General features: G+C 39.1%; 2 protein-coding genes, 1 long non-coding RNA gene and 2 pseudogenes across 5 annotated transcripts; all 5 read right to left on the bottom strand.

The window, feature by feature from the left end:
- Positions 1-18,364: 18,364 nt before the first annotated feature.
- TERB2 (telomere repeat binding bouquet formation protein 2) lies at positions 18,365-49,804 on the bottom strand. Its single transcript, XM_058294102.2, has 7 exons — positions 49,738-49,804; positions 49,542-49,623; positions 48,761-48,900; positions 46,429-46,490; positions 43,511-43,596; positions 32,144-32,232; positions 18,365-18,881 (listed from the first exon to the last, which is right to left on the bottom strand). Exons 1-7 carry the CDS (start codon positions 49,799-49,801, stop codon positions 18,739-18,741), a joined length of 666 nt encoding a protein of 221 aa, XP_058150085.1. The 5' UTR covers positions 49,802-49,804; the 3' UTR covers positions 18,365-18,738.
- On the bottom strand, positions 26,360-27,974 carry LOC105746913 (ras-related C3 botulinum toxin substrate 1 pseudogene; annotated as a pseudogene).
- Positions 49,805-57,700: 7,896 nt separating the features above from the next.
- Positions 57,701-131,618, bottom strand: TRIM69 (tripartite motif containing 69). 3 transcript variants are annotated; one of them, XM_058294099.2, is made up of 7 exons: positions 129,775-131,618; positions 77,293-77,769; positions 76,388-76,483; positions 73,953-74,186; positions 73,316-73,338; positions 72,636-72,760; positions 57,701-58,298 (listed from the first exon to the last, which is right to left on the bottom strand). In XM_058294099.2, exons 1-7 carry the CDS (start codon positions 129,778-129,780, stop codon positions 57,757-57,759), a joined length of 1,503 nt encoding a protein of 500 aa, XP_058150082.1. In that variant the 5' UTR covers positions 129,781-131,618; the 3' UTR covers positions 57,701-57,756. The 3 variants fall into 3 exon arrangements, with proteins under 3 accessions (XP_058150082.1, XP_058150081.1, XP_058150083.1); XM_058294098.1 differs by lacking the exon at positions 129,775-131,618 and adding an exon at positions 81,011-81,092; XM_058294100.1 differs by lacking the exon at positions 129,775-131,618 and adding an exon at positions 81,011-81,092 and having other exon boundaries at positions 74,004-74,186.
- Positions 84,314-84,892, bottom strand: LOC139438193 (COMM domain-containing protein 10 pseudogene; annotated as a pseudogene).
- A 1,561-nt stretch (positions 131,619-133,179) lies between the features above and the next one.
- Positions 133,180-141,465, bottom strand: LOC139438702 (uncharacterized). Its single transcript, XR_011648423.1, has 3 exons — positions 136,897-141,465; positions 135,265-135,509; positions 133,180-133,702 (listed from the first exon to the last, which is right to left on the bottom strand). It is a non-coding gene; the product is annotated as an uncharacterized lncRNA (long non-coding RNA).
- Between the last annotated feature and the right edge of the window lie 2,714 nt (positions 141,466-144,179).

The raw sequence follows: 144,179 nt of genomic DNA, 5'->3' as shown, positions 1-144,179 counted from the left end.
TGTCCATTTGCTGCATCTTCTTTGTCCGCTTCTGTTGTTGTCAGCAGCAAGGGAATCTGTGTTTCTTTTTGTTGCGTCATGTTGTTGTGTCAGCTCTCCGTGTGTGCGGCACCATTCCTGGGCAGGCTGCACTTTCTTTCGCGCTGGGCGGCTCTCCTTACGGGGTGCACTCCTTGCGTGTGGGGCTCCCCTACGTGGGGGACACCCCTGCGTGGCAGGGCACTCCTTGCGCGCATCAGCACTGCGCATGGGCCAGCTCCACACGGGTCAAGGAGGCCTGGGGTTTGAACTGTGGACCTCCCATGTAGACGGATGCCCTAACCACTGGGCCAAGTCCGCCGCCCCCAAATGATTTTTGACAAGTCTGCGATGGGGCATAACCAAGTGCAAGAAGAAAAAGAAAGACAAGGACAAAGCGAAGCTCCCGGAGGCGATGGAGACGAGCAAGAAGAACGAGGAAGAGAAGCGGCATGGCCTGGACAAGGGCATCCTGGCCCAGGCAGTCTTCGAGAAGATGCAGGAGAAGCGGCAAATGAAAAGAATCCTGAAGAAAGCCTGGGCGGTACTCCTGGCCTTGGGACACCTTTGGGGGGAGGGGTGACAGGACTGGGCAGAGCCCTGGGACAGACAGACATGGGTGCAGTAAAATGAGGACCCAGAGGCTGGAGAACCAGAACTGAGAGCCTACCTTTACCTGACCAGGATCCAACTTCCATACGTGTCTGGAGAGAAGTTGCCATCACCACAGACAGTGAAAGAGGAACCAAACAAGAACAGAAAAGCTGAGAGTTGGGCTTGGGGCCGTCATGTGCAAACCACAGAATAAAGCAAAATCCACTTATTCAGAGAGAGAAAAAGAGAAGACACTGAGTAGGGAAGTAGATTTGGCTCAACTGATAGATCATCCACCTACTACATGGGAGGTCCAGGGTTCAAACCCAGGGCTTCCTGACCTGTGTGGTAAGCTGACCCACATGCGGTGCTGATGCGTGCAAGGAGTACCAGGCCATGCAGGGACATCCCCTGTGTAGGTGAGACTGATGTGCAAGGAGTGCGCCCTGCAAGGAGAGCTGCCCCATGTGAAAAAAAAAGCACAGCCTGCCTAGGAGTGGCGCTGCACACACAGAGAGCTGATGCAGCAAGATGATGCAACAAAAAGAGACACAGATTTCCAGCGCCGCTGACAAGAATGCAAGTGGACACAGAAGAACAAACAGTGAATAGACACAGAGAGCAGACAACGGGGGAGGGGGGAGGGTGGGAAGGGGAGAAAAATAAATAAAAAGTAAATCTTTTTTTAAAAAAAGGAGACACTGAATGAACACAAAGAAGAATTTGAAAATATGAATAAAGAATAAGAGAGAAGTGGGTATAGCTCAGTGGTTGAGCCCCTGCTTCACATGTATAAGGTCCCAGGTTCAATCACTAGTACCTCCTAAAAAAAAGTATCAGAGCTCATGGGAATGAAAGACACAATAGGTGAGATCAAAAACATATTAAAAGAATACAACAGCAGACTTGAAATGATAGAAGAAAGAATAAATGGTACAGGGACTGAAGAGCTGAAATTGAAGAGAGAAAAGAATGGAAAAAAATTGAGCAGATCCCCCCAGCATGGGACATGACACCATGGGACATGGTGCCGGGATGAGCCTCCCTGGCACCGAGGGATCACAACCAAGTACCAACTGATGATGCAACTAGAAAATGACCTTGAATTAAAGGTTCAACACAGACCAGCAGAATATCCCTGTCTACATATAATAACAGGAGTTAAAAATGCTGTTTGACCTAAATTAAGGGGGAAATGGAAAGGACAAATGAGTTTATATGGCTATGAGTCTCTAAAAAAGAGTCTGGAGGATGTCAGAAGGATTGCCCTTATGCACAACTGAGCAGAGTCTCAGAGACAGATAAAGTAGATACAACCCCAGGTATTGGTTCTTTTGAGGGCTAAAGAGACCCACAGGTTCTATGGTCATGGCAGATGGGGTTCGCTGCCATGTCAGTTGGCCCTTCTTTGGAGCTGGTGTTTCTGCGTGATGGAGCTGGACACAGATGGGATCTCTTTTCACAAGGCTTTCATGCTACTTTACTGGAATTGTAGTTGGTGCTGGGGTTTAAGATATATCTAGGGGATTTGAATCTCTGGACTGACAATATGATAGCCAGGCCCTGAGCCTCAACAGACTTCAACTCCTACACTCTGATTTATTGGACTTACCCCACTCAGCTAACATGGAGTTGAAGAATGTCAACCACCACACCATGGAGCTTAGAGTGCCTACAACTGAAAGCAGGAGAATTGCATCCAGTATCCATGTGGAATCTAAGCCTCCTCTTGACATAGATGTGCAATGGACACAACCAATCCAATGTCCACATAGAAGAGGTGGCATTGGTGCGGGAAAAGTGACCATGGTGGCTAATGGGTGTGGGGAATGGGAGAAAGAGATGAGATGTGGAGGTGTTTTCGAGACTTGGAGTTGTCCTGGGTGGTGCTTCAGGGACAATTATCGGACATTGTAGATTCTCCCAGGGCCCACTGGATGGAACGTGGGAGAGTATGGGCTATGATGTGGACCATTGACCATGAAGTGCAGCGATGCCCAGAGATATACTTACCAAATGCAATGGATATGTCATGATGATGGGAGAGAGTGTTGCTGGGGGGGGAGTGGTGGGGTGGGGGTGGTGGGGTTGAATGGGACCTCATATTTTTTTAATGTAATATTTTTACAAAATGAATTTAAAAAATTAAAAGATTTTTAAAAAAAATTGAGCAGAATCTCAGGGAGTTGAATGATAACACAAAATGCAACAACATAGGTGCCATGGAGTTCCAGAAGGAGAAGAGAAGGGAAAAGGGAAGAAAGTATTTGAAGAAACAGTAGCCCAAAATTTCCCAACTCTCACAAAAGAAATGAACTTACATGTCCAAGAAGTACAGCATACCCCAATCAGAATAAATATGAATAGACCCACTCCAAGACACATACTACTAAGAATGTCAAATGTCAAAGATAAAAAGAAAATTCTGAGAGCAGCAAGGGAGAAGCAAACCATCACATACAAGAGATGCCCAGTAAGACTTGGTGTACATTTCTCATCAGAAACTATGGAGGTGAGAAGACAGTAGAATGATACAATTAAGATAGTGAAAGAGAAAAACTGCCAGCCAAGAATTCCTTGTCTAGCAAAGTTGTCCTTCACATATGAAGGTGAGTTTAAAATATTCATTAACAAATAGAAACTAAGATAGTTCATTTTAAAAAATCTCCACTTTTGCAGGAAATATTAAAAGAAGCACTAGAACCTGAAAGAAAAAGACAGGAGACAGAGGCTTAGAGAAGAGTATAGAAGAAAGAATAGGAGAAAGGATAACCAAAAGAGTAAAAAGACAGATGAAAATAAGATATGATATATGAAAACCAAAGAATAAAATAGTGGAAGTAAACAATGCATTTACAGTAATATCATTGAATGTGAATGGATCAAACTCAATTAAATGATATAGGCTGACAATGGATAAAAAAACATAAGCCATCCATTTGCTGCCTACAAGAAACTCACTTTAGATCAAGAGATACAAACTGGCTGAAGGTGAAAGATTTGAAAAAAGATACTCCCTGCAAACAGAAATAAAGAAAAGAGCAGAGGTGCTATATTAATATCAGACATAACAGGCTTTAAATGGAAAAAAGTTATAAAAGATATATAAGGCCATTATACATTAAGAAAAGGGACAATCCACCAGGAAGAAATAACAAACATAAATACCCATGCCTAATCAGAGTGGCCTACAAGACATAAGGCAAACTCTGGCAAAACTGAAGGGAGAGGGAAGTGGATGTGGCTCAAGTGGTTGAGCCCCTGCCTCCCACATGAGAGGTCCCAGGTTCGGTTCCTGGTGCCTCTAGAAAAAAGCAAAAACGAACAACAATTAAAGCAAAAGATAAAGCCAACTCAAGGAACTTGATGTGGCTCAGTGGTCAAGCACTGGCTTCTCACATACAAGATTCTGGGTTCAAGACCCAGTCCCTGGTACCTAAAAAAACAAACAAACTGAAGAGAAATAGACATCACTATAATAATAATTGGAGATTTCAACACACCACTCACATCATTAAATAGAACTAGAAAGAAGATCAACAAGGAAACAGAGAACTTGAACAATATGATAAACGAGCTAGACCTAGCAGTCATATTCAAAATGTTGCACCCAAACTCAGCAGGTGTGGCAGTTTGATATTATTGATAGATTCCAAAAAGAAATACTGATGATGTTTGTAAACTGGTCTGTTCCTCTGGGCTAGTGATACCTTTAGATGGTATTGAATTCAGAGGTTTCATTTTTGCTTGATTAAATTATGACTAGGGCTTTGGTTGGGCCACATCAGTAGGATGTCAAGTCCCCACCCATCAAAAGGGTGGGGACTCACAGAGAAAACACAAGGCAGAGGGGAGAGTTGGAGTTTTTTGATCCTGCACCCTGGGAAGCAAACACACAGAGAAGCAGATATGTGATGAAAAAGAGAAGGCTCCATTAGACACAGCAGAGGCCCCTGGAAGAGAGACGAGCCATTTGCCTGATAGTCTACAGCTGGCCTCATGGTGAGAGCAAAGCAGCTCTCTCAGGAAGCCTGAAACCTTGGAAGCCTGAACCCTTGCAGACGTCAGCAGCCATCTTGCTCCAACATGTGGCAACAGACTTTGGTGAGGAAAGTAACTTATGCTGTATGTCCTGGTAACTGTAAGCTTCTACCCCAAATAAATACTCTTTAAAAAGGTCAACAGTTTTCTGGTATTTTGCATCGGCACCCCTTTGGCTGCCTAATACAGCAGGTTATACATTCTTCTCAAGTACCCACAGATCTTTCTCCAGGAAAGACCACATTCAGTCACAATGCAGCTCCGAATAAATATATAAAGATTGAAATGATACAAAGCACCTTCTCAGATCAAAACAGAATGAAACTGGGGAAGCAGATATGGCTCAAGCAGTTGGGCACCCGCCTACCATGTGGGAAGTCCTGGGTTCGGTTCTTATGCCTTTTTTTTTAAAGATTCATTTTATTTATTTCTCTCCCCTTCCCTCCCCCCGCCACTGTCTGCTCTCTTGTGTCCATTCACTGTGAGTTCTATGTCTGCTTGCATTTTCAGTGGCACCAGGAACCTGTATCTCTTTTTGTTGCATCATCTTGCTGCGTCAGACTCCATGTGTGAGGTGCCACTCCTGGGCAGGCTGGGCTTTTTTCACGTGGGGCAGCTCTCCTTGCAGGGCACACCCCTTGCACGTGGGGCTCTCCTATGCAGGGGACTGCCCTAAGTGGCATAGCACTCCTTGCACACAGCAGCACTGTGTGTGGGCCAGCTCACCAGATAGGCCAGGAGGCCCTGGGTTTGAAGCCTGGACCACCTATATGGTAGGCGGATGCTCTATCAGTTGAGCCACATCTGCTTCCCCTTAGTGCCTTCTGAAGAAGATGAGCAAGTCAGTGAACTGATGCAATGAACTGGCAAGCTGACGCAACAAGATGATGGAACAAGCTGATGCAATGAAGACACACAATAAAGAAACACAATAAGAGACACAACAAGCAATGAGCAGAGGTGACTCAAGCAATTAGGCGCCTCCCTCCCACATGTGATGGTCCTGGATTTGGTTCCCAGAGCCTCCTAAAAAGATGATGAACACACAACAAACAGGCACAGAGAGCAGACAGTGAGTGCGAACAATGGGGGACAGGGAGAATAAATAAATAAAATAAATCTTTTTAAAAAGTGGAATGAAACTTGAAATCAATAATAGACAGGAAAGGGGTAAATTTGCAAATGTGTGGAGGCTGCACAACACAATCCCAAATAATCAGTGGGTCGAAGAAATTGCAGGGAAGCAGATTTGGCTCAACTAGAGAGCGTCTGCCTACCACATGGGAGGTCCAGGGTTCAAACCCAGGGTTTCCTGACCCATGCAGTGAGCTGGCCCCCATGCAGTGCTGATGCCCGCAAGGAGTGCAGTGCCATGCAAGGGTGTTCCCTGCGTAGAGGAGCCCCACGCACAAGAAGTGCATCCCTCAAGGAAAGCTGCCCCACATGAAAAAAGCACAGCCTGTCCAGGAGTGGCGCCGCACACATGGAGAGCTAATGCAGAAAGATGACACAACAAAAAGAGACACAGATTCCCTGTGCTCCTGACAAGAATGCAAGCGGACAAAGAAGAACACAGAGTGAATGGACACAGAGAGCAGACAATGGGGGGGGGGAGAGATAAATAAATAAATCTTTTTTTTTAAAGAAGAAATTGCGAGTGTAATTAGTAAATATATTGCAATGAATGAAAATGAGAACACAAGAAAACATAAGGGATACAGCAAAGGAAATCTTGAGAGGGAAATTTATAGCCCTAAATGTCTATATTAAAAAAGAAGAGAGGAAGATGGCAATGGACTAACAGGCAGAGCTGAATGCTCTCACAAAAACAGAGAATGAGCAGGTCCAAGGGACCTGCTTTGGGGTCAGCAGGCCAGGACTGTTACACAACTCCCAGGAGGGTGAGGGACAGTGAGAGGAAGAAGCTGAAGTGACAAATGTGAGTTACCAAGCCCCCATGGTGGCCAGGAAGGGCCCCCCTACCCCACCCCCAAGATATTAAGCTGGGGTAAAACCCCTAGCCCATTGCAGCCTACTGAGAGGGGAATAGACATCTTCCTGTCAGCTGTTTCAAGGGAAAAGGGATGGGAGGTCAGGGTTCCTTTTTTCAGTGAATTCGGCTAGCAGAGCCCGCTTTGACTCTCCAAACTGGAGATTCAACACAGGAACACAGAAAGCCAAGACTAAAACACCTCTGTGGAAAGGTGCGCTGAGAAGCGCTATCTGTTGGCCAATCTGGAAATTGCAAAAACTCTTTTCTCCTTTCTCTGTATCCAACCCCTGGGAGAAAATCTGCACTCCACTAATGAGTCCCTGACCTGATTTTGAAAACTTAAGCTGGGCAATTTAAAAACTGAGAACAAGGTGAATCAAATATCAAATAAGAACTGTGGGGGAAAAAACAATAAGCAAGAGAGAAATTGGCCATCAGAGTAAATTCACCAACTAATTCAGATGCCTAGACATCAGCAAAAAACTACAAGCAATACTCACACAAAGGAAGAGATGGTCCAACCAAAAGAACAAACCAAATGTCCTGAAGAGATACAGGACTTAAGACAATCAGTGATAATCACACAACTCTCCAAAATCACTTCAAAGAATTTAAAGAAAATATGACTAAAGAAATAAAGGATATTAAGAAGACACTGGGAGAGCATAGAGAACAATTTGAAAGACTGCAAAGTAAAGCAACGAAACTTATGGGAATGAAAAACTGAGATTAAAAATACTTTTGAGGCACATAAGAGCAGATCTGAATTGCCCAAAGACAGAATTAGCAATTTCAAAGACAGAATCTGAACTGGAAAAGACAGGAGAACAGAAAGAGAAGAGAATGGGAAAAATGGAACAGAGTCTCAGGGAACTGAATGACATTGCAAAACACACAAACATCTGCATTATTGGTGTCCCAAGAGAACAGAATGGAAAGGGGGCAGAAAGAATATTTTGAGGAAATAAACTTTCCAATGCTTATGAAGGATATAAATATCAATATCCAAGAAGGACAACACACCCCAAAGAGAACAAATCCAAATAGACCTACCCCAAGACACCTACTATTCAGAATGACAAATATCAGAGACGAAGAGAGGATTCTGAAAACAGCAAGAGAAAAGCAAAGCATCACATACAATGGAAACTTGGTAAGATTAAGTGTTGACCTTTCATCAACAACCATGGAGGCGAGAAAAAAGTGGTATGATGTATTTAAGGTACTGAAAGAGAAAACCTTCCAACCAGGAATTCTGTATCTGGCAAAACTGCTTTTCAAAAATGAGGGTGAGGAAAGTGAATTTGTCTCAATGGATAGAGCATCCACCTACCACATGGGAGGTCCAAGGTTCAAGTCAAACCCAGGGCCTCTTGACCTGTGTGATGAGCCAGCCCACGCACAGTGCTGATGTGTGCAAGGAGTGCTGTGCCACACGGGGGTGCGCTTGTGTAGGGGAGCCCCATACGCAAGGAGTGTGCCCTGTAAGGAGAGCCGCCCAGCACAAAAGAAGCAGAGCCTGCCCAGGAGTGGTGCCACACACAGGAAGAGCTGATGCAGCAAGATGATGCAACAAAAAGAGACACAGATTCCCAGTGCCACTGATAAGAATGTAAGCGGACACAGAAGTACACACAGCAAATGGACACAGAAAGCAGACAACTGGAAAGGGGAGAGAAATAAATAAAAAATAAAAATAAAAAAATAAAATAAATGAGGGTGAGTTCAAAGACTTCACAGACAAACAAAAACTGATAGACTGTTACCAGGAGACAAGATTTATAAGAGATACTGAAGGGGGCACTGCAGCCTAAAGGGGAAAAACAAGGGTGAGAGATTTGAGAAGAGTTTAGAAATGAATATTATTAGGAAGGGTAAATTAAAGGATAAGAAGACAGACAACAGAACAATATGACAACAGAGAACTGAAGGACAAATGGGTGAAGTAAGTAATGCCTTTACAGTAATAACATTGAATGTTAATGGATTGAACCCCCCCAGTCAAAAGACATAGACTGACAGAATGGATAAAAAAAAATACAAACCATCTATATGTTGTCTACAAGATACCCACCTCAGATATAAGTACACAACCAGGTTAAAAGCAAAAAGTTAGAAAAAGGTATTCCAGGCAAATAGAACCAAAAAAGAGCTGGAGTAATGATAGTAATATCAGACAAAATAGATTTTAAATGCAAAACTGTTATAAGGGATGAAGAAGGTCATTATAGATTAATAAAAGAGGCAATTCACCAAGAAGAAATGACTATATTAAATGTTTATGCACCTAACCTGAATGCCCCAAGATACATGAGGCAAAACTGAAGAAAGAAAGAGATGTCTCTACAATAATAGTTGGAGACTTCAATACACCACTCTCAGTAATGGATAGAATGTCTGGATAAATAAAGAAACAGAGGCGGCAGACCTGGCCCAGTGGTTAGGGCATCCGTCTACCACATGGGAGGTCCGCGGTTCAAACCCTGGGCCTCCTTGACCCATGTGCAGCTGGCCCATGCGCAGTGTTGATGTGCACAAGGAGTGCCGTGCCACGCAGGGGTGTCCCCTGCATAGGGGATCCCGACACGCAAGGAGTGCACCCCATACGGAGAGCCGCCCAGCACAAAAGAAAGTGCAGCCTGCCCAGGAATGGCGCCGCACACGTGGAGAACTGACACAACAAGATGACGCAACAAAAAGAAACACAGATTCTGGTGCTGCTGACAACAGAAGTGGACAAAGAAGATGCAGTAAATAGACACAGACAACCAGGGGGGGAGGGGGGAATAAATAAATAAATCTTAAAAAAAGAAAAAAAAAGAAACAGAGAGCTTGAATAATATGATAAATGAACTAGACCTAACAGACATCTATAGAGCATTGTACCCCAAAACAGCAGTTTTGGATGCATCAGTCAATGGACACCTGGATAGTTGCCAAAAGACAACCCAGGTGTCCATCAACTGATGAATGTATAAACTAACTGTAGTGTATACACACAATGGAATATTATGCAGCAGTAAGAAGAAATGATGTCGTGATGTATATGACAATATGGAAGATATTATGTTGAGTGAAACAAGCCAGACACAAAAGGACAAGTACTATATGATTGTGCTATTATGAGGTAAATATATAAATATACTGTGTAAACTCACAGAGTTAATAATGAGAATATAGGTCACCATAAAATAGAAGGAGGGTAGAGAATGGAAAGCTGGGGATTAATCTCTACAGAATTGTTTAAAAGATTGTTTGCAAATCTTTGGAAATGAATAGAAACGGTTAAAGCATATCGGGGTATTTGTAACTAGCTGTGCTATTGTATGGGGTATGACAGTAGTTGGAAAAAGAAAGTCTAAGGTCACCCGGGGATGAGCCTCCCTGGCAACGAGGGACCACTATCAACTACCAACTGATGATGCAACTGGAAGATGACCTTATACGGAAGGTTCAATGCGGATCAGCAGAATATCCATGTCTACATAAAATACCATGACTTTAAAATGCTGTTTGACCTAAAGTAAGGGGGAAATGGAAAGGAGAAATGAGTTTATATGGCTACGAGTTTCTAAAAAAGAGTCTGGAGGCTGGCAGAGGGTTTGCCCTCATGCACAACTGAGCAGAGTCAGGGAGACGGATGGAGCAGATACAACCCCCAGATATTGGTTCCTTTGAGGGCTGAGGAGACCCACGGGAGTTATGGTCATGGCCGATGGGGTTAACTACCAGGGCGGATGGCCCCTCTTTGGAAATGGTGTTTATGTGTGATGAATCTGGACTCAGATGGGATCTCCCTTCATAAGACTTTCATGCCAATGTGCTGGAGGTGCAGTTAATGATGGGGTTTAAGATATATTTAGGGGATTTGAATCTCTGGACTGACAATGTGATAGCCAGATCCTGAGCCTCAACAGACTCCAGCACCTACAATCTGATTTATTGGACTTACCACACTCAGCTAAGATGGAGTTGAAGAAGGACAACCACCACACCATGGAGCCTAGAGTGATTACAACTGAAAATGGGAGGATTGCATCCAGCATCCAGGTGGAATCTGACCCTCCTCTTGACATAGAGGTGCAATGGACACAACCAATCCAATGTCCACATAGAAGAGGTGGCATTGGAATGGGAAAAGTGGACATAGTGGACGAAGGGTATGGGGAAGGGCAGGAAGAGATGAGAGGTGGAGGCGTCTTTGGGACGTGGAGCTGCCCTGGATGGTGCTTCAGGGGCAATCACCGGACATTGTGGGTCCTCACAGGGCCCACTGGATGGAATGGAGGAGAGTGTGGGCTATGATGTGAACCAGTGTATATGAGGTGCAGAGGTGCCCAAAGGTGTACTTGCCAGGTCCGGTGGATGTGTCGTGATGATGGGAACGAGTGTTGTTGGAGGGGGGGAGGGGGGGTGGGGGGATGGGGTTGAGTGGGACCTCACATATATATTTTTAATGTAGTATTATTACAAAGTCAATAAAAAATAAAAAAATTAAAAAAAAAAAGAAAGTCTAAGGTTATGTATATTACTGGAAGGAAAGGTAAAATTGTAACATGGAACTGTATAAGATAGTAAAAGATAGGGGTGATATTGCATATATAAGACTGTTTTTACAAAATATAAATACACATATACTAGAGAAAAGGAAAAAGAATATCAGCTATGTATGCCAGCCAAGGCAAAGAGAGATTGAGGGTGATGAGTTTTGTTTGTTTGTTCTTTGTTTATTATTATTACTGGAATAATGAAAGTGCTATGGGAGTGATTGGGTGATGAATGCACAAACATGCGTGATTACACCAAATACCACTGATTGTACTCTTTGGATGGATTTATGCTTTATTAATATGTATCAATTAAATTGAAAAAATGCTTAAGAATAGAACAATATAAATGTACAAAATAAATTAGAGGGATGTAAATGAAATAGCAACTATGTATTGCAAGGGAAGCTTAGAGAGATTGAGAGGTGAATATTAAGGGGTACACTTGTTTGTTTATTATTACTATTAATATTGGAATAATGAAAATACTCTAATGGTGATTGAATTGATGAATGTACAACTATGTGATTATACAAAATACCATTGATTGTATACATTGGATAGATTGTATGCTTTATTAATATGTGTCAATAAAACTGATTAAAATTTTAAAAACAAACAAAAAGAAGAAAGCGCTAAAATCAAAGATCTAGCTGAACAACTGGAGAAATTAGAAAAAAACAAAAAACAAAACAATAGCAAACCATTCCCCAAGCAAGCAGAAGGAGAGAAAAAAATAAAGATTAGAGCTGAAATAAATGAAATTGAAAACAAAAACAAATAGAGAAAATCAACAAAACAAAAAGCTGGTTCTTTGAGAAGATCTATAAAATTGACAAACCCCTAGCTAGACTAATAGAAATATCTTAAAGGTCTTGTGGTAAGAGGTGGTTTCTTGGACCTTACACCCAAAGCATGAGCAACAAAAGAAAAAATAGATAAATAGGACCTCCTCGAAATTAAACACGTGCACCTCACAGGACTTTGTCAAAAGGGTGAAAGGGTAGCCGACTCAAGGGGAGAAAATATTTGGAAATCCCATGTCTGATACGGATTTAATATCCATTATATATAAAGAGGTGCTACAACTCAACAATAAAAAGACAAATGACCAGATTAAAAAATGGGCAAAAGACTTGAATAGGCATTTGTCCAAAGAAGAAATACAAATGACAAAAAAAAAATACATGAAAAAATATTCAGCATCACTAGCATTTAAGGAAATGCAAATCAAAACTATTTCACACTTATCAGAATGGCCACTTTTAAAAAGACAGAGAACTAGAAGTGTTGGAGAAGATATGGAGAGAGAATACATTCACTGTTGGGGGAGTGCAAAATGGTACAGCCACTGTGGAGGATTGTTTGGCAGTTCCTAAATAAGTTGATTATAGATTTGCCACATGTCCCAGTAATACCACTACTGGGTATCTATCCAGAAGAACTGAGAGCAGTGACACAGACATCTGCACACCAGTGTTCATAGTGGTTTTTTCATGATTACCAAATTTGGAAACAACCCAGGTATTCATCAACCAATGAATGTATAAACAAACTATAGTGAATTCACATGACAGATTATTATGCCTCTCTAAGAAGAAACGAAGTTGTAAAGCATAGGAAAGCACATGGATGAACGTGGAGAACATTTATGTTGAGTGAGGTAAGCCAGACACAAAAGGACAAATATTGTATGATTGCACTATGAACAAAATATATTGTGTAATCTCATGGAGTTACTAACTTGAATATGGGTCACCAGAAAATAGAATGAGGTTAGAGAATGGAAAGCTGAGGGTTAAACTTTGCAGACCTGGTGAAAAGGATGTGTGTTAGTCTTTGAAAATGAATAGAAAATGTGAAAGTCCAGCATAATGTTTGTAACTAGCAGTTCTATTATGTGGGCATGAAAGTAGTTTAAAGGGAAAGTCTAACGTCATGTATAGTATTAAAAGGAAAGCTAGGGAGCAGATGTGGCTCAAGTGGTTAAGGACCTGCTTCACATATGGGAGGTCCTGGGTTCAACTCGGGGGAGGTGTTACAGCTCAGTGGTTGGGTGCTGGCTTCCTACATATGATGTCCTGGGTTCAGTCTCTGGCCCCCTATACCTCAAAAAAGAAAGCTAAAAAATGTAACATGGAATTGTGTAGCATAGTAAAATAGCATGTGAAATATGAATATGGGTAAAATTATTTCTATAAGACCACTTTTCTTTGAAGCTGAACTATTATATGCTTTATCTTGTTCTCCTTTTTTAGGAGTTACTGGGGATTGAACCCAGGGCCTTGTACATGGGAAGCAGGCACTCAACCACTGAGCTGCACTCGCTCCCCGGAACAATTGTATGTTAATATTACAAGATATTAATAACAGACCAAAAAAAAACCATGCTAAGTGAAAGCAACTTGACACAAAGTACTACATATTGTATGATTCCATTTGTATGAAATGTAAATATAAATCTATTTATAAAGATGGGATTAGATTAGTGGTTATGCAGGGCTAAGGAAAAACTGCTAAGGGGTGTGAATTTTTTCTTTTCGGAGTAATGAATTGTTCTAAATATGTTTGTGGTGATGAATGCACAACATTGTGATTATACCAAAAGTCATTGATCGTACACTTTGGATAGATCTTATGGTATGTGCATGTATCTCAATAAAACTGCTTAATATATAATTGTGCAAGAAGAGCCAGAAGTAGTAGCTATATACAGCAGAGGAAGCATAGAGAGATTGAGAGGTGAAGAATTTTCTTGTTTGTCTGTTTATTATTATTATCAAAATAATGAAAATGCTTTAATAATAATTGAAGTGATGAATGCACAACTATGTGATTATACAAAACACCACTGATTGTACACTTTGGATGAATTGTGTGCTTTATTAATATGTAGCAATAAATCTGTTTAAATAAAGTTTTTTTTTTAAAGATTTATTTATTTTATTTATTTATTTCTAACCACCACCCCCCCACACACCGGTTGTCTGTTCTCTGTGTCTATTTGCTGCATTGTCTTCTTTGTCCACTTCTGTTGTTGTCAGCGGCATGGGAAACTGTTTCTTTTTGTTGCTCATCTTGCTGCATCGGCTCTCCATGTGGGTGGCGCCATTCTTAGGCAGGCTGCACTTTCTTTTGCGCTGGGCAGCTCTCCTTACAGGATGCACTCCTTGCGCGTGGGGCTCCCCTACGCGGGGGACACCCCTCCGTGGCATGGCACTCCTTGCGCGCATCAGCACTGCGCATGGGCCAGCTCCACACGGGTCAAGGAGGCCCAGGGTTTGAACCGCGGACCTCCCATGTGGTAGACGGACGCCCTAACCACTGGGCCAAGTCCATTTCCCTAAATAAAGTTTTAAAAAGGACTTTTGTCAAGAAAGTGAAAAGACAACCTACTCAATGGGAGAAAATATTTGGGAACCACATATCCAATAAGGGTTTAACATCCATGATATATAAAGAAATCCTACAACTCAGCAATAAAAAGATAAATGACCCAGTTTAAAAATGGGCAAAAGACTTGAATAAATATTTCCCCAAAGATGAAATAAAAATGATTAAAAATCATGTGAAATGATGCTCAATATCATTAGCTATTCAGGAAATGCACTTTAAAATCATAAGGAGAAATCAGTTCACACCTACTAGAATGGCCACCATTAAAACAAACAAACAAACAATAAACCCAGAAAACTGTAAGTGTTGGAGAGGATATGGAGAAATAGGAATATTCATTTATTGCTGGTGGCAATGTAAAATAGTGTAGCCACTGTGGAAGACAGTTTGGCAGTTCCTCAGGAAACTAAGTATAGAATTACCGTATGATCTAGCAATCTCGCTACTAGGTATATACCCAAAAGTACTCTGAAAGCAGGGACTCAACAGTTATTTGCACACCGATGTACATAGTGGCATTATACACAATTGCCAAAAGCTGGAAGCAACCCAGGTGTCCATGAATGGATAAACAAAATATGTTATGTACATACAATGGAATATTATTCAGTTGTAAAAAGGATTGCAGTACTAATACACATGACAAAATGGATAAATCTTGAAGTCATCATGTTGAGAGAAATAAGCCAGACACAAAAGGACAAATATTGCATAATCTCACTCATTTGAAACAATTAGAATAAGCAAACTTATAGAGTCAGAATCTAGAATATAGGTTGCAGGGTTCAGGGTGGGGACAGGGAATCAAAGTTAAGGCTTAAAATGTACAGCCTTCCTATTTGGAATGATGGAAATGATTTGATAATGGATTGTGGTGATAGAAGTACAATATTGTGAATACAATTAACAGAATTGAAATATATATCTGAATATAATTACCAGAGGAAATGTTAGATTGCATATATATTGTAACAAATCCATGGAGGTACACTGCCAAGGGAACCTTAAGTTACTTTAATTAATAGTATAGTTATAAAAATGTGCTATCATCAACTGTAACAAATGTTCCATACCAATGAAAGGTGTGGGGTGGTATATAGGAATCCTGTATTTTTTACATGATTGTTCTGTAAACCCAACAACTTCTCCAACGAAAGAGAAAAAAAAAGTTTCCTTCTTGAAATCATTACATCTCAATACTATTTTAGGTTATTTAAAAGACAAGTTAATATGTTACCAGGGAATAGAGTAGGGGTAAGGAATAAAGAGCTAAGGCTTAAAATATAAAGTTTCTATTTGGGACAATGGGAAAGTTTTGGTAATGGATGGTGGTGATGGTAGCACAGCACTGAATTATATATTTGAATGTGATGAAAAGAGAAAATGTTAGGTTGTATATATAATACTAGAATAAATAGTTTTTAAAAAATTCATGTAAGTGTACAACACAAACAGTAAACCTAAGTTAAACCTTGGACTATAGAAAATAGTACAATTATAAAAATGTGTTTTCATCAGTTGTAACCAAGGTAGCACACCAATGCAAGCTGTTAATAATAGGATGGTAAATGGGAACACTGTATTTTACACATGATAGTTCTGTAAACCCACTCACTACCTCTCTAATTAAAAAAATAAATATATATGTATAGAAGAAGGTTTATGCAGATTGCCTTGACCAGTTGGCCCCAGACTTGCCCTTCCTGCTGACAGCCTGAGTAAACATGGTCTGCACTCCCTGGCCTCAAGTCAGACAGTTTCAGTTTAGCAGGGATCAAGTCCTTCACGCCTGTTAAGAATCCCAAGCATACAGCACTATCAGCCTTTTTATACCAGTCATACCTGATGAAGACAAGATTAAAAATAAATTGTTGGGAAGCGGACTTGGCCTGGTGGTTAGGGCGTCCGTCTACCACATGGGAGGTCCGCAGTTCAAACCCTGGGCCTCCTTGACCCTTGTGGAGCTGGCCCACGTGCAGTGCTAATGTGCGCAAGGAGTGCCGGGCCATGCAGGGGTGTCCCTGCATAGGGGAGCCCCACAAGCAAGGAGTGCACCCAGCATGAAGGAGAGTTCAGCATGCCCAGGAATGGCGCCACACACACAGAGAGCTGACACAACAAGATGATGCAGCAAAAAGAAACACAGATCCCTGTGCCACTGACAACAACAGAAGCAGACAAAGAAAAATATGCAGCAAATAGACACAGAGAACAGACAACTGGGCGGGGGGGGGGGGAGAAAAATAAATAAATAAATCTTAAAAAAAAATAAATTGTTAAGTGAAAAAGAAATGTGGAAAAAGAGAAAAGCAAGACACAGGACACAGTGAATGAGGTCTGCCATTTGAGTGAAAATAAAAACTATGCACATGGAGAAGCAGATGTGGCTCAGGCAATTGAGCTCCCATCTACCACATGGGAGCTCCAGGTTCAGTTCCCAGTGCCTCCTCAAGAAGGCAAACAAGACAGTGAGCTGATGTGATGGGCTGACACAACAAGATGATGCAACAAGGACAAATGGAGGAAAAACATAATGAGAGACACAACAAAGCAGGGAGCAGAGGTGGCTCCAGCAATTAGGCGCCTCCCTCCCATATGAGAGGTTCCAGGTTCAGTTGCTAGTGCCTCCTAAAAAAAAAGAAAAGAAAAGAAAACCAGCACAAAATAAACAGACACAGCAAATGCAAACAATGGGGGGGGGAGGGGAGAAATAAATGAAACATCTCTTTTTAAAATAAAAACAACAAACTATGTACATGCAGGTACATGTAAGCATAGACAAAAAAAGACAGGTTGAGTATATTGGCTTGTCTCTGTGTCCCCTTTGCAAATCTGCTGTCCTATTAAACATGACAGAGAGGCTGCAGTATATAAAGACAGTACGGGAGACTGGTAAAACACTCTACTGGAAAATAAAGAAGATTGTGTTCCAGTCCTGGTCAGCCACCAATTATTCACCCTTGGAAAGTCCCTTTCAAGGCCTTTATTTCCTCAGTAAAAATAATAAATGTGTAGGACTTGATGTTCTCTAAGGCCCTTTTCAGTGCTGTGTTTCTATGGCATCTTGAGAATTCATCTCAGATACATTTATTATTAGAAATAATCTACATATGAAGTCTGAATGTTTTGTTTCTCAAATTTAATAGAGAAAAAAATCATGTTATACTTTTCAAGTTGGAAACAGTAATTCAGAATTAAACTATAGCATTCTAAATTTTTTAAATCAAAATAAGGTAACTAGGATCACAAAATTTAGCATTCTCAGCATTGAATCTAGAAATAATATATAATTAGTAGAATGGGTTTTTTTTTAAAGATTTATTTATTTATTTAATTTCCCCCCCTCCCCTGGTTGTCTGTTCTTGGTGTCTATTTGCTGCGTCTTGTTTCTTTGTCCGCTTCTGTTGTCGTCAGCGGCACGAGAAGTGTGGGCGGCACCATTCCTGGGCAGGCTGCTCTTTCTTTTCACTGTGGGCGGCACCATTCCTGGGCAGGCTGCTCTTTCTTTTCACACTGGGCGGCGGCTTTCCTTACGGGCGCACTCCTTGCGCGTGGGGCTCCCCCACGCAGGGGACACCCTTGCGTGGCAAGGCACTCCTTGCGCGCATCAGCACTGCGCATGGCCAGCTCCACACGGGTCAAGGAGGCCCGGGGTTTGAACCGCGGACCTCCCATGTGGTAGACGGACGCCCTAACCACTGGGCCAAAGTCCGTTTCCCTAATTAGTAGAATGTTAAAGCCAAAGGAGCATTTGACAGAAGGAAAAAGAGTGAGACGAGAGAGAAAATTTTTTATGAAGCATATTTCAATGACAATTACTCCATAAAAACTTTGCACTCAGAATTTGTGAACATGTTACAAGTTATGGGGAATGTCCAACCCAAATTTCAAAACAGAGCCAAGTGGAGTATGTATAGCTCAGTGGTTGAATGCCTGCGTTCAAAACCTTGTACCTCCTGGGAAAAAAATAAAAACAAAAACCACAAGGCCAAAATTATTGTGAATTTCCTAAAGACATATTTTGAGGGAGAAAAAGAAACATTCTTCCCCTTTTCCCTATCCCCCAGTCCCAAAGGGAAGCATTTTAAATTATGCTCATCTTTGGTAATACTCTAGAAATTAAATTCCCAGATAAAAAGACAATTTAACTTAATATTTCCTCTTCAATTTGTTTTTTATAGTAGACATGTTAATTTCATTTTGAACATGGTATGCCAAATATCCTGAGCTTCCTGGAATGAAGTCATGTAGCTCCCCAAGGAATTTCTTCATGGCATCAATTGACATATAACCTACAAAATAAAATATACATGTTTGTAAGTCTATCATACTACCTGCTTTTCAGTGTCTTTGTTTTATTAGAATTCAGTTTCTAAAGAATGACTTTTTTAAAAAAGAAGGAAAAAGAAGAAATAATACCAGTGAAAAAAATTTTCTTTTTCTTCTATTAAGCATTACTAACGTATTTTAGACAGGGAAAAGAAGGAGATCACAGCCAAACTCCTCTATATTATGGATTATCCATAAAACCCAGTTCTTATCAGGGGAACACCACCATCCCAACCATCTTTTTAAACACAGATACATGATTTACACTTTGACCGTTAGAGTGTAATATCCAGGTTGGGGCTCCAACACAAAACAGCCTAAACCATAAAGACTGGGAAGTGTGCCCGGCTTAGCGTGTAATCATTTAGAGTTATCTATCCAACCAGCTACTAACAGCACAACTGCTAACACTGAGATAACATTCTTTAATTTAAAAAATGGGAAAATTGATATTACAGCTTAGTTCACAAAGAGTGTGAATAATTTTGATATTGTTAATAGTCTGAAGTAAATATGAGTATCAAAAGGAGTACCTAGACTGGCTAGAGCTTAAGGCAGGGGTTCTTAACCAACGGTCTAATGAGTTTGAATTGAAATTTTTAAAAAAATTATTCTTGTGGGGATGTGTTGGTGCAGGTGTGATATACTTATTTAATAATACATAGCATAGTCTGGACTTAGTAAGGGGTCCATGGTTTTCACCTGATTGGCAAAGGGGTCCATGGAACAAAAAAGGTTAACCCCTGGCTTAAGGACTTAATACCTTTAAGCAATATTAACTTGATAGCAATTGTTTATTATTTGATTATATTTTATGTGTAATGTATTTGTGGTTTATACTAAAATTGAAACCTAATTTAAAATAAATACTGTATGAAAGAAATTCTGATAGCGTTCAAAGATGATTGAATTTAGAACAACTCTACTATAAAGATCAATAGGACACCTACGCATATAGTTTGTTTCTAATAATAAATTCAGTTAATTAACTGTACATCTAGTAAAATTGATTACTACCTTTAAAGATATTTTAATCATGATCTTTTTCTTCAGAGGATTTCTTGAAGCACTACCACTATATTCCAGATGAGTTAATGATCTTTACCTGATGGCTAGGTTTATGTATAAAATTAACTAGTGTAGAAAAATATTAATGTTTAGGTTAAATGCACATATACACTGTGAGAAGTTTCTAAAGATGTGTGAGGATAGGAATAAAAAGTAACCACTACATTAATAAAAGTATTCCTGTAAGCAAAAGAAGGCTAGAACATTTATAGTGTCACAAATCGGTGATTGTAGTAGTTTTCAAACAGCCAAAACTTTAGGCTGAAATTGAACGAAATGCAGTTTAGACTTTTGTGATAAATATAGCATCTCCTATTTGACCAAGGATTGCTCTCATCCAGGGATATATTATAGGTTTCCAAACTTTTAATTATCAGTACGCTTTTAATTATTAGAACGCTTTGGTTTGAAAATCTTGGCTCCAAGATACTTGCAACTATTTAGAATTGTTTTCTTACTTTTATTAATCACACATGTAACTGCCAATCAGAACCTCTTATCATGAGTGATAATCAGTGATCTGATGTCAGAAGTGGAGGAGTGCTATAGGTTTCTAGTAGATAGAGGCCAAAAGATGCTGCTAAACATGCCACAATGCATAGGATTGAACCCCCAACAAAGAATTATATAAGCTAAAATATAAATATAAAATATAAATAGTTCCAAGATTGAGAAACTCTGTACTAGGGCAACTTGTATTTACTACAGCCAAAAAACTCAATTGTATTTCCATTTAACAGTCATTGAGCTTAACCCAACCTTTTTGAGACAATCAAATTATAGTCACAAAAATTTGATACCACAGCTCAAATAAGAACTCTTACACACTAAATATTTAATTAACACAAGCTGATTTTTCCCAACAAGAAGATATTCCTGGCTGTAAAAGCAGATGGTGTGGTGAAAAAGAGAAGTACTTGTCATTTCACATCACAATTAAAGAAAATTATTTATCTCTAAAAAATGAAGCTTGTTTCCAAGAAAGTGGTATCAAAATATTTAATGTAGAAATAAAAAGAAAGAAAATAATTATTCAGTTGAGCAAATGAAAAAAAATCAGAATATTTTACTTTAGGTTTACCAATAAAATCAACAACACATTAAAATTATACTTTAAAAATTCTGACTAGTAATTATTTTTACAATTTTTAGTTTGTCTTTATAGAATACTGTCAAGTCTTTTTGAATAGTCAATTTCTTTCCTCAGCAATAAAACATTGAACAGCATTATTACACTCTCAAATCTAAGTATGTTGTTTCTTTATTGCATGCCTGATTTTAACATTTATTATTATCTTTTCTTTCTTTTTTTTTTTTTTTTGCATTTGGTGAATATATTTTTGAGCACTGCTGCACCATATGGATAATGGTTTACATTATAGTTTACACTCTCCCCCAGTCCACCCAATGGGCCATGGGAGGACATACAATGTCCAGCAACTGTCCCTGCAGTACTACCCAGGACAACTCCAAGTCCTGAAAATGCCCCCACATCATATCTCTTCTTCCCTCTCCCTGCCCTCAGCAACTACTATGGCCACCTTCTCCACATCAATGCTACAGTTTCTTCCATTACTAATCACAATAGTTCCATAGTAGAGTATCAGTAGGTCATTCTAATCCATACTCTATTCCTCCATCCTGTGGATCTTGGGATGGTTAAGTTCATTCCACCTCTATATCGACAGGGGGCTTAGATTCCACCTGGATGATAGATGCAATTCTCCTGCTTGCAGCTGTAGGCACCCTTGGCTCCCTAGTGTGGTGGTAGACCTTCTTCACCTCCCTGTTAGCTGGCTGGGGTAAATCCAATAAACCAGAGGGTAGGAGTTGCAAGTCTGTTGAGGCTCAGGGCCTGGCTATCACATGGACAGTCCAGAGATTCAAGTCCCATGAGTATACACCAGACCCCAGCACCAACCACAGGTCCGGTAAAAGTAATAGGAGAGGCTTGTGAACAAAGATCATATCTCAGTCCAACTCCATCACACTCAGAAACGCAAATTCCAAGTATGGCACTGAACTCCATCCGCCATGATCATAGACTTGTGGGTCTCTGTAGCTTCAGAAGTACCAATACCTGGGCTTTTATCTACTCTGGCTGTCTCTGGGACCCTGCTGAGGCATGCGTAAGGGTGACCCCTCTGATGACTTCCTGACTCTTTTTTGGAGACTCAAAGCCATATAAACTCATTTGCCCTTTCCATTTCCCCCTTTTATTCAAGGTCAAAAAGCATTTTTATGACCTGATATTACATGTAGGCTGAGATATTCTGCTGGTCTGAGTTGACCCTTTTATTCAAGGTCATTTTCTAGTTACATCATCAACTGTTACTTGGTAGTAATCCCTCAATGCCAGGGAAGCTCATCCCCGGAAGTCATGTCCCATGCTGGGGGGAGGGTAATGCATTTACATGCTGAGTTTGGCTTAGAGAGTGGCCACATTTGAGCAACATGGAGGCTCTCAGGAGGTAACTCTTAGGCACCCTGCAGCTCTAGGCCTAGTTCTTATTTCAGGTGCACAGGCTCACAAGTGTAGTTATCAGTATCAAGGGCTCATTGTTGGACCATCCTTCCTTGTTGGTCTTTGCTGTTGCACTTGGGGGATTGTTGCTGTTCCATTGGGGAATATGATAGAGTTCCCCTGGCTAGGAACTCAGCACTCCCATAGTTGTCATTTTTAACTGTAACCACTATGAAAATATCCAAACATTTTTATGTACCCTGTATACATGCCCTGGAGAACTCCCTCCCAACCATGTGCCCCCCATCAATAACACCCCACACCAATATTCCTCCCCTGCCATAGTTGAACCTCTCTGTGGTCCAAAACTTCTTTGAAAATGAAGCCTAATATATATAGCCAGGTTCCATTAATAGTAAAATGCAATATAATGATGGGTTTAAAGGTTAGATACAGAATACATACTAATTTAGAAAATTAAAGTAAAAATAAATTGGGGTATCAAAAAATTAAAAAATTAAAAAGCTTTGTTTTTGATGTTTTGCCTTTTATCACTGCAATAAATGTTGCCCTGTATATACAATGGTAAGGCAATTTCTTCCATTTCTTCCTCAGTGTCTACATCCTTTCTTTTTCTTTTCTTTTTTTCTAATTATTAAGTTTGTCTTCACAAAAGTTTTAGATCACAGTAATTCGTATATACAATATATGGTACTCCCAAATGTCCAGCATCAAACAGTTTGTCCCTTTCCCAGCAATGATCTTTTTACATGTTCATATTATCTTTGTTGCAACTGATGTACAGATATTGAGACAATAGCTTTCAAACATGGTTACACTTGGGTTTACATTATGGTTTACATTTTAGACTATACAATTTTCTAAATTTTTAGTTATCTTATGTTTTACATTATGGTTTACATTTTAGCCTATAGACTTTTATATATTTTTGGTGTAATTTAACATGACCTATATCCATCATGGCATGATCCTGCCCCACAGTTACCCTGATTCCATGTATTCAACACCTCTTTCCCCCTCCCCTCAGGGCCAACCATGACAATCAATCTTCATTACTTGAGGGACCATATTCAGAGATACTTGCAAAAATTTTGAGGGCTTGACATACTTGACTGCCCTAACCCATTGGGAGCCGCCGATTCTCTCAAGAGATACAATTTCCTGTTTGAAAACATCAGTCCTACCCAGGATGTGGGTATACCTTCACTCTCATTGTATGGGTCTCTACCCAAAGATATAATCCACTATGACAAAATGAACACTCACACACTCCCTAGAAGCCTGCCCTGTGTCAGATTCTCCCCTTTAAGCATCTTAAACAGGTAACCTTCCTTATTATATTTTCAAAAAAGTTTTCTCAACCTTATACTTTCAACCACATACCTGACAATCTCCTATATTCAAATGTTCTCCCCATCCTCCCCCCATTTCTTGGGCCATCTTACCCATCATCCCATCCCTAGCCCCCCTCAAGCCTTCAAAGCCCCACCCAAAGGTATCCCTCCCTGTACAAATACTTACCTCCAGTTTATCATAGATTTCACCCAGGTAGGTGTCAGCTTGCAACCTTCCTCTACCCCCCAAATACCTTTAAGCCTGTCATCTAGTCTCTAGCTCTCTGAGACAGCTTGTTTTACTTATTTCATATCAGAGAGGTCATGTAGTATTTGTCCTTCAATGCCTGGGTTGCTTCACTCAACATAAGGTTCTCAAGATTCATCCATGTTATCACAAGTGTTTGTACTATATTCCTCCTTATAGCTGAGTAGTATTCCATTGTATGTATATACCACATTTTATTTATCCATTCATCTATTGATGGGCATTTGGGTTGATTCCAACTTTTGGCAATAGTGAACAGTGCTGCTATGAACATTGGTGTGCATATATCAGTTTGTGTCCTTGTTTTCAGTTCTACTGAGTATATACCCAGCAGTGGAATTGCTGAGTCATATGGCATATCTATAGCGAGTTTTTTGAGAAACCACCAAACTGTCCTCCAGAACAGCTGGATCCTTCTGCATTCCCACCAGCAGTGGATGAGTGTTCCCATTCCTCCACATCCTCTCCAGCACTTGTAGTCTTCTGGGTTTTTTTCACAGCTGCCAATCTTATGGGAGTAAGATGGTATCTCATTGGAGTTTTGATTTGCATTTCCCTAATAGCTAGTGAATTTGAGCATTTTTTCAAGTGCTTTTTAGCCATTTGTATTTCTTCTTTGGAGAAGTGTCTATTCAAATCTTTTTCCCATTTTTAAAATGGGTTGTTCATCTTTTTATTTTCGAGATACAGGAGTTCTTTTTATATGCAGGATATAATTCTCCTATCAGATATATGGTTACCAAATATTTTCTCCCACTGTGTAGGCTCCCTTTTTACTTTCTTGACAAACTCCTTTGAGGTGCAGAAGGCTTTAATTCTGAGGAAGTCCCATTTATCTATTTGTCCTTCTGGTGCTCGTGCTTTCAGTGTGAAGTTCATGAAGCCATTTCCTATTACAAGGTCCTGTAGATACTTCCCTACATTGCTTTCCAAAGTCTTTATGGTCTTGGCTCTTATATTTAGGTCTTTGATCCATCCTGAGTTTATTTTTGTATAAGGTGTGAGTTGGTAATCCTCTTTCATTCTTTTACATATGGATATCCAGTTCTCCAGGCACCACTTGTTGAAGAGGCCATTCTCTTCCAGTTGAGTAGGTTTGTTAGCCTTATCAAATATTATATGACTGTATATAAGAGGATCTATATCAGAACTCTCAGTTCGGGCCCATTGGTCAGTGCGTCTATCCTTGTACCAATACCATGCTGTTTTCACTGTAGCTTTGTAGTATGTTTTGAAGTCAGGGAGTGTGATTCCTCCAATTTCATTTTTCTTTTTTCAGTATGTCCTTGGCTATTTGGGGCCTCTTTCCTTTCCAAATAAATTTCATAGCTAGTTTTTCTAGTTCATTAAAGAATGCTGTATTGATTTTTATTGGGATTGCATTGAATGTGTAGATCAGGTTTGGTAGGAGAGAAATCTTAATAATATTTAGTCTTCCTATCCATGAACAGGGAATATTCTTCCATTTATTTAGGTCTTCTTTGATTTCTTTGAACAGTGTTGTATAGTTTTCTGTGTATAAGTTTTTTAAATCTTTAGTTAAATTTATTCCTAGGTATTTGGTTTTTTAATTTACTATTGTAAATGGCATTTGTTTCTTTTTTTTTTTTTATGATTCAAGGATTTATTAAGTCATACATGCAAAACATACTGCTAATTGCATTAGCAAAAGATCAATGTAAAAACACTTCACAATTCTGCAACTGTCAATTTAAAATTTTTTGTTCTAGTGGTTTAAGGGTCCAACATTGTATTCCTGCCAGTGTGGAAGATGTACAGAGTATTGTCAGCACTAGTGCTGAGCTTACAGAACCTCACAGACCCCAAGGAACATTCTTAAGAAAAGCGACAGGGGAAGCATGTGTCCGTGAAGGGGTTTAGGTAAAGGGTAGGGTCAGTATTAGTCAAGGTACAGTGTAGGTCAGCTGGCAAGACAGTGATGTTAAGAAGGGTCAGAGCTTAAGAATATCTAAAATATTTTATAAACTGTAAAGCTGCAACACATGATTTTTACACCTAGTTACAAAGGAAAGCACATATCAGCTTCGATAAAGTAATGTGAAAACAGGAATGCACTTTTACTAATCTGCAAAACAAAATTCTAATGGATTATCAGAAAGATTTTATAATACAAGGAGACATATTGCTCGTTAAGAAAGGGTTGTATAAGAAAAGCACTTACTAAATTCAAGTTAGCAAACCGTGGGAATTAAATGCCCAGTTTTGGGAGGGATTGCAGGTGCAAGAGAAAGGAAAAGCTTAAGAAAAACACTGATAATACCGAGCTTTCTTCATAATCTATTGCATTTGACAGAAATTAACCTTTTAAAAATTGTACCCGTGACACTTTTATTCAGTTTAATTATTGTGTACAATGTAGTGTAAATTAAATTAATCTCCACTTCATATTGTCAAAATACTGTCTTCATCCTTTGATCACATCAAGTGCTGCACACACCCCAGCCCAGTACACCCCCCAATCCACTAAGAGCAGAACACTTCATTAGAGGGAACACAGGAATCAGGTTTCTGTTCAAAATCTCAGCAAGAGCTAATTAACTTTAAAAAAAAGAAAAAAAGAAAAAAAGGAAATTCATTACAAAATCAATAAGATTGATCCAAAGAGTTGAGTTGTTATACTCGTTCCATTATATTATACAGTACAATGTTATGTAATGAACATGGACTGATAAATTATTGAATGCATTAAATGGCAACATTTCATTAAGGAGGCTGTGCTTTCAGGTTTTCCATACCTGAAAACTAGTTAGAAAGTGTCTACATTTCCTAGCATCAAAAGCTACAGTCTTCTTGAAGACAAAGGTCTTTAAAACAGTTTAGTGCTTAGTGTTCGGTAGCACAACAATGCAACTTAGTTCAAAGGGTATTTTGGCAACTCTTAATCTTAGCAAGAATAGGGGCTTTTGAAAAATAAGGCTTTAAGAAGGCTTGTCATTTAGGGCTAAATTTTAATAGAATGTGAAAGTTTGTACTCTTACACTTTAGACAAACAAAACCTGGAAATTACTGATTGGTTCAAAAGGGTTTTATGGAAAACCTAATCCGTAACAAAAACTTGGCATCGAGTGCGAAGGCTCGACTGTTTCTGAGCAAAGCGTACAAAGGTTCCAAGTGGGACAGAGTAAGGAACGAGGGGCTCTGACATTTACAGCAGCAGACATTTTCTTCTTCCTCTTCTTGACAGGGGGTGGGCAGAGAACTGCTCTGATAGCTTCATCGAACACTGTCTTGAGGCCCCGCTGTGTGAGCGCTGAGCATTCCAGTTATTTCACAGCACCAATCTCCTTCGCCATGGCTAACCCCTGGGGGTAGGTGATGGGGGTCAGCTTCTTCTCCTTCAGTTTCTCGATCGTGTCTTTGTCATCCCTAAGATCAAGTTTAGTTCCCACAAGGATGATGGGAGTGTTGGGACAATGGTGTCGCACCTCAGGATACCACTTTGCACGGACATTTTCAAATGAAGCAGGACTCACGAGGGAGAAACAAATTAAGAAGACATCTGTTTGCGGATAGGATAGGAGGCGTAATCGGTCATAGTCTTCTTGTCCAGCTGTATCCCATAAGCCTAGATTCACTGGTTTTCCATCTACCATAACATTGGCAGAATAGTTGTCAAAGACAGTGGGAATATATTCTCCGGGAAATGCATTGGTTGTATAACTGATCAGTAGGCAAGTTTTACCTACAGCCCCGTCTCCCACCACCACACACTTGATGGCCTGCATCTGGGCCGCTCGCTGGGCCGCGGCGGCGGCGACCGGGCGCTGAGGCGAGGCGCGGCGGGCGCGGGGCGCGGGGGGCTCTGGGCGCGAGGTGCCGGGGCCGCTGTCCACGCCGCCTACCCCTCAGCGCTCTAGCAGCCGAAGCCGAGCGGCGGCCACCACCCCGGCATTTGTTTCTTGACTTCCTCCTGAGAGTGCTCATTATTGGTGTATAGCAATGCTACTGATTTTTGTGCATTGATCTTTTTTTTTTCCTAAGGAGAAATTACAATTTTAATTTTTTTCTTTTTCTTTTATTTTCTTTAAATGTTACATTAAAAAAATATGAGGTCCCCATATATCCCCCTCCCTACCCACGCCACCCCTCCCACATCAGCAAACTCTTCCATCATTGTGGCACATCCACTGCACCCAGAGAATACATTCTCAAGAACCACTGCAGCACATAGACAGTGGTCCACATTGTAGTCCACACTCTCCCCCAGTCCACCCAGTGGGCCACGACAGTACACACGACGTCCAGCATCCGTCCCTGCAGCACCACCTAGGGCAACTCCAAATGCTGAAAATGCCCCCACACCATATCTCTTCTTCCCTCTCCAGACCATCAGCAGCCACCGTGGCCACCCTCTCCACATCACTACTACAATTTCTTCCCTTACTAATCACTATTTCCCCAGCAGAACACCAGTAAGTCCACTCTAATCCATACTCTATTCCTCCATCTTGTGGACCTGGGATGGCTATGTCCAGTCCCCCTCTACATCCAAGAGGGGGTTTAGATTCTCCACATGGATGATGGATGCAATTATCCTGCTTGCAACTGTAGGCACTCTTGGCTCCCTGGTGTGGTAGTTGACCCTCTTCACCTCCCTGTCAGCTGGCCAGGGTAAGTCCAAGAAACCAGAGGGTAGGAGCTGCAAGTCTGCTGAGGCCCAGGGCCTGGCCGTCACATGGACAGTTCAGAGATTCAGGTCTCCTGATATACACCAACCTAAACGCCAACCACAGGTACAGTAAAAGTAACAGAAGAGGCATATGTAGAAAGGTTATACCTGAGTCCAACTCCATCACACCCAGGAACATAAACTCCAAAGTAGGGCCAACTAACATGGCCCTGAACTCCAGAGCCATTTGCCTTGACCATAGAACATGTGGGTCACTGCAGCCCTCAGGAGAACCAGCATGTGGGTTTCCATCTACCTTGGCTATCTCTGGTACCCTGCTGAGGCATGCATTAGTATCATCCCCTGATGACCTCCTGGCTCTTTTTTGGAGACTCATAGCCATATAAACTCATTTGTTCTTTCCATGTCCCCCTTTTATCAAAGGTCAAAATGCAGTTTTTAATACCTGATATTACATGTAGGCTGAGATATTCTACTGGTCTGAGTTGACCTCTTTGTTCATGGTCTTTTTGTTGTTGCATCATCCATCAGCTGGTGCTTGGTAGTAATCCCTCAGTGCCAGGGAGGCTCATTCCCGGGAGTCATGCGCCTTGCTGGGGGGAAGGCAAGGCATCTACATGCTGAGTTTGGCTTAGCGTGTGGCCATATTTGAGCAACATGGAGGCTCTCAGGAGGTAACTCTTAGGCACCCTACAGCTATAGGCCTAGTTCATATTTCAGGCACACAGGCTCATAATCAGAGCCATCAGTATCAAGGGCTCATCGTTGGACCATCTGTCCTTATTGGTCTTTGCCATTGCACTTGGGGGATTGTTGTCGTTCCATTGGGGAATGTGATAGAGTTCCCTGGTCAGGAATTCAGCACTCTCTCATCTGTCATTTCCAATTGAAACCACTATGAAAATATCCAAACCTTTCTATGTATCCTGTATACATGCCCTGGAGAACTCCCGCCCAACCGTGTGCCCCCCACTAATGACATCCCACACAAGTGCTCCTCCCCCACCATAGTTGAACCTCTCTGTAGCCCAAAGCTTCTTCAAAAAGGAAACCCAAAATATTGCCAGGTTCCATTAATAGAAAAATGGAATATAGTGATGGGTTTAAAAGTTAGATAGAGAATACACAGAAATTTAGAAAAATTAAATAAAGGGAAAATAAATTGGGGTATCAAAGAAATGAAAAAATGAAAGCTTTGTTTTTGACATTTTGCCTTTCATCACTGATACAGGTATTGCCCTGTATGTACAGTGGCAAGGCAATTTCTTCCATTTCTTCCTCAGTGTCTACCTCCTTTTTTTTTTTTTCCCCTGATTATTAAGTTTCTCTTGACATAAGTTTTAGGTCACAGTAATTCACATATACAATATATGGTACTCCCACATATCCAAAATCAAACCCTTTGTCCCTCCCCCAACAGTGATCTTTTTACATGTTCATATGATATTTGCTGCAGCTAATGTACAGATATTGAAACGATAGCTTTCAAACATGGTTACACTTGGGTTTACATCATGGTTTATATTTTAGACTATACAATTTTCTAAATTTTTAGTTATCTTATGTTTTACATAATGGTTTACATTTTAGCCTATAGACTTTTATATATTTTTGGTGTAATTTAACATGACCTATATCCATCAGGCATGATCCTGTGGAACATTTCCATTGCCCCACAGTTACCCTGATTCCATGTATTCAACACCTCTTTCCCCCTCCCCTCAGGGCCCACCATGACAATCAATCTTCATTACTTGAAGGACCATATTCAGAGATACTTGCATAAGTGTTGAGAGCTTGACATACTTGATGCCCCAACCCACTGGGAGTCACCGATTCTCTCAAGAGATACAATTCCCTCTGTTTGAGAACATCAGTCCTCCCCAGGATGTGGGTATACCTTCACTCTCATTGTATGGGTCTCCACCCAATGATATAATCCACTATGATAATATGAGCACTCACACACTCCCCAGAAGCTTGCCCTTGTCAGATGCCCCACCCCCTTAAGCATCCCAAACAGGCAACCTTCCATATTACATTCTCTAAAGAGTTTTCTCTACACCACAATTTCAACCACATACCTAACAATCTCCCATGATCAAATGTTCCCCTCACTTTCTCCCCAATTTCTTGGGCAATCTGACCCACCCTCCCATCCCTAGCACCCCTAAAGTCCATGAAGCCCCACCCAAAGTTATCCCTATGCCCCCTGTTATCCCTTCCCTGTACGTATTTTCAAAATCTATACTTTAAAGATTGGTGGTTTAGAAACATATATATTTTCAACATTGTTACCAATGACCCCACTGGGTACTACCCAGATCAAAGTATCCAAGTATCCACTTCTCTCAGCACTTTTCAACTGGTTCCCTTGATTACAATTTGTAAATGTTCCCTTGATTACAATTTGTAAATGTCAGCCTCAGTTAGCTGCCCTCTCTTTGTGTAGGGCACTAAGGTAGGAATCACAAACATGTAGTCTGTGGATGCATGAATGGGCTACTGAACATCTGTGAGCCTCTTTAAATTATATGTAAAGTTTGTGTGTTGTCTGTGTGCATGTGTGGGGGTGTGTGAGCGTGTTCATACTAGGGATAGAGCCTGTGTTTCACAAATTCTCAAAGAAGACTAGGATTGGAGTTGTCCATGTAATTTATTTTCCAAATTGGGACACTTAAGAGTAAAAAAAGATGCCAAGGCAACAGGCATAAACTAGGACTCTCTCCAGCAAATAGGGATGCATGTTTACCCTTTTTATAGACCATTGTTTTTACATAGAAAATATGGAACCTATCCTTGGGCCGATTCTGCAGGTTAATTTAGTTAATATGTGAATGAGTCTCCTCTATTACAATGTATAATAGAGCAGGTGCTCCATGCTATGCATTTGAATTATAACAACAATTATATTCTACACCATATTCCTTTGTTTCTCCCTACTTGGATATGGTGGCTTGGAGTTAAGTACTCCAAAAAACATTTTCTTAATCTTAATCCGTTCCTGTGGGTATGAACCCATTATAAATAAGACCTTTCAATGAAATTATTTTTAATTAAGGTGTGGCCAACTTAATCAGGTTGGGTCTTAATCCTATTAATGGAGACCTTATAGAGAAAGCCACATAGAGAAAACCATAGAAGAAGCAAGAAGATAAAAGTCAAAGGGACCTGGAGGAAAAAGAAGACATTGCCATTTGCATTGCCACATGACAGAAAAGCCAAGGACCAAGGATCACTGGCACCCAGCCTCAGAACACCAGTCTTTGGGGAGAAAGCATTGCCTTGCTGAGGCCTCAATTTTGGACTTTTGTGGAAGAATAAATTCCCATTGTTTAAGCCAACCCATTGTCTGGTATTTGTTTTAGCAGCTAGGAAGCTCAAACACTGGGTTTACCCTAAATTTTATTTTAAATTACCTGTTACCATGTTGTTCACTGGATAATTCTGGAGAGGGAAATACATCTGCTTTTCTGTAACTGGAGTCCTTATAAAATGTTTTTCTGTGCTGTAATATGAAACATAGTAAAAGTTACATTTATATTTGTTTTTTATGGACTTGGTTTACAAATGAGAAATTATTCCAGGCAATATATAATTTAATTATGTTAGTATGTAATTCAACTATTTGATCTGACTTCATTCTTACTGAGTGAAAATGTTAGGTGTGAACTTCTTCTGTGCTTCTAAGTAATACAAGGGCTTATATAGATTTTTTAAAAAAGATTAATTTATTTACTTCTCTCCTCTTCTCTGCTCCCCCACCCCCACACACACGTTGTCTACTCGTGTCCATTCACTGTGGGTTCTTTTGTGTCCGCTTGCATTCTCGATGGCACCAGGAATCTATGTCTCTTTTGGTTGCTTCATCTTGTTGTGTCAGTTCTCCGTGCGTGTGGTGCCACTCCTGGGCGGGCTGCGCTTTTTTGCACGGGGCAGCTCTCCTTGTGGGACACACTCCTTGCACATGGGGCTTGCCTACATGGGGGGGCGCCCCTGTGTGGCATGGCACTCCTTGCATGCGGCAGCACTGTCCAAGGGCCAGCTCACCACATGGGCCAAGAGGCCCTGCGTTCAAACCCTGGACCTCTTATATGGTAGGTGGACACTCTTATCAATTGAGCCACATTCACTTCCCTATATTGATATTTTTTGTTTTCTTGGCCACTTCTCAAAATAAATATTTATTGAGCATATAGGGACCCAGGTCTTTTTCTCAATATCACTGAAATTACAATAATACCTTTTATCCATTTATTTATTTATATTAGAGAAGTTGTGAGTTTACAAAAATTCATGCATAAAACACAGAGTCCCCTATGCCACCCTATTATTAAAATTAGTGTGGTACATTTGTTACAATTGATGAAAACACATTTTTATAATTGCACTATTAACTATAGTCCCTGGTTTAGTTTAGGGTTCACTGAGTTCTAATATTTCATGGATTTTTAAAAATTTTTTCATTCTAGTACTATATTTACAATCTAAAATTTCCCCTTTTATCCACATTCAAATATGTAATTCAGTGCTATGTTCACCCTTCTGTGCTATCATCAATAATACCATTTAATTAAGTTATATATATATACACACACACACACATATATATACACATATGTAAAATTAAATATGCCAAAAGGGAAAAGAGTAGAATCTATTTTAAATGATCATAGCATTTTTTGTTATTCAGTGCTCAAACAATTGGGACTCTATTAACTGATACTTCCATACTTTACCATAACAAATAATAAATAAGGTCTAGAAAAACCATGAGATATGATAAGATTATGAAGAGACTTCTGAATTTTTAAAATTGAATTTGCTTGATGTCACTGATTAATATGTTATAATTTTTAAGAAGCTAAGCAGTTTTCAACTAGAATATCCTATTTTCTGACTATGCCAAATAACAATTTCACAACATTTAGACTACATGTAACAATAGATAATTAATAGTGTATTATAACATAATTGCATTCTCCAGGGTAAGAATATTTAAAATTACAAAGGTATCAACTCTTCTTAAATTTAAGTTTAATATAATTCTCGGTAAAATCCCAAAGAGAGGTTAGAGCTTAAGAAAAATAATTCTAAAATGCACCTGAACAATAAATTAGATCTTATAACAGACAAGACAAAATTGATAATAGATTGAAAAAAATATATCTAGGAATAATCTTAACAAAAGAAGTGCATGATCTACAGGAAGAAAATATGGAAATGTTCCTTGAGGGCCACAATACAAAACTTGAACAAGTGGGAAAAAATACCATTTTCTTGGATAAGAAGACTTGGTGTCACAGACTTCCCTCCCACGTTAATCTATAAACTTTTTAAATGACAATAAAAATAGTAACAGGATTTTTTTGGGAAACACAAACAAGCTGATTCTAGGAATTACCTTACAGATACACACATGCAAAATGCCATGATTACATGATTATTCGCTGCAGCATTGTTTTAATAGCAAATCAGAAATTACCTAAAAAGTCCATTAAAATAGGGGACTAGTTAAATTATGTTAAATACATTCCGTGGAATACAATATAGTACAAAAATAAAGAAGCTCTTTACATAGTGATATGGAATGCTCTACAAGATAAAATATTGAGTGGAAAAAAAAAAGCAAAATGCAGAACATTGTTTATATTATTATTTGTGGGGAAATAAAGGGAAAAGAAAAAAATATTTATACGAATTTTCTAGTACGTGCATAGACAAGAAATTGATAATATTGGTTGCCTCTGAGAGGGAAACTGGCTGGCTAGGGGTTGAGTAGAATATAGACTTTTCATAGTATGCCCTTTCATACATAGTGTTTTTTGTTTGTTTTTGTTTTTAAAGATTTATTTTTATTTATTTCTCTCCCCTTCCCCCCCCCCCCCAGGTGTCTGTTCTCTGTGTCTATTTGCTGCGTGTTGTTCTTTGTCCACTTCTGTTGTTGTCAGCTGCACAGGAATCTGTATTTCTTTTTGTTGCATCATCTTGCTGTGTAAGTCCGTGTGTGCGGCACCATTCCTGGGCAGGCTGCACTTTCTTTCCCGCTGGGAGGCTCTCCTTATGGGGCACACTCCTTGAGCGTGGGGCTCCCCTATGCGGGGACACCCCTATGTGGCACAGCACTCCTTGCGCGCATCAGCACTGCGCGTGGGCCAGCTCCACACGGGTCAGGGAGGCCCCGGGTTTGAACGGCGGACCTCCCATGTGGTAGACGGATGCCCTAACCACAGGGCCAAGTCTGCTTCCCGACATAGTGGTTTTTGAATAGTGAATGTATTGCCTATTAACAATAACCAAAATGGAAAAATTGAAAAATAGTAAGTAGGAATTAAGCTAAGGAAAAGATGAAAAAGAGTAATGAATGTGGAACTTGCCTTGTCAGGTATTAAAATATATAGTCACATAATTTAAAGGAATACTTGATATAAAAATAGGTCCACAGATTAATGAAAAAAAACAAATAGTCTAAAAGTGGATCTTCATAGACATAAAAACAACACATGACAAAGGCAAATCACCAATGAGTAGGAAATAGATTTATTATTTAAAAACTACTAGAAATTGCTTACTTGCAAAACCAACAAAATAGATTTAGCTCTTTACCTCTTACCAAAGTCAACAACAGTAGAATTAAATGCCCATTTGTAAAAACTGAAACCATCAAAAAGTCAGAAAAAAATTAGCTACTTATTTGATCTCTGAATGGGAAAGTATTTTTCTGAACATAAAAGCAATAGAAGATATTATAGAGGAAAAGTGATTAATTGAATAATATAAAAATTTAAAACTTGTATCTCCCAAAAGATATGGACCAGACAACAAACTGAGGGTATAATTTGACACAAATGTGGCAAAAGGATATAGTTATTATATAAAGATGTTAAATTGGTAAAAAAAAAAAAGCCATTAAAACCTCAAAAGAAAAATGGACAAAGGATGTAAGCAAAAAAGCCACAGAAAAAGAAATATGAAATGCTAACAAACAAATGAAAAAAAGGCTTAAACTTATTAATAATAAAAGAAAAATATGCCATTTCCATCTATTAAATTAGCAAAAGGTTTTAAAAGTAGTAATACTTAATATGCTAGTGAAGATGTAGTGAGACCAACAAAAGAAGTAGTTTAAATATGTACTTTTGTAGGAAGCAACTGGCAATATGCTTTATGGCCTTTAAAAACATTTATATCTCTTTGTACTATAAATGAAACATCTAAGAATTTACATTAAGAAAATTATCTAAAAAGGAGAGAAAGATTTATGAAAAAAGATGTTTATTAGGGTGTCACAAAGAACAACAAACTGTAAACAAAATGTAACAAAAAAGATAATTAAGTAAACAATAAGATAAAAAACCATGTACACTCATGACAAATCATAATATCAAGTAGGGCTTTTCAACATGGGGAGCTGCCCATAAAATACTAAGTGGAAAATCAAGAGACAGACTATATTTGCAGTATCACCCAACTCTATTAAATGTGAGTATTTGTGTAAAACTGGAGAAAAATGTACTGATATTGACAATGTTTATCTCTGAGTAGTGGGATTTCTGGTAATGTTAACTTTTAAAATTCTTTTCTGTATTTGCCATTTTGAAAAATTACATATATTACATTTATAATAAAGTAATTAAAACAAGAAAAATAAACAAAAATTCATGCAATTTTCAGAAGATTTGGGGAATATACTGGGAAGGGAAAATAGCATAGTGATTTAAGTGTGTGTACTATGGATCAGCTAGACTTGCATTCAAGTTCAGCTCCACTACATGAATAATAATGGGCAAATTATTTAGTTCTCTGAACCCATTTCCTCAATTGTAAAATGAGGATAATCTCTGTCACATAAGGTTGTGAGAATCAAATGAAGCATTGGATATGAACTACTTAGTTCACAAGTTCTGATATTTAGCAAGTGTTCAAAAACTAGTTCACTACTTAGTAAGGGCTCAATATCACTAGTATTATCACCAATAGTACACCAAAAAAATTAATTCTTGGGTAGGTCCATATAGTCTATCTATGTTTGCACTGCACCCTCTGGTGGTTCCACAAAGAAAAGGCTCTCGGTAGATAACTATCTAAGGTATCTAACTATTCATACCCTTTGTCCATTTTTGTTGTTGTTATTGGATTGCACATATTTTCCCAAATTTGTAAGATCATTTTGCATATTGGGGAACTTAGCTTTTGTCAAATGTTTCCCAGTTTATATTTTTCTTTTGACTTGTTTTATGGTGTGTATGAGTATGTGTATAAAAACTTTATTTTTTTTACTTTTTATTTTGAAATACTTTCCAACTTACAGGACAGTTACAAATATAACAGAAACGCCACACAGAAAACTCCAACATACTCCCACCCCCAAATACTCAGATCCACAAATTTTCATAATTTGCAACCTTTGCTTTATCTAGCTAGCTAGCTAGCTAGCTACCCATCTACCTTTGTATTTTCTGAACATTTGAGAGCAGGTTACACACATCACACTCCTTGAACTCACAATTCTTCCATGTACATTTCCTATTTATAAGGATAGTCTCTTATGTAATCACCCCAATTGCAGTTATCAAGTTCAAGAAATTTAGCATTGATATAAAACTAACATTTTATATTCCAATTTTTCTTATATCTCAATAATGTCCCTTCAAGTCTTTTCTCCTCATTCTTAGAACCCATGCAGTATCATGAATTTCATTTAATGTCAGCATCTCTTTAGTCATTCTTTCTTTTTTTTTTAGGTCGTGGAAACATATATTCAAAACAAATCTTTCCATTCCAGCCCTTCACAAGCATACCATTCAGCAGGATTAATCACCTTCACAATGGTGCAGTACCCTCACCATTGTCTACTACTAGAAATTTCCCTTCACCCCAAACAGAAACGTTACACTCATTTTGCATTACCTTCCCATTGCCCCTGCTCCCCACTCCAGGTAACCTGAACTCTACTCTCTTTTTTCCCCACTTTTATAAATAGATTTATATTTACATTTTATATAAAAGGAATCATTGTGTCTGGTTTCTTTCACTTAGCATAACAGCGTTTCCCCCCCAGATATTAACGTCTTGTAACATTAACATAATTTGTTCAGTTTCAAAGAAAAACAGTCTTAAATATACAATAGTACCCATATCTATACTTCACATGAGATTTTACTATGCTATATAGTACCATGTTACATTTTTTTAGCTTTCCTTCTAGTATTATACAAGACCTTAGGCTTTCCCTTTCAACCACTGTTATACCCATATAATACAGTTAATATAGTTAAAAACACTGTGCTGTGCTTTCACCTTTTCTATTCTTTTTTTTTTTTTTTTTAAGGAGGTACCAGGGATTAAACCTGGGACCTTGTACATGGGAAGTAGGTGCTCAACCACTGAGCTACACCCGCTCCTTCTATTCATTTTCCAAGATTAACCAACAACCTTTTTATATGGTATGTTTGTATGTGTGTATAAATACATATGCATGTACATATATTAATACATATACAGCCATGTACAAGTTTAAAAATTTTGGGTAGTCATATTTATTAATTTTTTCCTTCATGGCTTCTGTTTTTCAGGGCAACCATTTCTTAAAGAGTATATCTCTGATATCTTTTCTAGTCAAGTGAGTCAATGGGAGTTACTTTTTATTTTCTACTTACCAATCTTCACTTATAAGGTCACTTAGAATAACTATTCTTTCTTCTATTAATCTCTTAAGATTATATTTATGGTCTCACTTCTTCTTTACTCATTTTTCTATTCTCCCCTACCAGATTCTTATCACAAAAAGTCAAACAATTAAGTTTAAAGGAGTGCTATACATAGGCAGCACAAAGAACTAGACTGGATTCTCAAACTTAATCAAGTGGTAACTATAACTCACAGTACCATGAAGCAATTGCTTATTAAACTTATAATAACTAAATATATAATTTTGTGCTAAATAAGATACCAACATATACCAAATTATAACAAACCAAATGGTACATACCAAAGGTATGAGAGAAAAATTATGGGAGAAAATTTTTAAATTAAAAAAAAAATTACATAAATAAAACCCATTCATTTTTCTATTGAAAAAAGACAACTATTCGTTTATTTTTATTTCAGTAGCTAAATACCTTGGTCCACACTTTTGAATAACCAGTGTTCCCCATGAACATTTGAAAATCACTGAACTCGAAAATATGGAATTAGAACTAGATAATGAATAAAGAGAGGTCTCTCATAGATTGGCCCTAACACAATGGTTCATGTTGCTGGGTGGTTGTTGTTGTTTTTAATTTAAATGAAAGTAGCTCATTATAAACAATTTGGAAAAGAGGGGGAAATGATTTATAACTTTTAATCCTAATAAAATTACAGTGAATATTTTGTATATTTCCTTCCTATTTAAAATATATATATATTTTTTAAGATTTATTTCTCTCCCCTTCCCCCCCCCCCCAGTTGTCTGCTTGCTGTGTTCTTCTGTGACCGCTTCTATCCTTATCAGCGGCACCAGGAATCTGTGTTTCTTTTTGTTGCATCATCTTGTTGTCTCCGTGTGTGAGGTGCCATTCTTGGGCAGGCTGCATTTCTTTCGTGCTGGGCATCTCTCCTTACGGGGCAAACTCCTTGTATGTGGGGCTCCCCTACGTGGGGGGACACCCCTGCCCAGCACAGCACTCCTTGTGCACATCAGCACTGCACATGGGCCAGCTCCACACGGTCAAGGAGGCCCAGGGTTTGAACCGCGGACCTCCCACGTGGTAGGCGGACGCCCTATCTGTTGGGCCAAGTCCGCTTCCCAAAATATATATTTAAAGCACTGTAACTGTATTCATAATATATATAAAATTCTTGTTTCCTTTCTGTAAGGATAGTAAATAGCACACTAGTTAAATGCATGGGCCCTGGAATTTGACTGGTTCAAATCCTGCTTCTCTTTAGTAAATAAAAGTTTGTATGACTTTGGGCAAATTACTTAACCTTTCTAATTCTAGACCTCTTTTTTCTTTCTCCGTAAAATGTGGATGGTGATAATAAAAACGATATCAGTTGCAGAGGAAGACTGAAAAGTAAATCCCATGTAATGCATTTAGCATAATGCCTCACAATAGCAGTCAAACTCTTGGTTATTTTTGCTATTATTCCTTTTAACATAAGCAATTTTAATGATTGAACAATATTTTATCCAGATGTTGTACTATAATCTATTTCGCTATTTTCACTCATTCATTATTATAAATAATCATTATAAGGGATAGTAATTAGCATCTTTCTTTAGTTTTTCCATATTTTAAAGATATTTCTTTGAGATAGGTACCCAGAAATAAAATGAGTCAAAAATATAAATCTTTTTTAAAAAATGAAAAAACAAAGAGAAACAAAAGAACAAAATACATATGTATACATGTATTTTACAGTTCTTTTTGTGTGTATGTATTTGTTATGGTTCTTATTCTTTCCAAATAGTTGTACCATTTAAAAATTTGAGGATTCTATTTTTCTCTGATAACTTTATATTATCAACTTGCAATCTCAAATCAAATTTATAAAATCCCTGATTTTTAAAAATGTGAATGGCTAACACAAATTAATTTTTTGGCAACACAGATCAATTTGGGCCTTAAGGAAATTGATGATTCTTTTCTTCTTCCACGTAACTTCCTACCTTTGTAAATTAAAGAACAAACAGTATGAAAATAGAAGCAGCAGCAACATGAATTGGGATGTATTCTACATTAGACTCTTGTGCTTGTTAAGGACAGTCCTACTCAAGTTACAAGAGGATACAATCTCCATGTCTAAGAAAGAGGATACACATAGACTGGCCTAAGACACAATGTCTCTCTCTCTCCTCCCACACTCCTCCTCTGGCTTCATGACCTCTGCTTTTCTATATATATATTTCCCATTCTCTTCTATCAACCAGCTTCCTTTGTTTTTCAGCATTTGTTCCCTCCTAACTTCAGCTTGCATGTAGATTAAATTTACTCCCTCTCTGTTCCCATCACTAACTGAAAATTCTTTATGTTTTTCTTTGTGTAACTCTCAAGAGAGTAAGTTCAACTTGTCTGTTCAAGGCAGGCCACCCAAGCTAGTTTACTTCTGGCTCTTTTACTACCCAAGATCTGATGAACTACGACTAGAGTGGGACAGGAGACATATGATCCAAAACACTGCTTGCTGATTGAAGGATCTATGGATGAGATAGTGATTTAGAGAAGGGCTTATGGGTGGATTTCATACCAGTAATTTATTCTTTAAAATTATCACTTCAAACTCAACATAGTCAAAACATAATTCACTATATCACACACCCCCCAAACACATCTCTACCTGTGTTCTCTATCTCAGTTAGTAATGATACCATTATGTATCTGGACTCCTAAAGCAGAAAAAAAGTGTGTGGGAGAGTTATCTTAAACTTTTCTTTTTCTTTCTAACCCCCACTTCAATCACTCACTAAATGTTATCAGTTACATTTTCTACTCAGCTCTAGAATCCATTGTTTTCCCAAATCTTTTTTCTCAAGATTTTCAGGCTCCCATCAATTCTTTTTACTAAGCAATCTCAACGACCACTTCTGTCTCTTCTCCCTCCAAACATTCCCTCAAAATGGCCATAAGAGCTATCTTTATGAAACACAAAGTATGATTTAACACGCTTGGCCTCATTTCCTACCACATTGCATCATAACAAAATTGAACATTTTTTTTAAGATTTATTTATTTTGTTTTTATTTCTCTCCCCTCTCCCCGCCCCAGTTGTCTGTTCTCTGTGTCTATTTGCTGAGTGTTCTTCTTTATCTGATTCTGTTGTTGTCAGCAGCACAGGAATCTGTGTTTCTTTTTGTTGCATCATCTTGTTGTGTCAGCTCTCTGTGTGTGTGGTGCCATTCCTGGGCAGGCTGCACATTCTTTCACACTGGGTGGCTCTCCTTATGGGGTGAACTCCTTGTGCATGGGGTTCCCCTACGTGGGGGACATCCCTGCGTGGCACGGCACTCCTTCTGTGCATCAGCACTGTGTGTGGGCCAGCTCCACACGGGTCAAGGAGGCCCAGGGTTTGAACTGCGGACCTCCCATGTGGTAGACAGACACCCTATCCACTGGGCCAAGTCCGCTTACCAAAATTGAACTTCTTATGGTCCTAAAAATATTCTTTCATAACTCTACTTTTCCTTTGCCCAAGTTTTCTGCTTTGTCTGTAATAATTACCCCACTCCATATGTGTCTGCCTGGCAAATGTCTATGAATTTTTAGAACCCACTTAAGGCATTACATGTTTTGATACCTTCCCTAATTCCCCAGAAAATAACTACTTAATATCAGTAATCCATTTAGAAAAGTCAGATGTTCTACATGAAAATGTTAACAAGGGGCCTATTTCCTGTTATTCTAAATGGAAAAATTATGTGTTATACAATAAACTCAATCCCTCAGCCAATTTCCTAAAATGCAATGAAAGCACAGTAAAACATCTATATATAAGTAACAAACTGTCATGTTACAATGTAAAATACAATGTAAAATGTTTACAACCCTTCCTCCTGATCACAAATGAATATAGTTGTTAAATGGTGTGCACTAGTGCTGTGATGATTTTCTTAGCACCAGCAACATCCAAAATGCACATTCTCTTTGCTAATATCCAACATACTTTTCAAAATCTCTACATGGGATTCTGATGTTCTACCAACTATATATGGAAGATTATTCCACTTTTTCTACACATCATTTTGTTCAGTGTATTTTTTTTTCAAAGGAGGTACTGGGGATTGAACCCAGGACCTTGTATGTGGGAGGCTGACACTCAATCACTGAGCTACCTCTGCTCTCCCAAATAGCATATTGAGTTTTGAACATTGTCAAAAAATGTTACATTAAGAATTAAAATTGCTTTTTATCAAGTTTGGATACTAAAAACCAGGAATTCTGTCAGAACATTGAGTAGGGAGACATTCAGACTTTCCCTCTGTTTCTTCTGTATTTTACACAAATATTCTATTCTGCTACAATGCATGTTTTTGCAACACATATTTACTCACATACAATTGGTAAATGATGCCAGTATTCTATGATGGTGATGATTCATATTGATTTTTCCTAGCATAATACTGTGAACACCAAGTATTAGCAGCTAAACTAAAGTACATTAACATGCTTGAATGGAATAAGCTATTATGGAGGAATACAGTCTGTATGTGATGTCCAATCACCAACATTCTTCTTGCTTCAGTTTGGCCTTTTGCTCTGTCTTGGAATATTCATTGTTTCTCATCACTTTGTGTGCATTTTACCTTATATCACCATAACTCAGCAGCCTCAAACTTTTCTTATCGTCTTTTTACCTAGCTACCTCCCTCACTTTTGCTGTTGTATATTTTAAAATTTATCAGTAATTCGACAGGTCTTTGTAAAATTGTGTTAGCATTTTTACTGGAACTGTTATTGCTTAGTTTACAAAGGTACATAAAGACTGTACGGTCACCCTCTCTCAACCTTATTTTCCCCATGAGCCCTTTTATTTTTTAAAGTGCAATTCTGCAGAACAAAAGATTTTTCGGGAACTCATACTGTATTAAAATATCTTTATTTCTATTCTTTGGTTTACCACACTGCATTGTGTGCTTACTTGCCCATTTCCCCAATAGATTGTGAATTCCTTGAAAGGAACTCCCATGACTTAATCCTCTCAGCAATACCAGTGCTTGGCACAATGCCAGATACACTGTCAATGCTCAACAATTATCTAAATTGAACTGAACTGATTATCAATGAAATATAGGAATTCAATACCTTTTAGATAATTCTTTTTCATGCTCTGTTGCTAGTTCACTACTTTCCTTAAGAGTCTTTATTTCATTTGGTGCTGTCTCATCGTGCTGTGGATAGCAGAAGAAATCCGCACACCCATGATCCAACCAACAATGTTAAAAAAAAAAAAAAGCAAAAAGCAAATTGCAACATATGTCAAGAGTCATAAAAGTATTTATACACTTAAGTTCATTTGATCTACTTTGGTGGAAAAAACTTTAAAAATTTTATACACACATTTAACTGCTATATATTTTTAGAGGTACATAAAGAAAGATTAGAATTTTTAAAATATAATCTGTGGTTGTATTGGATAAATAAAACTTTGACTGATTTTATACTTTTTTTAACTTTAAAATTTTTCCTAATGTGGTCATATTACTTTTTTAGCCCTAAAATATAATAAGGAAGCAAAATAAAGGGCTAGTAGTTAAACTTTCTTAAATACCCTTGACTTATGGATTCCTAGGCTATGAATTAAAAATATGAAGTTGAACAAATTGTTCTCCCTCAAAATGAAAGTAGAGTTTTTAGCTATGAAGCTATGAAAGGGCTAAACATACGCTGTTTTCCCAAAAGATTTTGTGAAAGCAACTCAGATACTTGTACCATTATATTATACTATATTTACTTAACAAGCTATTAGGACATTAATATATTTAGATCAATAATCTACTTCAAACAATAATAAAACTCTCCAAATCATGTTCCAGATTTATCCTTGTTATTATCATTTGATGAAGTATCTTCTACAATATGATCTAAGGTTGCTTATTTTCAATATCAATATTCAATATCAATCAATATTCAAGGATCTAGAAAAAATCCTTTATCCTGTAATCATACTATTTCTACAGTCAGTAATCAATAAAAGCATATTCTATTAATTTTCTAGTAAAAATAACACTGGACTGGGCTGAGAAAATCTGGTTCCACTATGCTAATCTCTGGTAATATGAACTAAAGTTAATTTCTCTTTATCTCTGTTTCCTAATTTATAAAATGGAATGATTAAATTAATTATCTTGCTCTTTAAGGTAGTTTTTAGCTCTCAAAGTCCTGTTATACTCAATAATGATGTCAAATAATAACCATTGCATCACCACCTAGGTACCTGGAAATACTATGACAAGGCAAGGATTAGATATTTTGGTCCTTAGTACACTATATTATTAACTCCTGGCCAAAGATACTAACAGAACTATACTGTTAGTTTCAAATGACACTTTGGAAGAAAAAACAAATTAATGAGCACACAAAAGTTAATTGCTTGGCTATGGATATAGTAAAAAAATTTCTCCTTAACTTTTTATTTGGAAAAATTCCAAATTTACCAAAAAGTTAAAGATAATATAATGAATATTCTATACCCTCACCTAGATTTTACCAAGTGTTAACATTTCTGGCACTTTACATGCCCTCTCTTTTTATTTTTGCTGAACCATTTGAAAATAATTACAGGCATCATGACATTTCACTCAATACTTACCAAGTATTTTCTAAAAAATAAAGACATTTTGCTATCTTTTTAATACTATCACAGTCAATTAGCATTAATTCAATATCATCTAATATACAGTACTTATTTAAAATTTCCCAATTGTCCTCAAAATGTCTTTTATAGCTTTATTTACTTATTTTAAATCTCAGAATCCAATCAAGGCTCATACATCATATTTGGTTGTTATGTCCCTTAATCTAGAACAGTCCCCCTGTCTTTTTGTTTTTTATGACATAGACTGTTTTGGAGTGTCTAAGCCAGTTAAGATCATTATTTTGTATTATGTCCCATATTCTGGATTTGTCTGACTGTTTCTTCATAATTAGATTCAGATTAAACCTTTTGGGCAAGAATACTACATAGGTAAATACTTACTCCATCACACCAGGCTGAATAGAATGAGAAGTTTTTTCAGCATTGATGATGACAAATTTGATTATTTGTTTAAGGTGGTATCAGTCAGATCTCTCCACTGTAAAGGTACATTGTTTACCTGTATAGCTACTAAGTAATCCATGAGGAGATAATAATTTGAATTCATGGTTTAAGGCATCCATCAATGACCCTTGCCTAACCAATTATCATATTTGGGTTGAAAATATTCTATCACCCTTTCTACATGTATTAGCTGCTAATCTTCTGTAAAGGAAAGTTTTCCTTATCCCAATTTTTCCTTCCTTGCTTTCTTGCTTGCTTGCTTCTTTCTGCCCATTCTTTTTTTATTTCTGCTCTTGGAGTTATCACTATAGAATCATGGATTCTGTATTATTTAATGTATTAAAAGTAATTTAATGTATTTAATGTATATTTTTTGATAGTTCAAATTATCCCAAATGTGGCTATTACATAAAGATTGCCTTTCTTTGTTCGTTTGTTTAGGAGGTACTGGGGATTGAACCAGGGACCTAAAACATGTGAAGCAGGTGCTCAACTACTGAGCTACACCTCTCCTCTTTTTTTTTTTTTTCATGAAGATTTTTTTAGTAAGCCAAAAGCCTAGGCAAATTTGAGGCTGGCAAACACTATGAAACTTAATTTTCAGTACTGTACACATGTATTGAGGAATATTATTTAAAACTTGATAAATTGCACAGCACAGGAGTCTGTGCTGAAAGTGAAGAACTGGTAAATATCTTGTACCTATACTCTCCTAATATTACTGAAAGCAGCAAATTTTCAAATTTTTTATGTGAATATTTTTATTAGAAAATAACTTAATTTTACTAATGTTACTACTGTAAGAAAATGTGAAAACAGATAATGTTTAATAAAAGCATGCCTTAAAATTCCTTAATCTGACTCAACGATCCTAACATTTTACAACTCAACATTTTTAAGATTACTCTTTCAAAATATTTGAAAATGCAGAGTCTAATCAAGTACATTAATTTACTCTTACCTTTTCTGTCTGAAAATATTGGTCTTGTTCCCAAATAAAACTGCCAATTTTTCTTCGTATTTCTGTGGAACGAAAAACAAATCCAATACTATATTTTTAAGTAAGTAAATTTATAGAATGTTCTGAATTTTGATGTCTGAAATTTCTAGGCCACTCTTTTTCCTACTCGCATCAAAATCATCTAAGATATTTGTTTAAAATGCAAATTTCTAAGGAAGTGGATGTAAGTGGTCAAGCACCTGCTTCCCATGCACAAGGTCCTGGGTTCAATCTCCAGTACCTCCTAAAAAAAAAAAGCAGATTCCTATTGAATTCGATCACTGAGGAGGAGCTCAAGAATTTGCATTTCTAACAAAGTCCCCAAAATATTCTAATGTACTATGAGAATCATAGTTGTAGACTTTTCCTGCTGGGACATGTATATTCATCAGATGTCAGTGTCTTTAAGCTGAGCATGAATAGAGAAGACTATTAAAATACAGTTAAAATAAAAAGTATAAAACTCCTGAATTTGTAGAGCACAGTTCCTCAATAATAAAATAATTTGCTTCTCTAAAAGCAACATATCTAATATGTGGTAGTAGTACAGGAATCCTATAATACTCAGCATGTCAAAGGACTATGACTTCATCCTAACTCAATGATCTCAAAAGTTTTCACAGTAGCCTGCTGGAGGAAAAAAGGTAACATTACTCCAGATCTCTGTTGTCCAATATGGTGGCCCCTAGCTACATATGGACACTGAACACTTGAAATGTGGCTAGTCTAAATTAAGTTGTGCTATAATTTTAATGAACATTAGATTTCAATAACCGTGTGAAAAAAAGAATGTAAAATATCTCAATAATTTCATATTGGTTATTTGTGGAAGAGATATAATTGGGTTAAATAAAACATATTGTTAAAATGAATCTCAACTATTTCTTCTCACTATTTTTTAAAAAAAAATTTTTAAGAGGTACTGGGGATTGAACCCTAGACCTCATACATGCGAAGCAGGCACTCAACCACCAAGCTACACCTACTCCCTTTCATTTTTAATGAAGCCCTTTTCCATGCAACTACTAGAAAATCACATATGTGGCTCACATTTGTGGCTTAACTTTTTACTAGACACTATTGTTCCAGAGGGATAAAAATATATATACTTTTCATTTTTAAAAGGAGCATGTTTTCATTTAAATCAGATTTTTTTAAAAACTTAAATATTTTAACATAGGATGCTAAACACAAAGACAAAATGAATAGGTATGATAATTTCAAATCAGATCATATAGTGATTCTAAATACATGCTTTTGAAGGCCAGGGTTGTGTTGCATCCATTCCTTGGTATGAACAGTTTTTGAATAAATCAATTTTCCCACTCAGTTATTAATTTATTTGCATAACCATTTAGAAAAGTTTCATAAGTCGGTCTCATTAGGACATCAGCTATAGAATGAGTCCAGTCTTTGGGGTATCTAATGGCTCTTCTATTAGAAATGGCTTTAAAGTTGTGTTTTTGTTTTGCTTTTTAAATACTCTGCTCATGAGAATTTGAACTCAGCTTTAGTCTGTCTTTCTAAAGATGGACATGCACCTCTTGTGTAGACAAGATATACATCAAGAATTAGATAATTATGCAAGACCTACTAAAAATGGGATATTTTAAGTTAGGCCTTCAAGGATAGGTAGGATTTGGACAAAGACCAGGATAAGAATGGGTGTATCAAATAGAGGAAACTAAAAGAACAAATCTCAGAAGCAGTTTCCTTACTGATTCACCCTTCCAATTTCACCAGGTTGCTGAAATAATTAATGTGAAAGTACTTTCAAAACTATAAAGAACAATACAAATATATGAGTTGATTATCACAACAAATCTTTAAATATCAGGAGAAAAGAATTTTTAAAAAATAATGAAAAACTATCAAAGAACACATTTATTGAGTGCCCACCCATGTCAGACACCTTAATATGTTATTTCATTTAATCCTCAAAACAACTCAGAAGAGATTAAATAACTTGCTAAAGGTCACAAAACTAGTAAGTAGTTGGTTTCCACTGTGAGGGAATGATCTGCATCTGTCTTATTCACCAGTGAATCTCCAGCCTCTGGGTTGAAACCTGGCAGGCCACAGGAGTTGAATCAATATCTGAATGAACAATAAACAAACAAAAGCCAGGCTAGAAACCCACACCAATTTAATCCAAAATTTAAACTTTTTCCATTTATATTAAATGATACAACATTTTAAAAATCTGAAATAGAAAACAAAAATCAATAAAGTTGGGGGATACATAGTTGGATTTGGCTATCTAACAGGGTTCGGGTGAATGATCTTTGCTAACCTTTTTGCAGACAGTCAGGAGGAAGAATGAAATGACCTAAAGCCACAGAGTTTTTTATTTCAGCATTAGCTACTGCAGAGAGATAGTAGGCGTGAAAAACTGTAGCGTTATCTTCTATATAATCAAGGCTCTGAAATACTCTAGGAGAAAAAAGGAAATCTTTTAGTTTATGAAACAATGTATTCAACCCTTCAATTCACTTTAAAAACAGAATAAAGAATCAAGTAGGAGAGGGTAACAGTGCACTTTTATGCTGATCCTTTTTCTGGCAGGGATGTAAAATACATGGCATGAGGTATTTACTGTTCTTTTGGTCTAAATCTAGATAAATCTCAGCTTTAGAGACTTGAGTGATGATTATATGAATTTAAAAACTTGACCTAAAATAGTACTGCTTACTGGACATCAAAAGTAGACTGAGATGCAGCAGCTTACGAGTCTTATCCATAACCATTGCTATAAAAAAGGATGGATAAATCTGGGGTGGGGAGGAAGCAATGCCCCATACTGAGTATGGGGTCCTTCAAGGCCCCCTCTGGAGTTGAGGGAGAGACAGCTGGAACCACATCCTGCTATTCAGGACCCGAGGACCAGGAGGCCGCGCCATTGCAGCAGACGAGGAGGAAAACTGTTATTACCCTTCCACCCCCATCTGAGAGCTAAAACTTGCTTGTTCCCGGTCTCTTCCTAGCAACTGTATTTATTCATGGTCTGCAATTTCCATTCCCAACTCTTGGCTCATCATGACACCAGGGGAAACTGCCAGGTGGTTTTCAGGTACCTTAGCGTGTCTGGGTGCAAAGCATCACAGCTAAAAAGGAAGTCGGCAGCCCTTGAGTCACTGACGGTCCCCCCTTCGGCCACTGTGGAGGCAAGAGCACAAGTTCAGCCTAGCGGGCCCTCTGGGGCCAAAGGATCAGGGGGAGTAAGGATGCTCCTCTCACCACCTCGTCCACTCCCTATGCCTAGCTTCCTACCCCACAGCTGCCTCAGATCCGGGTTGACGCTGCCGCAGAACCAACCCCGCTGCCCTTGGAACATGGCGCCGTCTCGCACCGGGAAGGTGGGAGTTGCAGAGGGGAAAGGCCAGCGCCGAGATCGCTGATTGGTTGCCAGTCCGGAGTCGAGCTTGCTGATTGGTTCTTAACAGCAGCCGGCGGGAAAGTGCTGCTGTGCGGGGGCTGGGGACCTGATCACTGTCAGACTGAGGTGGCCAACTCGTGGGCCTGGCGAGGACTCCCAGTTTTCCTCTAATGCCACAGAGGAGGTAGGTTACTGCTTGTGAATTTTAAATTCTACCTTTAACATCTGTGCTGTGTTGTACAAGGATGAGCACGTTTCTGCAGCATCAAATTGTTTTGAAGCAAACCTATGTATTTTATCATTTCATCTATATGTTTTAATTAGGGCCCCTAAAGGACAAGAACTTTTTAGAAAACATAACCACCATACCATTTCACACTTAAAAAATAACAATAGTTCCTCAGTATAGTTAAATATCAGCAGTGTTTGAATTTCAAATTTTCTCAAAATTATCACAAATAGTTTTCTTGTACAATTTTTTCCCCTCTTAACAATTTTGGTAAGTTCTATTTTCTGGTACTGGGTTGATTTAATTTAAAATTTAAAATTATTATGTCAATAATTTTAAATCAAGTTGTCCATAAAATAGTTTATTGGGTTTTTTGCTTTTGTTTTTGTTTTTTTAATGTCAATATCTGTAGAGATGGTGCCTTTTTTATTTCTGGTGTTTTGACTCTGGTTTACTTGTACCTTATGTCTTTTTATTTCTTAGTCTCACAGGAGATTTAAAATTTTATTAATCTTTTCAAGGAGCAGTCTTCTGGCTTTACTGATACTCATATATTTCTTTCTATATCATTAATTCTGCTCTTTATAATTTCCTTTTACTTTTCTTGGTTTTCTCATTTCTTGAAGTACATGACTTTCAGAATTTTTCCCCTAATAAGTACATATAGGGCTATAAATTTCTCTTTAATCTGTGTGCCACAAGTTTTTGAGATGTCATTTCATTTTCAATTCAAAATATTTTCAGATTTCCAATATGAGTTTTTTGACCTGTGGATTATTTGATATATTTTTAAATTTCCAAATACATGTGGGTTTCTAGTTGTATTTGGTATTTATTTCTGGTTTAAATGCATCAAAATCAAAGAATATAGTCTGTGTGATTATAATCCTTTGAAATTTGTTGAAATTTTCCTGTGACCCAAGTATATGGTCATTGTTCTGTGTATATTTTAAAAAGAATGTTCTGCAGCTGTTAGTATGTTCTGGGGTGTGGGTGCAGTGTTCTATACATGTTCATTGGGTCGTTTGTCAATTGTATTATCTGATTATTTTATCAATTATTGAGAGAGGTGTGTTAAAATCTACTTTATTTGTGGATTTATCAATTTCTTCTTATAGGTCTATTAATTTTTTTTATAAACTCTGAAATTATGTTGTGAGTTGGATGGAAATGGATAGCTTTTATTGCTTTCTAATTGATTGAGCTGTTAAGCAATTCAACATGAAATGCACTTAAATATTAAAACATATAGAAAAAAATACAGAAGAAAATCTTTCTGTCCTGAGAGTAGGGAAGGATGTTTTAAACAAGTTACAAGTATTCATTGTGAAAGAAAAGATAAATAAATTTGCATAAAATGACAAACTTCAGTTCATCAAAGAAATTATAGAGTAAAAATACAAGTCACAAAGTGGGGGAAGAGACCTGCAATGCACAAAAAACAACAAAAGGTTGTTTGTTTATAATATATAAAAACTTATATATTATATACAGAATATATAAGTAATCCTATGAACCAATAAGAAAGAGACAAACAACCCAATAGAAAAATGGACAGACACCTGAATAGGCATTTCATAGAAGAGAAAATTCAAATGACCGATAAACTTAAGATAAGATGTTCAACAATAGTATAATCAGGGAAATGAAAACTAAAATCACAAGATACCACTACATACCCACCTTGTTGGTAAAAAATTGAATTGTCAAAGACACTTTATAATGGAAGTAACTTTCACTGCTAGTGGGAGGGTAAATTGACACTATCATTTTTATTAACAATTCAGCCTTATTTAGTAAGGTTGAATATGTGTATTCTGATTGAGCAGTTTTTAGGTATACACCTAGAGAAACCCTTGCTCCCATGTACCAGTGGTCATATATAGTAATGTTTATGGCAACATTGTTCCTAATACCTATTTTTAAAAGTAACTCCTGAGGAACCTAGAGTCTGCAACTGCAAGCAGGAGAATCCCATCCATCAGCCATGTGGGCTATAAGCCCCCTCTCAATTCAGTGGTAGAGTGGGCATCCCCATCCAATGGTCCTCAGAATGGAGAAATAAAATATGGATCAGAGTGGACTTATTGGTATTCTACTATAGAACTATTGTGACTAAAGTGGCCACAGTAGGTGCTGAGGGCAGGGAGAGGGAAGAAGAGATGAGATGTGGGGCATTTTCGGGACTTGGAGTTGTCCTGAATGATATTGCAGGGACAGATGCAGGACATTATATATCCTGTTATAACCCACTGAGTGGACTGGGAGAGAGTGTAAACTACAATGTAAACTATAATCCATGCTTTGTAGCAGTACTCCAAAATGTATTCATCAAATGCATTGAATGTACCACACTAATGAAAGAAGTTGATGATGTGAGAGGAGTGCGGGACATGGGGACTGGGGTATATGGGAACCTCTTATATTTTTTAATGTAACTTTTTGTGTGATCTATATATCTTTTTAAAAAAAGATAATTTAAAAATTGTAAAAATAAATAAAAGTAACTGGAGGAAAGCAAATGTGGCTCAAGTGACTGAGCACCTCTCTCCCACATGGGAGGTCCCAGGTTCAGTTCCCATGCCTCCTAAAGAAAACAAGCAGACAGTGAGCTCAAACAATGCAGGGGGGAGGAAAATTTTTTTTAAATCTTCTTTTAAAAAGTAACTGAAAACAACCATATATATATATATAAACAGTAGATTGGAAACTTAAATGTATTTTCATACAATGAACTACAAGAAAAAAATTTAGGGAAACGGACTTGGCCCAGTGGTTAGGGCATCCGTCTACCACATGGGAGGTCCGTGGTTCAAACCCCGGGCCTCCTTGACCTGTGTGGAGCTGGCCCATGCACAGTGCTGATGCGCACAAGGAGTGCCGTGCCACGCAGGGGTGTCCCCCGCGTAGGGGAGCCACACACACAAGGAGTGCGCCCTGTACGGAGAGCCGCCCAGCGCGAAAGAAAAGTGCAGCCTGCCCAGGAATGGCGCCGCCCACACTTCCCGTACCGCTGATGACCACAGAGGCGGACAAAGAAACAAGACACAGCAAATAGACACAGAGAACAGACAACGGGGGGAGGGGGGTTAAATAAATAAATCTTTAAAGAAAAAAGAAAAGAAAAAAGAAAAAAATTTAAGCACTTTTATTGAGATATATTCATATACTATAAATCCATCCAAAGTGTACATTCAATGAGTTTTGGTATATATAATCGGAATTGTGCATTATTACCACAATTATTAGAGCATTTTCACTACTTCAAAAAGGAAAAAACCCCACCCCTTAGTAGCTACCTTCCAATTCCTTTATCCATCCCCTGCTATACATATCTGCTAATCTAATTCCATTTCTATAAATGTATTATAGTAACAATTTATATAAATAGAGGAAAACATTATGCAGTATTTTGTGTCTTGTTTCTGATATTTTCTCTTTTTTTACAGATTGATGAAAAATATTAATAAATTATTATTCACTACAGTGCTTAGTTTGCTTTAGGTCAGGGTTCTTAACAAAGGGTCCGTGAGCTTGAATAGAAATTCAAAAAAGCATTATTCTTGTGGGGACATGTTGGTGTGGGTGTGATATATTCATTTAATAATACACAGTATAGTGTGGACTTAATGAGGGGTCCGTGGTTTTCACCTGACTGGCAAAGGGGTCTGTGGAACAAAAAAGGTTAAGAACCCCTGTGTTAGGTGCATTTTAGGTCAAATACCACTCTATTATTAATATCTTGTAATATTAATGTATACTTGTTCTGATTCATTGAAGAACTGTCTTATATTTGTACTATTAAACACACTCCTCATCTACAACAGCATTCATTATGCTATACAGTCCCATGTTTCATCCTTTGGCTTTTCTTCTAGTGACATATACAACCCTAAACTTTCCTTTTTAACCACAATCATACCTCCAAAATGGCACTGCTAATTACCTTCACTGTCTATGCTATCATCACCTCTATCCAATTCCAAGCATTTACAATCAACCTTATTACTAAGTCTACACAGCTTAAGCCACTGCTCCCCATTCTATATCCTCATTCTATCTTCTGGTAACCACTCTCTAGCTATTAATTTCATGATTTTGCTCATTATATTTAGGTCGTATTACTGAGATCATACATTTATCTTTTTGTGTCTGACTTGTTGGCTCAACATAATATGCTCAAGAGATATTATCTGCCATGTTGTCATGTACATCACTTCATTTCTTTGTACAGCTGAATAATTTTCTGTCATATTGCATATACCACATTTTGTTTATCCATTCATCTGTTTATGGACACCTGGGTTGTTTCCATCTTTTGGCTATTGTGAATAATGCCTCTGTGAACATCAGTTGTGTAAAATGTCTGTTCATGTCCCTACTTTCAGTTCTTCTGAATATATACCTAGGAGTGGGATTGCTGAATCAGATGGCAGCTCTATATTTAACTTCCTGAGCAACTGACAAACAGTTTTCCACAGTGGCTGCACCATTCCACACTCCCAACAGTGCATAAGCATTCCCATTTCTCCATATCCTCTCCAACACTTGTAGTTTTCTGGGTTTTTTTAATGGCCATTTTAATAGGTGTGGAATGACATCTTGATGTAGTTTTGATTTGCATTTCTCTAATAGCTAGTGATATAGACCATCATTTCATGCGCTTTTTTGCCATTTGTATTTCCTCTTTGAAAAAACATATATTCATGGGAAACTGATGAGACTCAAGCTATTGTGCTCTCATCTACCTTATAGGAGGTCCAGGATTCGATTCCTGAGGCCTCCTGGTAAAAGGCAAGCTCACTCACATGGCAAGCTGGCCTAAGCAGAGTGCTGACCCACACAGGAGTGCTGGCCCACGCAGATAGATGACGCAACAAAAAGAAACACAGAGGAGAGACAATAAAAGATGCAGTAGACCAGGGAGCTGAGGAGCACCTCTCTTCCACTCCGGAAAGTCCCAGGATCAGTTCCAGGTGTCACCTAAAGAGAAGACAAGCAGACACAGAAGAACACACAGAGAGCAGACAGCAAATGCAAAATACCATGGGGAGGGGGAATAAGGTGGAGAAATAAATAAATCTTTTTTTGAAAAGATCAAGGAGCAAAGGAAATGGATGCTATGAACAGCTGGGTGCCTAAACACATAACAAAATAAAAATGTGAATACTGTATTAAAAAACAACAACACATCTTTTCATGTCTTCTGACCATTTTTAATTGGGTTGTTTGTCATTTTATCATTGAGTGTAGAATCTCTTTACATATCATGGATATTAAACCCTTTTGATACATGGTTTCCAAATATTTTCTCCCATTCAATAGGCTGCCTTTTTTTTTAATTATCTTTTTTTTTTTAAGGTACATAGATCACAAAAAAATGTTAGCTTAAAAAATATAGAGCAGTAGTGTGCCTAAGAGTTACCTCCTGAGAGCCTCCGTGTTGCTCAAATGTGGCCAGTCTTGAAGCCAAAGTTAGCATGTAAATTTGTTGCCTTCCCCCCAGCGTGGGACATGACTCAAGGGGATAAGCCTCCCTGGCACCAAGGGATCACTACCAAGTACCAGCTGATGACATAACTAGAAAATGACCTTTGAATAAAAGGTTCAACTCAGACCAGCAGAATATCTCTGTCTACATATATTAACAGGAGTTAAAAATGCTTTTTGACCTAAATCAAGGGGGAAATGGAAAGGACAAATGAGTTATATGGCTATGAGTCTCTAAAAAAGAGCCGGGAGGTTATCAGAGGGATTGCCCTTATGCACACCTGAGCAGAGTCCCAGAGACAGATAAAGTAGATACAACCCCAGGTATTGGTTCTTCTGAGGGCTACAGAGACCCACAGGTTTTATGGTCATGGCAGATGGAGTTCAGTGCCATGTCAGTTGGCCCTTCTTTGGAACTGGTGTTTCTGTGTGATGGAGCTGGACTCAGATGTGATCTCTTTTCACAAGCCTTTCCTGTTACTTTACCAGAATTGTAGTTGGTGCTGGGGTTTAAGATATACCCAGGGGATCTGAATCTCTGGACTGACCATATGATAGCCAGGCCCTGAGTCTCAACAGACTTCAGCTCCTACATTCTGGTTTATTGGACTTACCCCACTCAGCTAACATGGAGTTGAAGAATGTCAACCACCACACCATGGAGCCAAAAGTGCCTACAACTGAAAGCAGGAGGATTGCATCCAGCATTCATGTGGAATCTAAGCCCCCTCTTGACATAGATGTGGAATGGACACAACCAATCCAAGGTCCACAGGATGGAGGAATAGAATATGGATTAGAGTGGACTTACTGATATTCTATTCATGAACTATAGTGATTAGTAATTGAAGAAAATGTGGCATTGGTGTGGAGAAAGTGGCCATGGTGGCTGCTGGGTGTGGGGAATAGGAGGAAGAGAGGAGATGTGGAGGCATTTTCAGGACTTGGAGTTGGCCTGGGTGGTGCTGCAGGGACAATTAACAGACATTGTAGGTCCTCCCATGGCCCACTGGATGGAACGTGGGAGAGTATGGGCTATGATGTGGACCATTGACCATGAGGTGCAGCGATGCTCAGAGATGTATTCACCAAATGCAATGAATGTGTCATGATGATGGAGGAGAATGTTGCTATGGGGGCAGTAGTGGGGTGAGGGGGTGGGGGTTCTATGGGGACCTCATATTTTTTTAATGTAATATTTTAAAAAAACTTATTAAAATAAATAAATAAATAAAAATATATAGGGAAGCGGACTTGGCCCAGTGGTTAGGGCATCCATCTACCACATGGGAGGTCCATGGTTCAAACCCTGGACCTCCTTGACCTGTGTGGAGCTGGCCCACACGCAGTGCTGATGTGCACAAGGAGTGCCATGCCAGGCTGGGGTGTCCCCTGCCTAGGGGAGCCCCATGCACAAGGAGTGCGCACTGTAAGGAGAGCCGCCCAGCGCGAAAGAAAGTTCAGCCTGCCCAGGAATGGTGCCGCACACACGGAGAGCTGACACAAGATGACGCAACAAAAGAGAAACACAGATTCCCGTGCAGCTGACAACAACAGAAGCAGACAAAAAGAAGAACACGTAGCAAATGGACACAGAGAACAGACAACTGGGGCGGGGGAGGAAGGGAAGAGAAATAAATAAAAAATAAATAAAAAATTAAAAAAAAAAGCACCTTGAGAAAATTTCAAGACAAGATTATAAACTAGCTCAGACAATTTCCTACTTTTTCTATGAATCCCTAGAGCTGTTTTTAAAAATTACAGTAAAAAGTTCCAGAAAAGAAATGAGATGCAAAATTTATATAAAGAGATTAAATAGATTGGAAAAGTAAACTTCCGAAAATTCATCTACTAAGAGTCATAATGCTGGAGATTAAGGAGAGCATGACAGAATTTCAGGGCAAGGTTGAAAATGGTTCCAAGCATCACAAACTTACGTTGCAGTATACTCCAGAAACAATAGCATGATGATCACTCATGACACTGGCTCCTGTGTCATTGAAGACTCCAGAATTTTAGAATGACATCTTTAAAGCATCTAGTGAAATCTATTTAGTATTCTGAGAACAGAATGCGATTTGTTAATCCCTTTTCAATTATTCTAGAGTTCCCTATAAATTGCAAAGAGAAACCAGTGAGACTATTTCAATACCTTCTTTAATAATGCTCTGAATTAATACAATAGTATGACTAATTACTGGGGATGCAAGATGTTCAGTGGTTCTTTATTCTCTCCACCATCATTCAGGCAGGGACAGAAATAGGGATAAAGTTTCTCAATGAAAATGCTACTGAAGGTGTAAATGTGGGTCATGGTTTTAGCATTGTAGAAGGACACCTGCCCTCCTTCATAATCCAGGTATATGCCCACCTTGTTGAGGTTGTTAGTCAGTTTCAGACTGCAAGAAGGCAAATCCAGGGCCTTTAGATCAGTTTGGTTTCTTAGTCTTAAAAGCCAGAATCCTTGCTCAGGAGTTAGAGGACAGCTGCCTTTCCTAATGATAGATTCTCTGACGACTCCAACTGTCCATTTTGTCTTCTTTGCTACTTCTACTTCCCAGTACCACTTTCCAGATGTGAAGCCTTTTGATCCCAGCACAGCCACACTTGAGTCAAATCGCTCTGGATCATCAGGGATTGCCTGCTTAATGTCATCATGCCATACGCTGGTCCGGTTTTTGGAAAGCACCAGATTTGGGTGGGCTGTTTTAGGATCCAGAGTTAATGGAGATAGGCCTAGGAAGAAAATAAGACAAAGCAGGGCATGGGAGAAAATTGTTGAATGCAAATTCCCATATACACCATTCTTTATTCTCCCACCCACACCCCATATACTTACACAGTCAAATGGGCAGTTACTTACATACTTTTTACTGTTTGAAGTATCCATATTGCCATGTTCTAGGTATTTTGATAATTGTGGTAAAAAATAAGATGTTATTCTGAAGCAACTTATGCTTTAATAAGGGAAACAATATAAATAGTATAAATCTGTATTAATAAACATAGGAAAATACAACTGCCAAAGGGGTTAAGATGAGGTAACATTGTCTTAGGAAGTCCTTCTGAGGAAAATAAGGATTTCTGTTGTAATATCACGTAAATGAGATGTATTGGGATGCTTTGGGCCAGCAGAGGCAAAGGGGAATGGTTTAAAAACAGTAGCTTATGTGGTAGAAAAGGTAAGGTGTTGGTTGTTGGGGACAGGTGAGACTGAGCTAATTGGTAGAGAGTTTAGAGAACAATGGTCAGAGTTTAAATTTGGTTTAAAAGATACGGAGACTTTTGAGATCTGGAGTGGTTTAGACCAGTGTTACTCAGAGTATGGTCCACAAATTGTGTGGCACCAGTTTGAAAGAAGATTAAGTACAGAAAATGAGAATAATCTTTCATATACTTTTATAGCAATCTGACTGAGTTATTTTATGTCAGTTGAACCTAATAATAAAAATTTGGACTTGCACTTTGTACCCAAGTTGTTTTGATTTAACTCTCTCAAGTAATTACTTTGTATTGGATTCTACAAATGGCCAAAACGGAACTCATCCACCTCCTCCAAAATCTGTGACTCCTGTATTTCAAACTTGACATGTCCTTTCTTTATCCCTTACCACCCAATTACTATCCTATACATTTCAGCTTCTGGAATTATAAACTCTGGAATTTATTCTTTATCTTCCATTCTTATTGACCTTCCTTTTATTTATACCCTAATACTTTTTTACCTCATTGGCTACTGCACACACTTGAAGTTTGTCTTCTAGCCTCTCCCTGGGAGCAGAACTATGTATTTTATTTCTTTATCCTCAAAGTCCATTTTAGTGTTTAGCACACTGTAGGCCCTCTGTAAGAGTGTGTTGAATGAATGAGTGAACTTTGGTGATATTATACCAATGCACACAAAACTAAAGGAAATATATTTAAATATTTTAAACTAAATGATTCCTTAACCTAACAAACTACAATCCACAGGCCAAACCTGGCCTCCTGACGTTTCTGTAAATAAAGTTTGGTTAGAAAACACTCACACCCATTCATTTCCATATAGTCTATGGCTGTTTGTGCCTTATAATGGCAAAGTTAAGCAGTTATGGCAAAGGCCATGAAGCCCACAAAGTCTAAATAAAGTACTTACTTTCTGACCTTTTACAGAAAAAGCATCAACTTTTTCCCTAAAGCAAAAACCTCCTATATAAACTTGGCAGAAAAGGAGAAAATATGACCCTGCAGAATAAGCAAAGGCCTAGGAATAAGAAGTGTGAAGTATATTTTACCAAGGTCTGACCATTGTTACCATAGAAGTATTTTTCTCCATTTTGTGTAGGTGGAAAATATATGAATGAGTAATATATTATTAATAAAATAGTGATATTTTAAATTAATCTCGTTTGATTTCTTAGATGCAAATTATACCAAAAATAAAGAAAAATCAATTTGTGCTTTAAATGATTGTTAGAAGTGAAGTTTAATTTTCCAGGGCAAAAAGTACAGGAAGAAAAACACTTTGTGAATCCAAGGCAGCTAGAAATTACAGGGAAGAGTACTCAGAGATGGGAGTTGCATAGAGAAAGACTTTTGCAGATATGGAAAGGAGTATCCTTAAAGCTGTGACTGAGTATTGCTCTGCCCATTCATGCAGTGAAATTTACTAAGGTCAGTGAACCTCTGGAAAGCTGTAGACTAAACAATTTCCAGAGGTCACAAAGGCTGGAAATAGTTGGCAATCCTACCTGCAAGAGTGTAGAAATATCACAGTACATGGAACATCAGGTAGAGGACCCAGAAGGGTATTGCCTTAGAAAATGGGTTAAATTATTGCTAGATAAAGGCTACTCTTGAACTATCTTATAAAGCATAAAAGCAAGCCTGAAAAAAAAAAAAAGATGCCAAATAACTTAACTGCAGGCCAGCATGAAGTCCATTATTACTTAAAAGACCCCAAATAAAACCAGCAAACAACAATGTAAAACTAATCATGTTTGAACCAGTAAACTATTACCAGCCATGCAGAGAAGCAAGTATATATGACTTTCAATCAAGAGAAAAGTCAGTCTATAGAAACAGGCCCAGAAGTGATATCATGATGAAATTAGCAGACAGGGACATTAAAAGAACTATTATTGAGATTCTAGCAATGGAAGAAATTATATCATTGATGTGGAGACAGTGGCCATGGAAAGTGCTGAAGTCAGGGAGAGGGAAAAAGAGGTATAATATGGGGGCATTTTCAGGGCTTGGAATTGACCTGAATGATATTGCAATGACAGATACAGGCCATTTTTATGTCTTGCAATAACCTACAAAATTGAGTGGGAGAGAGTGTAAACTACAATGTAAACTATAATCCATGCTTAGCAGCAGTGCTCCAAAATGTGTTCATCAATTGCTTACCACACTAATGGAAGAAGTTATTAGTGTGGGGGAAAGTGGGAGATATGGGGAGTGGGGCATATGGGAATCACTTATATTTTTTTATGTAATCTAAGTATCTTTTAAAAACGAATAAAATATTGGGAAACGGACTTTGGCCCAGTGGTTGGGCGTCCGTCTACCACATGGGAGGCCCTCGGTTCAAGCCCCGGGCCTCCTTGACCCGTGTGGAGCTGGCCCGTGCGCAGCGCTGATGCGCGCAAGGAGTGCCGCGCCATGCAGGGTGTCCCCCGCGTAGGGGAGCCCCACGCGCAAGGAGTGCACCCATAAGGAGAGCCGCCCAGCGCGAAGGAGGGAGCAGCCTGCCGAGGAATGGTGCCGCCCACACTTCCAGTGCCACTGACGACAACAGAAGCGGACAAAGAAACAAGAAACAAGACGCAGCAAAAAGACACAGAAAACAGACAACCGGGGGAGGGGAGGGGAATTAAATAAATAAAAATAAATAAATCTTTAAAAAAAAAAAAAAACGAATAAAATATATTTTAAAAAACAACTATTATAAATATCTACTATTGCTTGAGAATGTAGACGAGAGAAACTGAAGATATTGCTTGAGAATGATGACGAGAGAAACTGAAGATATAAAAAGGCTCAAATGAAGTCTAGAGATTAAATATATAGTACCAGAAATGAAAACTATATTTAACAGGATTAACAGAAGATTAGACAGAAGAAGAGAAAAGATGATACAATTTTTATAGTAAGAGAAACTATTCCAAATGAAGTACAGAAAGAAAAAGACTTAAAAAAAAAAAAAACCCAAACCCTGAGCTTCAATAGCGTATTGAATATTAGATAATATTAAGTTATCTAACAAATATAAAATTAGAATTTCTGAAGGAGCAGAAAAAAATAGATGAAATATTTGAAGACATAATAGCTGACATTTTCCAAAATTTGATGAAAACTATAAATCCATAGGCCCAAAGAACTCAATGAACTGCAAACAGAATAGACAGAAAGAAAACCATACTAAGACCTAACATAATCAGATTGATGGAAACAAGTAATAAAAAGTAAATATTAAAAGTAGCCAAAGATTGCCAAAAATTGGAAGCAACAGTGATACAAAGTGAGTGCATAAACAAACTGTGTTACATGATACAATGTAACATTACTCAACAATAAAAAGAAATGAGCTATTAAGCTACAAAAAAGACATGGAGTAACCTTAAATGCATATTGCTAAAGGGAAGAAGTCAGTCTAAAAAGGCCACATATTGTATGATTCCAACTATATGACATTTTGGAAAAGACAAAATTATATAAACAGTAAAAAGATCAGTGGTTGCCAAGTATTCAGGGAATGGAGGGAGGGATGAGTAGGAGGAGCACAGGCAATATTTAGGGCAATGAAACTATTTCTTATGGTATTGTAATGGTGGATACATGATATTATGCATTTGCCAAATCCCATAAAACTGTACAACACAAACAGTGAATGCTAATGAAACCTATGGAGTTTTGTTAGTAACAATATATTAATATTGGTACATCAATTTCAACAAATGTACCACACTAATGTAAGTTGTTAATAGGGGAGTTGGGGGCGGGGCAGGGAAGGAATATTTTCTATATAGGAACTTTATGTACTTTCTTCTCAATCTTCCTGTAGACCTAAAAATGTTCTAAAACATAAAGTCTATTACTTTTCTAAAAAGTAGCCAAAGAAAAAAGGAAAGGCACATACAGAAAAATAAATATAAGAATCACAATAAACATGTTATCAGAAACTGCAAAACAGAAAAAAATGGAGTGACTTCTTTAAAGTCCTGAAAAATAAAATCCAGCCACCTAGAGTTCTCTATTTGGGAAAATACCTTTCAAAAATGAAGGTGAAATAAAGACTTTTCTCAGACAAACAAAAGCTGAGAATTCATAGCCAAGCAGAAATGTTCACCAAGATAGACCATATTTCAGGCCACAAAACTAGTCTTAATAAATTGGGAAGGATTGAAATCATTCAAAGAATGTTCTCTGAACACAATGGAATTTAAAAAACAAAAACAAAAACTCAGACTGTCAGAGAAGATGATGGAGTAGGGGGCTCCAGGGTTTAGTCCTTCTCCTATTAAATAGGCAGAAACTGTCTGAAACAACTATTTTGAAATCCTGGAGGCAAGACCACTGTACAGCATCCAGGGAAGAGTGGGGAAGAGTGGGAGAAGAGACTAATAAAACTGTGGTAGAGAACAATAAATTGCTCTTGCTGCAAATTACTGTCTCCTATTCCCCACTGTCACAGCAGGCTGTTGTGGGTCCAGTCCCTGGCTAGCTCACTGGAGACAGAAAGGAATGTAAAAATCCTCTTCCCCAAGAACAGGGGTGGGCACAGTTGATCAGTGACTATGGCTTTTGATTAGGATCACTGGGGGCCTGACTCTGAGGGCAGCTATTATTTCAATCCACCCCAGACAAAGGAAGCAGCTGCCATTGTTTCAACCCTCCCCAGCTAGGGACTGGGGCAGTAGTGACTTAAAGATGCAGCACTTCCTCAGGGTTGTAGGGGACAGTTAGCTGAAGGGCTGCATTTACTGGGCAGGCAAGCAAAGCCCAGTTTTAGGGAGTCATTGGAACAGTTTTTGGCACCCTTCCTGAACCCTTCCCCAGGGACCTTTGATGCCAGTCTGAATCCCCTTCATAGGTCCCTGGCCCTGTTTTAGCTGGGAAATACTAACTTGGGAAATTCCTGTCTGGGGTGATCATCTTCCCAGAATTTGCCTCCAGACAAAAGTAGTGTGAGACAAGTAAAGGAGTGTTAAAAACTACAAAGTGGGAAGCAAACTTGGCCCAATGCATAGGGCATCCGCCTACCACATGGGAGGTCCGCGGTTCAAACCCCCAGCTTCCTTGACCCCTGTGGAGCTGGCCCACTTGCAAGGAGTGCCCTGTCACACAGGGGTGTCCCCTGCATAGGGGAGCCCCACGGGCAAGGAGTATGCCCCTTTAGGAGAGGCACCCAGCGCTAAAGAAAGTGCAGCTTGCCCAAGAGTGGTGCTGCACACACGGAGAGCTGACACAACAAAAAGAAACACAGATTCATGGTGCCACTGATAAGGATAAAAGCGGTCACAGAACACACAGGGAATGGACACAGAGCAGACAACTGGGGGTGGGGGGAAGGGGAGAGAAATTTAAAAAAAACAAAACCATAAAGGCTCTAAAAGTATACTATATCAGTCAGATAAACCTAGATGAAATGGATTGGTTTTTTTTTAGAAACACACAGACTACCTACATTGACTCAAAAAGAAGTAGAAGGGAAGTAGATATGGCTTAACTGACAGAGCATCTGCCTACTATATGGAAGGTCCAGGTTTTGATACCCAGGGCCTCTTGGCCTATGTGGTGAGCTGGCCCACACGCAGGCTGCCACACACAAGGAGTGCCATGCCACACTGGTGCCCCACATATAGGGGTGCCACACACACAAGGAGTGCACCCTGCAAGGAGAGCCACCCCATGCAAAAAAAGCACAGCCCACCCAGGAGTGGCGCTGCACACAGAGAACTGACGCAGCAAGATGATGCAACAAAAAGAAACACAGATTCCCGGTGCCACCTGACAAGAATGCAAGCAGACACAGAAGAACACACAGTGAATGGACACAGAGAGCAGACAGTGTGTGTGGGGGCGGGGGGAGGGGAGAGAAATAAATCTTAAAAAAAAAAAAAGCCTTTCCTAGAAACTCAGTGTCGTTCTCTCCTCGCTGGCGAAAGTTCCGTGCAGTCCAATAAGTACGGACAGCCCACCCTCCATGCCTCCACGATCACTCCTCTAGGAGAGGTAGAGTGGTGGGAAGCTGTCCAGGTGGACGAGGGACATGTTCTTTCCATGCGGAGGAATGTGTAATGCCCCAGAGGGCAGAGGTTCTGCTTCCGGTGTGGAAGGTCCAGTTCCCCTTTGTGTATTAAGGGACAGGAAAGCCAGCTCTTTTTAACCACAGTTTCCCCACCCTGTCTTTATATTTTGCAGCTTTTCTTTTTAACCTATTTGTTTTCCTTTTACCAAATATCTAGCCTTTCCAGAATCTCTTTTTTGTTCCTTTGATTGCTAGTATCTCTTTCATGTAATCTCACTCCGACACTTTCTTCCCACCCCTTCTCCATGGTAACTTCTGATCAAATTCATCCACCACGTCCTGCCACATGGCTTTAGCCGCCATCCAGTAATTGCTTTTTGTCCCACATAGACGAAACAGTTCTTTTCATTGTTTTTCCAGTAACTGTCCGTCATGTCCCAAGTCTTTGCACCTAACAGCAACCACTTCCATCTGACACCATGAGCCGCGTTAAGCCTCCTCAATTTGCTTTAAAAGCCGTGACAACTTTTCTGACCCGTCTTGTCAAAAACCTGTCATTGTCTATCTCCCACTTCCTCCAAATTGTAGAGAGTAACGTAGAAAAGACTAAAGGAAAAACGGTGAAAGGGTAAGTTCTTAGTATTAAATACTTACTGAAAGGCAAATTTTCTCCCTAGATCCTTCTCAGATATGCATACTTCCCATGCAGTCTCAGCTAATCCCTAAACCTAAATTGCCAAGTATGAACTCCCAAATCTGTCTTTCCAACCTAGACTTCTCTCCCGAGTTCCAAGCCAGTACTTTCAGCTACCTGTTGGACAACTCAACTTGGGTAATCAAAGGTCCCTTGTACTCAATTCCCTACCATTTCTTCAGTATTTCTGGTTTCTGTGAATGACTTCATCCATTTACCCAATTGCTTGAGTCAGAAATCTAGAAATAATTCTTAACTCCTCATCCTACCTTCTGCCTCATGTACAGTGGTATGTGAAGGCTGAAGATTCTATCACCTCAAAATCTTAAATCCACCCATGTGTCTCCATCGTCATTACCGCGATCCTAATTAACGTTCTCTCTGCCCTGAACTTTTAACTGTTCAGTTTTTGCCCCTTCTCAAATCCCTCTCAAATACAGTCTCTAGATTGCTTTGTCTAAAATCCAGAATTGGTCTTGTCGTTTTCATATTCAAACTTAACAACTTCAAACACCTTCTTTATTATTTGCTGTCTTACCTTCCACCTTCGTCTCTCATGCTTCTCCATGTACACCACAGAAGTTTCTATGATGGTTAATGCATCATGCTTTCTCTTACCTTTGAGCCTTCACAGGTAATGGTTCCTCTGTCTGGAACATTTTCGTACTCTCCTGACCCCACTCAATCCCCACAGTCTGATATATCCCTTCCTATTAAATTCCTATTCATCCTTCATATATCAACTTAAATATCAATATTTCTGGAAAGTGTATCTCCAGCTCCTGGAATAGTGCTTGGTGCATAGAAGAAGTGCAATAAATATGTTAAATAAATAAATAGGTTCACCAAAAAAAAAAAAAAAAAAAAAAGATGATCTCAACAAACTAATTACTAGTAAAGAGATTTAACAAAATACAGTAAACCCTCTTGATAAAAACTCTTAGAACACTAAGAATAGAGGGAAGCTTCCTCCACATGACAAAAGGCATATATGAAAAGCCCACAGCTAAAATCCTACTTAATGGTGAAAGACTGAAAATTTTACCTGTAAGAGTGGAAACAAGAAAATGTTGCCTACTATCACCACTTTTATTCAACATTGTACTGAAAGTTCTTGCCAGCACAATTAGGTAAGAAAAAGGAAATACATCCAGATTGGAAAGGAAGAAGTAAAACTTTCCCTATTTGCAGATGATATGATTCTATATACAAAAAAATCCTGAAAAATCCACAAAAAAGCTCCTAGAGCTAGTAAATGATTTCATCTAAGTGGCAGCCTACAAGATCAATACCAAAAAAATCATTAGTGTTTCTTTACAGAAGGAATGAAAGCTCAGAAGAGCAAATGAAGAAAATATTCCATTCACAGTAGCAACTAAAAGAATCAAATATTAGGAATAAATAAAACCAAAGACGTAAAGGGCTTGTACAGGAAAACTACAAAACACTGTAAAATGGATCAAACAAGACCTAAATAAATGGAAGGACATTCCATGTTCATGGAGTGGAAGCCTAAATATCATTAAGATGTCAATCCTACCCTAAGTTATTTATAGCAATGCAAATCCAGTAAAAATTCCAACAGCCTTCTTTGCAGAACTGGAAAAGCCAATCATCAATTTTATATGGAAGGCTAAGGGATCCTGAATAGTTCAAGCCATCTTGAAAAAGAAGAATGAAGTTGGAGGACTCAAACTTCCTGATCTTAAAACTTATTACAAAGCCACAGTAACCAAAACAGTAAGGTACTGGTACAATGGAGTCAAACTGTAAGCTCAGAAATTAACCCTCACATTTATGGTCAACTGATTTTCACAGGGGAGAAAAGATCATTCAATTGGGAAATAATGGTGCTGGGAAAACTGGATCGTCATTTGCAAACATGGAGGCTTTCAGGAGTTAACTCTTAGGCACCCTACAGCTCTAGGCCTAGTTGAAATTTCCAGCACACAGGCCGATAAGCATAGTCATCAGTATCAAGGGTCCATCATTGGACCATCCTTCTTCACTAGTCTTTGCCCTTGTACTTGGGGGATTGTTGCTGCTCCACTGGGGAGTGTGGCAGAGTTTCCCAGAATGGGAACTCAACACTCCCTCAGTTGTCATGTGAAACTCTACCCCCTATGTCAATATCCAACGAACATACAAATATATCCAAATACCCTATATGCATGCCCTAAAGAACTCCCGCCAACCCATGTAGCCTCCATCAATGATATCGCACAACAGTGCTCCTCCCCTGCCATAGTTGAAGCCCTCTGTGATCCAAACTTCTTCAAAAATGAAGTCTGATATATTACCAAAATCAATTATTAGGAAAATGAAACAGTAATGATAGGTTTAAAGACTAGAAATAGAATATGTAATAATTTAGAAAAACTAAAATAAAGTAAAAAATAAATTAGGGTATTAAAAAAATGAAAAATATTATTTTAAAAATTTTTTTATGTTTTGCCTTTCATTGCTGTAATAGTGTTGCCCTGTATGTACAGTGGCAAAGCAATCTCTTCCATTTCTTCCTCAGTGTCTACATCCTTTTTTTTTCAGGCACTCATCAGAGGGGTCACACTTCCACACATCTCAGCAGGATCTCAGAGACAGCCAAAGTAGATACAACCCCAGGTAGGGGTCCTCCTGAGGGCTACAGAGACACCCAGGTCCTATGGTCATGACAGATGGCTCTGGAGTTCAGTGCCTTGTCAGTGGGCCCTACTTTGGAATTTGTGCTCCTGAGTGTGATGGAGTTGGACTCAGATGTGACCTTTCTACACATGCCTCTTTCTGTCACTTTTACTGAACCTGTGGTTGGTGCTGGGGTTGGTTAATGCTCAGGGGACTTGAATCTCTGGACTGTCTATGTGCCAGTTGGGCCCAGAGCCTCAGCAGAATTGCAACACCTACTCTCCAGTTCATTGACCTTACACAGGTGAGCTAACAAGGAGGTGAGGGTGGTCAACCACACCAGGGAACCAAGAGAGTAACTCCTGAGGAACCTAGAGTCTGCAACTGCAAGCAGGAGAATTCCATCCATCAACCATGTGAGATCTAAGCCCCCTCTCAATTTAGAGGTGGAGTGGGCATCCCCATCCCAGGGTCCTCAGAATGGAGGAATAAAATATGGATTAGAGTGGATTTACTGGTATTCTACTATAGAATTATTGTGACTTAACTCTAACAATGGAAGAAATTATATCATTGATGTCGAGACAGTAGCCACCGTAGTTACGGAAGGCAGGGAGAGGGAAAAAGAGATATGATTTTGGGGTATTTTTGGGACTTGGAGTCCTCAGTGATATTGCAGGGACAGATGCAGGACATTATATACCCTGCCATAACCCACTGAATGGACTGGGAGAACTCTCCCTACAATGTAAACTATAATCCATGCTGTGTAGCAATGCTCCAAAATGTACTCATCAAATGCGAAGAATGAATAATGAAAGAAGTTGTCAATGTGGGAGGAGTGGGAGGTGTGGGGTGTGGGGTATATGGGAATCTCTTATTTTTTTTCAATGTGACATTTTGTGTGATCTATGCATCTTTTAAAAAAAAAGATGAAGTCAGAGCAGCAAAAAAAAATCAGTGTAATTCACTATTCTGACAAAAAAATCTATATGATCATCCCAATAAATGCAGGAAAAGCATTTGATAAACTTCAACGCCTATTTGAGATAAAAATCCCATAAACCAGGGCTAGAAGGGAACTTTTTCAATCTGACAAAGAGCATTCATGAAAAGCCTGCGGCTGTCACACTTAATGGTGAAAGACCGAATCCTTCTCCCCTGCATTTGATACCAAGATTTGCTAACAAGATATCTACTCAACATTGTATTGGATTTTTTAGTCAATGTAGTAAGGGAAGTAAAAGAAATAAGAGGCATGTAGATTGTAAAGGAATGAACAAAACTGTCTTTGTTTACATATGATCTCGTCATCTCCATAGAAAATCCCAAGGATTCTACAAAATAGCTATTACAACTAATAAGTGATTTCTGGAAAGCTCTGGATACAAAGTCAATATAAAAAAATCAATTGTATTTCTAGAGAGTAGCAATAAACAATTGGAATTTTTTTAAAATTTAAGTCATTACTAGGAATATGTATTTTTTAGATGAAATAGACTTTATTATCTTCTTTTTTAAAGAGACATAGATCACACAAAATGTTACATTAAAAAATATGAGGTTCCCATATACCCCATTCCCCACACCTCTCACTCCTCCCACGTCAACAACTTCTTTCATTAGTGTGGTGCATTCATTGCATTTGATGAATACACAGTAGCATAAAAAATCATGAAGCAGATGTAGTTTAGTGGTTGAGTGCCTGCTTGCCATGTACAATTCCTGGGCTCAATCCCTGGTATCTCCTAAAAAAAAATCATGAAATACTCAGGGATAAATTTAAAGAAATTATGTACAAGACTCATACATACAAAACATTGTGGGAAGAGTTTAAATGGAGAAATATACCATGTCCATGAATCAGAAGACTCAATATTGTTCAGATATCAGTTCTCTCCAAATTTAAAGTCAATGCAATCTCAGCCAATATCCCAGGAGATGGGGTTTTTTTGGCAAAAATTGACAAGCTGATTCTAAACTTTGTATGGAAATGCAAAAGGCCTAAAGTAACCTAAGTAATTTTGAAAAAGGGGGGGAAAAAAGATAATCACACTACCAGAATTCAAGATTTACCATAAAGGTACAGTAATCAAGATAGTATGCTCTTGGAGGCGGACTTGGCCCAGTGGTTAGCACCTCTGTCTACCACATGGGAGGTCCGCGGTTCAAACCCCTGGCCTCCTTGACCCATGTGGAGCTGGCCCACATGCAGTGCTGATGCCCACAAGAAGCGCGTAGGGGATCCCCACGCGCAAGGAGTGCGCCCCATAAGGAGAGCCGCCCAGCGCAAAAGAAAGTGCACCCTGCCCAGGAATGGCGCCGCACACACGGAGAGTTGACGCAGCAAGATGACACAACAAAAAGAGACACAGATTCCCATGCTGCTGACAACAATAGAAGCGGACAAAAACAAGAACATGCAGCAAAATGGACACAAAGAACAGACAACTGGGGGGGTGGGGAGGGGAGAGAAATAAGCAAAAAATAAATCTTAAAAAAAAAAGAGATAGTATGCTCTTGGTATAAGTGTATACATGTAGATCAACAGAATAGAATAGAGATTCCATAAATAGACTCAGCTGATTTTTTTTTTTAAAGATTTATTTTTATTTTATTTAATTCCCCTCCCCTCCCCCAGTTGTCTGTTTTCTGTGTCTTTTTGCTGCGTCTTGTTTCTTTGTCTGCTTCTGTTGTCGTCAGCGGCACGGGAAGTGTGGGCGGCGCCATTCCTCGGCAGGCTGCTCCCTCCTTCGCGCTGGGCGGCTCTCCTTATGGGTGCACTCCTTGCGCGTGGGGCTCCCCTACACGGGGGACAGCCCTGTGTAGCACGGCACTCCTTGCGCGCATCAGCACTGCGCATGGGCCAGCTCCACACGAGTCAAGGAGGCCCGGGGCTTGAACCACGGACCTCCCATGTGGTAGATGGACGCCCTAACCACTGGGCCAAAGTCCGTTTCCCTCAGCTGATTTTTGAGAAATGTGCCAAGGAATTTCAGCAGTAAAAGAATATTCTTTTAAACAAATGATGCTGGAACAATTGGGCATCCATATGGAAAAAAAATAACCTTGATCCTTCCCTTACACTGTATAAAAAAATTAAATCCAAATGAATCATAGACCTAAATATAAGAACTAAAGTAAAACCTTTTGCTCTCTGAAAGACCTGTTAAGAGAATAAGGCCAGCTACAGACTGAGAGAAAATATTTTAAAAACATACATTTGATAAAGGATTAGTATCCTTATAACTCAATAATAATAAAAAGATGGGCAAATAATCAAAGGATGTTTAGTCCAAGATATACAAATGACAACAAAGCACGTGAAAAGATGCTCACCACCATTAGTCAATAAAGAAAGCCAATGAGATACTATTATAATGGCTAAAACTTAAAAGATGACAAGTTTTGGCAAGGTGTACAGCAACTAGGACTCTCATCCATTGTAGGGAGACATGCAAAACTTTAGTTGAAAGAAAACCCGGCAGTTTCTTAGAAGGTTAAACATACACATAACACACAACCCAGGAACCCCACAACTAGATATTTATCTAAGAGAAATTAAAATACAGAGATATCTAAACAGATATTCAGGCAACTTTATTTATAATAGCCCAAAACTGTAAACAACCCAAATGTCCATCAATTGATGAATGAATAAACAATTTATGATGTATTCATAAAATGAATTATTACTCAGCAATAAAAAGGAATGACTATTGATATATGCAACAATATGAGTGAATCTCAGAATACATTATGCTAAAAGTAACAAAAGCCAGACACAAAAAAAATGACATACTATATGATTCCTTTATATGAAATTTTAGAAAAGGAATAACCAAAGGGAAATATTGTAGGTCAATAGTTGTTAGAGTCTGGAAGAAGAAGGAAGAGCTTGACTGTAAAGAGACATGGAAGAATTTTGGAGGGTTATAGAAATGTTCTATATGTTGATTATGGACATGCTATATAAGTGTGGATATTTGTCATAACTCATCAAATTGTATACTTAAAATTGGTGAATTTTACTGTATGTTAATTATACCTCAATGAAGCTGATTTTTTTCTGTGTCAATTATAGGGATAGATTTGAGGTTTTTGTTAAATCAATAACTACAAATAATAATATTGAATGTATATAAATTCTATAAAGAACTTTGTTTAGAATATTATTTAATGTTCTTGAAATGCCATTGTCTTCTTTCATCCTATTCAGTCCTGGGTTATCTGCAGGCACACAAAAACTTAGTTTTCTTACTAAGTCCCCTTTTTGACATTATTGGTTTTCTTCTGAAGCACTGAAGATCTCTAAATAACCTCCTAAAATGTTATATTCTGTGTTATGAATAACAAGCATAAGACATCTTTAAAGGCCCTACTTCCATACAAACAGTTTTCCCAGAAATCTCCTTCTTTAGGGCAGAGAAGCTCCAGGATTTATATTAGGGTCTCAGAAGATGTCCCACAGAAGAAACACAGTTAGAAGCCTCAGAAACCAAGAGCTACTACCTACTGATACCTGGAGAAAGAGTGGACTGCATTTCCCTCCACATTATGTACTGGATAGGACCTTTGAACTGGCCTGGGTTCAGCTTTCTGGAGATAAGCTCTCTGGGTGTCAGCACCTTCATTCCTTGCTCCAAGCTGCAGGGGATATAAATCATCTTTTCTTAGACATCCTCCGGGGACTGAAGGAAGGGTATTAAGAATACCATAGGCGGCAGACTTGCCCCAGTGGTTAGGGCGTCCATCTACCACATGGGAGGTCTGTGGTTCAAACCCTGGGCCTCCTTGATCCGTGTGGAGCTGGCCCATGCGCAGTGCTGATGCGCGCAAGGAGTGCCCTGCCATGCAGGGGTGTCCCCCGCGTAGGGGATACCCACGCGCAAGGAGAGCGCCCCGTAAGGAGAGCTGCCCAGCATGAAAGAAAGTGCAGCCTGCCTAAGAATGATGCCACCCACATGGAGAGCTGACACAACAAGATGACGCAACAAAAAGAAACAAAGATTCCTGTGCCGCTTACAACAACAGAAGCAGACAAAGAAGACGCAGCAAAGAGACACAGAGAACAGACAACCGGGGTGGGGGGGGGAAGGGGAGAGAAATAAATAAATAAATAAATAAATAAATAAATAAATAAATAAATAAATAAATCTATCTTAAAAAAAAAAAAAAAGAATACCATAGGGAAACACTTACCTATCCAAAAGAGTTGTGATGTCCTAAAAGGAGAAAGGAGAAATAGGGAAGTCAGATGCCTGTTCATCAACCCCAGAAATTTCTTTGGTGGTATTGGCCACCACAAGAATTTGATCATTAGTACTGGGCCCCTGTGAGAATGGATCCCATCCCATCTCCACCAACTTCTCTCATCCTCTATATATTCCTTTTCTGAATGGGGATACCTTGTATCACTGACTAGCCTGGAATAGACTGATCTTACTTTGCTCAGATTTTCTAGAGTTCCCTTTTACAGGAAACAAGAGAGAAGCTAAAAGGATAATAATTAAGGTTAAGCAATTTTTACCTATATTTCTAAATAGTCTCAGAAGAAAAACACAGTAGGTATTACAATCTCAAGGTCAGTTTTCCTTACTCTGGCTAATTAAGAACTTTTTGCTTGATATAGCAACGGTTGGAGGATGAAAGTAAAGATTTCTACTGAGCATAAGACTCAAGGATTCTCCTGCTTTCCTCCCAGAGAATCTCAGAATCATGAGAGCAGTTTGGTTTTTCCCCCCTGGCTTTAGAATTCAATGAAAAGCCACTTCTACATCCTTTCTAACCCTTTTTCCCATTTTAGTATACCCATAATAATGTTGGAAGTAGGTCTCACTTTGAGAAAGTCATAGGAGTTCTGCTGTTCCATCCGGGCCTGGATGCTCACCAACATCTCCTTGGCTAGGAGACACTGCTCCTGAAGTTGGTTCAGATTCAGCTCCATCTCCTCGTTCAAGACTTTTCCCTCTTCCCGGAGATCATTTAAAACTTCCTTTTCTTTGCTGTGCAGGAACTGATGCAGCTTTAGAAACTCCAAGGAGATGTGTTGCTGCAGATGTAGCTTGTTTTCCTGGAAACCTCCATGATCATCACCATGGTAATTACTGAGACTAGCTGGGGATGGGGACCCACACCACCAACACTCAATACCATAACAGGAACATACATCCAAATGGCTGCTAGGAATCAGCCATCAACCATACTGAAAGAAGCCCTTTGGGGGACTTCATCCTATTTCCCAGTTCAGAATGAAATGGTCAAAAGTGGTCTTTAGGTTCCTATTGCAGTACTCAGCTGGTAACCAATGCCATGTTAAATAAGATGGCAGAATTAATCACACTTTCTAAAATAAATGATAATACCTTCATAACCAGAGGTACAAATATCTACCAAATGGTGCTGTTAGACTGAGGCCATAAGGAGACTTGAAGAACTGTCTTGATCTAGAAATCAGAAATGGTGGGATGCCGTTTCTGCTTCTAGAACAGTATAGAAGCAGCAGGAGATGAGCAATGTTGGAAGCACTGGAATGGATAACTATTATACTTAGAGCTCTCTTCCTCATTGACTCAATAGCCTTGTGCATGAGCCATCTAAGATCCTGGCTTCTCAGTTCCTCATTCTCACCTCTAATGATTTCCACCTTTATCCATGCATTGCCATAGTCACACCTTGGATTTGATCATCCTAGCAACTGTACAATCTCCAAATTGCAACTATTATTGGATTTCATTGAAATTTCCTATCCATTTCTATTCATTAGCTTCTTCTGTCTTCACATCCCATCTTATCTATCTTGGATTCCATGGTAAACCATTAAAAGTGTCCTCTTAAAATATATTTTTTAGAAGGTACTAGGGATTGAACCCAGGACTTCATGTATGTAAAGCAGGTGTTGAACCACTGAGCTACACCCACTTCTCCTAAAATATTTTAACTCCCTCTCTCCTCTTGTTCACACTTCTCTGATTTCCCTCCTACCTTCCTCACCACTATTTCTCAACTTTATTTGTTGGTTTCACATCTTCTACTTAAGCTCTATATTTAGAATTACTTGATGTTCTGTTTTGGGCTCTTTCCCTTTCTCCTGCTGTACTCTTTCCAGGCAATATCCTCTACTCCTATGACTTTAAATACCATCTGTATACAGTCTTCTTATCTCTGGCCTAAACCAAGTTCTGAGCTCCTGATTTTCTATATCCGACTGTCTATTTGACATCTCCACTCATTTCAAACATCTAATCAATCATCACCAAGTCCAGGAAATTTTATCTCCAAAGTATATGTTGAACCTGTTTATTTCTCTCCATCTCCTCTGCCTCTCTAGTCCAAGACACCATCATCATTCTCTAGGATCACTACAGTATCCTCCTAACCAATGACCTTGGCATTGCCTCTCTCCAATTCATTCTCCACATAAGACATGAGAGTTATACATTTATCATAGTTGCTATTTTATTGTTATCTTTGGGAATATTTAGTATTTAATTGACATCTGTTTCTGCTACCACCAGAGCCTAGGATAATGTCTGATCCACACAATAAATATTTATTGATTTAATGAATGCTGCATGTTGATTAAAATAGCTGAAATATAAACTCTTATAATAAAAACAAGATTCTCTGGAAGCTTCATTACATTCATCTATTGTTCTTTCCCCCACTCTGCATATTCCTTCCTCCAGGTGCCAAATACCAGAGAAATCACTTCACAACAGAAAAATTAATAAATATACCTCCCAATTTAGCCCCACAACCTTGGGACAGATTCGCTAAATGTCTAACCATTAATGTTGTTCTAGAGATCCTGCTGAAGTTGAAAGTATAGGGAATCACTTTATTCCATTTGGAGGCAGCTAAGAAAGATAAAATCATATGGGAAAAGCCAGCAACCTGAAATCTCGGTTCAGAGGTAGCCTGGTTGTAAACCCAAAGGAAAAAAAGATATTTCTTTGGACATAGCAATATTCAATGTATTTTTCCAGCAATTCCTGATATTGCCATAGATAAAAGGAAAGGCCAAACAGATCACAACCCCACAACAATCTCTTAGTAATTGAACCATCCAAAGGATCAGCATATTAGGGAAAAAGTCAGTCTGCTCTCTCTGTGTAGATCAGTTATTGGGAACTTCACTTCCATATTCTTTTTCAGCCTGGGTATCATTTAGTGAGATTGATAATAGATGTATAGCCACCTTTACCCACATATTTGATGTTATAAGAGGATATAGTCCATTTCTATCTCATCACCCCTTACCCTGCTCCTCACCTTGTAAGCAGCGATAGCATCCTTCTGCATGTTCCTCAAGGACTGAAGCTCCTTCAAAGTTGCCTCCAGTTGACCCTGATAGATGTTAAGCTCATCCTAACAATACCAAACAGAATTAACACACAACCCACTTGGGAAATGAAGGGCCATGAGAATAACCCATTGAGGATCCAAAGACCCAGTGTGCCAGGAAAAACAAAAAAGCAGCACTCTTGCTGCAAGAGTCTTTCTCTTCCCTCAAATCATAGTTGCCATCTCTTTTGAAAATTGCAAGCAGTAGGAAAACTTAGTTTTGCTAGCTACAGGAGTTTAGAGAAGGTAATGGTACACATTTTCCACTCTAATAACAGTGTTCTCACCATCCATACTTTTTTTTTTACTCACTTAGAACACTTGTTTCATCCTTTTCCACATGCAAATCTAAATGACTTCCCAGTTCAAGTCCTACCCCCTTCTTTCACTGGCTTCCCATGACTACTTCAGCTCTCTAATTTTCTCTGAAATTCTAAACACTTATAAATTATTAATGTGGCAGAATTTAACTCTCAATAGTAGAATATCTTATATTGCTTCTGCTGTTTTATTTTTAATGCAACTAAATTTCTAGACTTTTAGAACAAGAGCAGTATCTTCTACATCCATATTCTCCACTGTGCCTAGTAAAGTATGCTCATGGAAAGGTTTAGGTAAATATTTGATTGAGGGAGTAGGCCAGAGCTTCTCTACTTCCCCTTTCCTATGCAGCCACTCTAGAGAAAGCAAGATATGTTGTGTTTTCTGAGTACTCTGAGCTTTCTAACTATCATTTGAATAAAGGGATGGACTTGGAAGACAGAAGAATCTCTAATCAAAAGTTTTTTCTCCAGCTTTCTCAAAGAATTACTCAAGACCCAGGGCTTACCCACCGTGAAGAAATGAACAGCCTCTGAGATCTGTAGAAACTCCTTAGACTGTCCCACAGACAAACGAGCATCCTTGCATTGAAAGCAGATCAGTTTTCCATCCAGCTTACTGAACAGTTTCAGGTTCTCACCATGCTCTGGGCATTGTGGATGGCCCTTGAGTAGGGGGAGTTTCCTAATCTTCTCTACCAGCTTTTCCAGTACAAGGTTGAATGTACAGTTGCTATATTGACATAGCATCTGACACTCAGGACAGAATGTTTCCTTTGCTTGCTGTGTCCAAAAGTTTTGGATACAGGACTGACAGAAGTTGTGGCCACAGCTTAGCATCAGTGGATCGCAAAACCAATCATGACACAGTGCACAGTGCAGCTCCTTAGTGATATCTTGTATTTGCAACTTAGAGGGTATTTGGGTGATTGAATCATTCACTTCAACATAGTTTCCTGGATCAATGTTGGAGGAGGAATTACTGGATACCTTTGGAAAAGAAGAGCTAAAATGAGTTTCCCTTTTTCACTGCCCATTTTGGCATTCCAGAACAGTGTGCCTCACTCCAAAAGGAGCTGAAATTTGGTGCAGCCAGAGAAAAGCACCATAATCTCCTCTCCTTTGAAAGTGATCCAATAAACTTAGCATTTTGTAACATCATAGTTTATTTCTATTCCCAACACTATTTGAACTTTAGTAGAGAACTAAGAGGAATAGAGAGTATTCAATCAAGGAAATAAATTTTGATGTACATCCCTTCCTCTACACATTTTTCCCATGTATCACTTGGAAGTTTTACTTTCAACTTCATTCTAGTAGTTGTTAAACTTATTTTTTCTAGAAATCATGTACACAGAATTGGAAGATCAATCCAATTCCTCAGCCAGTAGCATATCATCAACAATCCAGGCCCTTCCCTTTCCTTTTTTATAAACCCATTACAGGCAAACAGCTGTGGCTCATGCAATTGAGCTCCTGTCTACCATATGGAGGACCCAGGTTCAATCCCCAGGACCTCCTGGTAAAAAAAGAAAAAAGGCATCCCAGACCTGCATAGTGAGGCACAGGCTCCCACACAGCAAAGAGACACACCAAAAGACAATAATGCAACCAAATAGAAAAAACAAAACAAAACATTACAGAGATAATGTATGAACAGAATCGTAAGTGTATAGCTCAATAACTTTTTCACAAAATAAACACATCTGAGCAACCATCACTCTGACCAAGAAACTGAACATTATCAGCATCCCAGAAGCTCTACCATATGCCTGGTTCGAGCCACCACTCCCTCACCAAGGTTGACCCCTATCCTGACTTCTAACACCATCTATTAGTTTTGCCTGTATATGAACTTGATTATAAATGCAAACATGCAATACATATTCTTTGGTTGCTGGCTTCTTTTGTTCAATATTATGTTTGTGAGATTTGTCCATATTATTTATATAATTAAAGTTCAGTAAATCTTATTGCTGTATAGTATTTCATTGTGAATATACCATAATTTATTTCTCCATTCTACTGTTATTACCAGTTTGGGGCTATTATAGTTTTGTTAAGAACATTCTTTTACATGTTCTTTGGTAAATATGATTATGCATATATGTTTTATAAATACCTGGGAGTGGGTCATAGGATTGGCATATATTTAGCTTAGATATTGCCAAACTGTTTTCCAAGTGGTTGTTTCAGTATTGTCCTATATTCTTGTCAAAACTTGGTATTGGAATACTCACTTTAGCCATTCTGATGGGTATGATGGATCTGGCATTAAGGCATTAATTTGTATTCTACTGATGACTATACATGTTGGGCCCCTTTTCATATCATAATTGGCCATTTAGATTTCCCTTTTCTGTGAAGTGCCTTTTCAAGTCAAACATTTTATTGTTGAATGTCTGTCTTGTTTTACTTACTCAGAGGAGTTTGTATATTTTGGATATGTGTCCTTTGTCATATATATGTATTGCAAATACCTATTTTCACTCTGTGTTGCATTTTCACTTTCTTAATGAGATCTTTTAATGAACGAAAGTTCTTAATTATTTTTTAAAACCTTCTGTTTTTAAATGTAGCACAAATGCAGAAAGCATCATAGAAGAAATACATCTTATTGAGTTATTAATGGATGAAAACTATTAAAAGATATAATAAGAGATAACCATGCCAGCTACCCCAGAAGCCCTCCACATACCTGCTACTACCTTCATTCCTCTCCCCTACTCCTGAGATTACTACTGTGGTAATTTTAAGCTGTATGTATTCCAGAAAAACATGTTTTTAAATTTAATCCAGGGAAGCGGACTTGGCTCAACAGATAGAGCGTTCGCCTACCACATGGGAGGTCCGCAGTTCAAACCCAGGACCTCCTTGACCCGTGTGGAACTGGCCCATGTGCAGTGCTGATGCGCACAAGGAGGGCCCTGCCACACAGGGGTGTCCCCCATGTAGGCGAGTCCCATGAGCAAGGAGTGCGCCCTGTAAGGAGAGCTTCCCAGCATGAAAGAAAAGTCCAGCCTGCCCAGGATTGGCACCGCACACATGGAGAGCTGACGCAGCAAGATGATTCAACAAAAAGAGAGACACAGATTCCCATGCCGCTGACAAGAATGGAAGCAGACACAAGAACACACAGCGAATGGACACACAGAGCAGACAACTGGGGGGGAGGGGGAAGGGGAGAGAAATAAAAAAAAATAAAATAAAATTTAATCCATTCTGTTGTAAGTAGGACCTTTTGATGAGGGTACTTCAGTTAAAGTATGGCCCAGCCCAATCAGGATGGCTTTTTTTTTTCAATATAATAACAAGGTTCTTTTTATTATACAGTAATTACCATCTCACATTTATTAAGTTCTAACCAAATGCCACATACTATGCTAAGCATCCCAGATAAATTACTTTACCTTACCCTTTTTCCTTTTTTTTTTTTTTAATATATAATGTCCAGCATCTGTCCCTGCAATATCATTTAGGACAATGCCAAGTCTGAAAATGCCCTCTCTCCCTGCCCTCAGCAGCATACCCCTGCTTTATTTAGAGAGATATTCTTGCCAGCCATACCTGGGTCCAATACCAAAGGCAGGGTATACAGAACCAGGAACTAGCCCTTCTCTGCCAGTCTTTCAATTGATTCTCAGCTGATCTTTCCTAGCCTCATCCTGTTGCAAGAACAGCTGTCTCAGTTTATTACAGAGTTGTTAGGACCTAGTACTCAATTACTCAGCAGTCTTCTCTTTTCCTAGTGTTGAGCTGTTTGGTTCTGTACAGTCAAATCCCATCTTCTTTTTATCCTCCAAATATCCTTCAGTGTTTTTGGTCCACTGCTGGCATTATCTCCTGTGTTCTAGCACCGTTTTTTATTTCTTTTTTATATATACTTATGAAATTCCTGTGGCATTTTAAGAGGGAGGACAAATACATGGAGTGTGCCATCTTGAACTGGTAATCCAAAGTAATATATTTCAATTCACAAAATTTCAGGCTTTGTATACAAAATTTATTTTAGAGGTTGCTTTCCTGTCTATTCTTTAATTATATAATTTACATGACCACCTCTCTATGTGTAAGGCTATCCCTGAAGTTAAGGACCACAAAACAAGAGTAAAAAGTTGTAAAAAAGAGAAGGAAGAGAAAAAGAAGAAAAAAGTGTAGGAAAGATTTTTTTTTTCCCCAATAGCCCAATTAGGACCCAGGCTCTCAGTGATTTCCATAATCCAAACTTTACCATCAAGAGGATCTCTGGAGTCAGCATATATGATGTCATCTGCTATGCTGGGTAGACCTATGTGTCCAAGTCCTAATTTGCTGAACCAAGTAAAAGTTATAATTATTAACACATAGTATTTCCTATTCATCCCCCATTTTGAGATGAAAACTCAGAAAAATATTTTCTTTACATGTATTTCTGAACCCATTTGGAATTTCAATTTTGTCAGCCAGTAGAGTGTTCAGATGAACTTTAAGAATATCAACCAATGAAATAGGAGTGGTGTGGATAGTCAGGCAAAGGGCTAAACTGAATGATTAAAATGGATGAGATGGTAATCATTAAACACTTTTCTACAGAGGAGCACTGAACTGGGGCTTTAACAACTGCCAGGTTCATTTTATCTCCTCACCTGAACGAAGCATGCTTAAGCACTAATTTTTTTTATGGCAGAGTTAAAACCCTGCTATGACAAAAATGATAGCAATAATATTGATATGTAAAGGTATATACATTATCCAGACTTATACATAATATCTAGCAATTCTTAACTTCTTTGGCATTTTAACACTTTCCTTTTTTTTTGAGAAGTTGTGAGTTAATAAAACAATCCTGCATACCATACAGGATTCTCATATATCACCCCACTACCAACACCTTACACTCTTCTACACATTTGTTATGAATGATGAAAGAACATCATCATAATATTACTACTACCTATTGTCCATAGCTTACATAAGCTACAAACCATCCTATTGTTAATACCATGTATTAGTATTGTATATTTGTTATAGTTCATGACAGAATGTTCTCATATTTGTACTGTAACCACAGTTCATCATTCGCCATGAGGTTCACTGTGTTATGCAGTCTGCTGCCACGTACAGCCATCCAAAGTATGTACTCAGTGGCTCTCAGTTTCATCATGGAGTTGTGCTGTCATCAGCTCAGTCCATTTCAGAACGTTTTCATTACTCCAAAAGGAAAAATCCCATATCCCCTTATAAACCCCCTCCCTGTTATTGACTCAGTATTGCTATAGTACCTTCTTTGCCCTTACTGTAAAAATATTTCAATATTATTGTTAACTATAGTCTATACATTATATTAGTTATGCTTTTCCCATGTATCTCCATAGTCTTAACACCTTGCAATAGAGGAACATTCTTGTATTTGTACTATTAACCACAATCATCATCCACCACTGAATTCACTGTTATACAGTCGCGAGATTATCCTATAGCTTTCTTCATTAACCTCTCTACACTACCCCTTTCAGCCACAAATCAGATTTATAAATCAGCAGTGTTGATTATACTCACTGTAATGTGTTACCATCAACTCTAACCATTTCCCCACATTTACAATCCCCCTTATTAAACATTCTACGTACCTTCAGCATCAGCTCCACCTCATCGTATTTAGTTCATATTAGTGAGACCATACAATATTTGTCCTTTCATATTTGGCTTATTTCACTCGAAATAATGTCCTCAAAGTTCATTCATGTTGTCATAGGCATCTCAAGTTCATTTTTTATTATAGCTGAATAGTGTTCCATTGTATCTATATATCAGTTTTGTTTATCAATTCATTGGGTGGTAGACACTTGAGTTGTTTCCATCTTTCAGCAACTGTGAATAATGCCGCTATGAACATTGATATGCATTTGTCTGTTCATGTCTTTGCTTTCAGTTCTTCTGAATATATTCCTAATAACAGGATTGCTGGTTCGTATGGCAGTTCTATATTTAGCACACTGATGAACTGCCAAACTGTCCTCCACAGAGGCCTTAATCACTCAATTTTTTTTTTTATGGGCACAGATTCTACATATGGAACATTTATTTGGGAGGCATTTAACACTTGTATTACCCAGCTACCTGATATAAAGAGCATGATTCCATGTCAATGTTTTTTTAACTACTGGCCACTTCTTTTTTTTTTTTTTTTAAGATTTATTTATTTATTTATTTTTATTTCCCCTCCCCCCCCCAGTTGTCTGGTCTCTGTGTTCATTCGCTGTGTGTTCTTCTGTGACCGCTTCTATCCTTATCAGTGGCACCAGGAATCTGTGTTTCTTTTTGTTCCATCATCTTGTGTCAGCTCTCCGTGTATGTGGCGCCATTCTTGGGCAGGCTGCACTTTCTTTCACACTGGGTGGCTCTCCTTACGGGGCACACTCCTTGCGCATGGGGCTCCCCTACATGGGGGACATTCCTGCGTGGCTCAGCACTCCTTGCGCGCATCAGCACTGCGCAAGGGCCAGCTCCACACAGGTCAAGGAGGCCCGGGGTTTGAACCAAGGACCTCCCATGTGGTAAGTGGATGCCCTATCCATTGGGCCAAGTCTGCTCCCCTATTGGTCACTTCTGAAATCAAAGTCCAGTCATGAGTCATATTTGAATAAATCTCTTTCTCTGGAAATAGTATAGAAGGACAGATATTTCATTCACAAACAATTCAATTTATATTATTTTCTTACAGGCAAGTATACTCACATTATTTACATATATTCATAGCACAAAATATTTGTGAACTTTAGTTCAACCAATCCTAACACACACAAAAAATTATTGACTAGAATCAATGAGCATGTATACAGGAAGAAAATGTAAAGAGTAACTATTGAAATTTCATTTAACACTCATTACAATTGTTTTTATTCATGATCTGAATGTATCCCATACTTTGAAGTGAACCATTATTAATTTGCGGTACTAAAGATAAGCACATAAAATCTGGTCTGTTATTAAATCATTAAATGCATGGAAAAAATTAAAATTGAAAGAGAAGCTCACACTCAAACAATATAATACCACTAGCTCTATTATAAATTTCTTTCCTATATTATTTCCCAAGCAAAATATACTCATTATATCCAATGAAAAATACCATAATGTATTAGATTGCATGTAGCTGCTTTCTTACTTTTACTAATGTAATTACTGAAGTTCTGTATTCTGCTAAGATACAGAACTGTATTATGCCTTGTATCTTGATACATCATGCTAACAAGCATGTGGAAAATAAACAGGTCAGACAAAGCAGCAACAAGTCTATAAAAATATGATAGTCACTCTTATTTCCTTTTGGGTCAAAGTGTTCTTAACAATTGTTGGCTCACAGAACTAGAGAAAGTATATCAGAACTTCAGCATTCTTAACAGTGATCTCCCTTGGCTGTTATTTGTCTAAGAAGAAATAGCCCATATAATTTATAGGAAGAGAGCCACTGAATCCTTCAGAAAACCAATTTGGCAGTCTGTTGTTAAGGCAATATAATGAGCTGGCAGGAGTGTGATGGAGAAACCAATCTTCAAAAGCAGGGAACCACCAGCTGTGCTTGTATGGTCTCTAACTTGTTATAGAAATCAAACAACTCCTTGTGACTGAATTCTATAAGAACTTTCTCCAGGCTCTTTGAACCTTCATTGCTCACTCCTAGTTGTAACACAACTTGAGAATATTTTAGATTTGCTTGAGTGGAGTGAACCATTTGAAGGTTAAGCTCCCATCCAACTGTCTCTAGCTTGTGAGAGCCAGAATCCTCTGCCTGGACTTTTCAACTGTTTCTTGACCCATGGTAGACCAAGCATTGACTCGGTCTTGTCTAAGATTAATGTTCTTTATCTGCTTCTGCAAAGCTGGCTTCATGTTGTGAAATTAATGATATTATTTCAAGAACTAGGTGAAACTCTTGCTTCTCTAGAGAAAATGCAGCTTGAAGTTTTTCTTCCTCTTCTTCACTGAAAAAGCTCCCAGCCTTCAGGTGGAGTTTTTGAAGAATTCAGGTGAGCAATCATAGAAATCTTCCTATGTCTATTGCATTTATCAGTGACTCTTCATTTTTCATGCTGGAGCTCTCCCACAGGATCAGTCGTGAGGACACCACCATCCTCACAGTTTCTTCACCAGACAACTCCTAAATTATGATTTTAATACTAAATGTGGTAGAGAAAAAATTTGAAGTCAGGACTGATGTCACCAAAAATGGCAGAGTAGGGAAACTCCATCTCTGCACAAAAAAAACTAATAAGGTGGCAAAAACTGTCAGAACCAACTTTTGTAGAACATTGGAATCTAGTAAAAATTTAAAGCAATCAAGGGAAAGTTTATTTAAATCATCTGCCTACCAATCTCTACTCCCCAGTGGCAGCTGTACTCGTGATGCAGGCTGCTATTGCAAAAAAGAGTAATACAGACCTTATTCACAAAGAATTATGGTTGTATGTTCCAGCCTGTCTGGCACTTTCCTCTAGGATCAGCACAAGGGCTTGCCTTTACTTCACTGACATGGATCATTCACAGTGCAGGGCAGCTTCCCATGTGGCTTTTTAAGAAGGCAATTAAGGCAAAAGTATTGGCTGAAGCAACCTGGGGCATGAGATAACAGATGGGACAAAATAGACAGACTGAAAAGCCTGGCAAGGAAGAAGTTTGGAATGGATATATGTAAGGGAAATAAAGACTTTGAAAAGGTCCTGCATATGTTGGGGAATTGAGAAGGCCACATGTATGCCCAGGGTTTGTTGCATGTTCAGAAAAAGCCAAAGAAGAACCTAAGATTTCATGTGTGGCTCATCTTCAGACTCCACACAAGCAGGAAGTAATGGCTAAGACAAGGTTGTAAATGGCCAGGCTAAACATCCAAGGAGTTCCTCAACTATCAATCATCAAAACCTGAAAGAGTATTTTTTTAGTTTTCTTTTATTTTTCTCTTTTTCTTTTCCAATTCTTTTTTTTTAAGACTTATTTTTATTTTTTTCTCTCCCCTTCCCCACCCCCCACCCAGTTGTCTGCTCTCTGTGTCCCTTTGCTGTGTGTTCTTCTGTGCCCACTTATAGTCTTGTCAGCAGCACTGGGAATCTGTGTCTCTTTTTGTTGCATCATCTTGCTGCATCAGCTCTCCATGTGTACGGTGCCGCTCCTGGGCAGGCTGCACTTTTTCACACTGGGTGGCTCTCCTTATGGGGCACACTCCTTGCACGTGGGGCTCCCCTACACAGGAGACACCCCTATGTGGCACAGCACTCCTTGCGTGCATCAGCACTGTGCATGGGCCAGGTCATCACACAGGTCAGGAGGCCCTGGGTTTGAACCCTGGATGTCCCATGTGGTAGGTGGATGCTCTATCCATTAAGCCAAATCTGCTGCCCTCCAATTCTCCTCTTCTTTTTTCTTATTCTTTTCTTCCTTGTGTCTTTCCTTGGCTCCAGATAATAAGAAAATTCAATCGATATTCTAGCTGATCACTAAGCAAACAAATTATAGACTTTAATGACCACACACGAGGAAGAATCCAGACTTTACAAAATTAGTTTTTAGGAGACATTAAACAAACAACAACCCACAGCAAGCAGCAACAAGAAACCCTGGGAAAAGAGAGAATCTGATTTCCTGAGTTGCCAGTTTAAAATATTTAAAATGACCAGTTTAAAAAAAAATAATAAAAGGAAAGCAAAAGAACAAGAAAGAATGGACCATTTACAGGAAAAAAGAAATTGATGGAAACTGTACCTGAGGAAGCCCAGGTATTGGCCTTACTATCAAAGACTTTAAATACACTATTTTAAATGTGTACAGAGCTAAAGGAAATCATGGACAAAGAACCACAGGAAACCAGGAAAATGATGACTTACCAAGTAGAGAATATCAATAAAGGGATAGAAATTATTTTAAGAAGAAGGAGAAGAGGGAATAAAAATTCTTGAGCTGAAAAGTATAACTAAAATGAAAAATTATCTAGATGGGTTCAACAGCAGAGTAAGCAGGCTGAAGGAAGAATCTACAAACTTGAAAACAAGTCAAATGAGATTATCCAGTGTAAGGAGCAGAAAGAGGAAAGTATTAAGGAAAATGAATAAAGCTATGAAACCTTGGGAAACAATCAAGAATAACAAGATATCTATAATGGGAGATGGAGAAGAAAGAGAAAGGCGCTGAAAGTATGTCTGTGGAAATAATAGCTTAAAACTTCACAAATTTGATGAAAGACATAAATCTGCACACCCAGGCTCAATGAATCCCAGGCAAGATAAACTCAAATATATCCACACCAAGACACATTGTAGTCAAATTGTTGAAACCCAAAGAATAAGAGATAATCTTGAAAACTGTAAGAGAGAAGTGATTGGTATCTTCAAGATTATTCACCCATTTCCATTAAAAAACTATTAAAGACAAAAGGCAGTGGGATGATATATACAAAGTACTGAAATTAAGGGGAAAAATGGTTCATTAAGAATTCTGTATCCAAGGAAACTATGCCTCAAAAATGAAGGAGAGGCGATGGGCAAGATGGAGGCAGAGTATGGCGCTCCAAGATTCAGCTTGTCCTACAGGGCAGTTAGTAATCACCCAGAGCTATCTAAAGCACCTGTTCATGGACCCCAGGAGACCAGAAGAGCATCCTGCAACATCCTTGAAGGTATGGAAGGAGGAGACTTCCCATCTGCAGAAAAGATTCTTGAGTAGGGCAAGTTGCCTCAGAAGCTATTCCATCGCTGCAGTTGGAGGCTCCATTTTCTGGGAACAGGGAAGGAAAAGATGGCTTCCCACTGACTTCACTTGCTGATTGGTGGATTCAGCTGCCTGGGGTATAATTCTAAGAATAGCTAAAGTTTAAACCTATCCATATCAGAAAGAGGCTGGTAGCTGCCATTTTAACTCATCCCCAGCATGAGGGGAAACTGGGCTGATGGAAAATCACAGTGAAGGTAGGGACCAGCTTCTTTCCACCTGGATCAGATTGCACCTCTAACCTAAATCCCAGCCCCACCTCTGGAGAGAGAAAGCTGGGGGGGCCTGCACCAGCCTCTATATGGAAAATTGCAGGCCACATCACAGAGGCTGGTGCCCATCTTTCACTGGAGGCTCAAGATGTCTCAGGAGCTATTCCATGGCTGGAGTTAGAAGCTCCATTTCCCATAAATGGGGGAGGAGGAGAGAGTTGGCCACTGACTTTAGCTATTGATTAGTAAACTAATACTTGCTAAAGTATGGTCCTAAGAACAGCTAAAGTTTGAACCTTTCCAAGTCAGAAAGAGGCCATTAGCTGCCATTTTGACTCTGCCCCCAGCATGAGAGGAAATAGGGCTGACTGAAAATCACAGTGAAGTTAAGGACTGGCTTCTTTCCACCCAGATCGGATTGTGGCCCTAGCCTAGGTTCCATCCGCACCTCCAGCAGTGAGGAAGTGGGTGGGAACTGCTCCAGCCTCTCCAGGTAACTGCAGGTGCTTTCAGCCAGCACAGACTAAATAGTCGGACACCTGGGGCTTCATCCCTATACTCTAACAGGATAGGAGAGGAGCTGTGTTTTCTCAGCCTCTCCAGGCAACTGCAGGCATTTTCAGCTCACATGAACTAGTTTGTTGAGCACCTTTGATTCCATCTCCACCTCTGCTCCCCACCCCCCATAGGATAGGAGGGGGCTGGTGTTTCCTTAGCCTCTCAGGGCAACTGCATATGCTTTTGGCCTGCACAAACTCAACTGTTGCGTGCCTCTGACTCCACCCCCACCCCCTATAGAGAGGGACTGTGTGTCCCCAGCCTCCCTGGGTAACTGCAGGTGCTTTTGGTCTACACAGACTGAAGAGTCAGACACCTATAGCTCCATCACCACCCCCAGCTGGGATAAGAGGGGAGTTGGGTTTCCTTAACCTTTCTGGGCAATAGCAGGCACTTTTGACTGGTGGGTACTTGTGGATCTGCCCCCAACCCCCAATATGAAAGGAGGGGACTTATGTTTCCTCAGCCTCTCTGGGCAATGTCAGGCACTTTCAGCCTGCATAGTCTGGACTGCTGGATGCCTGTGGATCCACCCCCACCCCCAATAGGATAGGAGGGGTCTGGTGTCTCCACAGCCTCTCTGGGCAAGAGTGGGTACTTTTGGCCTACAGGGACTGAACTGTTGGGCACCCCCTACACACAATAGGGTAGGAGGGGCTTGGTGTTTCCTAAATTTCTCCAGGAAAAAGCAGGTACTTTTGGCCTACACAGAATGAACTGTTGGGTGCCTGTGGTTCCATTTTCACCCTCTGAAGGGCAGAAGGGACAGTATTCTAATGGCCTCTCAGGGAAACTGTAGGCATATTCAGCCCACACATATTAGATTACTGGGCACTTCAGAGGGTCCATCCCCAACACCAGCAAGGAGAGGAGACCAATGCCATGTCAGTCTACCTGGGCAACTGCAATCATTTTGGACCCACACAGCATAGACTGCTGCCCACATATGCAGCTCCATCCCCACCCCAGATAGGGGAGGAACAGGTGTGAGGCTTCATTAGTTGCTCTGATGAAGAGCAACTACAGACAGTCTTACTTACAAAACTTGGATTATTACACATGGCTGTGGCTCTGTCCCTAAGTCTGGCAGAGGAGAAAGGTAGGAGAAGCTTCATCAACTCCTGGGGCAACATGAGCAGCTTCAGCTTCCACAGCTTAAAGCACCATCTACATCCTTGGCTCCTACTATACAACCAGCAAGGGAGAAAAGGCAAGAAAGTCCTAAACTAAAGAGAGTAACTCCACCAAGACTAGAAACGTCTAGTAAGCCAGATGCCAAGACACCAACAAAAAAAATTACAATACATACCAAGAAACAGGAAGATATGGCCCAGCTAAAGGAACAAGATAAACCTTCAGGTGACATAAAGGAGTTGAGACAACAACTAATCATAGATTTTCAAATAAATCTCCTTAAAAATTAAATGAGATGGTAAAAGAGATTAAGGATGTTAAGACACTGGGTGAGAACAAAGAAGAACTTGAAAGCATACATAGAAAAATAGCAGATCTTATGAGAATGAAAGATGCAACAAATGAAATGAAAAATACACTGGAGGCATAAACCAGCAGATTTGAGGAGGCAGAAGAAAGGATCAGTGAGCTTGAAAACATGGCCTCTGACAGCAAACATTCAAAAGAACTGATAAAGAAAAGAATGGAAAAAATTGAGCAAGGTCTCAGGGAACTACATGACAGCAAGAGGCATGCAAACATACATGTCATGGGTGTCCCAGAAGGAGAAGAGAAGGGAAACAGGGCAGAAAGAACATGTAAAGAAATAATGGAGGAAAATTTCCCAACCCTATTGAAGGACATAGATATCCATGTCCAAGAAGGACAACGTACTCCCGTCCAAATAAATCCAAATAATAATAATAAATAAATACAAAACAAATAAATCCAAATAGACCAACTCCAAGACACGTATTATTCAGAATGTCAAATGCCAAAGACAAAGAGAGAATTTTAAAAGCAGCAAGAAACAAGCAATGCATAACATGTAAGGGATACCCAATAAGATTAAGTGCCAATTTCTCATCAGAAACCATGGAGACAGTGGTATGGTATGTTTTAGATACTGCAAGAGAAAAACTGCCAACTAAGAATCTTATATCTGGCAAGACTGTCTTTCAAAAATGAGGGCAAGTTTAAAATATTCACAGATAAACAGAAACTGAGTTTATAACAGACTGGTTTTTCAGGAAATACTAAAGGGAGTATTGGAGTCTGAAAAGAAAAGACAGGTGAGAGAGGCTAGAAAGAGAGCCTAGAAATGAAATTTGTATCATTGACGATAAGAGTGGTGAAAATAAAATATGAGAGATAAAACCCAAAGGTCAAAATGGGTGAAATAAGAACTGCCTTTACAATAATAACATTGGATGTTAATGGATTAAACTCCCCAGTCAAAAGACACAAACTGGAAGAATATATAAGAAACTATGAACCATCTATATGCTGTCTGCAAGAGATTCACTGCAAATTAAAAATGATGAGATATCATCTCACACCACATAGAATGGCCATTATTTTAAAAACAAACGAACAGAAAACAAGTGCTGTAGAGGATGTGGAGAAACAGAAACACTCCTTCATTGTTGGTGGGATTGTAAAATGTGCAGCCTCTGTGGAAGACAGTTCCTCTACCAGAGAAGCTGCCATATGATACAGCAATTCCTCTACTAGGAATATATCAAGAAAAACTGAAAATTGTGACACAAAAAGACTTCTGCACCCACAGACATCATAGCAGCATTATTCACAATTACCAAAAGCTGGAAACAACACAAGTGTCTATCACCCAATGAATGGATAAACAAAATGTGGTATACACATATGATGGAATACTATGCTGCAGTAAGAAGAAATTAAATTGGGACATATATGATAACATAGATGAATCTTGAGGACATTATGCTAAGTTAAGTAAGACAGACACAAAAGGATAAACATTGCATGGATAAATATTGATATGAACTAAATACAAAGAATAAATGCATGGAGTTCAAACCTAGAGTATAGGTTATTAGGAGATAAGAGGGGGGCGTTGAGAAGAACTATTGATGCTTAATGTATGTAGAAGTTTTAATTAACTTGACTTTAAAACTGTGGAAATGGATAGAGTTGATGGCAACACATTAAAGTGAGTAGCAGCTGGTTTATAAATGGGATTGTGGCTGAAAGCGATAGTCTAGGGATGTAAATGTCAATTGAAAGAAATCTAGAGAATAATCTAGGGACTGAATAGGACAATGAACTCAGAGGCAGAAGAGAATTATTGTTGATGGTACAGATACAAGCATGTCCTTTTGTGAGCTAGAGCAGATATACATCATTATTGCAAGGTAGTGAGAATGTGGAGAAGCATGGGAAAAATACAATGCTGTGAGCTATGGACTGATTAAGAGCAGTACTGTAATATTCTTGCATCAATGACAAAGATGTTCTGTGTTGATAATGGGAGGGTATGGAGAAAGTGTGCTAAATGTATGCTATGGACCATGGTTGGTAAAATCTGAAGATATTATTTCATAATCTGTAACAAATATTCCAGCGCCCTGTGGTGTGCTGGTGAATGGGATGTTGTATAGGAATTCTATTCATGTGCATGACTGTTTTGTAAGTTCACAATCTCTGTAATAAAAATATATTTTTAAAAAATAATAGGGTGGGCTGGGGAAAATACACCAAAAGTAAGATATGGCCTATATTTAGTAGAAATATTTTGATGCTGCTCTTGCATAGTTTGTAACAAATGTTTTACAATAAAGAAAGATTTTTTGGTGGAGGGGTGATGTATGGGATCCCTGTAAAATGTTATGCATATTTATTTTCTAAGTTTACAACATTTACCATACACTTACCATTTATGTATTTTCATGTATAAATGATAGACAAATAAAAATATATTAAAATAATAAAATGAAGGAGAAATTGAAACATTTTCAGATAAAAACTGAAGAAATTCATCATTAGTACATCTGCTGTACACAAAATGCTATAGGGACTTCTCCAGGCTGAAATCAAAGGACACTAGAAAGTAACTTGAAGAACAACAATGTAGCTATGTAGCTAAAGATGAAAAGCTTGTAATGCCTCTTTTTTTTCCTAAGTAATTTAAAAGACAAATGCATAAAGCAATGATTATAAATCTATGCTAATGGGGACACAATGAATAAATATGTAATTTGTGACAACATTAAGGGCATGGAGCATAAAGCAATAGAGTTTTGTCCACTATCGAAACTAAGTTGGTACTTAATTCAAACTTGAGTATTATAAAGTTAAGCTGTTACTTGAATCCCCGAAGTAATCACTAGGTTAAAAAAAATTTTTTTTAATACAGAAAAAATAAGAAGGAGATCAAAAGAATACACTAGAAAAAATCAATTAATCACAACAGAGTAATGGCAAAATTGAGGACCAAAAAACATATAAGATACAAGATGGCATTGGAATATGTAGCCAGGGCTCAGCTCACAAAACAATGGAGGAAGGGGAAAAAGCTATCCAAGGGAGATGTTTTGGAGATCTGCAGACCAGGAGAGTGCTGTGCATCCTCCAGGATGGGAAAGAGAAATGAAGAAGCTGAAATGAAAGCCATGAGTTGCTAACCCCCACAGACCGCACTGGCACCCATCCACCACATTCAAGGCAAACAGCCTGGATAAAACCCATGGATCACAGCAGCCAACTGAGAAGGGAACAGGCATCTTCCTCCCTGGGAAAAGGGGGGGTGTGGCAGAGGGCAGAGAGTGGTTTCTCTTCAGAGAATTTGGCCAGCAGAGCCCACTTTGAATTTAACTCTGGCCAGACCAGAATCACAGGCAAGGGGACATTGAAAGAGACTCCTCCATGGAAAGATTCGCCATAAGAGCTATTTGCTGGCCAGCCAGGAAACTGTAAGGAGAAAAATCACTTTTAGGTATCTCTTGTCCCAAACTGCTTTTAGGTGTCTCTCTTCCCAAACCCCTTGGAGTGGAACTGCACCCCATTAGTGAGTTCCTGGTCCTATTTTGATAACTTGAGCTGGGCAATTTTGAAGACATATAATAAGTTGAACCAAAAAGCAAAGAACAGCCATAAAACAAAACCAATATGCAAGAGTGAGAAACGGGCTATCAGAGTAAATTCACCAACATATTCAGATGCCTAGACATCAGAAAAAAATTACAAGCCATATTAGGAAACAGAAAGAGATGGCCCAAAGGAGCAAACCAAAATCCAGATAAGACACAGAATTTAAGACAACTAATCAATGATAATCACACAAATCTCCTATATCAATTCAAGGAGTTCAAGGAAAATATGGCTAAAGAGATAAAATATATTAAGAAGACATTGGGTGAGCATAAAGAACAGTTTGAAAGCCTGCAAAGAAAAGTAACATCTTATGGGAATAAAAGATACAATAGGATGAGATTGAATTGAAAGCTCCACTTCCCAAAAATGGGGGAGGAGGAGACAGTTGGGCACCAACTTCAGCTAATGGTGAGTAAAATTCAGCAGGCTACTGTATAAACCTGAGAACACCCAAAGCTTGAGCCTGTCCAAGTCAGAAAGAGGCTGGGAGCTGCGATCTTAACTCCACACCTGGCACAAGGGGAAGAGGGGCAGACTGAAAATCCCAGTGCTGGTGGGGACTGTCTTCTTTCCATCCACGTCAGACTGCAGGTCTAGCCTGAGACCCAGCACCACCTCTGACAGGGAGGAAGCTGCAGGGACCTATGCCAGCCTCTCCAGGAAATTACTGGCCAAGATGCAGAGGCTGGTGATTGTCCTACTCTGGTGGTGTAAGCCACCCCAAAAGCTGTTCTGTGACCAGCACTGGAAGCTCCATTTCCCAAAAACAGGGGAGGAGGAGACAGTTGGCTGCCAATTTCAGCTACTGATCGGTAGACTTGGATGGCTAAGGAATAACCCTAGGAAGAGCTAGGGTGTGAATTTGTCCAAGTCAGAAAAAGGACAGTGGTTGCCATTTTGACCCCTCCCCCAGCCTGAGGGGAAGCTGGCCTGGCCAAATATCACAGTGACAGGAACCGGTTTCTTTCACCTGGATCAACCTGCAGCCCCAGCCTAGGCTTCAGTCCCACCTCTGGCAGGGAGGAGGCTGGCTAGCTCAGCACCACTCTATCCAGGTAACTGAGGGTACCTTTGGCTGGCACAAACTGAATAATTAAAAGTCTACTGGGGCAACTGCGGTCATCTTGGACCCATACTGCATAGATTGCTGCCCACATCTGCAGCTCCATCCATGCCCCAGGTAGGGGAGAAAGGCATGTGAAGCTTCATCGACTCTCTGGGCAACTACAGTCTAGGCCTGTATGACTTGGATTATTCCACACAACTGTGGCTCTATCCCTACCTCTGGGAAGGAAGAAAGTTGGGAGAAGCTTCATCTGTCCCCAGCTTGAACCTCCACAGATTATACCACCAATTGCATCCTTGGCTCCTATTGCAGAACCAGCAAGGGAGAAAGGGCAGGAAGCCCTAACCTAAAGAGAAAAACTGCAACCAGAATAAATACTCTAGTAATTCAAATGCCAAGACACCAACAAAAAATTACAATCCACCCAAGAAACAGGAAGCTATGGCCCAGTTAAAGGAACAAGATAAGCCTTCAGATGACATAAAGGGGTTGAGACAACTAATCATAGATATTCAAACAAATCTCCTTAATAAATTCAATGAGATGGCTAAAGAGATTAAGGATATTAAGAAGACATTTGATGATCACAAAGAAGAATTTGAAAATATGCATAGAAAAATAGATCTTATGGGAATGAAAGGTGCAATAAATGAAATTTTAAAAACATCAGAATCATATAACAGCAGATGAGGAGGCAGAAGAAAGGATTTGTGAGCTTGAAAAAACGGTCTCTGAAAGTGAACATACAAAAGAACAGATGAAGAAAAGAATAGAAAAAAATTGAACAAGGTCTCAGGGAACTAAATGACAGCCAGAGAAGTACAAACGTATGTGTCATGGGTGTCCCAGAAGGAAGAAAAGGGAAAATGGGCAGAAGAAATATGTAAAGAAATAATGTTAGAAAATTTCCCAACCCTATTGAAGGACATAGATATCCATGTCCAAGAAGCACAATGTACTCCCATCTGAAAAAATCCGAATAGACCAACTCCGAGACAAATACTAATCAGAATGTCAAATGCCAAAAACAAATAGAATTCTGAGAACAGCAAGAGAAAAGCAATGCATAACATTTCAAGGATACCCAATAAGATCAAGTGCTGATTTCTCACCAGAAACCATGGAGGCAAGAAGACAGTGGTCTTTTTTTTTTTTTTCCCAAATTCTACTCAATTTATTTATTTTTTAAAAGATTACATTCAAAAAATATGAGGTCCCCATTCACCCCCACCACCCCTACCCCACCACTCCCCCCACAGTAACACTCTCCCCCATCATCATGACACATCCATTGTGTCTGGTGAGTACATCTCCAGGCATTGCTGCACATCATGTCCCGTGTTCCACACCATAGCCCACACTCTCCCACGTTCCATCCAGTGGACCATGGGAGGACATACAACATCCGGCAATTGTCCCTGGAGCACCACCCAGGACAACTCCAAGGACAGTGGTCTTGGTGGCGGACTTGGTCCAGTAGTTAGGGCGTCCAACTACCACATGCAGGGTCCCCAGTTCAAACCCTTGACCTCCTTGACCCATTTGGAGCTGGCCCATGTGCAGTGCTGAAGCGCACAAGGAGTGCCATGACACGCAGGGGTGTCCCCCGCATAGGGGAGCCCCATGCACAAGGAGTGCGCCCCGTAAGGAGAGCCGCCCAGCATGAAAGAAAGTGCAGCCTGCCCAGGAATGGTGCCACAAACATGGAGAGATGACACAACAAGATGACACAACAAAAAGAAATACAAATTCCCATGGCACTGACAACAACAGAAGCGGACAAAGAAGAAGACACAGCAAATAGACACAGAGAACAGACAACCGGGTGTGGGGAGAAGGGAAGATAAATAAATAAATGAATGAATGAATAAATAAATAAATAAATCTTAATTAAAAAAAAAAAAAGACAGTGGTCTGATATATTTAAGATACTACAAGGAAAAGCTTCCAGCCAATAATCTTATATCCAACAAGACTGTCTTTCAAAAATGAGGGCAAGATTAGAATATTCACAGATAAACAGAAACTGAGAGAATTTCTAAGCAAGAGACCAGATTTTTAGGAAATACTAAAGGATGTGCTGAAGCCTGAAAAGAAAAGACAGAGAGAGAGGCCTGGAAGAGAGTCTAGAAATGAAGATTACATCAATAAAAGTAACTAAAAGAGTCAAGAGAGTGGTGAAAATAAAATATGACAGATAAAACTCAAGTAGTCAGGAATAAACTTAACCAAGGATGTAAGGCACTTGTATTCAGAAAACTGCAACCCAATGTTAAAAGAAATTTTAAAAGTCCTAAATAACTGGAAGAACATTCCATGTTCATGAATTGGAAGACTAAATATCATTAAGATGTCAATTCTACTCAAGTTGATATACAGATTCAATGCAACCCTGATGGAAATTCCACCAGCATTTTTTTTTAATTGAAAACACAATTAACAAATTTATTTGGAAGGGTAAGGGGTCCTGAATAGCCAGAAACATCATAAAAGGAAAAATGAACCCTCATCTCTAGACTTTAAATCATACTATCAAGCTATAGTGGTAAAAACAGCATGGTACTGGCATAAAGACAAACACATACACCAATGGAACCAAGCTGATGGCTCAGAAACAGACCCTCACATGTATGGTCAAGTGATTTTTGACTAGCCTGTCAAACCCACTCAGCTCGGGCAGAACAGTCCATTCAGCAAAATGGTGCTTAAAGAACTGGATATCTATAGCCAAAAGAAGGAAAGAGGACCTATATCTCTCACCTTATCCAAAAATTAACTAAAAATGGATCAAAAATCTAAAAATAAAAAGAAGAACCATAAAACTTCTAGAAGAAATTGTGGGAAAATATCTTCAAGACCTGGTGGTAGGTGGTGGATTCTTAATGGAGATAAGAGAAGGACTGAGATGGACTACTGATGTTTAATGTATGTAGAAGCTTTAATTAGCTTTACTGTAAAAGTGTGGAAATGGATAGAATGGATGGTAAAAATAGTAATAGCTAGTTTATAAATAGGGATGTGGCTGAAAATGATAGTCTAGGGATGTAAATGCCAATTGACAGAATGCTAGAGAATAATCTAGGAACTGAATAGCACAGTAAACCAAGAGGTAGATGAGAATTGTGATTGATGGTACAGATGCAGGAGTGTCCTTTGTGAGCTAGAGCAAATGTATATCACTACCACAGGGTGCTGGGAATGCATGGGAAAAATACAACTGGAATGACCTATGGACTGTGGTTAGCAGTAATAATATAATATTCTTTCATTTATGCCAAAGATGTACTGTGTTGATTGTGGAGCAGTATGGAAAATGTGAGACAAATGTATACTGTGGGCATGGTAACCATCAGATGATATTATCTTATCTGTAACAAATGTTCCACCACAGTGTGGTGTGTTGATAGAGGGGTGTTGCTTGGGATTTCTGCATATGTGCATGATCGTTTTATAAGTTTACAACTTCTGTCATAAAAAATATAGTTTAAAAATAATAATAGGATGGGTTGGGCGAAAAACACACCAAATGTAAGATAAGGACTATGATTACTAGTAAGATTTTGACAATATTCTTTTGTAATTTGTAACAAATATCTCATGACAATGCAAGGTGTTGGTGGAGGGTTGATGTATGGGACACCTGTATGATGTTGTGCATGTTTGCTTTGTAAGTTCACAACTTTTACTATATACTTAATTGTTTATGTATGTTCATATATAAATGACATAAATAATAATAATAGGAGGGTTGGGGAAAATACTTTGGCTAGTAGTAATATTTTGACAATGCCCTTTAATCATTAGTTAAAAAGGTTTAACAATAATGTAAGGTGTTGGTGGTAGGGTGAGTTATGAGAGTTCTGTATGATGTTATATATGTTTGTTTTGTAAGTTCACAACTATTACTATACACTTACTGTTTATGTATGTTTGTGTGTGGGTGATATATTTCAATAAATTCATTTTAAAATAAAAAAAATTAATTGGGGGAAGCAGATGTGGCTCAAGTGATTGGGCTTCTGCCTACCACATGGGAGGTCCCAGGTTCAGTTCCCAGTGTCTCTTGGAGAAGGTGAGCTGACCCAGCAGGCAGGCACAGCAAGCTGATGCAATAAGATGGCACAACAAAGGAGACACAAAGAGGAAAGACAATGAGAGAGACAACAAACAAGGGAGATGAGGTGGCTCTGGTGATTGAGTGCCTCTCTTCTGCATGGGAAGTCCCAGGTTTGGTTCGCAGTGCCTCCTGGGGAAAAGACAAGCAGACACAGAGAGCACACAGCAAATGGACACTGAGAGCAAAAAAAAAAGTGACTGCAAACAGGTGTGTGTGGGGATAAATAAATAAATATTTGTAAAAAAAAATACATTAAGAGGAAACGGACTTGGCCCAATGGATAGGGCATCTGCCTACCACATGGTAGGTCCGCGGTGCAAACCCCGAGCTTCCTTGACCCATGTGCAGCTGGTCCATGTGCAGTGCTGATGCATGCAAGGAGTGTCCTGCCACGCAGGGGTGTCCCCTGCGTAGGGGAGCCCCACACACAAGGAGTGTACCCCGTAAGGAGAGCTGCCCAGCACAAAAGAAAGTGCAGCCTGCCTGAGAATGGTGCCACACACATGGAGAGCTGACACAACAAGATGATGCAACAAAAAGAACACAGATTCCCAGTGCTGCTGATAAGGATAAAAGCAGTCACAGAAGAACACACAGCAAATGGACACAGAGAGCAGACAACTAACTGGGGGGGGTGGGGGGAAGGGGAGAGAAATAAATTTAAAAAAATACATTGGGGTAGCAGATGAAACTCAAGTGGTTGAATGCCTGGTTTCCATGTAGAGGTCCTGGGTTCTATCCCCAGTACCTCCTAAAAATAAATACACTAGATGCATATAACAGCAGATTAGGATTGATGGAAGACAGAATTAGTGAATTGGAGGAGTAAGCAACTGAACTTGAAAAGACAGGAGAAAAGAATGGAAAAAATGGAACTGGGTCTCAGGGAATTGAATGACAACATGAAATGCACAAACATACACGTTATCAGTGTTCCCAGAAGAACAGAAAAGGAGCAGAAATAATATTTCAGGAAATAATTACCAAAAACTTCCCAACCCTTATAAAAGACATAAATACCAAAATCCAAGATACATTCCAAACAGAACAAATCAAAATAGACCTACTCCAAGACACCTACTATTCAAAATGACAAATACCAGAGATAAAGAAGATTCTGAAAGCTGCAAGAGAGAAGTAATGCATCACATACAAAGGAACCTCAATAAGACTAAGTGCCAACCTCTCATCAGAAACTATGGAGATGAGAAGAAAGTGATATGATGCATTTAAGGTACTGAAAGAGAAAAACAGCCAGCCAAGAGTTCTTTATCTGGCAAAAATGCCCTTCGAAAATAAGGGTGAGTTTAAAGTCTTTACAGATCAACAAAGACTGAGAATTTGTTACAATAGACTGGATTTACAAGAGATACCAAAGGGAGTTCTGCAGCCTGAAAGGAAAAGACAAGGGTAAGAGACTTGGAGAAGAGGGTAGAAGTGAAGATTATTAGGAAAGGTAACTTAAAAGTAAAAAGACAGATTGTAGTAAGATATAACAATGGAAAGCCGAAGGATAAACTGGATGAAGTAAGTAATTCCTTTACAGTAATAATATTGGACATTAATGTCTTGAATTCTCTAATCAAAAGACATAGGCTGACAGAATGGATAAAAAAAAAGAACCATCTATAAGCTGTCTACAAAAACTCACCTAGGACATAAGGACACAATTAGGTTGCAAGTGAAAGGTTGGAAAAAGATATACCATGCAAATAGTAACCAAAAATATTGGGAGTAGCAATACTAATATCAGGCAAAATAGATTTTAAATGCAAAACTGTTATAAGAGATGAAGAAGGTAATTATATATTAATAAAAGTGGCAATTCACCAGGAAGAAATAACTATTATAAATATATATATATATATATATATTTTTTTAAAGGAGGTACCAGGATTGAACCCAGGACCTCATACATGGGAAGCAGGCACTCAACCACTTGAGCTACATCCATTCCTCTATAATAAATATTTATGCACCCAACCTGGGTGCCCCAAGATACATGAGGCACACACTGGCAAAACTGAAGGGAGAATTAGACATCTCTACAATAATAGTTGGAGACTTCAATACACCACTTTCAGTATTGGATAGAACATCTGGACAGAGGATAAATAAGAAATAGAGAGCTTGAATAATGTGATAAATGAACTAGACCTAAGAGTGATTTATATAGCCTTACACCCTGTATTAGTCTGCCAAAGGGGTACCAATGCAAAGTACCAGAAATCTGTTGGCTTTTATAGAGTATTTGGGGTAAAAGCTTACAGTTTACAAGGCCCTAAAGAGTCCAACTCAAGGTTTCTTGCTCACCAAATTCAGTTGCCATGTGTTGAAGTTTGGTCGCCCATTTCTGGCTGGTCTCTGCCTTCCCCTCTGGGCTTCATCTTCATATTGAGGCTCCATAGGTCCGCCCTCTTGAGATTTTGTGCTTAAGTGATCCTGTAATCCTCTCTCTCCTAGCATAGGGCTTGTTTCTTTCTGGGCCTTCTATTTCAGTCTCAGCTGTTCTGCTGTCTTCCCAAGGTCAGCTATAAACTATCAGGTGAATGGCCCATCTATCCCTGAGGCCCCAGCTGCTCAAACCTTCACCTTTCTGTTACACAACAGGATCAAAATGACAGAACTCTCTCTCCTGTGTGTCTTTCTGTGTGAATATCCATTTATATCAGACCCAGCAAGGGGGTGGGTACTCAACCTGAGTCACAGCCACTGACATAGTCATATCAAATGCCCTAATCTTAACAGGTAAGCTAATCAAAGAACCTCAGCTGAATTTAATACAATCAAAGGGTATCACACCCAGAGGACTAGATTAGTTTACAAACATAATCTTTCTCTTTGGGATTCATAAAATAATCTCAAACTACCACACACCCCAAAACAGCAGGATATATATTCTTCTCAAGTGTTCATGGATCCTTCTTAGTATAGACCATTTGTTGTGTCACAAGAAAGGCTTCAATAAATTTTAAAAGATTGAAATTATACAAAACACTTTCTCTGATCACAATGGAACAAAGCTGGAAATAAATATCAGATAGAAAAGGGAAAATAACAAATATATGGGGATTAAACAACACACTCTTAAATAATCGATTGATCAAATAAGAAATTGCAATAGAAATCAGTCAATATCTTCATACAAATGAAAACATGAGAACCCAACATATCAAAACCTATGGGATACAACAAAGGCAATGGGGAGGGAAATTTACAGCCCTCAATGCTTACATTAAAAAAGAAGAAAGTGCTAAAATTGAAGATCTAACTGCACACCTGGAGTAACTAGAAAAATAACACCAAACTAATTCCAAACCAAACCAAAGGAAAGAAATAATAAAAAGCAGAGCAGAAATAAATGAAATTGGGAAAAAAATAGAATCAACAAAATCAAAAGTTTGTTTTCGAGAAGATCAAAATTGACAAACCCTTACCTAGGCTGACAAAGAGAAAACAGAGAGAAGATGCAAAGAAATAAAATCAGAAATGAGAGTTACCACAAACCCCACAGAAGTAAATGAGATCATAAGAGGATAAGTTAACATTAGTTTTTTTTAAAGACATATTTTTTATTTATTTCTCTCCCCTTCCCCCCCCCATCCCCCATTGTCTGCTCTCTCTATCCATTTGCTGTGTGTTCCTCTGTGTCCACTTGCATTCTTTTCAGTGGCACTGGGAATCTGTGTCTCTTTTTGTTGCATCATCTTGCTGCAGTCAGCTCTCCATGTGTGCAGTGCCACTCCTGGGCAGGCTGTGCTTTTTTCACTGGGGCAGCTCTCCTTATGGGGCGCACTCCTTGCGTATGGGGCTCCCCTATGCGGGGGACACGCCTGCATGGCACGGCAATCCTTGTGTGCATCAGCACCACGCATGGGCCAGCTCACCACACAGGTCAGGAGGCCCTCGGTTTGAACCTTGGACCTCCCATTTGGTAGGTGGACTCTCTATCAGTTGAGCTAATCCTCTTCCCAACATTAGTTATTGTTAATAATTTAATGTTAATTAATGTTAACTTATTAATATTAATTAGTTATCAGTGTAAGTTAACATTACCACTAACCCTGCAGAAATAAGTGAAATCATAAAAGGATGCTATGAACAACCTTATACCAACAAATTAGACAACAGATGAAATGGACAAATTCCTAGAAACACACAAACTACCTACACTGACCCTAGAAGTAGAATACCTCAACAAACCAATCACAGGTAAAGAGATTGAAATAGTCATCAGAAACCTTCCAAAAAGAAAAGCCCAGGACCAGATGGCTTCATTGGTTCTACCAGTCATTCAAGCATGATCTAATACCAATCTTGCTCAAGTTCTTCCAAAAAATTGAACAGGAAGGGACACTACCAAACTCATTCTATGAAGCTAACCTTACCCCAAAACCAACACCAGATAAAGATACTACAAAAAGGAAAATTACAGACCAATTTCTCTAATGAATATAGATTCAAAAATCTTCAACAAAATACTTGCAAACTGAATCCAAAAGCACATTAAAGGAATTATACACCATAATCTAGTGAGTTTTATCCCAGGTATGCAAGAGTGGTTCAATACAAGAAAATCAATTAGTGTAATAAACCCCATTAATAGATTAAAAAGAAAATCACGTGATCCTATATATTGACGCAGAAAAGGCATGTAATAAAATACAGCATCCTTTTTGACTAAAAATAAAAAAACACTCCAAAAGATAGGAATAGAAGGAAACTTTCTCAACATGGTAATGTGTGTATGTGAAAATCCCACAGCTAGCATTGTACACAATGGAGAAAGACTGAAAACTTTCCCACTGAGAATGGGAACAAGACAAGGATGCCCACTGTCACCACTGTTACTCAACATTGTGTAATACTAAAAGCTGTAGCTAGAGCAATTAGGCAAGAAACTCCTAGAAGAAAATGTAGAGAAGCATCTTCAAGGTATTGTGGTAGGCAGTAGTTTCTTAAAACTTACACCCAAAGCATGAGCAAAGAAAGAAAAAACAGATAAAAGCGACCTCTTCAACATTAAACACTTTTGTTCTCTGAAAGACTGTCAAGGAAGTATAAAGGCAGCCTACTCAATGGGAGAAAATACTTGGAAACCACATATCCAATAAGGGTGTGATATCCATGTTATAAAAAGAAATCATATACCTCAATGATAAAAAAACAAGCAACCCAATTTAAAAATGGTCAATATACTTGAGTAATTGAGATTTTTCCAAATAAAAAATACAAATGGCCGAAAAGTACATGAAAAAAATGTTTAGTATTACTAGCTATTAGAGAAATGCAGATCAAACCTATAATGAGATACCATTTCATACCTTATAGAATGGTCTTTATTTTAAAAACATACAAGTGCTGGAGAGGCTGTGGAAATAAAGGGACTCTCCTTCACTATTTGTGGGAATGTAGAATGGTGTGTCCTCTGTGGAAGACAGTTTGGTAGTACCTCAAGAAGCTGACTATAGGGAAACGGACTTTGGCCCAATGGTTAGGGTGTCCGTCTACCATATGGGAGGTCCGCGGTTCAAACCCCGGGCCTCCTTGACCCGTGTGGAGCTGGCCATGCGCAGTGCTGATGCGCGCAAGGAGTGCCGTGCTACGCAAGGGTGTCCCCCGCGTGGGGGAGCCCCACGCGCAAGGAGTGCGCCCGTGAGGAAAGCCGCCCAGCGTGAAAAGAAAGAGCAGCCTGCCCAGGAATGGCGCCGCCCACACTTCCCGTGCCGCTGACGACAACAGAAGTGGACAAAGAAACAAGACGCAGCAAATAGACACCAAGAACAGACAACCAGGGGAGGGGGGGAAATTAAATAAATAAATAAAAATAAATAAATCTTTAAAAAAAAAAAAAAAAAAAAAGAAGCTGACTATAGAAGTGCCATATGATCCAGCAATGCTGATACTAGGAATATAGTCAAAACCACTGAAAGCAAGGACACAAACTAACGTTTGAACACTGATATTCATAGCAGCATTACTCACAATTGTAAAGGATGGGGGAAGCAGGTGTGTAGCTCAGTGGATATGTGCCTGCTTCCCACGTACAAGGTCCCAGGTTCAATCCCTGGTAACGCCTCAAAAAAATAAATAAAAATTAAATAAAATTAAATTTTAAAAAGAAAAGATAGAACCAGCCCAAGTGTCCATCAGCCAATGAATGGATGAACAAACTGGTATATACATGCAATGGAATACTATTCAGCTGTAAGAAGAAATGAAATTGGGATGTATATGACAACATGGATGAACCTTGACGATATTTTGTTGAGTGGAATAAGCCAGACACAAAAGGACAAATATTGCATGGTCTCACTAATATGAACTAAATGCAATGAGTAAATTTACAGTTAAACTCTAGAGTATAGCTTACTAGGAGATAGAATGTGGTTTGAGAATGGGAGCTGATGCTTAATGTATGTAGAATTTTTAATAAGGTTAATTGTAAAAGTATAGAAATGAATAGAGTTGATGGTAACACATTATAGTAAGTATAACTAACAGTGTTGTTTTATAAATGTGATTGTAGTTGAAAGGGGTAGTCTATGGACATAAATGTCAATTGAAAGGAAGCTAGAGAATAATCTAGGGAAAGTATAACAAAGTGATTTTGGTGGTGGATGAAGATTGTGGTTAATAATATAAATAGAACAAATATGAGAATGTTCTCTCATCTACTATAACAAATATATAATACTAATACAGGGTGATAATAATCAGGTAAGTTGGGGGGAAAATACACCAAATGTAAGATATTGGCTATAGTTAGTAGTAATATTTTGATGATGCTCTTTCATAGTTTGTAACAAATGTCTCACAACAATACAAGGTATTGGTGTGATGTATGGAAGCCCTACATGTTTGTTCTGTAAGTTCACAACTTTTATTATACATTTGTTTATGAATGTTCATGTATAATAATATACTTCAATACAATTTTATTTAAAAATACCAATTAAAAAACCATATAAGACATGGAAAACAAATAGGAAAAGAAAGCAGAAAAGCAGATATAAATCCTACTGTCTTAGTTTGCCACAGGGCTGCTGATGCAAAGACCAGAAATGTGTTGGCTTTTATAAAGGAGATTTATTTATAGTTCTGAGGCCTTGAAATGCCAGACCAAGATACTATCAAAGATGCTTTCTCACCAAAGTCATCTACTGGTGATCCTGGTGCCCTGCCACATGGCAATCAAGCATATGCCAGGGCTCATCTCCTCAGCCATGGGCTGCTTTGTGGGCCCAGGCCCTTGGGGGCCTCTTTCCATGACTCTATTCCAGACTCTGGGATATCTCTCAGCCTCTATGGGCTTCTCTGTTTTTCTGCAGGCCGCTTTCTCACTTGGTAGGATCAATATAATATGGCAGCTTCCTATCTCTCTATGTGTCTGTCTCTCTCTGTGTCACTGTTTATATCAGACCCAGTAAGAAGGTGGAGACTCAAGTTGAGTCATGCCACACTGATGAAGTCCAATCAAAAGGGTCTCACACCCAAGGAATGGAACTAGTTCAAAAGCATAATCTTTCTCTTTTTGGAATTCATAAAAGAACTTCACACCTACCTTATTGATAATTACTTTAACTGTAAAATGATTAAGCACTCCAATTGAAAGGAAGAAACTGGAAGAACAGATGAAAGAAAAATCATGGCCCAACCATATGCAATCTACAAGAGACTTACTTTAGATCCAAAGACACAAACAAGTTGAAAGTAAAAGGATGGAAAAAGATATTGCATGCATACTATCAACAGAAGAGAGTTAGGGTGCCTAAAAAATATTGAAATCATACAGTATATTTTCTCCATCCACAATAGAATGAATCTAGAAACCAATAGCAGAGGGAGAAATAGAAAATTTACAAATATGTAGAAATTAAACAACATACTCTTAAACAACCAATAGATAAAGAGGAAGTCACTAGAGAAATTAGGAAATACCTTGAGGCAAATGAAAATGAAAATACCACTCTATTGGTCAGTCAAAAGGGGTGCTGATTCAAAATGCAAGAAATATTTATATATATTTATATTTTTAAAGATACTTAGATTACATAAAATGTTACATTTTAAAAATGTAAGGGATTCCTCTGTTGGTTTTTATAAAAGGTATTTATTTGGGGTAAAAGCTTACAGTTACAAGGCCCTAACGAGTCCAACTCAAGGTTACTTCCTTACCAAACTCTGTTGCCACATGTTGAAGCAAGATGGCAGGTGATGTCTGTGAGGACTGAGCCTTCCTCTTTCCTCTTAAGGCTCTGTGGGTTCAGCTTCTTCTGATCTCAGCTGTAGACTGGCATAAGGCTCATCTCTCTTCCCAGGGCTTGTTTCTTTCCGGGCTCAGCTGCTCTTCATAAGGTCAGCCGTAAACTAACAGACAAATGGCTCATCTCTCTCCCCAGGGCCTTTGCCATGTCTATGAAGCATTTGCTCTTCCTCTGTGTTTTTCTGTGTGTCTCCTTGATTGAGTATCCGTTTATATACTCCACGAAGGGAGCAAACACTCAAACTGAGTCACCCTAATGATGTGATCAAACCAAAGCCCCAACCTTAATATAATTTATTCAAAGGCATCTCAGCTGAATCTAATACTATCAAAGGGTGTCAGGCCCAAAGGATAGACCAGTTTACAAACATAATCAAACATCTCTCATTGGAATTCATAAATAATATCAAACTGCCACAACCACATACTAAAATTTATGGAATGCAGCAAAGGCAGTGCTGAGAGAGAAATTTATAGCTCTAAATGCTTACATTAAAAAAGCAGAAAGACTTCAAATCAGAGACCTCATCTCAAAACCGGAAGAATTAGAAAAAGAAGAGCAAACTAAACCCAATGCAATCAGAAGGAAGGAAATAGCAAAGATTAGAACAGAGATAAATAAAGTAGAGAGCAAAATACATTAAAGAGAATAAACAATACCAAAAGTTGGTTGTCAGAAATTGACACACCTTCAGCAAAGCTGACAAAGAAAAAAAGAGGACCAAAATCAGAAATGAAAAGGGGGATATTACTGCTGAACCCACAGAAATAAAAAAAAATAAAAATAAAAAGGACTATAGGAGGATACTTATATCCTACTTAATGGTGAAATACTGAAAGCTTTCCCTCTAAGATCAGGAACATAACAAGAATGCCCACTCAACACTATTATTCAATATTGACCTGGAATTTCTAGCTAGAACAATTAGACAAGAGAAAGAAATAAAATTCATCCAAATTGGAAAGAAAAAAGTAAAACCTTCCCTCTTTGCAGATGACATATTCCTACATACAGAAAATCCTGAAAAATCCACAAAGCTCTGAGAACTAACAAGTGAATTCAACAATGTGGCAGGGTACAAGATGAACATGCAAAAATCAGTTGTGTTTCTATATACCAGTAATGACCAATCTGAAGAAAAAAATCAAGGGAAAAAAAAAAATCCAATTGCAATAACAACTAAAGGAATTAAATAGCTAGGAATAAATCTAACCAAAGATGTAAAGATCTTGTACACAGAAAACTACAACACATTGCTAAAAGAGTTTAAAGAAGACCTAAATAAATGTAAGGACATTCCTTGTTCATGTATTGGAAGATTTAATACTGTTAAGATGTCAAGTCTATCCCTAAACAATATACAGATTCAATGCAATCTCAATCAAAATTCCAACAACCTTCTTTGCAGAATGGAAAAGTCAATCATCAAATTTATATGGAAGGGTAAGTGCCCCACAAAAAACCAAAGCCATCTTGAAAAAGAAGAGTGAATCTGGAAGATTCACACTTTCCACTTGTAAAATGTATTACAAATCAAAACAGTATGATGGGAGTGAATGTGGCTCAAGTAGTTGAGTGCCCACCTCCCACATGGGAGGTCCTGGGCTCGGTTCCCTCCTAAAGAAGACAAACAAACACTGAGCAGACAATGAGCAAACATCAAGCAAAAACAAGGAGCAGACAACAAGCAAAAACAAACGAGCAGGGAATGGATGTGGGTCAAGCAGTTGAATGCCCATCTCCCACATCGGAGGTCCCAGGTTTGGTTCCTGGTACCTCCTAAAGAAAAACAACAACAACAACAACCAGACAATGAGGAGCAAAACAAAAAACAAAAACAAAAAACAGTGAGCAAACAATGAGCAAAAAAAACCCCAAAAAACCAACAATGAGCAAACAGATGAGGGAGCCATCTTGGGGGAGGAGGGGATAAAAAAATATAAGAAGAAAAGAAATAGCATGATACTGGCACAAAGACATACATGAAATAGAATTGAGAGCTCAGAAATCAACCCTCACATGCATAGACAACTGATTTTTGACAAGGGTACCAAGTCCGTTCAGTGGGGAAAGATTAGTCTCTTCAGTAAATGATGCTAGGAAAACTAGATGTCCATGTGGAAAAGAATGAGGGTGAACCCCTACCTCACACCATACACAAAAGTAAACTCAAAATGATTCAAAGACCTAAATATAAGAAACAGAACTATAAAATTTCTTAGAAGAAAACATAGGGAAGCATCTTCAAGACCATGTGTTAGGCAATGGTTTCCTAGACTTTACAACCAAAGCACAATCAACAAAAGGAAAAACAGGGAGCAGATGTAGCTCAGCGGTTGGGGCACCTGCTTTGCATGTAGGAGGTCCTGGGTTCAATCCCCACTACCTCCTTTTTAAAAAAATGCAGATTCCTATTGAATTTGATCACTGAGGAGGAGCTCAGAAATTTGCATTTCTAACAATGTCCCATATCAAAACTTCCAGGATGTAGGAAAAGCAGTGCTCAGAGGGAAATTTATGCCTATAAATGATGTTAAAAAAAAAAAAGAAGATCTGAAATCAATAACCTAAACTTACTTTTAAACTTGAAAAAAAGAGCAAATGTAACCCAAAGCTAGCAGAAGGAAGGAAATAATAAAGGTTGGAGTGGAGAAAAAAATAGAGAATAGAAAAACAATAGAATAAGTGCAAGTTTATTCTTTAAAATTTCAAAGTTGATTCTTAAAAATTTCAACAAAATTGACAAGCTGGGAAGCAGATGTGTCTCAACTACTTGGGCACCCACCTACAATATGGGAGGTCCCGGGTTCATTCCTGTACCTCATAAAAAAGAAGACGGTTTTTGGGACCGCGCTGTTTCGGGGATTTTTGCTGGTTGGAAGGTGTCTGGACGTCAATTCGGTGGGAAGGTAACAGAGAGGATACGTCTATAATATATAAACGGAGGTCTCAGCTGGGCGCGGGAAGTTCCCTCCTTGGGTGGGCGGAGCCGCGGTAGCCGGTAGCGGGCGCTCCTGCAGCTCTGGAGACGCGGTGGCCAGGGTTTTTTTTTTTCTTTTTCTGGAGGCTTTGCGGTGCTGAGGAATTCGCGGATACTGGGCTGGCTGGTGAGGGGTTGTTGGGACAAGACTCCTTTGCAGATCGATTTGGGGAGACAGACGGTGTTTTGTTGTGAAGCGGGGGACGTTTTGGTCGCCGGACAGGGGGGGTAGCGCTTCCGCCTGGAGCCCCATCCCCACAGGTCCGGCTGCCGATCTGCAACGGAATTGGATTTTGGGCAATAAGGGGACACAATTGGGAGACTGTTGTAGGGTGCAGTGAGGAAGGAGGAAACGTCTGGAAGCCGATTGGGGAATATTTTGCGAAGTTTGGGATTTCGGGTCTTAGAGTCTGTTTTCGGCGTTTCCAGCTGAAGCCCACCCCACCCGGCGGGGCTTGGGATCTGGGTCATTGAACTGGCTGTGGTGTAGAGGCGCCCTCAAGTGGCTGTTTTGTGGGAGCACAGGGAGGGAGCTGTCCAAAGGCTGAAACCCTGAGGAGTAGGTGAATTGCAGGGATCAGACATTCAATATAGAGTTTGCGGACCTGGCTTCCCCCACGGGGCTGGCACCCAGCTACGGGGATCCCTGAGGGCTGTGTTGCACTGCGGGGCTCCTAAGCTTTCTGTGGACCAGATTTGAGGTTGCCAGGTCTGGGTCCCCTGGACTCTGGCGGTCCACACCCCAGACTCACACCTCTTGAGTCTTCAGTGTCTCACACTTTCCACCCCTGAAACCATCATGCCCTGGGGTCTACCTGGGGTCCTTGAGTGCCCTGGACCTTAACGTTTGCATTTTATCTTTATTAGTTCATATTGTTTTGTTTTTATTTTCACTTTATCTTATTTTTTACTCTTTTTGACGCCCTGATTGCTAATATTGCATTATCCCCTACTCTTTTCTCCTAGCGTGTCCCCCAAAGTCCTTTTTTTTTATACAGTTATTTAGGGGGTTTTTTGGTTGTTGTTTTAGATAGTGTTGCAATTGTGACACGTGTATACCTGTATCTCTCTTCCCCCTATCTGTTCCCCACCGTTTGCCCATCCTCTTTTTTTTTCTTCCTTTCTTCTTGTCTTTCTTTTTTTCTTTATTATAATTAGTTTTTTTTTTTCGGTTTTCTCTTTCCCTCTTGTCCCTCATTTTCCACTTATTTTATTTTAATTCAAGTATACAATAGGTGCTACAGGGAACACCTCACATTTGCTGGGTTTTCCCATCCTCCACTGCCTCATTTCTGTGTGAACTGATTTAGGCTACCTACACTATCCCCCTTCCCCTGCATCTTGATATCCACTATCATCTACTGTCTCTCCTATATTCCACCCCCCACCTCCCGTTCTTTGATCCACAAAGTGTCTAACTCTTAATTTCTAATACCTTTGTTCTGTTTTCTGTCTGTTATCCACTCTTGAAACTATTACCTTTCTTTTCTTTTTCCCTCTCTCATGAAAACAATAGCTTTGTAGTTCATACCATATTCCTCCCATATTCAGTCATCTACTTCATAAAAGGTACTCTACCTACAGCTATAACTCTATACAATCTACATGAATCTAACCTCCATCCTCCCAGATCTCATATTCTTGCTTTGTTAACATACATCACCAATACTACTTTACACTTTTCCCTTGCTTACACAATTGCCTTTCCCCAACACTAATACTTTCCTCTAAAGTGAACTTAACCAACAACAAGTAACTAGAATAAGAAGAAAAAAGTGACAAAGAGAAGATATAACACCTATGCAAAAATAACAACTAATTAACCTCCAAGAGCAGACAAAGAAGCTAAGGAACTGATTAAATTCGTCAAAATAAAGAGATGACCAGAAAGCAACAAAAATCTACAAACCAAACCAGTAATCAGGAAAACATGGCTGAATCCAATCAACAAACCAATAATCACAAAGGGGAGCAAAACTTGGCACAAGCAATGAAAGATCTCAGAACATTTATCACCGACAAATTTGATGCAGTAATGAAAGAGGTTAACAACATGAAGACATCACTTGGAGGGGAAATTGCAGACATATGCAAAAACATAACAGATATGATGGGAATGAACACCACAGTTCAAGAAATCAAAAATACACTTGCAGCAAATATCAGCAGACTAGAAGAGACAGAGCAGAGAATTAGTGATGTGGAAGACAGTACATCAGAAATCAAACAGATAGTAGAAGGGGTCAATAAGAAGATAGAAAAAATCCAATTAGGATTTAGGGACCTGAATGACAATGCAAAACGCTCAAACATACGTATTATAGGCATTCCAGAAGGTGAAGAGAAGGGAAAGGGGTCAGAAGGAGTGTTGCAGGAAATAATGGGTGAAAACTTCCCAAATCTACTGAAAGAGACAAATGTACATATCCAAGAAGCACAGTGCACTACACAAGTCATAAAACCCAACAGGCCCACCCCAAGACATATACTTGTCAAATTATGCAATGCTCAAGACAAAGAGAAAATCCTAAAAGCAGCAAGAGAAAAGAAAACCATCACATACAAGGGAAGCTCAATTAGATTAAGTGCTGATTTCTCTTCTGAAACCATGGAGGCAAGAAGACAGTGGTATGATATAGTCAAGGTACTAAAGGAAAAAAATTTCCAACCAAGAATACTCTATCCAGCTAAACTAGCATTCAAACATGATGGAGAGTTCAAAATATTCGCAGACAAACAGAAACTGAAAGAGTATACCAACAAGAAACCTCCCCTTCAAGAAATTCTAAAGGGAGTTCTGCAGGAAGAAAGGAAAAAACAGGAAAGGCAAAGTTGGAGGAGAGTATAAGACCAACAACAACAACAAAAAAGACAAAAAAAATATACAAACAAAATATGACAAACACAAATCCAATCAAAATATGGCTAACACAAATAATTCCTTTATAGTAATAATACTGAATGTCAATGGATTAAACTCACCTATCAAAAGATTCAGACTGGGACATTGGATAAGGAAATATGACCCATCCATATGCTGTCTACAAGAGACACATCTTAGACCCAGAGACGCATGGAGATTGAAAGTGAATGGCTGGAAAACAATCATACAAGCTAACAATAACCAAAAAAAGGCAGGAGTAGCTATATTAATATCAGACAAAATAGACTTTAAATGTGAAACAATTGTGAGAGACAAAGAAGGATACTACATTTTAGTCCAAGGGAAAATCTGTCAAGAAGATCGAACAATCATAAATATCTATGCCCCTAACAAGGGTGCCTCTAAATACATCAGGCAAACGCTGGAAAAACTAAGTGAAAGAATAGATACATCTACAATTATAGTGGGGGATTTTAATACACCACTATCAACTCTGGACAGAACATCTCAAAAGAGAATCACCAAAGAAACAAAACATCTGAATAGTATATTAGAGGAGCTCGATCTAATAGACATATATAGATCGCTACACCCAAACACAGCAGGATATACATTTTTCTCAAGCGCACATGGATCATTCTCCAAGATAGATCATATGCTAGGCCACAAAGAAAGGCTGAACGAATTCAGAAAGATTGAAATCATACAAAACATTATCTCTGACCACAGTGGAGTCAAGCTGGAGATTTGCAAGGGACAGAAGCCCAGATTTCACACCACGATTTGGAAATTAAACAGCACACTCTTAGAAAAACAGTGGGTCAAAGAGGAAATCTCAAAAGAAATCAATGACTACCTTGAAACAAATGATAATGATAACACAACATACCAAAATTTATGGGATGCAGCAAAAGCAGTACTGAGAGGGAAGTTTATAGCCATAAATTCATATATCAAAAAAGAAGAAAGAGCAAAAATTGAAGAACTAACTGCACATTTGAAGGAATTAGAAAAACAACAACAAAGTAACCCAACAGGAAGAAGAAGGAAGGAAATAACAAAGATAAGAGCAGAACTAAATGAAATAGAAAATAAGAAAGCACTTGAACAGATAAACAAGACCAAGAGCTGGTTTTTTGAGAAGATCAACAAAATTGACAAACCTTTAGCAACACTAACAAAGAAAAAAAGAGAGACGATGCAAATACACAAAATAAGAAATGAGAAAGGCGATATCACCACTGACCCCACAGAAATAAAGACTATCATAAGAGGATATTTTGAAAAACTATATTCCAACAAAAATGACAATCTAGAGGAAATGGACAAATTCCTAGAAACACATAAGCAGCCCATATTGACAAAAGAAGAAATTGATGATCTTAACAAACCAATCACAAGCAGAGAGATAGAATCAGTTATTAAAAATCTCCCAACTAAGAAGAGCCCAGGGCCAGATGGCTTCACAGGTGAATTCTACAAAACATTCCGGAAAGAACTGACACCAATCCTGCTGAAACTATTCCAAAACATCGAAACAGAAAGAACATTACCCAACTCCTTCTATGATGCCAACATTACCCTAGTACCAAAGCCAAACAAAGACATCACAAGAAAGGAAAATTACAGACCAATTTCTCTAATGAACCTAGATGCAAAAATACTTAACAAAATACTTGCTAATCGTATTCAACAACACATTAAACGTATTATACAACACGACCAAGTGGGATTCAGCCCAGGTATGCAAGGATGGTTCAACATAAGAAAATCAATCAACGTAATACACCATATAAACAGATTGAAGGAAAAAAATCACATGATTATATCTATTGATGCAGAAAAAGCATTTGACAAAATACAGCACCCTTTCTTGATAAAAACACTCCAAAAGATTGGAATACAAGGGAATTTTTTGAACATGATAAAGAGTATATATGAAAAACCTAAAGCCAATATTGTTTACAATGGAGAAATCCTAGACTCCTTCCCTCTAAACTCAGGAACAAGACAAGGATGCCCACTGTCTCCGCTCCTATTTAACATTGTCTTAGAAGTACTTGCTCGAGCACTGAGGCAAGAACCAGAAATAAAAGGCATTCAAATTGGAAAGGAAGAAGTCAAAATTTCATTATTTGCAGATGACATGATCCTATACATAGAAAACCCTGAGAGGTCTACAACGAAGATTCTAGAACTCATAAATGAGTTTAGTAAAGTCGCAGGTTATAAGATCAATGCGCAAAAATCAGTAGCATTTCTGTACACCAATAATGAGCAAGATCAGGAGGAAATAAAGAAACAAATACCATTCACAATAGTAAATAAAAAAATTAAATACTTAGGAATAAATTTAACTAAAGAGGTAAAGAACTTATACACCGAGAACTATACAAGATTGTTCAAGGAAATCAAAGACCTAAATAAATGGAAGACTATTCCTTGTTCATGGATAGGAAGACTGAACATTATTAAGATGTCTATCCTACCAAAACTGATCTACACATTCAATGCAATCCCAATAAAAATCAACGCAGCCTTCTTTAAGGAACTAGAAAAACTAACTATGAAATTTATTTGGAAAGGAAAGAGACCCCGAATAGCCAAAGACATACTGAAAAAGAAAAACGAAATTGGAGGAATCACACTACCTGACTTCAAAACATACTATAAAGCTACGGTGGTGAAAACAGCATGGTATTGGCATAAGGAGAGACACATAGACCAATGGAATCGAATTGAAAGCTCTGATATAGAACCTCACATATGCAGCCACATAATATTCGATAAAGCCACCAAACCCTCTCAACTGGGAGAGAGTGGCCTATTCAACAAATGGTGTCTGGAGAACTGGATAGCCATATGTAGAAGAATGAAAGAGGATTACCATCTCACACCTTATACAAAGATCAACTCAAGATGGATCAAAGACCTAAATATAAGAGCCAAGACCATAAAAACCTTAGAAAGCAGTGTAGGGAAACATCTACAGGACCTTGTAATAGGAAATGGATTTATGAATATCTCACCAAAAGCACGAGCAGCAAAAGAACTAATAGATAAATGGGACTTCCTCAAAATTAAAGCCTTCTGCACCTCAAAGGAGTTTGTCAAGAAAGTAAAAAGGGAGCCCACACAGTGGGAGAAAATATTTGGCAATCATATATCTGATAAGAAACTTATAACTTGCATATATAAAGAACTCCTATATCTTGAAAATAAAAAGATAAACAACCCATTTAAAAAATGGGAAAAAGACTTAAACAGACACTTCTCCGAAGAAGAAATACAAATGGCAAGAAAGCACATGAAAAAATGTTCCAAATCTCTAGCTATCAGGGAAATGTAAATCAAAACTACAATGAGATACCATCTTATACCCATAAGATTGGCAGCTATGAAAAAAACAGAAGAATACAAGTGCTGGAGAGGATGTGAAGGAAGGGGAACACTCATCCACTGCTGGTGGGAATGCAGAAGGATCCAACCATTCTGGAGGACAGTATGGCGGTTTCTCAAAAAACTAGCCATAGATTTGCCATATGACCCAGCAATACCACTGCTGGGTATATACCCAGCAGAACTGAAAACAAGGACACAAACCGATATATGTACACCAATGTTCATAGCAGCATTGTTCACTATTGCCAAAAGTTGGAATCAACCCAAATGCCCATCAACAGATGAGTGGATCAATAAAATGTGGTATATACACACAATGGAATACTACTCGGCTGTAAGAACAAACACACTACAAACACATGTGATAACATGGATGAATCTTGAGAACCTTATGTTGAGTGAAGCAACCCAGACATTAAAGGACAAATACTACATGACCTCAATGATTTGAAATAAACAAGCTGCCCTAGATAGCAAGAGACTGAACGATAGGCTTACAGGAAATCGGAGGGTGGAGGAAGGATATGAGCTGATGTCTGCAGGGGTGGAATTTAAGACGAGATGGTGGTAAGTATGAACACAAAGAAGAGATAAAAGGGGGGCAAGGGGTTGCCTTTGGTTGGGGCTTTGCGGGTTTGAGGGTGGCTGGGGAGGGACGGATGGGTAACGTTGCCCAAAAGTGGGGGGAGGGAGGGGTAGCATACGAACACAGGAGAGGGTCAGGTGTTGGTGGAGAGTAAAACGCCGAGAAAATCATATCAAAATATAATAAAGAGGGTTACCTGTTTAGAATGCTTGGAGGGGAGGGTCTGATGCAGGACGGGCTCCTGGGAAATGTCTAAATGCTCATTCTGCCAGTGGGTGACACCATGGGGTAGAAACCCAAGTAGTGAGAGTGGGGGTGGACCCACATCCTGGGGAGGACTAATGCCATCAAATAGAGGGAACTGTATCCCTCGAGAGAAAGGGTGGCTCCCAGGGCATTGGGGCAGTTGAGCAAGTTAGGCCCTGAACACTATTCCATCTATCTCTGGAAGTGGCTCCTCAGGAAACGGAGGTTGGCTGTCACTGCGGGCACCAAGGTGGAAGGGAAAATGGACGTTAAATGTGTGGAACCAAAGTAAATGGGGGGTAAGAGAGGAGTTTCTTGAGAGTACACAAGGATGGATATAAAACATGTAATATTACACCATAACATATAGGAGATGACAGACTGATAATGTAAACCATAATGTAAAACATAGGATAACTAAAAATGTAAAGAACTGTGTATCCTAAAGTATGCACCATAATGTAAGCACAGATGTCACCTTGTTAGAAAGCTAATGTCTCAGACTCTGTACATCACTTTAAGTAAATATGATATGAATAGGGTGTAAGAGTATCACTGTGGAAGGGAAAAGGTTTTCTGGTGGATGTGTGGGAGTGCTGTATATTATATATATGCATTGCTGTGGTCTAGGACTCCTGTGAAGAAAAGCTGAATAATTAGGGGGGGGGGGGGGGGAAAAAGATAGGATGTGGAATTTTTTCAAGTCAACATTCTTTATCTAAGTTCTTTATCTAACTTTATCCAAGTTCATTATCTATCCTTTAAACCCATCGCTATATGCCATTCCCTAGTAAGGGACCATGACATTATATTGGGCTTCAAATTTCGGGGAGTTCTGGATCACAGAGTGTTTCAACAATGGCAATGGAGGGATACTGGTATGGGATACCAATGACAGGTGATATATGGCTGAGAGGGAGCTGTACAGAACATATGTCCAGGGTGCATGGTAATGTTTGGATATACTCATAGTGGCAACAATTAAAAACCACAGCAGGGGGGGTACTGGGTTCCTGGCCAGTGGTGCTCTGTCGTGGTCCCTAGGGGAGCAGCGACAGTCTCCCAGGTACAGCGGCGGGGACCGGGAGGGAGTGAGGGTTCAACAGTGAGCCCCTGATGCTAATGACTATGCTTGTGAGCTGATAAACCTAAAATAAGAACAAGGCCTAGAGCAACATTGTGCCTAGGAATTTCCTCCTGTCAGCCTTCATGTTACTCAAATGTGGCCAGTCTCGAAGCCAAACTCAGCATGTAAATGCCCCCAGCGTGGGACATGACACCCGGGGATGAGCCTCCCTGGCAACGAGGGACCACTATCAACTACCAACTGATGATGCAACTGGAAAATGACCTTATACGGAAGGTTCAATGCAGATCAGCAGAATATCCCTGTCTACATAAAATAACATGACTTTAAAATGCTGTTTGACCTAAAGTAAGGGGGAAATGGAAAGGAGAAATGAGTTTATATGGCTACGAGTTTCTAAAAAAGAGTCTGGAGGCTGGCAGAAGGACTGCCCTCATGCACAACTGAGCAGAGTCAGAGAGACAGATAAAGCAGATACAACCCCCAGATATTGGTTCCTTTGAGGGCTAAAGAGACCCATGGGAGTTATGGTCATGGCCGATGGGGTTAATTACCAGGGCAGATGGCCCCTCTTTGGAAATGGTGTTTATGTGTGATGAATCTGGACTCAGATGGGATCTCCCTTCATAAGACTTTCATGCTAATGTGCTGGAGGTGCAGTTAATGTTGGGGTTTAAGATATATTTAGGGGATTTGAATCTCTGGACTGACAATGTGATAGCCAGGTCCTGAGCCTCAACAGACTCCAGCACCTACAATCTGATTTATTGGACTTACCACACTCAGCTAAGATGGAGTTGAAGAAGGACAACCACCACACCATGGAGCCTAGAGTGATTACAATTGAAAATGGGAGGATTGCATCCAGCATCCATGTGGAATCTGAGCCTCCTCTTGACATAGAGGTGCAATGGACACAACCAATCCAATGTCCACATAGAAGAGGTGGCATTGGATTGGGAAAAGTGGACATGGTGGACGATGGGTATGGGGAAAGGCAGGAAGAGATGAGAGGTGGAGGCGTCTTTGGGACATAGAGCTGCCCTGGATGGTGCTTCAGAGGTAATCACCGGACATTGTAAATCCTCACAGGGCCCACTGGATGGAATGGAGGAGAGTATGGGCCATGATGTGGACCATTGTCTACGAGGTGCAGAGGTGCCCAAAGATGTACTTACCAAATCCAATGGATGTGTCATGATGATGGGAACGAGTGTTGTTAGGGGGGGGAGAGGTGGGGTGGGGGGGTGGGGTTGAATGGGACCTCACATATATATTTTTAATGTAATATTATTACAAAGTCAATAAAAAAAATAAAAAAAATAAAAAAATAAAAAATAAATAAAAAAGAAGACGAACAGACACCATCTCCTGCCACAACAAGCTAGAAAGCTGCCCCCCACCACAATGAGCTAGAGGCCACAAGCCAGCAGGCACCACCTCCCATGGGGAGCAGATGTGGCCCAGTCCGCTGTGCACTCGCTTCTCATATGGGAGGTCCTGGGTTACCATCTGGGGCAAGAGGTGGATAAATAAAAAAATAACTTAAATAAATCTTAAAAAAAAAAAAGGAGGCACTACACTGATACACTGAAAAGACTCAAAAACCAGCCTTTAAAAAAAAAATTGATAAACCTTTAACTAGATTGGGCAAGAAAAAGAGCACTCACATTACTAAAATCAGAAATGAAAGCAGGCACCTTAGTACAGATCTTACAGAAATAAACAGTATTATAAAAGAATACTATTGTACACCAATAAATTAGAAAACCTAAATAAAATTGATAAATTCTTAGACATACTAAAACTACAAAAAAAGACCCAAAAAGAAATAGAAAATCTGAACAGACCTATGACAAGTTTGGTGGATTGAATTGTGTGCCCCAGTTTGGACATGTTTTTGGTTTCGGTGCGCATTCTGGTGGGTGTGGACCTATTGTGAATAGGATCTCTGGAAGATGTTACTTCAGTTAAGGTGTGTTGCAACTGACACAGGTTGGGCTTTAATCCAGGTTACTGGAAACTTTCATATGCACAATGAAATTCAGATATAGAGAAAGTCATGGGAAGAAGCCAGATCATAAGCGTGAATATGGAAAACCCAGCCCACAACCAATCACATGCATGCACACACACACACCTGCCCTTTAGCCATACCTCAGGCTGACACAGGTGCATACATTGCCAGTGGCATGGCATCAAGGTGTCTGGTAATGCAAAGACAGTCGTTGGGGCCCTAACAGTAGGCTCAGAATCTTTTGGTATAGAATTCCACAGTCCTGGATACCTAGAGTGTGATCTAGAAAGTAGGAGGCAGCACCAGCTCTAAATGGGTATGTCCCTGTGATCCTGTGGTCTCTTTGTACACAAAGGAACATAGCTGGAGGAGGTGTCAATTTAGGACTCTGAAAGCATGGTCCCCATGAAAAGTCCCTCCATAGCTTGGGTCTAAGGGTGGTACATCCCTCCTATCCCATCCTACCTACCCTCACCCCATTTCATCTAAGCACCAGCCATGGGTTGGGCCTGTCTATGTTCTGAACTCAGGAAGGGTCTCACCTGAAAACAATTCTGGAGTTTCATCTCACAGACAACCTTTTCCTGAACTCAGGGGCTTTATGGGGCTTGTCTGACTTGGCTGTGTGATGGATCTTGTCATCACCACTGACTGCCCAGGATCAAAGATTGTGGGCTCTGCTTCCTGCCAAGTTTTCTGCCAGAATTCCTGGAATGACCCTGTCCATCCCTGGACCTTCGGATGCCAGCATCCACTGTTCTCAGCATATGCCATGCCCTGCCCCGTGTATTCTAATACTCCCCTAGATGCTAAAGCTGACAAGCAGTGATCCAAGAAATAAAAATAGGAACTGAAATAAGAGTCCTTAAAGTAGGAGGATAATTTGTATGCTGGAGATATGTTTGTGGGGCCATAATAGATGGACTTTTGATCTTTGACTAAGGGGTGTGGTCAGAGGAAACTTCTAGCAGAGAGGTCTAAGGTAGGACTTGATAGATCAGGTCTTCAGCAGACAAAAGTGAGGAACATTATTATGGGGGAAAGGAAATATCAAATGTATATATACCATTTCCCTCTGAAAATTGGAAAACTTAACACAAATATAAACAGAAAATTCTTTCAGAGGCAGAATTCCCAGAGGTTGGTCCTGCTCCAAGAGGGAAACTCAAGCTCAGAGGTGTATGAACTTGCTCTAACACTCAAATCACTGGTAGAATCAAGAAAATTCAAAGAATTCTAACCCTAAGACTAGAGATCTCCCCACCTGCCGTGTCTTCCCTTGTGAATGTGAGTAACCAGAACTGCTTTCCCCCTCATTCCTAATCCCCCAATTCCCACTTGGATATTTGTGTTTGCCTCTGCTCAAGAGTTTAGAGCTGCTCATACTTAGATCTATTCTAGCCAGGGGAACATGGCAAAAAATCCTTTGCCTCATGATTAAATTGTTTTCTCATCACTGACTACTTCGTTGCTCTATCCCATACCTAGATCCTGACTTCTTTCTTTCCAAACGCTTTGGCTTGAGTCCCTAAATATTATTTTGTTTTAATTTTTTACTTTTATTTTGACATTTTAGCCATTTTTAAAATTAAACAATCCAGTCAGATTAATTATATCTGCAGGGTTGTGCTACCACCACCACCATCCATTACCAAAACTTATTCGTCCCCCAAAATAGAAACTTTGTACCCACTAGGCAATAACTTCCCATTACCCTTCCTCCCAGTCCTGTTTACCTGTTACCTACTTTAAGTCTCTGTGAATTGGCTTATTTAAAATATTTCACTTGTAAGTAAACTCATAAAATATTTGTCCTTTTGTGTCTGGCTTATTTCATTTAGCATAATGTCTTCAACCCATGTTGTGGCAAGTCTCAGGACTTCATTCCTTTTTACAGCTGAATAATGGCCTGAGTCCCTAGACCTTTGCTCCATAACTACCCACACAGCCTGTGTTCCTTATCCCATATACCCGCTCGTCCCAAACCTGGGTCTTGCCGTTGGGACCTAATATAGCCATTTTCTCTTTTAATAGTACCTCTCTACCCATCTCTCTAGGCTCTTTTTTTCTGAAACCCTATCACACAACTATCAGAGCTTCTCATGCTAGTCTTCAGTTCTCTTCATTACTCTTTCAGATTTCTGACTCCGTAGCTCTCTGTGCTTTGTCCTAAACATTTTCTCCATTCTTATTTTATGGATGCTATGTTGTTTTTATTTCTTTAAACATTGTTGAATGAGTTGGGTTCTTCCTGAATCAGCTATTTGCAAGAGGTTTGTACGAGGTTGGAGGCAGAGCCATATTTGAGGTTTTCTTTATTAAACAGTATAGGCATGAGTTCTTGTAGCCCTTAAAACTAGCCTTTTGTTTTAAGCAAGGCCTTGTGGGTCTTGGCCCTCAGAATGGGGCACTATCTTTGAAGAACTATGTCCCTCTAGCTTGGTCTAAGGTCTGTAGCTCTGGGCATCCTTTCACTACATTTCACTGTATTTGACAGTCCTTCCTTTTACATTGTAGTCAAGTTTACAGATGCCTATAGTTTCATTAAAAATAGAAGCTCTTTAGGTCTATTTTTTTTTCCTATTTTCCTTGCTGTTTGGGTGAAAGAAGGATGAGTTTCTGAGAGAAGGAAAAAAATGACTGTTTTATTCCACCATTTAAAAACCAAAGCTTAAATTGTTTTTACACTTTATTTTCTAAGTATTTAGAAAAGTGTGTGTGTGTATGAAAGAATTGGGTTGAGCCCTGAATCTCAACAGAGTTGCAACCAACACCTACTCTCCAGTTCATTAGCGTCTCCCAGGACAACTAACAAAATGATGATGATGGACAATTGCCCATCCCAAAAAACAAAGAGTATCTACAACTGCAAGTATGACAGTTCCATCCATCTGCTCCGTGGAATTTAAGCTACCTCTCACTCAGAGGCAGAGTGCTCATCATCATCCCAAAATGCTCAAGATTGAGGAATGAACAAACATAAGGGGGGAATGCAGCCATGGGCCAAGGTGGACTCATTATTATTCTAGTAATGGAAGAACTTGTAACACTGATACAAAGAAAGTGGTCCCCAAAGGTTCTGAGGGGAGGGGGAAAAAAGAATAGATGGAGCATGGGATATCTTGGGGGCATTGGAATTATTCTCCTTGATATTGCATTGATGGTTACACATCATTATACATTTTGTCAAAACTTATAAAATTGTAAAAAAAAAAAAAGTGTAAACCTAATGTAAACTATACCATGGTTAGTAGCAATGCTTCAATATTCATCAGTTGTAACAAATGTACCACACTAATGAAAGATGTTATTAATAGGGAAAAATGTGAGAGGGGGAGGGGGTAGGGTATATGGGAATCCCCTATATTTTTTATGCATCATTTCCATAATCTAAAACATCTTTAAAAATAAAGCTTAAAAATTAATTAATTAAAAAGAGAAAGGTATCCAGGTTTTAATCATTAGATGTTGTGCTAGAGAGACTTGCTAGGCCAAAATAAATAAATAAATAAATAAATAAAGTAAAAGCAGGTTTTAAATGGAAGGAAGGAAGGGAGGGAGGGAGGGAGGGGAGGTATTGGAATATGTCCTCAACACACCATTTTGACCAGATTGGGTAAAGGACATTCAGCTGTAATCAGTATGGGTGCCTCTCCGCAATGATGACAATTTTTCTCCAGCCCACAGGAAGAGAGATTCAAAATCAATATTAAGTAGTGTTATAGAAAACACCATGTTCTATTCCTTGTACATTTGAATTTTTATCATCAATACTCACAAAAGTATCTGCCATTCCCACAGTCCATGCTTAAGGACAGACCTACACATACCATGTGGCCTCTACCCCTTGACTGAGCCACAGCTGATTCAAATACAAGTGGGCTTCTGACCCATTCTGTAGGCTATCCATCAACTCAAAATGTGGCCTAATGCAAAAAGAGGAGCAGGACAAATCAGAGCCTTTCACAAATTTGAATCTGGAAACAAAAAGAGAATCAGAAAATTGACAATAGGAGCAAGGGCTTAAAGATTGCCATGAAGGAAACAGATGCGGCTTAAGCAATTGGGCTCCCATCTACCATACAGGAGGTCCAGGGTTTGATGCCCAGGGCCTCCTGGTGAGGGCAAGCTGGCCCACATGGCGAATGCGGTGAGCTGGCCCACAAAGAGTGCCGGCCCACACAGGAATGCTGCCCCACACAGGAGTGCCCCCCTGCTTGGGAATTCCGCCCAGCATGTGAAAGCCACCCCATGAAGGAGTGCTGGCCAATGTGGAGAGCTGGCACAGCAAGATGACACAAAGAGACACAAAGGAGAGAAAATAAGACAACATAGCAGAACAGGAAGTTGAGGTGGCACAAGAGAGTAATCGCCTCTCTCCCACTGCGGAAGTTCCCAGGATTGGTTCCCAGAGCTGCCTAATGAGAATACAAGCAGACACAGAAGAACACACAGTGGAATGGACATAGAGAGCAGACAATGGGGAGAACAGGGGCGGGGAGAAATAAATAAAATTAATCTTTAAAAAAGAAGATCACCGAGAGTCAGAGTTTTGGACATAAAGGGTCATGGCAAGGAGAGTTAAAAGAAACAGAATCTAAGAGCTGAATGTCAAACAGAAACCAGAAGTGCTAAAGAGATTCAGAATAGAAAGAGTCAGTTAGTAGAGACAGGAACTGTAGAGAGAAACAAATGTGGAGAGTGATTGTGTAACATTAACACTGTCCTTTGGCTCCTCCTCAATACCTAAGCCAAGCAAAATACATTGCCATAGTAGAAATTCTGCAAATGTCTTGGAAGAATGGATGTTTATCCTCATAGAAAGTGGTTAAGGACGACACCTTGTCTGAATCTCTGCTTCCTGTAACAGAATTCTTAACCTCCTGTAATCAATTCACTACCCCAGGATTCTATTGAAACTGTTTTCTTAAAATTCACCAAGGACTTTGCTAAATGCTTAAATAATGACTTACTATCAATCTTCATGCTCCTTGACTTTAGTCTCTCCTTGGGCCCTTGTACTGCTTGCTACACTGTCTTAGTTCCTCTGCCTGTGACCACACCTCTGTCTTAACAGGTTTCTCTTCCTCTTCTTATCTCTTAAGTAATCTAAGAGCCTTCAGCTCTCTTCTAGCTATATACTCTCTTTTTTCCAAGTGAATCTTTCATTCCCATAACTTCATGTACAACCTCTATAGAGGTGACTGCCAAATCTACATCTCTAGTTAATATCTCTAAGCCCTAGACCAGCTCCTTTTTTAAAAAAATGTATTTATTTATTTCCCCCCTTCCTCCACCCTGCTGGTTTTGCTGTGTCCATTCACTGGGTATCTTCTGTATCCTTTCCTCTTTTTGTCTTCTCCTCTAATTTCTTCTCCTCCAGGATTCACCAGGATTTGATCCCAGGGATCTCTGATGTGGAGAGAGCTTTCCTCTCTCCTGCACTACCTCAGCTCCTGGTCTCTGCTGCACTTCACCTTGACTCTCCCCTTTGTCTCTCTTTTGTTGTGTCATCATCTTGCTGTGTGACTCACTTGCATGGGCACTGGCTTACCATGCGGGCACTCGGCTCACCGCACGGGCAATGGCTTGCCATGTGGGCACTCAGCTTGCTGTGTGGGCACACAACATGGGCACTGACGTGAGCACTTGGCTCTCCGTGTGGGCACTCAGTTCACCATACAGGCACTCGGCTCACCGCACAGGCACACTTTCTCTTTTTCTTTTTCACCAGGAGGCCCCAGGGATCGAACCCAGGTCCTCCCATATGGTAGGTAGAAGCCCTACCACTTGAGCCACATCTGCTTCCCTAGACTGGCTCCTTGAAAATCAACATGACTGAAAACAGAACTAATTTTTCTCCCTAAATTAGTTCCTTCTCTTGACTTCCTTATTTCTATTTATCGTACCATCAATTTCTCATTTTCGAAATCAGAGTTGTCTTTGGATGTTTTCTTCTCTTCTTCCTTTTCCACCGTCTAAACAATTGCAAAGTCTAGTTAATAATAATCTTCTGCCTCCTAAACCTGTTGCTTTTATAGCCTACCAAAATAAGTTTTGTTTTTTTTAAAAGTGCCCCAGAATTCAGAATTCTCAACATTATGTTGCAAATTGATATTTCTAATTTCATTTCCTATGGTTCTCTTTATGCCATCATATTCTTAAATTTTTATTATGGTAAAATATATATAACATGATAATTTAACCATTTTGATGTGTGCAATTCAGTGGCATTGATTATATTCACACTGCTGTGCAACCATCATTACTATCCATTTCTAAAACCTTTCATCACCCCAAACAGTAACTCTTTACCATTAAGTAAGAATTCCCCATACCCCCTTCTCTCTAGCCCCGGGTAACCTCTAACCTCCTTTCTGTCTCTATCAATTTGCTTATTGTAGATATTTTGCATAAGTGGAATCATACAATATTTGTCCTTTTGTGTTTGGTTTCTTTCACTTAGCATGTTTTTGAGGTTCATCCATGTTGTAGTATGTATCAGAACTTCATTTCTTTTTATGGCTGAATAGTGTTCCATTGTACATAGATACCACATTTTGTTTACCCACTCATCCATTGATGGACATTTGGGTTGTCTACCTTTTGGCTATTAAGAATAATGCTGCTATGAACATTGGTGTACAAGCATCTGTTTGAGTGTCTGTTTTCAATTCTTAGGAGTAGAATTGCTGGGTTATATGGTAATTATTTATTTAACTTTTTGAAGAACTGTCAAACTGTTTCCCACAGGGGCCAAAGTACACTGAAATTTTTATATTTGCCATCTTTTTACATCTGAATGACTAACATAAGTCCCATTTACTAAAAGATAGCAGAAGATTTTAAAAAGGACCACTCTGTTTTCTGTATTAGACTGAGTGGGCAATTTTGTGGAAGTGAAGAGAGAAATTCTGTTTATTTTCTGTCTTCTCAATATGTGCTTATATGAGCAAACTCAGAAAAATATGCCCATCAGGGAATATGAAAGTATGAAAAATATTACATTTTAAGCCAATAAGAGCTTTCTTGAAAACTTTAAAAATAGATGCATTCTGAATAAGATAAAACTTGTGGATGAACTTGGTCAACTAAAAATGATTGAAGAGATGGGTTACCTACCAGAATTGTCTTTAATCTTGGTAAATGTGGTAACTTTTGGAAGTGGGTATCATATAGAAATTTTATTCAATGTGCTTTAAAAAATATATTTAAAGTAGATCAGGGGTTGCCAGGGGCTGGGGTAATGGGGTACAACTGCCAATGAGTATACGGTTTCTTTTTGGGATGATGAAAGTATTCTGGAATTAGTGGTGATAGCTGCACAAGTTTGTGAATATACTAAAAACCACTGAATTACACACTTAAAGTAGTGAATTTTATGGTGTGAAAAAATATATTTAATGGTATTGATTGTTGATGCTATTTGGTTGTTATTTGATTGTTAATCAATCTTGCCAATTGAGGTTTTGCAGTTACCCTGACTTTCAAGTAAATAGCCTCTGTAGTTGAGATTATTTTAATCATTTTAATCATTTACCAAGCATTCACTGTGCAAAATGCTTTATACATGTTATTTCATTCACTCTTCATAACAACCCTATAAGATAGGTATTATTACTCCCATTTTTAAGGAAACTGAAGCTTAGAGAATTTAAATAACTTGTAAAGGTCACAGTTATTAAGTGCTAGAACCTGGATTTGAACCATTTATCTGATCCCAAAGCCCATTCTCCTAATCACCAAATAGCAGAGAGTCAATCAAAATGTTTTATGGAATTGAATTTATTAAATGGATCAAATTTGTGAGGCAAAATAGAACAAGTTCTCACTTCCATAGTGTGAGAGATATATAATAGAAATGAAGACCAAAGGAAATTCTGAAATTGTTCTTCCTTAAAATCTTTTAAGAAATCTCACCCACTGCCAGCCCCCTTTGGGGGAAGTCTAACCTTAAGGCAGAGGGAGGAGGAACCCAGCCCAGCAGAAATTTCAAATCAGGGATTGATATTCACCCTTATAAAGACCTTGGCCTGAAGAATCATTTCTTAAGAAAGCCTATCCTCTTTCTTCCACCTACCGCGCACATGCTCAGAGCACAGAGGAGAAAGGTAAGGAGTAGAGCAGTGAAATCCTTGGAGACTTACAGCACAAATACGTCTTTCTCAGAGATCTTTTTTTTTTTTCCTGAGAAGTTTTGGATTGTGAATTTTTGAAATTATGGGTAATAAAATATTTAAGAGGATGTCATTTGTTGCTTTTCAGCTTTTATTCCTCCAGAGTATCAAAGTTTTTAAAACTTTGAAGGCCAGATTTTCTGAAGAATTAACTTTAAGAGCAGAAAAACACCAGTTCATCTGTAGAGGTCAAACCATATGGCACAGCCACCTTAAACACAAGAGTAAGACACGCCCACGGTCTGGTGTCCTGTCATTTTTACCTAAGAAAAAAAGATTCTGAATTTGTTGACTTCTCATAGCTTCTCAGAGTTGAAAAAGATCTTAAGGTTTTTTTTAAAGATTTATTTTATTTATTTCTCTCCCCTTCCCCCCCCCCCCCCAGTTGTCTGTTCTCTGTGTCCATTTGCTGTGTGTTCTTCTTTGTCCACTTCTGTTGTTGTCAGCGGTGCGGGAATCTGTGTCTCTTTTTGTTGCGTCATCTTGCTGCGTTAGCTCTCCGTGTGTGTGGCACCATTCCTGGGCAGGCTGAACTTTCTTTCACGTTGGGCGGCTCTCCTGTATTACGGAGTGCACTCCTTGCGCGTGGAGCTCCCCTACACAGGGGGTACCCCTGCATGGCAGGGCACTCCTTGTGTACATCAGTGCTACACGTGGGTCAGCTCCACACTGGCCAAGGAGGCCCTGGGTTTGAATCGCCCATGTGGTAGGCGGACGCCCTATCCATTGGGCCAAGTCCGCTTCCTGATCTTAAGTTATTCACTCCTTTGCAGCCTCTGCTTGAATATTTGAAATAATGGGAAGCTCGCCGTCGCAGTTTTTTTAATAGTATGGAAAAATGTCTCTATTTTCTGACTTGGTCTTAAAGGAATGAGTGTAGTAGCTACAGGCAATAGTATTTATTTTTTCCTTTAAAAATTATAAACAGCTATTTGCTTTGCCCGCTAAGGACATAGAGAAGTAAGAGAAAATCAAAATGTCCCATGGTAGAGGAGATTAGAACCTGATTAAATTAAAGTTTACAAAAAGTTGAAATAATAATAACTCAGAAAATAAGGACCCATGTATCAAAATTTCTTGCCAATGAATTTCAATGGGTTTTTTTCAGCTTTATTGTAGTAAATACTTTCTTTTATCTTTCTGATATTATAGAAAACACTAAGTTCAGAAGAATACAACTTCCTTTATTTTATATCTGAAAATATCTTAAAAGAATTCAATTAAAAATGTTTAATTCCTCTGAGAATCAACTCTGCCTTAAATATAAAATATCAAATGTGATTCTATAAGGAGCAAACCAAGTTATACATCCTTTTTTTTTTTCAGTCTAAAACCGATAGCTTAGTAAGGAAAATTTTTTTTAATAGCAGTTAGATTAATTTTTCTCAAAATTTTGTGGTGGATTTCATTACTTTCCTACCAGTCTTTCTAAGGTAAGTTCTCAGTTATTCTTAGGCCTGAAGAAGAGTGTAGAAGAAGCTGCCACAAGTTAAATATTTTTCCAAATTCCCTTTCAGGCTCCAAAATCCATACCCCCTTCTGTGATCCAGTTTTCCACTCTATGAGTAACTCACCTCCATGAAGCTCAATGATCGGGCCACCAGGGGGCAGAGGCAGGCACTTAGGTCAGAGATCAACAGGCTCAGGATGGTTCAGATGAGTTGGTGAGTCTGTTAATTTGCGAGGAATAGGCTCAGAGCATGGCAGAAGGAGGAAAAAAAGATCAGGACCTGGGGAGAAGGGGCAAGGTCAGTGTGAGATCTGGCAGATTCCGTGACAGTTAGTCAGTTGCTTTGATGATCACTTCCTGGAGATGATGGATAAATGCTGATTGGAAATGGCCAACCTGCCCACCCTTTTTTGGAGCGAGGAGAAGACAACTCATTTGGATTCAAGGTGGTAGTCTGATAGTAAGGTTCACAAATGCCCATCTCTGGAGTAGGCTGCTCTATGAACGAGAAAATAAGCAACATCCTCATGGGCCTTAAGCCTAATGCATGAGAAATAACCACCTCACCCTTGCTCACAATTCCATCACAGCACTGAGGCACCAACTGAGTGGCTTTAATAGAGAGTAGACTTCCTCTCTCACTTTCCATCTCAGAAAGTGACAAAGGCCTGGAAAACTCCAGGCCATAAAGAAGCAGGTTAAGAAAAGGTTTATTTCACATATTTTCATTCAGCAGTTTTATCTCATAGAGACAGGGTATCTAGATGAGTGACCAATGAAGAGCCACCATGAACCCAAATAGCTTTTCTTTCAGTAGTTCCCATAAATCAATATATTTTCCTAAATATCTAGCTCCTACCTAACTGTCCAGCCTTAACTCTCACATCTTCTCCCCAATGTTTAGGATTACCTAATATGCCCTGCTTCTGTGGCTTTGTCCCTTCTGCTAGGCTCCAATTACTATTTCTTTAGTAAATTCATGCTCCAATTATTATTTCTTCAGTACACTTCCCTAACTACCCCCAAGCTCTATTCTCTCTCCCCTAAGAAAATATTTTGCTCCATCTATAGCAGGGTTTTTCAGCCTCAATCCTATTGACATTTTGTGCCAGATAATTTGTTGTGACAGGCTGGCCTGTGCATTGCAGGAAGGCTAGCCGCACCCCTGACCTCTACCCATAGATATTAATGGCACCCCCTAGTTGTGACAATCAAAAATGTCTCCAGACATTGCCAAATATCTGTTGGGGTACACAGCACCCTCCAGTTGAGAACATCTGCTCTACACATTTCTAAGGCACCCTAGATCTTAGTGCATGCTGTACTATGGGTCTTAAGAGAATGGTTTTTAATTGATCCTATTTCTGTCCCTCCACTAAGTTGTGATCGACTGCCAGTTAGGGCACTTTTTTGCTCATTTGATGGTACATGGCATTTGTTGAATCAAGTTCCGTGTTAAATAAATGGCTATGAAAGGTTAGTGATCACTTAAAAACTACGTCCCTAAGTCAAAAATCAATTTTGTTTTATCTTGAATATTTTTATTGTTGGCTAAAATGTGTTATGCTTAGTATATACGATTATAGTAAGTCCTGGAATTTGCACATTCTCAAATTTTTAGCCCACGGGTGAGAATTCTGGCCTAAAAGTAGGCTTGTCTCCCACCAAAGCACTGAGTAACCTTAGCTAAGATATTTAACTCCTTTGGGCATCAGTTCCTCTATCGGTAAAATGTGAATTCTGAGGACCCGCTTCTACGTCTAGAAGTCTGTTATTTCAAATCTTATATAGCAAGAGGCCCTAATCTTCACAAAGTGGCATTTCAGGTCTTTCTTTCCCTATTTATCAACAAAGTGCTATAGGGGGAAGGAGGTGGGTGTAAACAGTGATGTCTAGGAGACTGACCATACCAAGTTTTACCATATAATTAGTAAAAATAAGACCAAAGTCATAAACCAAAGTTACTTTTCTTTTCCAAACTTCAGTTATTTTATACCTCATGTATAAAATAGGGATATAATAACTACTTCATAAGGTTGCTGTGAGAATTAAATGTATGTAAAGTGCTTAACAGTACCTGGCACATAGTCCCCATTAAAAAGTACTAGCTATTATTATTGTTATTGCAACTAACATTGGTATGGCAAATAGTTTACAAAATATGTGAATCTAACTTAGTCTAAGATTGGATCAGTCACCAAGTGGCTGGAAATCCCATTTTCACTCTGGCCAAATGAACTTCCACTTTTCCAAATGGCTACCTAAAAGCTATATCTGAATTGCCACATCTATCATTGCTGCCTCAGACCAATAACTATCTCCCAAAATCTTCACAGCTGCCTTTTAGCTTACATAGTGCTGCTGACTGGGCTACAATTAAAGTGTTAGATTTCCAAGCACAGGAGAATACCAGTGCAGCACCAAATTTCTCAGACCATGTTTTACCTACTTTTTTTCCTCATACATATAATTCCATTTTTAGAGAAAAACAATAGCAGAATCTTTTCTTCCTAATTCCACTGTTACATTTTCTTCCGGCTTTTAAACAGTATCTTCTGCTGCCACTAGAATCATGCTGAATCTTTAATAACCCTTCTCAGGAGAGAAGTACAGTACCTTGAACATAGCAGGTGTCATTATCTTCTTGCTTAATTTCCTGAGAGACAAAATAAAGCATGTTCCCACTAAAACAAGCCCTTGATCCCGGCCTAGTGCTTATACTCCAAATCCCTATCAGATTTAAGTCCCCAGTGAGCTAGACTAGATGATGAATTAACAAAAGTTGGTGTCCCCCAAGTAAAATGGTAGAACACTGTAGAAGACAGTTCGGCAGTTCCTTAGGAAGTAAAGTATAGAACTGCCATATGATCCAGCAATCCCGCTTCTAGGAATATACTCAGAAGAAATGAAAGCAGGGACACAGACATACGTGCACCAATGTTCATAGTGGCATTATTCGCAATTGCCAAAAGATGGAAACAACCCAAATATCCATCAACTGATGAATGGATAAACAAAACTTGGTGTATACATATGATGGAAAATTATCCAACTGCAAGAAGAAATGAATTCCTGATACATGCAACAACATGGATGACCCTTGAGGACATTATGTTGAGTGAAATAAGCCAAACACAAAAGGACAAGTATTGTATGATCTCACTACTAGGAACTAATTATAATGAGCAAACTCATGGACTTAATATCTTGAATATAGGTTACAAGAAATAGAACGAGGGTGGTGAATGCTCAAATTGTGCAGAATTTACAATAACATTGATACTAATGTTTGGACATGGATAGACATTACTGTGAGGGAAATTAACAGCGCTGAATTGTGCACGTGATTGTGATTGAAAAGGGAAGTTTAGGGTCATGTATAGGCTGGAGACTAGAAACATGGAGCTAGAAGCTGGAGACTGAAACATGGACTGTATAACACAAATGAACCCTGTTGGGGATGAAGACTATGGTTAATAGTACAAATATAAGAATGTTCTTTCATGAACTATAACAAATGTATGTCATTATTATAAGGTGTTAATAATAGAATGATATATGGGAAAAATACAACTAATGCAAATTATCAACTACAGTTAACAGTAATATTGTAATGTTTTTTCATCAATTGTAACAAAGATATACCAATGCTAAGGGTTGATAATAGGGGGGGTATTATGAGTAATGTTGTTTTGTTTTGTTTTTTAAATATTTTGAAGAATGGAAATGTTCTAAAATTGATTGAGGTGATGAACGCACAACTCTGTGATTATACTGAGAGCCATTAATTGTATACATTGGATGGATTGTGTGGTATGTGAATAAAACTGCTTTAATTTTTAAAAAGCAGGGAGCAGATGTGGCTCAAGTGGTTGAGTTCCCTGCCTCACATCGAAGATCCTGGGTTCAGTTTCTGGTGCCTCCTGAAAAAAACAAAACAAACAACAAGCAAAACAAATGAAAAAACCAACTCAGGGAAGACAATGTGGCTCAGTGGTAGTGCCTGGTTTCCCACATATGAGGTCCTGGGTTCAATCTCTGTCCCTGGGTACCTAAAAAAAAAAAAAAAAAAAAAAGTCAATGTTCCCAAAATTGATATGGTGATAGTAATTAGAATAGTAACTGCCTATGGGAGATGAGATTGACTGGAAAGGGGCACAAGGGAACTTTCTAGGGTGATGAAATTGTTCTATATCTTGAGTGGAGTGTTAGTCATATCAATGTCTATATTTCCCAAAAGTCATATAATTATACACACTTAAGATCACTGTTTGTAAATTTAAACTCAATTTTTTAAAGTCAGAATCCTCTTTGTCTTTTTTACTTAAAACAGAGACCGAAAACTCAAATGTCTACAGGAACTTAGCAGATAAGATAAATGTGTGAAGTGGCTGGGTAAAATACAATAGGGAATGTTGAGGATTGAGGAAAACTGGAGAGAGTATGTTCTTTATCATGATCACATGAAATAATTCATGCAAAAGCAGAATCCATATTTAATAGGCGCTTCAGGTATTTTGATCATTAGCCAAATTGGTGACATACTGTACTATGCTCCAGAGCAATTAACAGTCTTCAAAGTGGGATGCACAAAATGATCTATTGGAAGGGGAGCAATCTCTGCAGTTTCCTCCCTCTTTTCCTGTGAATAAAATGTCAATAAAGCTTGTCCTTTTCTTGGCTACTATGACAATTTGAGATTATTTTAGGAATCCTAAAAGAAAAAGATTATATGTTTATAAACTATTCTTTTGGGTATGACACCTTTTTAATTATATTGGATTCAGTTGAGGGACCCTTGATTAAATTACCTATTAAGATTAGGGCTTGGATTCGGCCACATCAGTAAGGTGTGACTCAGGTTGAGTCCCCACCCCCTTGGTGGGCTGATGTAAATGGACACTCACTCAAGAAGACACAAAGAGGGAAATGGACTTGGCCCAGTGGTTAGGGCGTCCGTCTACCACATGGGAGGTCCGCGGTTCAAACCCTGGGCCTCCTTGAGCCGTGTGCAGCTGGCCCATGCGCAGTGCTGATGCGCGCAAGGAGTGCCCTGTTCCTCACCAACAATTTCTCATCACTGCTTACCACCCAACTGCCACTTTGGCCTTGGAGTAGCCTTGTGTTTCTCCTTGGCCTCCTTTCTTCAGTTATCACAACAAAGTCATGTGAGTTAGGTCAATTACTATAGGCTCTAGAGATTCAAAGGGGGGGGGGTAAACTACTTCATCTCCATCACTTTCCCTGAGTTCTATCTGTTCTGCTTCCAAGGCCATCTCATGGGTTGAGCCTCATTCCCCATCTTGCTTATGGACTCGTCTGGAATTTACCATGCTAGCACAGTACACTCTTATATTCACTGTGCTTTTTGGATCCAACCTTCAAAGAAATAAGTAATCTGTGCCAAAGTTTACAAGTGAAGGTTAAAGTTCTTAATGTCTCACAACTGCTGGTTAGTCACCGTCTACCTTAAATAAAAATTTAGAGCCCAGATTTTCCAGTATCTTTTTTTTTTCTAGTTCCAAATTGTTTTAGTTTGCTAAATGCTGCTGAGAGCAATATACCAGAAATGGGTTGGCTTTTACAAAGAGGGTTTATTGGCTTGCCAGCTTACAGTTCCAAGGCTGATAAAACTGTCCAAATCGAGACATCATTAGGTAACACCCTCTCCCTGAAGACTGGCTCATGCGATTCTGGACTTCTCTGTCACATGGGAAGGCGGGTAGCAGCGTCTGCGGCTCTCTGCCATCTCCTTCAGATCCCATTGCTTTCGGCTTCTGGCTGCTCCATCTATAGCTTTTTCTCTTCTCAGCTTCTGTGCTTTTTCTCTGAGCTCCTGTATCTCTCTCAATATTTATCCTGTTTAAAAAAGACCCCAGGAAAAGAATTAAGACCCACCCTTGGTCACTGCCTACTGAAGTAACCTAATCAAAAAGTCCTACCTACAATAAGTTCACACCCACAGGAATGGATTAGCTCTAAGGATTTGTTCTTTTCTGGGGCCCATTAAAGCCCCAAACTACCATACAGATATATCTATGAAGACATAAACAGGGGTACAACCTCCATCCAGTGGCCCTGAGCTCTGCAGAGATGGTAGCTCCCTCTGTGGTCCTTGGCTTTTGCGCAGCCATACAGTTCTCTGCCTCTCCTCTACTTTCCAACTATATCACTTTTATTTCCTTTGCTTATTCCTTATTTCTTCCTACTCTGTATTTTGGGTATTTATGAGGCTCAGGTTTTGGTTCTTTTCTCTCTAGTCTTCCTCTCAGTGAACCGAACTTATTTTAATGCTTTGATCAATGACACTATGCTGATAACCTCTATAATTTAGCACATAAGACATGTCTTCCTGAATATTCCACTGTTAATTCACATACTCAAAACTCAATTTGTATTTTCAATGCTATCCCAACCTTCTTTCTATTATCTGGGTCTGAAACTTTCGCATTATCCTAAATTCCAAATCTGACTTTAAACAATTTTTAAGTTAAATTATCTATTTTCTTCTCTATTCCCAGTGTTTTGACCCCTGGTCTGTAACATTCTCCCTCCTAATACACTGTGCTAGCTTCCTCATAAGTGTTCTAAGTATCTTTGTTTTCCATCTTAACTATGTTATTATCAGTTTAAATTCCTTAATCTGTTGATTTGGACAAGATATTAGCCAGTCCCAGAACTACTAATGATCCCTTCTACTTAGTCTCATCTTACCTGTAAAAATAACTTTTACTATTCAACAACTTGAAACCTTCACTTGTCTTGGCCAGTATTATCATCATCCCTCCAATTAAGCCGTGTTTATTCATGATTCAAGGCCTGTGGACATGTTCTTTCTTTCAAATTAAATAGCATTTTTTTATTAACTTAACCAAAATTCTATTTTTTTAAGTGAATTTCAGGTTACATGTTCTCGTGAACTCTTCACCACATTTCCTATATATATAAACCTGTAACATCCCTGAACTCATGTAGCATTTAAGGTGCTTCGTGTCTGCACAGGTAATTTTGGCTTTTAACCACTGTCATGCAGCTACTTATATCTTTGATTAGGTGATGTTTCCCCGATACATAAATTCTATTAAAAATTGTGCTCATTTTATAATTCTGAATGAAGAAAAAGACATTTAACTATAGTTGCATTTTTTTCAACTATTGTTGTATCTATATCTCTTCATACTCATTGTACAAATTAGATTAAAACTAAAGACTAGAAATTAACACTGAGCTAAAGGTGTTTTTTTACCTGAATTCAGAAGTGGTCTATAAATCAGCTTTGGCCCTTTCTGGATCTGTGGTGATGCCATTTCCTACTTCTACCCAAGGGGTCAAATGCTTTTCCGTTATGTTCTCTTAACTCTGGTAGTTAGCACCCCTTTAATTTAAATATCTTGCCTTATGTCAACATGTTGAGGATTGACAGTAAGGACAAAAAGAAATCATTCTGCTATTCTTCCCTAAGCAACATACAGTTATTTTATAGTGGCACTGACCACACATTTATAATGTGTAGAAACAGCAGATCCTGCTTTATGGCACCTGTAAAAGAAAATGCTGACATCATGTATCATTTTCACAAGGTGAAGGATTTGTTCATCTGTTAACTGACAAATGTGAGTTCTACTGATGAGTCAAAGAAACAAATCAAAACTTTGGTGAGGTGTACTTCAAAAGCAGAATAAATTCCACTTTTATTTTTATACTCAAGTGGATTAATCCTGATAGAACCTTTCATTCCAAACTGAATTGTAAATCTTTTTGCCCAAGGTACATAAAAGAGCTTCTTCCCCAAGGTTTCCACATCACTGTAAACATCCATTAAATAGTCTCAAGAAAGTCCAGTTGGAATCTTCATTATTATTCAGTGCAGCAGTCTGGCAAGTGACCACAAAGGCTGTGTGTGGCAACCCCAGGCCCCTCAAGTCCTGCAGAGTGCTTCCCCGCAGGTCTGTCACTGCCTGTCCCGGGAGTGAACCTTCTGGGAGCCAATTCAATCTGAATTTTTCTCTGAAAAAGTGAGAGAAAAGTTGAGCATTTGAAAGATTTAAAATAAGATTGAAGGGAGTGGAGGTGGCTCAAGTGGTTGAGCACCTGCTCCCCACATGGGACATCCTGGGTTCGATACCCAATTCCTCCTAAAACACAAACAAACAAGTAAAACAAAAGAAAAATTCAACTCAGTCAAGCTGATGTGCCTCAGTTGAACACCAGCTTCCCACATACAAGGGTCTGGGTTCAATTCCCAGCCCCCGGTACCTCAAAATAAATAAATAAGATTGATAGTAGTATATTTGATAGCAGCATATGTATAAAATGTATAGTGTCTTGTATGTGTGTGTGTGTATATATATATATATGAAACATATACACAAAAAATTTTTGATCATTGTGCATTTTAACATATTTTGAAGACCACTGCTCTTGAAGCTGAGTGCCCCTCCCCACTCCATGTCCTGATGGTACTGGGGAGAATGAGGAGCCCAAGTGTCATATGAAGAGAGAAACATAACATCATTAAGTACTGAGGAAGCTTCGTTATAAGGATTTTGAGGAAATACTTATTTTGTATAAAGTGAAACTGGAGAGAACAAAAAGCTCTTTGCACATTTGAATTTCTAATAGCAAATAAGGATTGAACCATTTTGTCCATGCAGTTTATGTTGTCCAGAATTCCCTTTCTAACAGAGGCAACAATGGTGATTTGAAGAGTTTTATCTTAGATTCTGTTCTAGGAAGAAGTGGATGGAGTTCAAGTATGAACCACAGAATAACTTGGTTTGAGTCTGGATTCTGCAACTTTTGGGCAGGTGGGCTAGACAGTTATTTAAGTTTACAAAACCTCAGCATATAAATCCTTTTTAAAGTTTACTTATTTTTGTAATTTAAAAAATGCATAGGGGAGCAGATGTGGCTCAAGCAGTGCAGTGTTCACTTCCCACATGGGAGGTCCTGGGTTCAGTTCCTGGTGTCTCCTAAAAAAGCAAAAACAAACAACAAGTAAAACAAACAAAAAAAAACCTCAGGGAAGCCAATATGGCTCAGTGGTTGAGTGCCAGCTTCCCCCTACAAGGTCCTGGGTTCAATCCCTGGCCCGTATGGCCTCAAAAAAAAAAAAAAGCATACACATGGTAAAAACAAAATCCAGGTGGCATGGCTCCTACCTGGGGAGCCCAGTCCCCCAATTGTCCCCAGAGGCAATCACCATTACCAGTTTATTGTATATCTACCAAAGATATTAAATGCAGAGCATTTATTACTTTGATAATTTTTAAAAATAATGAACTCAGTTTAAAATTTAGAATTGTCATCAGAAACTATACTTAACTGTTATCAGCAATATCAATAATGGTGTTAATGCTACATTTTGAAATCTTTTAAATAAATAAAACACTTTTTCCTATGTATAAAAAATAAAACAAAAACCCAAAACTTTACAGGGAGTTGTGGGGAAACAAGCACATTGGTAGATACAAAGAAGACATTTCAAAAACGTCATCTGTCCCCCACCCTGGTAGTTGTAGTTGATTGAATCACTCTGATCATTAGCTTTTATGACTTCCTCCACCTCAATAAACTTTAACTTTTTAAAATTTGAAAGTAGAAAAGTTTATTCTATCTTGGTAAGTACCAGGGAGGAAGCCAAACAGCTTTACAACTAAAGGAACCAAGCCACCAGAGTCACATAATCTATATAAGTGCCTCCAAGAGAAGACCCATGTGCCCTTAGAGATATCACATGGAAAGATGAAGCTGGCAGACTTAGTTAAATTTTCTGCAATACAAGAACCATCAAGAGAAACTAAACAGAAATCTTAGGCATGCCCCCATGCATTATCCATAGGCTGGATTCTGGAGTCAGGTCTGGCTTTGGACTAAACCCTTATTTTATTTCTGATGTTACATATGCTTAGTCTCTCTGGACTTCAGTTTTCTCATCTGCCTTATCATGCCCCCCTTCTAGAGTGCTATTAGTGAAAGTTAAATGAGATAAAACATGTAAAGCCTCTGGCACATGGTAAGATATCACTCAAAGGAAAACATTTTTATTATTACCACAGGGGAGATGAAATGTGAACAAGAGAGTTAATGGACTAAGGAGGCATTTTGTCAACTGTAAACTGCTCCTCTACTCCACACATACAGAAATTAGCTAAAAATGGACCAAAGCCCTAAATGTAAGAGCTAAAACTATAAAAACTTTTACAAGAAAACACAGGCATAAATCTTCAAGACCTTGCCATAGATGATGGTATCTTATATATGACACCAAAGGCACAAATGACACAAGAAAAAGTAGGTAAGTTAGACTTCATCAAAATTTAAAACTTGCGTGCTTCAAATAATGCCTTCAAGAAAGTGAAAAGACAACCCACACAATAGAAGAAAATATTTGCCCATCACATATCTGAGGACCCAGAATATAAAAGAACTCTTACAATCCAATACTAAAAAGACAAATAACCCAATTAAAAATGGAGAAAGGATCTGAATAGATATTTCTCCAAAAAATATATACGAATGGCCAATAAGCACCTAAAAACATGCTCAATAGCATTAGCCATTAGGGAAAACAAATCAAAAGTATAATGAAATACTACTTCACACCCACTACGATGACTCTATTGAAAAAGATAAGTCTTTTACAAGGATGTGGAGAAATTGGAATCCTCATACACTGATGGTGGGAATGTAAAAGGGTGTGCCAACTTTGGTCCAGCAGTTCTTCAAAAGCTTAAATACAGAGTTACCATGTGACTTAAAACTCCACTTCTAGGTTTGCACTCGAAATAAAAATATATGCTCACACAAAAACGTGTACATAGTGAAAGCAGCATTATTCAGAGTAGCCAAAAAGTAGAAACAATCCAATGTCCATTAACTAATGAATGGATAAACAAATTTTGATATGCTCACACAATGGAGCAATATCCAGCAATAAAAAGGATAGAAGTACTGATAAGTGCTAAGATATGGATAACTTCTTAAAACATCAAGTAAAAAAAATTCAGTCACAAAAGACCACATATTGTATGATTCCATTTGTATGAAATGTCCAGAACAAGCAAGTCTATAGAGGCAAAGTAAATTTGTGGTTCCCTAGGGCTGGAGAGTTGGAAGAAACAGTTTAAGTGACTGCTAACGGCTTGGGAGTTATGAAAATGTTCTAACAGTGATTTGAGGCAATGGATGCACGACTCTGTGGACATAATAAAAACCACTGGATTGTATACTTCAAATGGAGGACTTGTGAGTTACAGCTCAATAGTTTTTGCCAAAATAAGTACGTAAGCTGCCACAGAAATTTCACACAGAACAGTATAACATGGTCTGGAGTTAGACCCAAGTCCGGAAGTGTTGAGCGGAAGAGGAAACTGAGTTGGCTCTCAAAGCAATGACGGTGCTCCGCCAGCCCCAGAGGCACCCGGCTGTTTACCAAGGCAGCGTTCCCCTGTGCCCCGACGGACACCCGCCTTGCGGCAGGACGGCAGCCTTCCTGTGGGTGCCTTTCCTGACCGGCCTGCCCCACTCTCCCTCCCACTGCGCCCTGGGCGGTTCGTGGCCGGACCCTCGGGCCCGAGCCCGCCAACCAGCAGCTCAGAGGTCGGGAGACACGGGCCTGCCCCACCCTCTCCTGCAGCGGCAGCTCTGCAGCGAGAAGAGCACAGAGAGCGCTCGCCGCCCCCGGGGGCTGTGCGGGGCTTCCCCGCTGGGGTCTGAGTCTGAAGTCCGGCCACCCAGGGTCAGGGAAGGAGGACTGGGGGACACAGAGCCAGGGAGAGCTGGTGGGTTGACAGGAAGAAGCAGAGGCAGGGGGCACTCACGAAGGACGGGCCAGACTGGCGGCAGAGGCCCGGCTCACCCAGCGGGCGCCGGGGCGCAAACTCCCACCCACCTCTTGGCGGAAAACGCTGGGCCTGCCCCCTCCCCTTCCACCCTTCCTCCACGCCCGCCCTTTAACGCCGCTTTTAAGGTTCCCCAACGCCCACTCAAAGTCCGTTCCCGTCTTTAGTTTCGTTTGTTTCCTAAGCCTCGTGCTTTCCGAGAAAGGGGAAGGGCAGGAATGATTTATTTTCCTAGTCCTTAAATAGGCAACTCCCCACCTCCTAGACCAGTTGTTCTCCAGGGAGGCACTACGCCTCCGTAGGGGGGTTTTAGGAATTGATTGTACTGTTTTTTGGTTGCGATAATGGGACTGCAAGGAGTGTTTAAGGGCTGAGGGCCAGCGGTCCCAAGACTTTGGAATCCCTTCCCAACACACACACGCGCGCACACACACAATGTATTTTTTATTTTTTTTTAAGATTTTTTATTTATTCCCCCCCCCCCCCCCCAGTTGTCTGCTCTCTGTGTCCATTTCCTGTGTGTTCTTCTATGTGGGCTTGTATTCTCATCAGCAGCACTGAGAATCTGTGTCTCTTTTTGCTGCATCAGCTCTCTGTGTGTGCGCAGGCTGTGCTTTTTTCCGTGGGGAGGCTCTCCTTACTGGGTGAACTTGAGCGTGGGGCTCCCCTCCACAGGGGACTCCCCTGTGTGGCACGCACTCCGTGTGGGCCAGCTTACCACATGGATCAGGAAGCCCTGCCTTGAACCTTGGACCTCCCATGTGGTAGATAGATGCTCTATCCCTTGAGCCGAATCTGCTTCCCTGAATGTATTTTTAAAAAATCTGTTTATTATCTGGGCTTATAATCACATGTAAAGTGTTTTGTTTTTCAATTATTTCCACTTAATCCTTGAATATCTAATGACCATCTACAACGTGCCAGTCTCATATACACTAAATTTTCCAGGAATGCAACTACCAAGCAAATAAAGGCAGATGTATTTTGGGTTTTTGTTAGTTTGGAAACTTTTACCTAGAGATTTTCACCATTTCAGAGAATCACACCATCCCAGCAATTCCACATCTGAATCTGAGCCATCAGTACAGCACACCTCAGTCGTCAGTTGTTGCCACAGGTTCACAGAGATCCTGGCAGTTCTTTACACCAGCCAGTGTAGCAAGGTAAGAACATTCCTATACTGAAATACCTGACTTTCATAATCAGGTTAGTAAAAGGAATCAGATTTGTTATAAAAAGGGGGAGCAGCTGTGTCTCAGTCAGTTGGGCTCCCATCTACCATATGGGAGGCCCTGGGTTCGAGTTCTGGGGCCTTCTTGTGAAGGCAGGCTCGCCTGCATGCTGCAGAGAGCTGCCAGCCCACAAGCACCACAGAGAGCTGACTCAGCAAGGTGACACAACAAAAAGGGAGACAAGTAAAAACACAGAAGAGCGCACAGCAAATGGACACAGAGAGCAGACAACAAGCAAGCCAAAAGGGGAGGGGGAATAAATACAAAATAATAAATACAGACACACAGAGGAACGCACAGCGAATAGACACAGAGAGTAGACAGCAATTACGTCACAAGGGCAGGGGGGAATAAAAATAAAATTTAAAAAAAAGTTCATTAATCAATTTAAAAAAGGGTGTGGGGGGTGTTGGATCTAATTGGTTTTGAAACTTCTAATCTAGAGTCCTTAGACTGTGCCCACCTCAGTCTACCAAGCCTGCCTGAGCTTGAGTCCTGAATCTAGCAGATACAGCCCCGTACACACGTGTTGTTCACTGTGCCATCACTAGTTAGTGCCAAGAAGTCTTCATTTTAGAGGTAAGGAAACTGAGGGAGGAAAGATTGACAGAGATGATGACCTGTGACAGAGGCAAGACTAGAAGTTCTTAAGAATGCAATTAGACTTTATGAATCCTCTGAGCAAGAAGGTCATTCCCAGGAATCCTGATCCTGCCTAGTGGGTTCTTCCAGGCTTAGCCTCGGAGAACTGTCCAGAGTGAGTGAGGAATATCCAGTTTCCTAAAGCCTTTTAGAGAAAGAATTCCTCTGCAGCTTGTTTTTCACCAGCTCAATGCCAAAAAATTATTCCTTGCATCTCCCTGCTGTGGTTTTAGGTAATTTTCTTTATTCTACTGAGCTTGTGAAAATTAAGAACCACTGGAAGTTAAAGCAAATGCCTGGAGATTTACAGTTTACAGAGCCCTTCTCATTGCCATCTCCTTCTCAGAACAACCCTGGGTAGTAGAGTGCCTGGCACAGAGTAGGCACTTATTTATTGAATAAAAAAGTGAATGAATATTCTTTATGATATAGGAATAATTATACCATTGCATGGCAATGATGACAAGAGGTCAAGCCAGTAATACGACTTTTCTGATTCCTTTTGCCAAATTAGAATTCAAATTCAGATCTGAGTGCAATGGTTAATACTAGTCCTTTAGAAATTCACAACTTTTATTGGGAGTTTGGGATTGCATAGGCTGTGGCCCAGCAGAGGAAGTTAACAGGAAACTGAGTAGCAGAGGGTACCTTAGCCAGAACTGAGCGCTGCATGCCAGACCTCAGCTTTTGCCTATTTTGCTGCTAATAGCCAGCACCTGCAGATATCCTCATGCACTGGAGAAAGGTGGAAGTTCCCAGGAATTTTGTTTCACCTCCCTCCTCACCACTGGACAGCTTATACCCAGAGATGG

Source organism: Dasypus novemcinctus, chromosome 3 (genome assembly GCF_030445035.2).
Source record: "Dasypus novemcinctus isolate mDasNov1 chromosome 3, mDasNov1.1.hap2, whole genome shotgun sequence".
Classification (NCBI taxonomy): domain Eukaryota; kingdom Metazoa; phylum Chordata; class Mammalia; order Cingulata; family Dasypodidae; genus Dasypus; species Dasypus novemcinctus.
This window is presented reverse-complemented; position numbering and strand designations above follow the sequence as displayed.

What these genes read in the sequence shown, in the direction of transcription:
- TRIM69 (XM_058294098.1), bottom strand. Translation starts at nt 81,049, where the DNA reads ATGACATCATATATGCTGACTCCAGAGATCCTCTTGATG. An exon ending in CTCCAGAGATCCTCTTGATG is followed by an intron (nt 77,770 to 81,010) that starts GTAAAGTTTGGA and finishes TCTTTTCCAAAG; the next exon opens with GTATCCAGTAATTCCTCCTC. An exon ending in ATGCTATCGCTGCTTACAAG is followed by an intron (nt 74,187 to 76,387) that starts GTGAGGAGCAGG and finishes GGAGGTTTCCAG; the next exon opens with GAAAACAAGCTACATCTGCA.
- TERB2 (XM_058294102.2), bottom strand. Translation starts at nt 49,801, where the DNA reads ATGTTCCAAGGGCAGCGGGGTTGGTTCTGCGGCAGCGTCAACCCGGAT. An exon ending in TCCTGACTGTCTGCAAAAAG is followed by an intron (nt 46,491 to 48,760) that starts GTTAGCAAAGAT and finishes TTCGTTCCACAG; the next exon opens with AAATACGAAGAAAAATTGGC. An exon ending in AATATTTTCAGACAGAAAAG is followed by an intron (nt 43,597 to 46,428) that starts GTAAGAGTAAAT and finishes TGCTATCCACAG; the next exon opens with CACGATGAGACAGCACCAAA.